At 39.1% G+C, this 121896-nt stretch overlaps 8 protein-coding genes across 11 annotated transcripts in view; 4 read left to right on the top strand and 4 right to left on the bottom strand.

Moving 5' to 3' along the window:
• Nucleotides 1–905: 905 nt before the first annotated feature.
• On the bottom strand, nt 906–13778 carry LOC102077930 (perforin-1-like). 2 transcript variants are annotated; one of them, XM_025908289.1, is made up of 10 exons: nt 13192–13778; nt 6699–6973; nt 6530–6609; nt 5410–5455; nt 4787–4926; nt 4544–4682; nt 4382–4462; nt 1918–2414; nt 1703–1796; nt 906–1207 (listed from the first exon to the last, which is right to left on the bottom strand). In XM_025908289.1, exons 1-10 carry the CDS (start codon nt 13298–13300, stop codon nt 995–997), a joined length of 1674 nt encoding a protein of 557 aa, XP_025764074.1. In that variant the 5' UTR covers nt 13301–13778; the 3' UTR covers nt 906–994. The 2 variants fall into 2 exon arrangements, with proteins under 2 accessions (XP_025764074.1, XP_019215949.1); XM_019360404.2 differs by lacking the exon at nt 13192–13778 and adding an exon at nt 11581–11712.
• Nucleotides 13779–14104: 326 nt separating this feature from the next.
• LOC100694447 (actin, cytoplasmic 2-like) lies at nt 14105–30944 on the bottom strand. Of its 2 annotated transcripts, XM_003455947.4 has the most exons (7): nt 30870–30944; nt 27822–27947; nt 27492–27731; nt 16018–16264; nt 15734–15925; nt 15456–15637; nt 14105–15282 (listed from the first exon to the last, which is right to left on the bottom strand). In XM_003455947.4, the coding sequence occupies exons 2-7, from the start codon at nt 27942–27944 to the stop codon at nt 15139–15141; spliced, it is 1128 nt and encodes a 375-aa protein (XP_003455995.1). In that variant the 5' UTR covers nt 27945–27947; nt 30870–30944; the 3' UTR covers nt 14105–15138. The 2 variants fall into 2 exon arrangements, with proteins under 2 accessions (XP_003455995.1, XP_025764073.1); XM_025908288.1 differs by lacking the exons at nt 27492–27731; nt 27822–27947; nt 30870–30944 and adding an exon at nt 24889–24918 and having other exon boundaries at nt 14108–15282.
• A 5387-nt stretch (nt 30945–36331) lies between these two features.
• LOC100694183 (actin, cytoplasmic 1) lies at nt 36332–40112 on the bottom strand. Its single transcript, XM_003455946.5, has 7 exons — nt 39969–40112; nt 38679–38804; nt 38350–38589; nt 37561–37807; nt 37284–37475; nt 37020–37201; nt 36332–36930 (listed from the first exon to the last, which is right to left on the bottom strand). The coding sequence occupies exons 2-7, from the start codon at nt 38799–38801 to the stop codon at nt 36787–36789; spliced, it is 1128 nt and encodes a 375-aa protein (XP_003455994.1). The 5' UTR covers nt 38802–38804; nt 39969–40112; the 3' UTR covers nt 36332–36786.
• A 6019-nt stretch (nt 40113–46131) lies between these two features.
• Nucleotides 46132–66832, bottom strand: LOC102076354 (perforin-1). The gene is made up of 9 exons (XM_025907860.1): nt 66683–66832; nt 62156–62317; nt 61986–62042; nt 49201–49275; nt 48580–48722; nt 48334–48472; nt 48164–48244; nt 46378–46874; nt 46132–46279 (listed from the first exon to the last, which is right to left on the bottom strand). The coding sequence occupies exons 1-9, from the start codon at nt 66830–66832 to the stop codon at nt 46186–46188; spliced, it is 1398 nt and encodes a 465-aa protein (XP_025763645.1). The 3' UTR covers nt 46132–46185.
• An 11141-nt stretch (nt 66833–77973) lies between these two features.
• Nucleotides 77974–81331, top strand: LOC109194200 (cationic trypsin-3). Of its 2 annotated transcripts, none has more exons than XM_013264545.3 (5): nt 77974–78403; nt 80402–80478; nt 80574–80635; nt 80912–81051; nt 81148–81331. In XM_013264545.3, the coding sequence occupies exons 2-5, from the start codon at nt 80438–80440 to the stop codon at nt 81301–81303; spliced, it is 399 nt and encodes a 132-aa protein (XP_013119999.1). In that variant the 5' UTR covers nt 77974–78403; nt 80402–80437; the 3' UTR covers nt 81304–81331. The 2 variants fall into 2 exon arrangements, with proteins under 2 accessions (XP_013119999.1, XP_025764147.1); XM_025908362.1 differs by lacking the exon at nt 77974–78403 and adding an exon at nt 80210–80235.
• Nucleotides 81332–98914: 17583 nt separating this feature from the next.
• Nucleotides 98915–101903, top strand: LOC109202514 (perforin-1-like). Its single transcript, XM_025907859.1, has 5 exons — nt 98915–98954; nt 100465–100602; nt 101061–101180; nt 101272–101365; nt 101688–101903. The coding sequence occupies exons 3-5, from the start codon at nt 101131–101133 to the stop codon at nt 101901–101903; spliced, it is 360 nt and encodes a 119-aa protein (XP_025763644.1). The 5' UTR covers nt 98915–98954; nt 100465–100602; nt 101061–101130.
• Nucleotides 101904–104316: 2413 nt separating this feature from the next.
• Nucleotides 104317–121896, top strand: part of LOC112841767 (perforin-1) — a 20743-nt gene continuing 3163 nt past the window's right edge. Inside the window, exons 1-9 of the mRNA XM_025908392.1 lie at nt 104317–104664; nt 104751–104830; nt 105160–105205; nt 106196–106320; nt 106429–106567; nt 106665–106745; nt 109763–110259; nt 110358–110451; nt 111072–111280. Coding sequence (XP_025764177.1) covers nt 104338–104664; nt 104751–104830; nt 105160–105205; nt 106196–106320; nt 106429–106567; nt 106665–106745; nt 109763–110259; nt 110358–110451; nt 111072–111280 — 1598 coding nt within the window. The 5' untranslated portion in view covers nt 104317–104337. The remainder of the gene's footprint in view (nt 104665–104750; nt 104831–105159; nt 105206–106195; nt 106321–106428; nt 106568–106664; nt 106746–109762; nt 110260–110357; nt 110452–111071; nt 111281–121896) is intronic.
• LOC102080234 (perforin-1-like) overlaps nt 118494–121896 on the top strand; it is a 6566-nt gene continuing 3163 nt past the window's right edge. The window contains exons 1-7 of the mRNA XM_019360140.1: nt 118494–118648; nt 119598–119884; nt 119971–120050; nt 120497–120542; nt 120953–121095; nt 121204–121342; nt 121429–121509. Coding sequence (XP_019215685.1) covers nt 119615–119884; nt 119971–120050; nt 120497–120542; nt 120953–121095; nt 121204–121342; nt 121429–121509 — 759 coding nt within the window. The 5' untranslated portion in view covers nt 118494–118648; nt 119598–119614. The remainder of the gene's footprint in view (nt 118649–119597; nt 119885–119970; nt 120051–120496; nt 120543–120952; nt 121096–121203; nt 121343–121428; nt 121510–121896) is intronic.

The raw sequence follows: 121896 nt of genomic DNA, 5'->3' as shown, positions 1-121896 counted from the left end.
TTATTGTCAGTCACTATAATATAGATATATTTTATAGTAAAAAAATAATGCCGCTGAGATGCAGATACACACACACTCACACAACATGGATTCCCTTATAAGTAGGCTTATCTGAAAATTAGTTACAGTAAAACAGCAACAGTACACGTATCTTTTATTTATTTATTTTTAGTTTGTGGCAATGATTGTTTAAAATTTTTTAAGAGTAATAAAAAAATCAAAAACATTATCAAAGCCTTTGCTTGACTTGCAAATGAATTAAGCTATTTTACGCTGTAAAAAAAAAGGTAGTGGGTTCATAGTGTAATATTTTACAGTTTGAGATTGGGAAGAGACACAAATTTCTCAGGGGGTGCATCAGCTCTTTGTGAGTAAGGGAGCAGCCACAAGAAGCTAATAGGTGTAAAAACGTATTCTGAGTACTTCTTGTAAGAAATTACCACCAAAACTGGTCGTTACTCACCACGTTATAATTTTGAGGGGATATAACTTCATTCATACTAATTTTAAAATCACCAGATGCTGAATTTAAAAATAATTTCCCCAGAAATTCCTACTTTTTAAAATCCGTATATCCAGACAAACACACTTGTGTTTGACCTGCCCACACTGTGACATGAAATATAATAGTCTTTTGTTTAACAAATATTATAATGCGATATTTTCTTGTTGTGTTAGCACATTTATTTATTTATTTTTTTAATTTTGCATTACTTATTTGTTTGAGAAGGTAAACAAAATGGTTACATGTATTTGACAAACTGAAATCAAGTATAATCTGAAAAAAATGAAACTATATATGTATATAAAATATAAAAAATAACTGAATGACAACAAATGAAAAGATGATCAAATTAAAAAAAAAAAATGGATATGTATGATATATACGAGGAAAATGAAAGAAAAAACCCATCAGTCATGTGACTCTTATGTGATCAACAGATTTATCACAATTGATTATAGAAGAAAGACATGCAACCCCAAAATGCATTTCTCATTGTGGAGATGGTGTATATTGGTGACACCAGTCTCCTGTGAGATGTGAGTCGCAGGTCAGAGTGGTCTTGAACTCATAGCCGCCACTGTCAGCTGAACAGGAAAATATACGTGTCCCCCGAGTTGGATGCCGGGAACATGATCCCAGGAGATCATCATAGATCAGATCCTCGTCCCATAATTCAACATACACATGACTGTGTGTGTCCACCTTCATGAGAAAAAAAGCATTAAAAATAGGATTTAATATGCTGTTGTCCTACAAATAATATGCTTGAGATTTTGTACCATATACAATAGTGACAATGGTAATTCACATCTAATTCATAGAATGTAAATTCTGGTAGCACTGTAGTGTTTTTCATATATCAGTCATATTGTTACATATTTTAAATAAGGGGGGAAATGTGCAGTAGCAAGATTTACATTCAGTACTTTATGACACATGGTTGACATTGTTAAAGCACTCATATTAACCCAAATCATTACCTTAAATTTTTTAAATATACCTGATGAAAGAATTAGTTCTGCTTAAACCTAACCAAATGGAAATAAATAACCTCAGTTAAAGAACAGCTAAAGTTAACTGTATATAAAAGATGTAAGTAGCTCAAGTTCTAAAAATTGAAGTCAATACATCAAACCTGCAGTATTAAAATTCCTTCAATATGGTCCTTGATCTTATATGTAGTCAGGGTTCACTGACCTGTCCAAAATCAAAATAAGCATTCCATCGGGGATAACTTGATTCGATCATGCGAGTCTGATGATTGATGGAACCGAACCTCAGTTTAACATAGCTGTGAGTAGGAGAAAGACACAAAGATGAATAATATTGCAGATTTCTAAATCTCTAAATCCTAGAGATTTGGAAATCTTTAGAAATCTCTAAATCCTAATCCCTAACCATGCTGGTCTCACCTGTCAGTTGGGCCAAGATGATCTCCTTTCAGATCCCAGGCTCGGGTGATTTCCACAGTTAGCTTCCCCCTCCAGGCGTTTCGAGGACAGCAGTTGAAATCTAGGTTAGGATTGCCCCGCCAACAATTTCGTTCGCTGTGTGATTGACTCACATCATTGTCTGTTATGTACTGCTCTATGGCAGCCTTCATCCCTGACTTCTTTGTGCCTTTCGGTATCAGCTGATACATTGGGCGAATGAAGTAGGAAGCAACATCTGGATGATCCTTCAGGCTGTTCAGCCAGTTTTTAAAACCCAGGGAATCATCATATGCAAGTGAAAACTCTCCCAACCACCCATTACCTCCTACCACATCCGTATAGTGTTGGTGGAGACCAGAGCTATACCTAGTGGCAACGTCCCGGTTTTCCAGGATGTTTTTGCAAGAACCTTGGACAGCAGATGGATTCAGCTTTCCCAAGCCAATGGAGACACCCATCGACAGGCAGGAGTGTAACTAGAAGGCAGGAGAAGACATAAGATGCAGGATTTCCATTAAATAGGAACATGCCAAGAGAAGCGCTTGTGATTTTAGGCCTACATGTCATGGAACTTGTGAACTAAGTGTGTTACTCAAGGGTTATTGAAAATGTCCTACAAAATATCCTAGGGTGTAGAGCCAATTTAGGATGTAATAAGAAACCTTTGTTTAAACAAAGAAAGGTATTCATGTCTCATTGTTCTGGTTCTCTCTGTATTATTGAAAGTTCTTTACCTTACAACAAATCCAATTACTTGAGACAACTTTTGCTGTGCTATATAAATCAAACTGAACTGAACTTCTGTTACTGGGCCTTGTGCAGTATTGGCCAGTTGTGGCTTTCCTCCCAGAGGGGTATACAGTGTGGTCAATTTCCCCGTGCCTGGTATGATAACTTATTTTTCTATGGTCTTTGTCTTTTTGTATTTTCTGTTTGTTAATGCACTTTGTTGATATTTGTTAAAATGCAGATGTTACAAATTACTTATACATACATTCAGTGTTGAAAATTGTAAAAAGTTTTGGCAATGCTAACCATCACACGTTTTCTTGTAAATGATGTGTACAGATACTGATCCATACTGTTCATATTATTCCAAAAGAAGTAAAGTGGAAACAATTTGTAGTTGATCGTTAATTCATTAAGTCTTTAAAATGTCCTCAGGTGTTTCTCTCTCTCTGTTTTTTACCTGATCCTGATGCCTGTTTCGGCTAGGAGGAGGCAAGAGTGAAATCACCATTCACCTGATTTACGCTATGCATGCCCCCTGGCAGTTGAGAAATTTGAAAAACAAACTTGGAAAAAAAGAGAAAGGAGAGATAACAGTGAAGAAAATGTCAAATGTAAGTAAGTAAGTAAATGTAAGTAATTCATCAGCAATTTTCAAACGGCAGTCGGTTGGATGTGGGTCCCAAAGTCTTTGCCACAAGGTGGAACTAGTCAGTGAGGCAAGTTCTTGTCACAGACAGTGGGGAGCTGACTGTGTGTAGACAGAACACTGGATCCAAATGCAGACTAAAACAGAGCGTGAAACGTGACTTGGACAAAAAGTGAGACGTTTGTTGTGGCTGATAAGAACAGTACACAAACAAAGCAAAGGCGAGTGGGGCGGGAGCAGGAGTTGGGCTCGGCCCCTTAGTCCCAGTGAAAGGAACTCTTGATGATTCAGCACATTAAGGTATTTTGGACATGCTCCCAACTTTGTGGGAACAGTTTGGGAATGGCCCCTTCCTGTTTCAACATAACTGAGTACCAGTGCAGACAGCAGGATCCAGAAAGTCATGGATGAGTGAGTTTGGTGTGGAAGAACTTGACTGGCTTACACAGAGTCCTGACCTCAACCTGACAGAACCTTTGCAATGAATTAAAGCAGGGACTTCTCATCTAATACTCGGTGTCTGACAAATGTGCTTCTTGAAGAATGATCAAAAATTCCCATGAACACACTCCTAAAACTTATGGAAAGCCTTACCTGGAGAGTTCAAGCTATTATAGCTGACATCATAATGAACCCTATGGATTAAGTATGGGGTGTTACTCAGGTTGATATGCATGTAAAGGCAGACAGGCAAATACTTTTGGCAAAATAAGTGTTAAAAGCTGTCGTGTTTATGGTTGTTGTTGATGTTGAAAATGGCAGCGACAGAAGCTAGAGGTTTTTCAGCACAGCAGAGAGAGCTCCTGATGGACTGTGAGCCAATTATAGAGATCAGGTACAATGGTTTCTTTCACTTTGGTCAGTAGAACAACTGAGGCAATGTCTTTTGGAAGGGAGTAAGCTCCTTGTATTCATATACAAATACAATAAGAATGATGTCACTATTCAGTTGTTGCCAAAAAAACAAACAAAAACACAACTATTTAGCATCCCTTATGTTCTTATTCATATGGAGTAGAAATATGCAGTCTGGTGACTGTGTGCAGGCAAATGTTCTTCATGTACCTCATTTGAGGAGAATCCGTTTAGTCTGGACAAACAGGTTCGTACAGCTGTGACTCGTCTAAGACGGCCACCAAGACGAACCTGTAATGTAGCACAAAGTTTTAATAAAAAAGTGTTTTTACTCCTGAAATAATCTAATTAAAAGTGTTTCTGTGTTTTAACCTTGCGAATGTAATGTGTGCCGTAGGTATCTATGACCTCGTTGTACTGATCTCTGGTGGAGGAGTTATAGCGACTTGGCAAACTGGCCACATCCCTGATGAACTCAGAGCTAAGGGTCGGTGTTCTTGATACCCGGTAACTAGATAGAATGAAACTGATTAGTAAATTATTAAAAACTGAAATTATATATTGTTAATCTAAACTTGTGGTATATGTGGTAATGCCTGGATTTTCACAGCTAACCGATAATGAGTACAGGTGACCGTGTGTGTGCTGAAGGAGTAGTGGTCCTCTTTGGTCCTTTTTGAAGCAAATGCATATGCCGTGGAGTGTGTTCCTCCAATCCCCACGCCGGTAGATATGAGATTTATACTTAGTCCAGCCTGATAAATAGAAATGTAATTTCATTACCATTTTTCTTTTTAATGATAGTCAATGTAATATAAAAGTAATAGATAAAAGTCTTAGATATAATAAATACTGTCTTATTATTCATTCACTCAATTACTTTGAATATAATACTTTTTTTCTGGGGATCAAAGATATTAAATCGGAAATATTAAATGAAATAACGAGACAAGAAATTCATATTTGTACCACATTTACACAGCACGGCGAGCCAAAATCTAATCAAATCAGCCCTTTTGATGAGAACTCGCACACTAAGGTTTTTACGTTATTGCATTCTGTTTGATTCAGTGCACATTTCACTTGTAAAAGAAAAAAAAACCTAATGAATCAGCATGCAATGTTGCTTACAAATTTTGCATTTCTATTAGTTTTATTAACAAGTAATTACAGTAACAGTATATTGTGGTTTCAAACAGTCATTTTGAAACAAACAGTAAGTGCAAGATGTTTCCTACCTTCCAGTCGTGGATGTCCTGATCAGTATAAGAGTTAAGTAGTGAACTGTGGACACAATTTGAAAGAGAAGAATTACTTTTTATTTACTTGTTTCATTTCTTTAAAATTTTTACAGTCAAGCACGGAGGGGAACCATTATGTTTTGGTGCTGTTTTGTTGCTAAATGGTGACTTCACCAAATTGAGGGGCTAATGGATTTTTTTTACCATAAAATCTTGGACGAGAACCTTCTTCTGTCAGCCGCAACATTTAAGGCTTGTCATGGATGGGTCTTCCAACATGCAAAAGAAGCATTAAGGTGATGGCCAAGCCAATCTCCAGACCTCAGTCCTATAGAAAATGTGGAGGGAGCTTAATCTTGGAGTTGCCAAGTAACAGCCAAGAAACCTAAAGGATTTAGAGAGTTTCTGTAGCGTGCCCCGGCAAATAAATATAAACTCAGTGTATGTAGTGAGACGCTGTTTCTATTCTATCAGACTTTTGTTGCCAGTATCCCCTATTTTACTGCCCTCCCCTTTTTACACTGTGATGGGAATGCAGTATGGCGAGTAAGAACAGTATGTGGCTGCACATTTTACTGAAGAAGGCTGGCTTATTAATGGGCAGGACTGTGGATTCACTGGGAATTATTGTGGAAAGGTGTATGGAGAAAAATACTAGTCACCCTCTCCATAATATTTTGAAGGGTCAGAAAAGTAAACAGCAGGCTTCTTCTCCTAAGCAGTGTAGGACAGAACACATTAGAAGTTCTTTTGTTCCTACCGCTATGAGATTTCAAAATGCTGATGTCAACACAAGAAATTTGTGACCTGGTCATCACTTTACCTTCCAATATTGTAACAAGAATTCACCCATCTTTATTGTTTTATTCTACAGTGGAGGAAATATCATTTGATCCTATTTTGAATATTAAAGTTTACTCACAAAGAAGTTAATAGTCTTTCATTTTGTTGGTGTTTCCTTTTAATGGAGAGAGACGAAGTGCCAACCAAACATCTAAGAAAAATATGTGTCTGTCATGGCTAACTGGTATTGTGACAGACTAGGTAAAGTAATGTGATGAAAATGATTTCTGTGATGAAATCCTTTCAGCAACAAATGTACTAGATTATACTGTACCTAACAGTGGTGTGTGCACTGCTGGAGATATCGGTTTTGCATTGGCTGATTGCACGCCAGTCGACAACAGAGGCCGGCAGCTGAAGATAAAAAAACAGAACACCATGATTAAGATGTGCACATAACCTATCTACTATAGTTTGCTGGTAATCACAGTTTATGTATTTACTTTTTGTAGAGTTTTGTTTTGATTGCGGTTGGTGCAGAGAGTACAGGTGCCATCTGGTTTGCGGTAAGTAGCTACATCAATCATGTAGGCTCCTTTTCGGCGCAGGGTGATGACATCAAATCCCTCCCCAATCAGGTTGTGGCCTGGTACAAATGGAGCAGACTCACACTTGCTGTTGTTCACTGTTATACAGGAAAGAACCGGGGAGTTCCATGACAGAAAGAGAAGAAGGCTCAGGTAAAGAGGAGGATGTGGGGTTGGACTGGAGCGCATGGCTGAAGTCAAAGACAAAACAGAAAAAATGACAAAAGTTTTGCAAACAGGTTTTGTCTGGGTATCACAACAGGGGTTATCAATTCTCTTTATTTTACCTTTCATTGCTCTAACTGAGTGTTGCATACCTCAGTCAAAAGGAACAAAATGAAGCCATGAAAAATTCATTTAAAATATTGGTAGCACTTTCTATTACAGCTTAGTAATAATGTGGTAATAGTGAGGTCCTTTGTCAGAGACCAAGCACTCTGTGCTTACTCTGCTAGACCTCAGTGCAGTGTTGAACACTGTTGAGCTTAATATTTTATTACAGAGACTGAACACTTAATTACAAAAAATATTCAATAATACCAAAGTAGTTCTTGTACATCAACAGAGGTTATATCTAAGAAATATTACACGGAACTTTATGTAGCTGACCAGAAACTGGAGACGATAATGTGGAAACAAATTCTCGCCTATGAGGCAAAACCCATTAGTAATAGTTTAGCAATATATGGGAAACAATATGACAACCAGATTTTATCAAAATGGTCAAATCTGTGCATTAGAACTTTTGTACACTGACTTATGGTACTAGCCCACAATAATAAGGTAATATTGGTTTATACTTACATTAGGATACTATTACCATATTATAATGCCGGCCAGCATTCTTTTTTGTTTGAAGGTAGCAATGTAAATATTATGTTTAATGTTGTGGCTTATTGTCTAAATATGTGTGGAAGTTTCTGTATAATAACCAGCAAACAGGGCTAAAAATTGCACAAAAAATTTATTTGTGTAGTGAAACAAAAATGATATATTGCAATATTAAAGGGTTTGGCTCTGGGACATCACATGTGGTGACTAATTGTCAATATTATATCTGTCTCCATTCATTTTAATGAATAAAATTTTAACTTTTTATCCTGAAATTCAATAAATGCTCATTGTTGTTCATTTCTTACTGGGGTAAACTGACATGGTAATTTACGCTATGAACCTAACCTGATCTGGAGCAGGTTAGGCTCCAGGTTAGAGACAGACTAGAAACAGGTCATACCTACTGACCACTCAATTCTTCAGAAATAAACATTCTTAAAGATCTACTAGACCACTGCATGGAGAGTAGGAGTAGGACAAAAAAGATAATCACAACCAAACCATTTTTTTCAATGGTATTATGTATGGTATGTATGTATGGTATTATATATTTCAGTGGTATACTTACAATGGTAAATTCCATTCACTTAAATTCAACAACTCACAGACACCTAAGTCAGCAGCCTCATACACAAAGAAGCCATCACACATGCGTGAGTGTCTGTTTTGCAGACATTGCAGCAGTTTCATGCTCTTACAGGTAACTCATGGATCAGTTTTTGAAACAAATACCTTTTGACGGTCTGGAGGGCAGCGCCCAAAAGAAGAGGCCTGGTCTGTTTCACAGTAGTTATGGACATGTTCAGTTTACTGTGTTAAACTGAGTTTAACATATGAATTGCTTCTTTGTGTGAGTGGCTGCTGTTGTGTTCCTCAATAAATCAGAAGTCAGAATTTCTAGAATACCCTCTCAACTCACATTTCCCACACTGAAAGTCAGAGCGGCACCAGCATTACTAAAATGGTTAATTTTTAATCTGTACTGCCACTGTTGTGCATTTTTGACTCACTAAATAAGACATATACAGAGGACCATATCCATGAATGCACTTTTAAAGTGCAAAAAAAAGATATCTGAATGGTTCTGCCAAGAATCAAAACAAATGTTGTTTTTCTACAGTTCTACATCCATAGGTTGTTGATTTTGCAAAACTGAAACTGTTCTGTTCAGTAGGGGTGGGTGGATCAATCCAAATATCGATAGTATCAATTTAATGCTGGTACTGACATTGAATTGTTACTAGTGTGATCGGCTCAATGCGTTAGTTTGTTTCTCTTATGTAAGTTCAGTATGTTGCTACTGATCATCAGAAAGGAGACATGTCTGTGCAAACTGCTTCCCTCTCATGCAGGCACACTCTTGTCCGCTCCCTCCTCCCTGCTCAGTTGTGTTTAGTTGTCCTACAGTCATATGACTCAGAAGCACTAAGCAAAACCATGCAAGCTGCAGTAAGTGAGAAATCGGAACAGTATATGGAGCTACTTTACAGCTGTAAATCGAAACACTGCCAACAATGATTCCTGCTGGAAGGAAGTTTTCTACTTTGGCAATCCTCCGAACTTATATAAAGACATGAAAGACCATGAACAACACAACTTTGTCCTAGAAAAGCAGCAAAAGAAATGAAGATAGGATGACGGAAATCGTTCAGACAAACCCAGATCCCTCGCACAGAGACAGAGCCCACTGTCACAGTTTTTTTTTTTTTCCCGAGAGGGAAATTATAACCAGGTAGTTCATATAAAGGTAACTGTGGCAGTGGGGGGTACAGTTGGTTCAGGGGCAGTGCTGGGGGGAGGCTGGTTAACGCAGCTGTGGTTATTTGGCTAATCTTGCTTGCCTCACCTGTCATTTAAAACATTAGAATGTCAGGACCAAGATGATGTGTGTGTGTGTGTGTGTGTGTGTGTGTGTGTGTGTGTGTGTGTGTGGAGGGCCGGAAGTGATGGCTGAAATTTGAAGGAATATTAAAATGGATTTGCTACAAACTGAACACCTCTGTGTTGTGTTGGGTGAACCAGCAACATAAAGCCTGCTACAGTAATGTTTCAGCCATGACTGATGCTGGATCTACAGCAAAAAGGATTAAATTGTTATTGGTTATCATAGCTATTACTTTAGCAGTCCAATGCCTGCTAAAGTAATACGATTACTTATAGGCTATACTCAGATAAAATATTCAGCCCAGCTATTTGTGTTGAAAACATTATTTTACTGGAAATGAAATAATATACCTTTAACATGAACTATGAAAAATGTTAATGTGAATTTACGCACCTTTCTGTGTTGACTGTCAGGTTATTTTATTATGGAACACATTTAAACCACATAAACTGACCCAAAGTGCTTTAAAGTCTGGCACATTTACCTTCCAGGTCTCCAATAAAACCCGACAACAACAAAGTGTTTCAAAATACATGAAAAAGCTGGAAGGTGTGTGTTGTGGTGTTCACGGATTATTGCGGAAAGTAAAAATCACAGTGATTCAGTGTTCATTAAAATTTGTTCAGAGTTTAGCAAATTGATGAACTCTCTCTATACTCTGCCTTTATAAGTTAAACGTATCACAGCAAAAAATCCTGGCACAACTTCACCTGCTTCCAAGGTGCATGGAGAAGATGAAAGAATTAAAAAAGCAGGAACTCCAGCAACACTTGAGAAACGAAGAACAGCTTTAATAATTGACCAACGCGTTTCGGCTTGCGCGTTCCTGCTTTTTTAAGTTAAAAGTATCGGCAGTACTGACAATACTTGTATTTACTTGGTATTGGATAGATTGTAGTATCGCAGAACAATGCGAGAGTTTCGGTTTTAAATCGGTTGGAAGAGCCACGTTTTCACTTAGTCTTCACTTCGTTTTTTAAAGTGCGCCACTCTGCAGGGAGAATGTGTTGTGCAGCTTGTTAAGCCCTATTAAACCACCAAATGAGGCGCAAACTGCGTGTCGAATTATCACGGGAATGTGCATGTATTCATTTGGTGATTAAGAAAATACACAAAATGCGGATATACTTGAATTTTATCTGATGTTTTTCTTTCTTTCTTTGTTTTATTCTACTGGGTTTGCAGAACAGCACTAAGAACACCTGTCCAATCAATAAAATATATTTCAATTTGATCTGCGACAAATTAAAGCGTTTTGCGTTATTAGACTTTGGCACAGTCCATTTAAACATTTAAGTAGAGTAGGCTTAAATGTTTAAATGCCAGTTTAAAGTTTCAGAGCTCTAATGTGCAGACATCGCCTTAGGGGAAAAAGCAGCACTGAGCACGCACTCAGTGAAAATAATAATAATTAACTGCATTAAAATGTTTATTTTTGTGCCCTAAATCACCAGATTAACAGTTTGACGCAGAATTCATCTTTTGTCCTTTTTACAGCGTGCTATTTTACTAAATATTTATTATTTTCTTAAATTTTAATCACCATTTAATAAAGTCTCAAGAGTTGGTGGCACTCACAGAAATTGTTTACTGTGGGGCGAAAAATACATATGATCTGTGAAACAGCCATTTTAGATTGGTCAGATACTGCCAACAACACCATCCCTTTCATGTGAACGCGCAGGAGACACCCTGGGTTAATTTGGCGAACTGATAACCAGCTTCGTGTAACTGCTCATCGCAATTTCCAATGTCAGGGAAAGTGAATCCAGGTAATGGAAAACTATCCTGTATGTTGAACTGGCATTGTAGTATCGGGTTCAGTGAAACCTTAGAGCGTGAAACAAAATTATGTACCGTCTCTGCTCCTGGGACACAAGACATTTCAAACAGCTGCAACAAACTTACCACAACTACACAACCCGTCTTTAGATCTGTGTGCAGGTGTGCAGAGCTATATACTGAGAGCATGCACAAGAACCTTGCAAGTCTATTGTGTTGTGGAAGAACGTGGCCCCAAAACAGACTAAAAGAAAACAGTAAAATAGTGAAACAGAGTAAAACAAGCAAAAAACGAACCTTTATTTAGGAGAGCAGATAATCCGAAGAACAGCAGGTAACAAAAGTCCGTTTAAACCGCAAAAAACAAACAAAAACAAAAAAATTCACAAGGTACAACAAGTGTGGACAAACGCCACAAAGAACTGAGCAGAGACAGAGGCTATAGCCAAAATACACACATGGCAATCGGGAAAAACAGGCAACGCCAGGGGACACAGATGAAACCAATAAGGTAAGACAAGACAGTGGAAGGAAAAAGAATATAGCGCACATGAGACAAGATACTATCAAAATAAAACGGGGAGTTACAAAACATGGATACACCGAAACGTAGACTTCACGACACAGAACAGCAAGCCCTATTCCAGCATGCATGTTATCATTAGATTTGCACCTGAGAGTGTCAGATCAGCTGTTCAGCTTGAGTTAAGCACGTTCTTTATCAAACGAGCTCTAGCACCAGCATTTCAACATCGCAAGGGTAAATAAAGAACATACACTTAATTTTAATGCAGCTGACCAAGAACTAGGAACAGCTGTCAGTGCTGACCATGATATTTAACTTAAAAAACAGGAGGGGAGAAATGGCTCATTGTAATCTGCTTGGTCCACTGGAAACTGGAATTTAATTTTTGTATTTGGCTTTTAAATGTAATTATTCAGCTTTAACACACACACACACACACACACACACACACACACTGTATCATCCATTTTGAATCCGGTGTCTTATTTTGAACACGATCTGTATTCTGTAATTATAAAACGAAACATACTTACAAAATGCTACTGAACTACCTAAACACTTCTATTCGTTCTATCACCGTGACAGAGTAACCCATGTGACTAATTTCTGCCTACTTAAAAAAAGTTTTAATTTCTTTCTTTCTTTCTTTCTTTCTTTCTTTCTTTCTTTCTTTCTTTCTTTCTTTCTTTCTTTTTACATAAACAGCATGATCAGTGACATATGTGAGACGTGTTCATATTTCTTGGCCCACGTGGTTAAAATGCAGGCTCTGCTCTGTAATGAAAAAAAAATTCTGGCAAACTGAATGGAATGCTCCACAGTTTAATGGTTTGTCTCCATATAACCTTTTAATATAAAATATATTCCGCTGTATAAGTTATCTTTTGCAGGAAATGTTCCGACTGTATTCTGTAAATATAGCGGCAGAGGTGTGGCTCTGTTACGTGTAGTTCTAATAGGTATTATGTCAAAGCACTACCTCTGACAATAATTGTATCCCAGTCCCCTAAAGCGCGCTCACGAGGAACCGCAACTTTGTTGTGTTCTGCAAAGGAACGCGCGACTCCTCCGCCAAAGCAGATAGTTTCTTTATATTCGTCGGTGTGCTGCTCATTACTGATCTATATTCGTTGCATAAACCTAAAATGTTGGAACCCCCGCTATTGTATCGTTTTGAAAGTCAAGTGAATACATTGTAATATAAATTTCAAGCAAAATCAGTAAAATATCTTTTATTTATGTAGTTCAAGTTACTAATGTAAATGATTGTCTGCTAGATAAATAATTACGATTTTCCCTTAATAAAATGGAAATTAATAAACAAAATGATAACACTAAAGAGAAAAATACGTTTTAGTTATATAACTGTTTTGTTACGTAACTGTTTTGCGCACCTTCGTTATCTTCTGGAGGTTTGTGGTTGGACCTATAGTGTACCAAAATGTATCTCCTCTTTGTAACCACTCTCTGTCGTACTTCAGTCTTACACATTTTATCAGACTGTGACAGTCAAAATGTATGTCCCCCTCTTCTATGATCCCAGTCCTACCATAGCCAAGTATTTTATTTTGCAAAGATTTCAAGGGACTTCTTGGTAACTTTATAAGCTTTAACAACACCATATGTTTAACTGATTCGAGCTGAAGTCTTTAACATGCTCTTCTTTCCTAGTAAAAAGGGTTGCGTTTGAACGAAAAGCAAGCTTTATTTAGCTGGTTGCAGAACAAAAAACATGAAAACTATGAAAAAAAGAACATGAAACACTCAGATTAGGACTGTGGTGAAGATCGCAGACGGCCTGACAGTGACCTACAGAAAACACAGGACTTAAATACACACAGGAGGTGATCAGGGGAAGTGGGAACACATGGGGAAACAGCTGACTGACATGAACCTAATGACAGGACAGATGAAGTGAAATTAAATACAATGAACAAAGAACACAAGACTCCTTCAAAATAAAACAGGAATCATGGAGAAAAATACAATAATCAATGAAATAAAATTAAGAAACACAACACTGGGTCACAGACCCAGTACCATGACATATAGCCACCTATGTTTCTACATGCTGAGCACTTATTTCCTACCACTGATGCTTGCACATGATTAGCAAAATGGCAATCATGAATATTTTGTCCAATACTGAGATCACGCATTATTTACCACAGTTATTCACTGATTTTATTGACAAAGATGTTTTTATTACAGTCACGTAAACAGACAGTGACAAAAGGCAAAATGATCATCATTTACAAATATTTGCATTAAAATAAAAGAAACCCTCATTAATCACCTAAATACAGTGCATCTCTAAGAAAAAGAAAAGTCTGCTGATAAAAAAGTACTAAAACATAAAACAAAATTAAGTCATTAGGGCACGGCTTTTACCTTTACATTGTGCTATTAATTCATCTTTATAAATCAATATTTGCAGAAAAATAAGATAAAGTCTTTCCCTCCATTCATTATAGCAGATGGCTATTAATAAAACTAGCAAAGTTTTTCCACACCGGGCAGGCTGTGCCCACAAGAAAATCAGTGCGAGGGAATAACAATGTTTTCATTTAGTAAGGGGACAATTTTTCTGAAGTCTACATCACTCATTGTGTTTTGTGAACACACATCTGGAATGTGATTGGTTGCTGATTTCAGAGTTTGTGTGTCTTTGTTAGCTGGATGGATATGGATGTGCTGCATAAACCTGCTTCAGTTTATGACTAATTTGATGCTGGACAATTCAAATGAGCAACCATGGCATTTTGTCTCAAGACTGATTACCCCTTCCAGTGCATACTTTCAGTTTTCTTGTTAACTTTCAATCAGTGTTCAATATTGTGTTTTACACCACAAAATTTGTCAAATACATCTTCACGAAGCTGAACCCAATCTCTGCATTTCACTATATTATGAAATTGTTCAATCTGTAAGATGTAGATTTTCCAGATTTCACTGGGAAGAACACTGATAGTTAATAAGAGCATTAGTGTGAAACTATATGTGTAATAATAAAGTAATAGTGAAGCAAAAAACAGAAGTTGTGCAAATTAGGCAGAACAAAAAAATAGAATTTTGCTTGATTTATAAATTTACTAATGTACTGAGTGTTATCATAAAAACATTTCCAACATCAGTGGGCTAAATTTTGGAAATAAACTTGGAAGAATTTCTCCCCATCAGGGTGCATGGCGCCATACCCAGAGTGATGAATGAAAAATGGAAGAGGTGTAGGCTTGGCATACGTCATTCTGGTGGTGTAGACATGTATGCCGAGACAGTCACTATGGGGTTTGTAGCAGTGTGTGCTTTGATAGGTTGAGGCAGTCTGTCTAGAAGCACTTTCTGTGGACAATGCTGGGGCCGGACTCATCGTACTCCTGCTTGCTGATCCACATGTCCTGGAAGGTGGACAGAGAAGCCAGGATGGAGCCTCCAATCCATACAGAGTACTTCCTCTCTGGGGAAGCAATAATCTGCAAGGGCAGAGATGAAGAGGGTTCAGCAATGAAGACTTTTAGGAAGTGCACTTACATTCTGCCAGACATACAAATTCAGCACAGTGTTAATTACCTTGTTTGTGTGAAAGTGAAGCACCTTTAAAAAAAAGAGTGAGTATGAAAGAGTACATAAGAAGCAATAACTTTACCTTGATCTTTAGGTTTTTGGGTGCCAGGAAAGTGATCTCCTTCTGCATGCGTTCAGCAATGCTTTTGTACATGGTGGTACCTCCAGACAGCACAGTGTTGGCGTACAGGTCCTTACGGATGTCCACGTCACACTTCATGATGCTGTTAAAGGTAGTTTCATGGATGCCACAAGCCTCCATACCTGTGGAGAGTTGGAAAGTTTGGGGTTAAGGTTAGCCTTGCTAAGGACTACTTTTTACAAATCACAGAAATCTGTCTGAAAGCTGCTGCTGCTTACCAAGGAATGAGGGCTGGAAGAGAGCCTCTGGGCAACGGAACCTCTCGTTCCCAATGGTGATGACCTGTCCATCAGGCAGCTCATAGTTCTTATCCAATGACGAAGAACAGGCAGCTCTTTCAAGCTCTCTCTCAAAGTCCAATGCAACATAGCACAGCTTCTCCTTGATGTCACGTACAATCTCATGCTCAGCTGCCAGACAAGAAAACCCCCAACTTTTTATTGTGATTTTAAATTTTTTCCTAGTTTTACACATCTTCTCTTGACTTTGTCGATGTGCTCACCTGTGGTAGTGAAGCTGTAGCCCCTCTCAGTGAGGATTTTACCAAGGTAGTCTGTGAGGTCCCTGCCAGCCAGGTCCAACCTGAGGATGGCATGGGGCAGAGCGTAACCTTCATAGATGGGCACAGTGTGGGTCACACCATCACCGGAGTCTGTGACAATACCAGTGGTACGACCAGAGGCGTACAGGGACAGCACTGCCTGGATGGCCACATACATGGCAGGAGTGTTGAAGGTCTCAAACATGGCCTGGAGGAGAGCAGGAGAAAAGAGGTCATCAGTGAAATTAAAAGCCAAAGTACTCTGAAATAAGCTCACATTGGTCATTCTGTCTCAAATCAAACAAGTATTGTCCTCAACTATCTCCAGTTTGCATACATTGTATGGTGGAAAATGTTTTTTTTTTTTTTTTTTTTTTTTTTTTTAACCTGTCCCGTTTGGTTCTTTTGCCATCAGAATTATTGTCTAAAGGCGAAGAAAGATGCCCAACGGATTTACTTTACCAAATGGACCATCCCAGCCTTGCCGTAATGGTCCATTTGATTCACCTTTTATTGTTTATTTTATTTTCACTTGCTGAATACGGGACAGACTTGACTGGTGGAAAGAAAGGGGAGAAAGAAAGAGGGAAAGAAAAACAGCTGAGAAGAGGGACGGGGGAGAAGGGCAAAAACCAAAAACCAACAGAATAAGCAGACAAAAAATACATATATCGATCACCTGGATCACCTGTTGAGAAAGAAAAAAAGAAAGCAAGCAGAAGAAAACGAGAGTAATAAACAACATCACAATGATATATGGGAATATGACAGTAAATACTAAATATTAAACATTATTGTGCAGCACGTAAGATCGACAGCGCACAGTGTGCTTTGAGGTAGGAGCCAAAAAGGGTGTAGTTTGTGTGTGTGATCACCCGTGTGTGCACCTGTGAGCATGAACGCGCTTGTTTTTAAAAGGTTCCTTCATGTAATGATCTGCTAGAGGGTGTGGGGGGCCACTGCCCCGTCCTCCAGGGCATGAAGCAGGTATGGAGGAGATCAAAACTCCAGACATCCAGAGGCCCCCAGAACACAAGAGACCAAGGAAGACCAACAGAGGGGCAGCCGCGCCACTATCCCAGAAAGAGCTGAGGAGAGTCCCAGATGAGGGGTCACTCAGCAGCCGCGGAGCAGAAGCCGGGGGGGGGTTGCAGTGACGTGCCCGTGAGCTCCGCCGGCAGCCAGCTGTGCCTGAGTGACCGAGTCCCGGGCTGAGAGGCCGAGGGCACCCCATCCCCGAAGTGGCCCGAGCGAGCCCCAGGCTCCAGGCCCCGATAAGCAGCCGCCAAGGAGTGAGCCGGTGGGTACCTGGGCGCCCACCCCCGGACACAAAGAACCACCAACGCACCGATGTCTGAGGGCGTCTGCCACCGGCAGGGGAAGTGGTGGGGGGAGATGGGCCTCCAAACCTTGGAGGGCCTGAGATGTCCCCAGAGAGGTGGCGTCTGATACCCAACCTGACATATAGACACAGACAAACAGGCACACACAGATACAAACATCTATTCCCACCCTTATGCTCTCATATACAATTACTCAACACTCACCCAACGTGGAGACGGACATAAAGAGACGCTGTACACACAATCACACTCCCCAAGCGTACTCTAAGCCCCGGGTCTAGGTACCCTTGCCCCTGGAGGGGGAAACTGCGCCCAGACCCAGGTGATGTTACCCTTTTCCCTGCGGTGGGGAGAAGCAGACTGCCCCGACTCCGCAGCAGCAGGGAGGCCCCACATTCCAGACCCCAGTCGGACGGCCAACTCCTCCTCCTAGCCCCCCCCGCTCCAGCAGGCCGCAGAGAACGGGGGTGTAGGAAGACTCCAAACCTCCCTCCACCCGCTCTTATGTAGTGTTGATGTATGTGTGTTCTAAGGTGCATTTAAAACCCAGGAGGGCATGGAGCTACCTGCCAGAGCAGCAGGTAAGCGTATAGCCCCTCCTGCTAGCCCTCAATGTCTACGTGTATTTAAAATTGAGAGGTGGGCAACGACGCCAGGGGTGAGGTGTACACCCTGATGGTAATTTGGAATCCGTGTAGCGTGCCCACCCCCAAGATCCTATATGTATGTGTAATGAGAGTGTGAGTAATGTGAATGTCTAAGTTGTGGGATAAAATTGAGGCAGAGGCAGCCAGAAGGGGACAGAGGGGGGGATGTCTCCTCTGCACCCTGGTGACACACCCCTACCCCAAGGCCCTGCATGTGTGGGTGATTGTGGTGGAGCGGGAAGAGGGAGGCAGCTGGAGATGGGGAGGGAAGGAAGGGAGGGGCAAGTGACCCTCCCTGGGGCCAGCTCCCCCGCTGACCCCAGTAGGCACCCCCATACTCTGCAACCCGCCAGGGAAAGGGGGGCCCAGGCCCATCTGGACCGGGGCCCAGTGCAGCAACGCCGCCCAGCCCCACAGAGCCCGGGACAGTCCACCCGACCCCACCACAGAGAAAACTGCACCCACCCCATCATCCACTCATCTTCCAGACTACACAAGACAATAGACGCCCAGGCTGAGATCTTCCTCCACCTCTCCTGTATCTCCCCTCCTGCAGAGAGAGTTCCTGAAGAGAGGAAATCTCCTGCAGGATTTGACAACCTCCCCCACCAGTTGAAGAGCCCCCAGGTGGTTCGATGCACAGGCGGCACCCTGCGCCAGGACTGGGCCCCCATACACCCACCCGCCCACAACCCCGGCAACACACCAACCAGGACCCAAGCCCCTGAGGCTTGGCCAGGGCCCCAGCCCAGAGACGGAGTGCCCCCAGAACCTCACGCCCATCCCGGACCCACCCAGGGGCAGCCAGGCTACCAGGTCAGTAACCCACGTCCGTCAGCACAGACCCTCCCCTAGCCCTGCTGCACGCAGCCACGAGGAAACCGTCACCTAAGAGCCAACAGAGCCCCTAATTGGCCATGACCGTTATCCCGGGTTGAGCCCCCAAGGAAGATGCTCCCGGGGAACCCCCTGATGCCCTAAGCCTGTCCCTACCCCCACACCAATCACAACAGTGAAGGTGGGACCAAACTAAGACCCCCCACCCCCACTAGGTGATGGAGCTGATCAAAGGAGCCCAGAGCAATTGATCTGATGTGGTGGCAGAGGCTGTATCAAGACTAATGTAATCTAATAAATAATTTCTATATTGGTTAGAATTAAGATTATTTTATTTTTCCAGTTCATGAGGACTGTTTTCTTGGCTATGCATAGGGCAGTGAAAACCATATGGGCTATATTCTTTTCCGGAGTGACATTATCTAAGCTGCCCAACAAACATACTAAAGGGGAAGTTGGAATGTTACATTTCAGACACTTTGATAAGTCTTCACATATCTCGCGCCAAAACTTCTGAACTGGTGGACAGAACCAAAGAGCGTGGATATAATTGTCCGGTGAATTGGTTTGGCAGTGTGAGCAGTTGTTGGTAGACGTAAAGCCCATCTTGAACATCCGATGGCCTGTATAGTGCACTCTATGTAGTATTTTGTATTGAATTAATTGAAGACTGGGATTTCTAATTAGATGAAAGGTTTTTAAGCAAATCTGAGACCAGAAGTTTTGGTCAAAGTTAACTGATAAATCCGCTTCCCATTTTGCAATAGGAAGTGATATTGATTCATCTGTTTTAGAAAGCATTCTGTATATTTTGGATAGTAATTTGGGGGTTTTAAGAGTAAGAAATTGAACCACACTTGGTGGCGTTTGTAGTTCAACTTGACCCGGTTTAAATCTCTTTTTTATTATGGATTTAATTTGTTGATATTCTAAAAATCTTTTCTTGTTGATCCCATATTGTGTAACTAGTCTGTCAAATGAAATAAATTCTGTTCCTTCTAGTATATGTTCTAAGTATTTGATTCCTTTACTACTCCAATCTGAAAAGTTTATCATATTATTGTTTTGTAATATGTCAGGGTTGTTCCAGATAGGTGTACGTTTGCATGGGATTAATGAAGACTCCGTCAATTTTAGAAACTCCCACCACGCTGTCAGAGAAGAGCTGATGTTGATGCTTTTGAAGCATTCATGTCGTTGGATGTTTGAGCTGATAAATGGTAGATCTGAAATCTCTAGATTATTGCAAAGTGCTTGTTCTACATCTAGCCAAGGTTCATCTAAGAGGGTATGTTTTTGCCATCCTGAGATAAACTGAAGCCTGTTGGCTAAGAAGTAGTGCTGAAAGTTAGGTAGTTCTAATCCTCCTTTATCCTTGGTCTTTTGTAGTGTTTTTAAGCTTATACGTGGGGGCTTATTTTTCCAAAGGAATTTGGACATATATGAATCTAGAGATCTGAACCAATCTTGTGGCGGTTTAGTTGGGATCATTGAGAATAAATAATTTATTTTTGGTAATACCATCATTTTTATAGCGGCAACCCTTCCCATGAGTGATATGGGTAGACATTTCCACCTAGCCAGATCACCTTCTACCTTCTTTAAAAGTGGGATATGGTTTAATTTAGTTAGATCTGCAAGCTTGGGAGATACATTAATACCTAAATATTTTATATTTCCCGATTGCAGTGGAGTAGAAGAGGAATTATGGAAGGAGCAATTAATCGGAAGGACTGTAGATTTTGACCAGTTAATTGAGTAATCTGATATTCTTGCAAAAGAGTTTATCAGTTCAATCACCCCAGAGATATTGGTTTGTGAATTTTGGAGAAAGAGTAACACATCATCCGCATAAAGGCTGATTTTATGTTCTACATTCTTGCATTTTATGCCCTTAATTACTGAATTCTGTCTAATTGCTGCTGCTAGTGGTTCGATAAAAATTGCAAACAGTGAAGGGGAGAGTGGGCATCCCTGCCTGGTGCCCCTCAGGAGACAGAAGCTGGAGGATGTCTGGTCATTTGTTCTCACACAAGCTGTTGGGGAATTATATAATATTTTTAACCAGTTGATGAAAGAAGATCCAAAACCAAATTTGTGTAAAGTTGCAAATAGAAATTTCCAGTTAACTCTGTCAAACGCTTTTTCTGCATCTAAAGAAAATATTGTAGTTTCAAGGTTTTTACTGTATGAGTAGTCTATCAAATTAAGTAATCTACGTGTATTTGTTGATGAGTGCCTACCTTTTATGAAACCAGTTTGGTCAGGATGAATTAAGAGGGGGGTTATTTTCTCTAATCTCTTTGAGAGAGCTTTGCAGATTATTTTGAGGTCTACATTTATAAGGGATATTGGACGATAGCTTGAGGGATATACAGGGTCTTTGCCTGGTTTTAGTAAGAGATTAATGTTTGCAGAATTCATATTTGATGGAAGTCTGCCATTTTCTTTGATTTCCAACAACGTTCTGTATAAAACTGGTGCTAGAATCGTCCAGAATTCTTTGTAGAATTCTGCAGGAAAGCCATCTGGGCCTGGAGCCTTATTATTGGGCATACTTATCAGGGCTTCCTGGAGTTCACCTGGTGTCAGTGGCGAATCTAGTGCCATTGCTTGAGTGTCTAATAATTTTGGGAGAGTTATGTTGTCTAAAAACTGATCAATTTCCTTTTTAGATGGGTTTATTTGTGGTGAATACAACGTTTTATAGAAATCCCTGAAAATGTTGTTTATTTGTTTCGGGTCATATACTGTGTTCCCAGATGAATCTTGAACAGCACATATAGTTGTTTTTTCTTTATTTATTTTTAGCTGGTTTGCTAGAAATTGACCGGATTTATTACTATGTTCATAATTTTGTAAGCGTAGTCTTTGTACTAAGAATTTTGTTTTTTTATCAATTATCTCATTTAATTCTAGTTTTGTTTTGCGTATTTTGTTCAATGTTTCCTGATCTTGGTGGTACGCGTAGGCTTCTTCTAGGGATTTGATGGTTTTTTCTAATTCCTGAATATTTTTGTTTTCTTCTTTCTTTTTATGTGATGAGAAAGAAATTATTTTACCTCTCATCACAGCTTTCCCTGCTTCCCATAGAACAGAAGCTGATGTTCCGGGAGTGTCATTAAAGTCTAAATATGAAGTCCACTCTTTTTTAAAATATTTAATAAAGTCTTCATCTTTAAGCAGTGAAGTATTAAATCTCCAGTTTTTACTTGGCGTAGTATTATTCTTGTGCGTTAGTGTTAAAGATACAGGAGCATGATCGCTGACAGCTATAGGATGAATCTCAGTGTCTGAAATGTCACTCAGCAGTGAGCTGCTGACCAAAAAATAATCCAGACGAGAGTAGGAGTGATGAACATGTGAGAAGACAGAATATTCCTTACTGTTGGGGTGGAGGGAGCGCCATGCATCGCAAAGACCAAAGTCGCTCATATACTGTTTGATTATATTTGTGGACTGCCAATTACGCTGAGTTCCTGCTGTATTGAGCCTATCCATTTCTTCATTTAGTCCAAGGTTGAGGTCGCCTCCAAGAACAAGTGTGCCATCTAAGTGTTCAGAGAGTGCACTGAAAAAACTGTGAAAAAATGAGGGATCATCAACATTTGGACCATATACACTTACAATACATAGCTTTTTATCACATATAGATAGTTTAATGATTAAGAATCTGCCCTCTGGATCTATAACTGTATCGAGTACTGTGAAATTAATATTTTTATGTATTAAAATTGCTACTCCCCTTTGTCTAGAATTATAACAAGCTGAGAACACATTAGGAAACTCAGGTGTTTTAAGTTCATTCGAACCTTTAAGAGGTCTGTGGGTCTCTTGTAAAAGGACAACATCTGCCTGTAGTTTTTTGAGTTGGTTAAATATTTTTAACCTCTTTTCTCTGGAGCCAGCTCCATTTACATTCCATGTAACGAATCTTAGTTCACCCATAGATATGTTTGTATAACTAGGGGTGTATGCTGTGTGTGTGGCTTAGACAGGTGGAGAGAATACATCACCAGTTCATAAATAAAGAGAGGGAGAGAGAGAAAAAATGCGTGGCGAGATGCTCCCTGAGTCTGATTATGTGTGTGCATATTTACTAATATGAGTAGTACGCTTGACTTAAGTGTGTGTATCCTATACTGTGTGCGCTGTCTGTCTGATGTAAATGTGCTGCCGTTGAGCGCATGATTGTGTGTAATCGTGCTGTGCATATGTGTCGAAATAAAGTTTGTGGATGAGTCTGGAAGCAGGTGATCGAAGCAGTGAAAGAAATAAAGAAAGAAACCAAGTACAAGGGTGAGCAGCATAAAAACAGGAGGGGGAAAAAGAGAGAAAAAAAACGAGAAGGAGAGAAAAACAATAGCAAAAAAAACAAAAAAAACAAACAAACAAACCCGGAAACATTCCAATCATACCGTTGACGGAGAGTGACGGTGTTAATTCTGCTATGAAATTAAGATGAGCCGATTTGATACTGGTAAGTTAGACAGATGTTAATGTTAAGTGGTGGAAAATGTTAATGTTTATATGTAAGGGTAAGAAAGGCATTACTGACAAAAACAAGACCCCCAACCAAACATTGTAAGTAAAAGTAATCTTTTACTTACAATGTTTGGTTACAATGTTCTGATTGTTCAAATATGTTATTTTCTTTATTTGTTGCCCCAGTCTCCAATGAGACATAGTGCTGGAAGGGTAGTTATTCCTCCATTACACCACAAGAGGGAGTATCTCTTGAAATGAGCAGCTCTAGCGGTTGCCAGGCCACTCACCATAATGCAGTGTGCCTAACAGCAGCTGTGTGAGACTATGTGCAAACATGTAACCATGTACTATGTCTATATATGTGCAGAAGATAAACTCACAAAGCTACACTGGTTTCAAGTCCTTTTAACCCAATGTGCAACATATAATAATTCATAATTATTAGATTACATATCTATAATAATTATATATATATATATATATATATATATATATATATATATATATATATATATATATATATATATATACATATATATATATATATATCTAATAATTTAAATATGTATATATATATATATATATGTATTTTAAATGATCCGTCGACCCATATTTGACTAGCCAATACTTAGTTTGGCTATTATTTTTTTGATATATTTTTTCCAAATTACAGATTCTGATTCATGTTGATGGTAAAAAATTTCAGGATTTTATCTTTAGTAATTTGTGAGATATTCAAACACTGTTCAAACATTGCCTCAGACTTTAATGTGCAAAAGCAAAAAAGTTCTGAAAGTGGTTAAATGGACCATTTTTCAAATAAATATACACTAACAGTCAAAAGTTTTAGAACACCCCATGTTTTCCAGTTATTTATTGCAATTCAAGTCGTTCACGTCCGTTCAAATCTTTCTTTTCTTGGCTCTTGAAGGAGGCGGTCGCATTTTCTCCTTCTCCCTCTCCCTCCCTTGTCTTTCCTGCTTGGCTTTTCGTGTCTTTTGTACAGTCTTGCCTATCTCTAACCCTCAGATAGTCTCCCAGACATATTCTCTAAAAACCTAAAGAAGAATTATGGATTTGATCAACTGCTCCCTTAACCAAATTGACAACGTCTTCTTGACGAGAGGCTTGGGAGAGCCCGATTGTCCTGTGGAGACGTTTGCTGCCGGATATTCGATGGTCGGTTGCGTCATGTGTCTGCCAACACTCTCAATGGAGGACATTGAACGACATCTACCAATTCGGAACCATGATAACAGAGTTCTGGCTGATTAGAGCTGGCTCAGACCTGGCTTATCGAAGAACAAGAAGCGGGTACACCTGTTCAAAATCCCACAAGGCTGGCCGACATGATAGACGATGGGCAGGGTTGTGAGTACTCAGACTGTGTTTATTAAAGGCAATATGGATAAGATCTTGGAGAAGCACATGGCTCTGCAACGGGAATTGAGAGACCTGGTGGCCACTGATGGACATTAGACCAACTGTAAAATTGGATGCAGTTTGTTCGCACTAACCAAAACAACTTCCATGCGGCTCCCCTTGGCGACAGCTGGATGCTCTGACGGGAATAACAAAATTCTCCCGTAGATAAAAAGACTGTTGCTGTGACTCTCTTCCCCCTCCTTCAAGGCCATCCGCATTGATCGAAGATTGTTGACTTTTTCCTAACCGGGTGAAAGGACACTTTCTCTCGGCTGAACACGGAACACACACACACACACACACACACACACACACACACACACACACACACACACACACATACGCATGTACACTGACACAGACCTACACTCACCCCCCCAACCCCTCCAAATACCTTCGAAGCTTATGTCTTCTGTGTTGTGAGATGTGATGATTCATGTGCTTTTTGTGCTGAGGTGCTTTTTTTCTGTTCTCAAACTGATCTCCCTGTTGGAGCTCAGTCTGGGGGGAGTTCTTTTTTTCTCCTCGTCTTTCCCCATGTTGTGCATTTTCCATTGTTATACCTCTCTGACCTGTCTTCCCCATGTGATGTTTGTGTAATGTATGTGTGGTCGGAAGGGTAAGATGGCGCTGGCATAAGGCAGGCAGCCTTAACCCAATTTCCTTTGGGGCCAACCTTCGGGATCAATAAAGTTTTATTGAATTGAATTGAATTGAATCAAATTGAATAGCTTGAAATGGAACAAATATAAGTATTGAACTGCCAGAGGTAAAAAAAAAAAAAAAAGCTAAGGTTATCCAAAACTGAATAATAATGTACATTTCAGAATTACCCAAAAAGGCCTTTTTCAGGGAACAAAAAATGGGTTAAAAAATTTAAGCTTTTTGTGTCACTGCACTGGGTCTGAGACCTAGTGTTTTGTGTTTGTGTTTAATTTATATTCCTTGAGTATTGTTATTCATGGTTTTGAGTTCTCTTGATGGTTTTCTGTTCATGCTAAATTTGTTGTTTTTTTCTAGCTTCTAGTTTCAGTTTTCTGTACCTTCTCTGTGTTCCACGTCTGGTTACTTTTTGTCTCTGTGCTTCATGTTTCCCCTGTTTCCAGGTCTGTCATGTTTCCACATTTTACTGTCTAGTCTGGATCTTTGTGAAAGTCTTCAGACTTTGCAAAGTTTTCACCATCAAAAGGCACTCAGAAACTTTGGCAATTTCTGACAGGAAGAGGTCTGGCAGACTCAAAGCCGAAACTGAGTGAGAGGATACGTTTCTGAGAGTTCACAGCTTGCATGATAGGCAGCTCACAGGACAACAGCTTCAATCACAGCTCAATGGTGGTCATAGTAAGCAAGTCTCAGTTTCAACTTTGAAGAGAAGACTGAGCTGCAGGTTTGATAGGACGAGTTGCAGCAGAAAGCCATTGCTAAGAATAAGACAAAGAGGCTTGCCTGGGCCATGAAACACCACCATTGGACTACTGAAGACTGGAAGAAGGTATTATGGACTGATGAATCAAAATTTGAAATCTTTGGTTCATCACGCAGGATCTTTGTACACCGTTGAGTAGGTGAAAGGATGGTTCCACAGTGTGTGGCATCAACTGTCAAACATGGAGGAGGAAATGTGATGTTCTGAGGCTGTTTAGCTGGATCCAGGGTCAATGACTTGTACAGAGTAAGAGGCATCCTGAACCAAAATGGCTACCACAGCATTCTGTAGCACCATGCAATACCCTCTGGTATGCGCCTAGTTGGTCAGGGGTTCATCCTACAGTAAGCATAAGTCCAAGCTATGCCAGAACCCCCTCAGGAAAAAAGAACAAGATGGTAAGCTTGAAAACATGGTCTCCAGCACAGTCTCCAGACTTAAACCCTATTGAGCTGGTTTGGGATAAACTGGACCGAAGAGTGAAAGCAAAGCAACCTACAAGTGGCACACATTTATGGGTACTTTTGCAACAGATATGGGAAGAACTTTCTGAACAGTATTTGATTTCTATTGTAGAAAGAATGCCACATGTTCAGCTGTTATATCTGCTAAAGGTGGCTACTTTGATGAGTCAAAAGTTAAGAATACATTTTGGTCTATAAATTGATTCCATGATTTAGTTTTTAACTGCAATTGCTTATTTGTAGCTTTCATTTCAGAGTGCAATGAGACATTAAACTACATAATTTTCAATAAAAAAACTGGAAAAATTGGCGTGTTCTTTTGATGGCTAGTGTATCTTGAAAATTAGTTGATATATAAAGATAAATTTTCACAGCAATCATATAAATAAATCTAATTTTTGCACCATAAAATCCAAAATCATAAAGTCCATCATAGGAAATGGTTGAGTAGAAAATGTGGTCTGAGATGAAATGTACCACATGTGTTTAGTCCTACAGAAACAGCAGCATGAATACTGTAATAAAATGACTCTTTTGCTATACTGACTGTATAAGTCTGAGTGCAGTAATTTGCACTGCTTTTATCAGTTGCTTCACGCAGACACCAGTGTAGTTAAACATTTGTTTTCTACTTCAGCTAAAGTCTGATGAGTCTAATTTAAAAACAGCAGTGCCCATGTTGCAGCTCATCATTCCTGATGCATCACAGTGCAAAGATAGAAACCCAAAGCATCTGCAAAGGTGAAAAAAAATAGTTTAAGGTAGGTTGAAGGAGTAGGAGTAAACTGGCGTCAGCCCTCATTACCTGTGCCATCCTTTCCCTGTTTATCTTGGGGTTCAGGGGGGCCTCTGTGAGCAGGACTGGATGCTCCTCAGGGGAAACTCTCAGCTCATTGTAAAAGATGTGATGCCAGAGCATCTCCATGTCATCCCAGTTGGTAACAATACCATGCTCAATGGGGTACTTGAGAGTCAGGATTCCTCTTTTGCTCTGTGCCTCATCACCCACAAAGCTGTCTTTGTGGCTCATACCAACCATTACACCCTGGGCAACAAAGAAAAAAAACAATTGTTACAAAAATTACAGGGTATTTGAGGTTTATAAAGTACTTTTGAGGAATATTTGATGGAATACCTGATGCCTGGGGCGTCCAACAATGGAGGGGAACACAGCAAGTGGAGCATCATCTCCTGCAAAGCCAACTTTGCACATACCAGATCCATTATCTATGACAACTGCAAAAATTTCGTCTTCCATTTTCTGAATGGAAAAAAAAAGGTAATAAAGGATTTTTAGACTTGATGTTAAGCAGTAATCTGGGTTACATCTAGCAGACAGCCTGGATAAAAAGTCTTGTTGTTATAGAGAACGAATGCTGGATGTCGCAGTGGCGCAGTGTTCAGTCCAAATCTAGAACTGAGAAACCAAGGCCATGGCTATATAAGGCAAAGGTGAATTCAGCTGAGAGACTGCTCTAGACTGGCCTGGAAGTCATCCAGTGTGTCCTTAAACCTCAAATGACACCGACAGCTGACCACTCCCTTCACCGAGCTCACCATAACTGTTAGTGAATGAACTTTCATCCTCGTTAAATCAGCTACAAATTTATATGAACAACAATCTAATTTTGTTCATTTTTAGCAGATGGACCTTAAATGACAATTTTCTTCATAGGAAGACAGCAAAAATATTAACAATTTTACTTGTTCCTTCTACAAAATTAGTTGGACCTGCAGTTGTCAGCCAGCACTGCAGGCCTTGCCAAAGCAGATGCTAAATGTAACAAAGAAAAGTTTGCTACACATACTGATTTGTTAGACTACAAAACTGAAAACATTGATGACCATAGTTATTACATACCATCATAAATCCACTCACCAGCTACTTTGTTAGGTATAAGTGTTTGTTAACACTAGAACCCCTCGCACAAAGGTAACATGATCCTCTGATTAACAGAGGCCATGCCAGATAGGATTGAACAGAATATGGATTGAAGGTGATAATTTAAGTAAAAAATAAAAACACTAAAAATTTTATTTTCCAGAAATTGTCCTGATCTTCACCAAAATTTGGCAGGTCTACCAAATATGAATGCCTAAACCTTGGTTCAAGATAAGTTAAACTTTCAGTTCTACAGTATGTTCTGTTAAAATTATTGTTTAGTTTCTTGTCAAAATCTGGAAATACTGATACGACTCATCAGATTTTAGTTTATACTGTAATTTATGCTGTAATCAATGTTATAGTGACCTATAACTGTAAGTGTAACAGAGGGTAATAGAGGGTAGGGATATATATACACTCACATTTTCAATTGAATCTGCAACTGAAGCAGTTGGTTGTGTTAGTTTTTAGTTTTTGGGGTTTTTGTTTGTAATTTTGTGTTTTATGATTTTGACTTGTTAGAGTCCAGATGTTTGACTCTTGTCGAATTTAAAATAATGACAAAAGTAAGGAATAAATATTGAGTTTTGCTAAACTGAAAAAATGACTCCACTGTGCTTGTTCCTCAGTTATGTTATGTCCATCTGATTGAAAGCTTGAAGTATCAGTTACTGAATATTTTTTAATTTAATTTTTAAACATGTTAGTTTTATTGTTGTTAAAATGTACAAGTACTTAAATGTCATTAACTTAAAAAAAAGAAAAAGAAATTTGCCTTAATTTTTTTAAGTTCTGCTAACATCCTCGGGTTTACAGTGTGTGTATGGAGGTGTTTTCATTATATTTTTTTGCATCTTTTTCTAAAAGAATATAAAAAAAATATTTCATCACTTGTCTTTGTCAGCTGTTAGGAAATCGTTTTTGGTAATCTAGTAGATATTTATTTAACTATTGAAAAAGTAATTTTTTACAATTCTTAAGTCAAAGTCATGTCCATGTAGAGTTCAGACAGGCATCACAAATGGTATGTTTTAATGGGATTTATTTTATCTTGTGAAATGCTGGACTAAGATGTTTTTGTTTAGTTGTATGGGGCATGTGAATTGTTTTTGTTTCTGTCTTTCTAAAAAAGTCATCACATGCCACTTCGTTGATGCCAAAGGAGAATAGCTGGACTGCTTTGATGTGACAGGAAGGCAACATTAACTAAAATAATCACTTTTTAGAACATAAGAATGCTGAAGAGCATTTCTGAACATGCAAGACTTAAAATCTTGAAGCAGGTGGGCTACAGCAGCAGAAGAGCACGCCAGGTGCCACTCCTGTCAGCTAAGAGCAAAAACAGTGTCCAAAATGCAAAACAAGGTTGGAAAAAGATTGCCTGATCTGATGAGTCTCAATTTCTGGTGTGACATTTCACTGGTAGTGGCGTGTTTGCATGAAAGTACAGATCCACCCTTTCTTGTTTCAGTGGTTCAGGCTGGTAGTGGTATAATGGTCCAGGGGATATTTTCTTGGTACCCTGGGTATCAACATCAGCATCATTTAAACACCAAAGTCTACTTGAGAGTTGTTGTGTCCCTTTATAGCCACTGTATACTCATCTTCTTTTGGCTGCTTCCAGCAGGATCCTGCACCATGTCACAAAGCTCAAAACATCTCAAACTGTTACTGGTACTCAAATGACCTTCACAGTTCCAGATCTGAATCCAAGACAGCACCTTTGAGATGTTTTGGAACAGGAGACTTGCATCATGATGACCTGTTGCTTCACAGTAAGAAGGTCCTGGTTTAAATCCAAGCTTGGGCCTTTCTTTGTGGAGATTGAAAGTTCTCCTTGTGCAAACGTGGGTTTTCTGTGGGTGCTCTGGCCTCCTCCCACAGTCCAATAACAGATGAGGCTTCATTATTAGGTTATTCTTAATTGGCTGTGAATGTGATGTGGATGTCTGTCTGTCTTTCTTTGCCAATCCTGTGAGAGACAGCTGACCTCTCTAGGATGTATCCTGCCTCCACTAAAGTCTGGAGCTTGAGTCATGTAGGAAGAATTAAGGCAGCTCTGAAAGCAAGAGGTGGTCTACTCATTGCTACCAACACATTTCTACGCAAAAGCTGTCAATAGCAAGTATTATTTAGGTGGTTATTTCAAATAAAATGAAGACTTATAGAAAACCTGATCTTTTAACTTAAATAGTGAAAAAAACACCTCCTGGTGTTTAAAATACAAAGCTTAAAATGTCAAATGAACACATTTTATACATGAGAAAAACTTCCACTGGCATTCAGCAGTTGTCTTACCTGTGTGAGGGAGAGTATTCAGTGTAGGAGGACTGGGAGTAAGCGCTATACACTCCAGTGGGATTTAGTATCTGAATTTGACTGGAATGAAGGCCAATAAATTGGAGGATTTTATCAGAGGTCGTGCTGTAGCCCCTCTCCATAAAAGCAGCACTTTTCACATGAGTTCCTCTGATTGGCTCAGACACATCCACTGGGTATGGCATATACAGTCACTGGTTCTGCACTTTGACATGACAGGGGGACAAGTTCCAGTACACTAACCTATGTGCTGTCAGCGTTAACTATCTGGGGTCGGGCAGTGTTCAATAAATCCTATTTTTATTATCTGTCCAAATTATCACAGTGTGCACAACTTCGATAGGCAAGTGGGGAACAAGTCCCATAACTCCTGTTGTAATGCACAGTATGTTTTTTCAGCATGAAAGCAGTTTAAATATTTTATGTATTTGCTATTCATTCAGTGCATTTACCTGTTGCTCATTTGCAGATACCAGGACACTGGGTCTGGGGGCCACATGCACTGGGGGCACAGACCACATGGCACTCTGTGCCAGAGATGCATGTGGTCTGACTTAGGTGGGCTAATGTTTACAGCGTGACTGTAATGAGACGATAAATTTCTTGTCTCCCATCACCTCTCTTCACCTAACTTATGGTGTATGTGATTTTCAGGGACTCATTAATCTTGTAGGCCTGAATGAGATATGATTAACAGTTGTGTAACTTCCCGTACATACCTATGTTTAGTATAAAAAAAAAAGCTATTACCCCTGTTATCAATTTATTACACATGAACACATGAACATTGTAGTGGAAAACTTGTATTTCAAGATAAGATAGATAAGATAAGATAACTCTTTATTGTCATTGCACAGTCATACATAGTACAAAAGTACAATGAAATTGGAAAACTGTCCTACGTCGGCATTACATGTAACACAACACGACACGATACAACACAACGCAACACAAACAACACAACCAACACAACCAACACAACCAACAGAACACAGTATAATAACTTAGTAATAAAAAAGAAGAATAAGTGTATTTGTATTGCACACTGTTATTATTGCACATTAATTATTATTGCACCTTGTTATAAATATAAATATTATTATTATTACTGTTTTTACCGTTGTTAACCCCCCCCCAAAAAAAGTCCAGGGAGGTAGCCAGTCAGGTCAGCTATTTGCATTGATTAGGGCTATTGCCCTGTTGTAAAAGCTGTCCTTGAGTCTATTTGTTCGGGACCTCAGCAGCCTGAACCTCCTGCCAGACGGCAGCAGCTTAAACACCCGGTGTCCTGGGTGTGTACCGTCCCGTAGGATGCTGCGTGCCCAGCGAGTGCTGTACAGGTCCTTCAGGGACGGAAGAGGATGTCCAATGATTTTTTGGGCCATATTGATGACCCTCTGGAGTGCCTTTCTGTGTGCTGCGGTGCAGCTGGAGAACCAAACACTGATGCAATATGTCAGCACACTTTCAATGGAGCAGCGGTAGAAGATGGTCAGCAGCTCCTTCTTCAGGTCCATTTTTCTGAGGATTCTCAGAAAGTGGAGACGCTGTTGGGCCTTCTTTAAAACCGCAGAGGTGTTAGAGCTCCATTGGAGGTCTGTGTCTATGTGCACACCCAGAAACTTGAAACTGGAGACCCTTTCCACACACTCCCCGTTGATGCTGACAGGCTGCAGCTCAGACTTTCTCCTTCTGAAATCAACTACCAGTTCTTTTGTCTTGGTGGTATTGAGGTCCAGGTTGTTATCTACACACCAATCTGACAGCCTCTGAACTTCAGCTCTGTACGCCGTCTCATCTCCCCCTGAGATGAGCCCCACCACGGTGGTATCATCTGCAAACTTGATGACTGCGTTGTCTGGGTGGGTACTAACACAGTCATGTGTGTACAGAGTGTACAGTAGGGGACTCAGTACACAGCCTTGTGGAGAGCCGGTGTTAAGGCTGAGGGCTGAGGAAAGATGAGGCCCCGCTCTAACTCTCTGTACACGGTCTGAGAGGAAGTCTCTGATCCAGCGGCAGGTGGTAGAAGGAAGTCCAATTTCCAGCAGTTTAACTATTAGTCTGTCCGGGAGTATCGTATTGAAAGCAGAGCTAAAGTCAACAAAGAGCAGCCTGGCGTAACGGCCCTGCACTTCCAGGTGAGAGATGGTGGTGTGGAGCGTTGTAGCAATAGCATCTTCAGTTGATCTGTTAGCTCTGTATGCGAACTGGAGCGGGTCGAGGTTGGGTGGCAAGCAGGACATGATGTGACGTCGGACCAGTTTCTCGAAGCACTTCATTATAACAGGTGTTAGAGCAACTGGTCGGTAGTCGTTGAGGCTGCTAATGCTAGTACGCTTTGGCAGTGGGACAATTGTGGCTGACTTTAGGCACGGTGGGATGCAACACACTTAACCTTTTGTATACTAATGGTATATGATTGTAGCCTTGTAAAATGATTGTGTGTGCAATGACAAACAAATTACTGTAAGCTGCAAGGTCATGAGGCATTTTATGTCTTTGTTATCAAGCAGGTGCCTATAAGACTGTGATAATGAAGTTCCCTAGAGCTGATTGTTACGTCCCTCTGCAGCCCCTAATCTCCTCAATGTTTTCAGCTGGTGCTAATTGGCCACACCTAGTCAGGTGTGGATAAAAGCATACCCGAGGCAAGCTTCCCAAGCTTGAGACAAAGTTTATATCCACACAATAAGTATAAAAAAGCTGTTTTCTTTCTGTATTAATACTGTTGTTACAACTGTCTGTGCTATATTGGTCCATTTATAAAAGAAAGTAGGGACAGGCAGCGCCAAAAATTGTTACTAATCAAGTGTCTCAGTGTCTAAGTGTCAAAAGCAAGACAGAAACCAGATTGACCTCCAGTCACAGCAGCTTACAACATCTCAGACTGCAGGATGGATAGATGCCCCTTAAATCACAAACTGGTCATTTTGTGAAAGGACTAAGATGTAACGGTCCTGTTTTTATGTGTTTTATGTGTTTGGACTTGATTCTGGTTTATTTAATATTCTGAAGTTAAGATTCTGTTCCAAGTTTTGGTTATTATGATTGAGAGCCCTCTGTTTAATATTTGTATTCTCAGGTCTTCTTAGTTTTGTTATCTAGTCTTTAGGTTTCTGTTATCATGCCTCCATGCCCCATGTATTCTCATTCTTGCTCCATGTTTGTTTACTCTTGTCTCCGTCTCAGTGTCTAATTTTGAATTAATTTTTCAATTAATTTTCTGTTTAATTTTGGCATTCCTTGTCCTCTGTGCTTCATGTTCAGTTTTGCTTCCCCTTGTATTTTATTGTATTCAGTTCAGCTGTGTTCCCAAGTGCCTCCACTTTCCCCAATCACCTGCTTGTGTATACACTGTCTGTCTCTCCACTGTTCTTTGTCGTAATCTCCCTCATTCCTCTGGCTGTGTGCTCCGTCTGTTTAGTGTTTCCCAGTTCAGGTTCCTAATGCTTTCCTAGTTAGGTTGTAACTCCAGTAATAAATCTGACGTCAAGTTCAGTTGTGTCTCTGAGTCCTGCACTTCAGGTCTTCACTCTGCCTGTCATACACGGCGTTATACGACATGAGACACAAAATATAAACCTTGTACACAACTGTGTGCAGTGGGACTTGGCAAGATTATCCTAGGTTGGGAAGTCTGCCATACATGGAGAAAAAAATATCAAAAGAAGAGACGGAATAAAAATAAGTAGAATGACAAAGCCGTAGTAAAACTCTAGATGGCACAGCTGAAAATGTACAAGTCACAAGCTTGCACCAAATTCCAGGATGTGGGTGAGGCAGAGAACCTAGAGGGAGAAATAATGAAAGTTGTTTTCAGTGTGGAGCCACAGCACATTGGATTAATGATTGATCTGAAAAGCCAGGTACTGAGGCTGTTTGACTCGGGGTGGAGGGTGAGGAGGGGAAGGTGTCATAGCCCAAAGTATTCTATTATCATATTAACCATTCACCCAGACAGTAGACGAAAAGAGGGGATACATGGCATCTGTTTTGTCCCTGGAGGATGGGAAATGACCATGACCAGTGGCATATTTCTCTGTCTAGCTGGAGGCCTTAGTTTGTTTGTGAGCAGTAGGAGTAATGAAAAGAACAGTTCTAACTTTGTCTGACCTTGTAGGCTACTCAGACTTAATCCTTTTGGTCCATGTTTCTGCCGCCATGGCTTCTCCAACACACATACATAGTCACCAGAGGTTGGAAATTATGAAGTAAAAATACTTTTTAACTTTACTTACAAAAACATTTATTTAATATAATAATTTACAGCACTACACTAAGGTGGTAAAATGGCCACTAACAATAAGGAATAGCGTTTTTGTTCAAAAGCTGTCTTCCCAGTACTTTAGCATCAAGGTAGCGCTACAGAAGAGCAACTAGCAAACGGTGTGGTATTTTGGTATTTTCCAGGGAGAATAAAGAATGAGAGATAATTTCACTCAAAGGTGGAAAAAGATGTACGAAAGACAGGATGGCAGAAGAAGAAAAGAGGTTATATTTAAAGGTAAGGGGTGCCAGTGAAATCTGATAAACTAGAAACTAAAAGCTTACCTGTAATTTCCTGATTTTCCTGATTGCTATCTCTTCACAAGAACAGCTTCTTCTAACAGCTACTTTTTACTTTCTTACTCTGAGTTCATTTTAGAGCCTGGACTTTATCACTTTTACTTGAGTAAAGAAGTTAAAGAAGTTTGTTAGCTATTACTAGCTTTAGTATTTAGCTTTAATATTTTATTCATCTAGCAGCTTATATATATGGCTGCCTGTAACTGGACAGTTGGACATATTTCTCTTGTTATGCTTCCTTTCTTTGTTTTTGTGTTTCAGTTAGAGTTGACTGTGCATTCATCTTTTCGGATAAATGCTCAGTCAACTCAGTTCATCGAGTGCTGCAGCCTCCCTGGCTGCCAGTCCAAGTATACCACCAGGTATACAAGTATACAAGCGGGGACGGTCATGCTGTGAGAAAACAGTGCAGTTGGCAACGACCAAGAAGAAAATATCAATAAGATATAAAAACAGATAACAAACATATTCAATGTGTAATAATAATAATGGATTGGATTTATATAGCGCTTTTCAAGGCACCCAAAGCGCTTTACAATGCCATTATTCATTCACGTTCACACACTGGTGGAGGCAAGCTACGGTTGTAGCCACAGCTGCCCTGGGGCAGACTGACAGAGGCGAGGCTGCCATATCGCGCCATCGGGCCCTCTGGCCAACACCAATAGGCGGTAGGGTAAAGTGTCTTGCCCAAGGACACAACAACCAGGACAGAAAGGCCGGGGATCGAACCGGCGACCTTCCGGTTACAGGTGCGCTTCCCAACCCCCTGAGCCACGGTCGCCCTCGTGTAAAGCAAGTGAGACCAAAAACAAAAAAACAAGCTAACAAAAAACTAAACTAAACAACAATATGACAAAACTGATAATCTCTTCTGTCAATATTTTTAAGCATTTTAACACAAAAATCTTAGCAGATACATCTTCATGAAGCTGAAATCGCTGCATTTCAATGTTTTAGAAGAAGAAGAAGCCATAATATTTTATGTTGGATTTATAGTTTTACTAATGTACTGATAATTATCACACATATTTCCAATATTTTTGGAAACATTTCTTATTTTGGAAATACATTCAAGTGGAAAAAGAGTTTGTTACATAAAAACTAAGTACAAATTCACACTGCCTGGGATGCTCTGTGCTTCCTGCAGAGTTTCTCCCCATCAGGGGGCATGGTGCCATGGCCAAAGTGATGGAAAAATGGAAAAGGTGTAGGATAGGCATGCACCAATTTGGTGCTATAGGCATGTATGCAGAGCCAGTCATTTGTTTTTCTAGCAGTGTGTGTTTTGGTGGTGGAGGTGGTGGTGGTGGTAGGCGCAGTCTGTCTAGAAGCACTTTCTGTGGACAATGCTGGGGCCGGACTCATCATACTCCTGCTTGCTGATCCACATCTGCTGGAAGGTGGACAGAGAAGCCAGGATGGAGCCTCCAATCCATACAGAGTACTTCCTCTCTGGGGGAGCAATAATCTGCAAGGGCAGAGAAGTAGAGTTGTCAGCAATGAATACAGTCCACATTAAAAAATCACAGACGGAGGATTGAGTAACAAGAATTTTACCTTGATCTTCATGGTGACGGGTGCCAGGGAAGTGATCTCCTTCTGCATACGGTCAGCAATGCCAGGGAACATGGTGGTACCTCCAGACAGCACAGTGTTGGCGTACAAGTCCTTACGGATGTCCACATCACACTTCATGATGCTGTTATAGGTAGTTTCATGGATACCACAAGCCTCCATACCTGTGGAGAGTTGGAAAGTTAGTGATGACTCAGCTACAACTGCTTAATCGCAGAAATCTGTCTGAAAGCTGCTGCTGCTTACCAAGGAATGTGGGCTGGAAGAGAGCCTCTGGGCAACGGAACCTCTCGTTCCCAATGGTGATGACCTGTCCATCAGGCAGCTCATAGCTCTTCTCCAGGGACGAAGAGCAGGCAGCAGTTCCCATCTCCTGCTCAAAGTCCAGTGCAACATAGCACAGCTTCTCCTTGATGTCACGCACAATCTCACGCTCAGCTGCCAGACAAAAAAACGCATTACATTTAGGCTTTTGGGGGGGTTTTTTTCCTAGTGTTTTTTCCTTGACTGTGGGTTTTCTCACCTGTGGTGGTAAAGGTGTAGCCCCTCTCAGTGAGGATTTTACCAAGGTAGTCTGTGAGGTCCCTGCCGGCCAGGTCCAACCTGACAATGGCATGGGGCAGAGCGTAACCTTCATAGATGGGCACAGTGTGGGAGACACCATCACCAGAGTCCATGACAATACCAGTGGTACGACCAGAGGCGTACAGGGACAGCACGGCCTGGATGGCCACATACATGGCAGGACAGTTGAAGGTCTCAAACATGATCTGCAGGAGAGCAGGAGAAAAGAGGTCATCAGTGAAACTTAAAGGCAAAGTAATCTGAAATAAGCTTGCACGTGTTAGTTCAGTTGTACAGAAAGAACAGCACACTGGGTTGAGTTTTTATAGTAAAACTACTCAACAGAAAAAGCTCTTTATCACAAAATTGCTTTATTACACTGACTCTACAATTTAAAGTGCAGCAACCTGCTGTATTATTCAGTTGCTTCATGCAGACACCAGTGTACTTAAACACTTGTTTTCTACTTCAGCTAAAGTATGATGAGTCCAATTTAAAAACAGCAGTGCCCATGCTGCAGCTTATTCCTGATGCATCAGAGCGGAGAGATAGAAACCTGAAGCGTCTGCACAGCTAAAAAGATCAGTAGAGGGCAGAGGGAACCTGGAGGGTTGAAGGAGGATGAGGAAAGACAGATTGAGCAAGGGAAGAAACACCCGAGTGGCAACACAGTTTCCTGTTGTTGGGCACTGCAGCTAAACAGTTTCCTGACTTAGGGGAAGTTTGTCAAGGTGTCAGCTCTTGTTACCTGCGTCATCTTTTCTCTGTTCAACTTGGGGTTCATTGGAGCCTCTGTGAGCAGGACTGGATGCTCCTCAGGGGCAACTCGCAGCTCATTGTAGAAGGTGTGATGCCAGATCTTCTCCATGTCATCCCAGTTGGTGACAATACCGTGCTCAATGGGGTACTTGAGGGTCAGGATTCCTCTTTTGCTCTGTGCCTCATCACCAACATAGCTGTCCTTCTGGCCCATACCAACCATTACACCCTAGGAATGCAAAGAGGAGTGCGATTATGAAAAATTCAGCAGTTACAAAAAGGTTACAAGGTATGTGAGGTTTATAGAAGAATATGTACCTGATGCCTGGGGCGTCCAACAATGGAGGGGAACACAGCACGTGGAGCATCATCTCCTGCAAAGCCAGCTTTGCACATACCAGATCCGTTGTCAACAACGAGGGCGGCAATTTCGTCTTCCATTTTCTGTATGAAGGGAATAAAAAGTGAGGAAAGGATTTTTAGATCAGCTGTTCAGCTGTAGTGTTTTCCATGTAGTATGTTTTATCATCTGACATCACTGTGGCGCAGGATTCAGTCGAAACCCAGTGCTGAGAAACAAAGGCAGTTTCTCACTCAGTCTGCCCATTGCTAGACAAGGCAATAGTGAGTGCAGCTGAGAGATGTCTGAAGTTCAAACTGAGCATCAGACATGAGGAGAAAGGTGATTTAAGTGACTTTTTACACGGTATGGTTTTTGATGATAGACAGGCTATTAAGAATATTTTAGAAATTGCAGATCTAATGATATTTTCCACACAATCATCTCTAGGATTTACAGTAAGTAATCTGAAAAAGAGAAAATATCATGTGAGCTGCAGTTCTTTGGGTAAAAAAAATGCCTTGTTGATGCCTAATGTCTGAGGCACATAGCCAAAATCCTTCAAGCTGACATGATGCAACAAAGACAAAGACCACACCAGCCGCAACAGTTGGACAATAGAAGATCGGAAAGCCATTGGCCGGTGTGATGAGTCTCAATTTTGTGTTGTGGCATTTAATGTAGCATAAACAACATGAAGCACTGGCATTTCACAGTGAAGATCTTTGTTCCAAACCAGCCTGAGGCCTTTCCGTAGAGTTTACATATTCCTTCTGTGCTTGTGTGGCTTCGCTTCAGGCTCTTCTTTGGCTTCCTCCAATCCAAAGACAGATGTGGACATGTTTTTTTTCCAAGATATTTTAAATAGGGTCTAGGTGTGAGCTGTATAACACTGTTATGTCAGTATCCCCCAGATTCTCTCTGAAGAGTACGTTGTTGAATCTATTTCACAAAAAAGTTTTAGAACCGAAGAAGCCTCTTGGATCAAAGGTAAAATGTCTTCACGAAACTTGAAGAAGTCTGGACGCTTTCTCCTTAGTCAGCACATTTATACAAACTACAGATGGCATCCTCTTGGAACAGTCATAACAAGAACATTATACCACATAACAAATGGTTTCTAATGGTCAGTTCAACTTGCGTAAGGACTTGCAGATATTTAAATAATGGGATTAAAACATGCTACTTGTTTGAAATGTGAAGTTTAAAATTTGAGAGTATTTAAAATATAAGTAAAAAACATTCAGTGGGATTTGCAGTTATCTTACCTGTGTGAGGGAAGGTTTTCAGTGTAGGAGAACTCTGACTCAGGGCTACACTCCCATAGGATTTAGTACCTGAACTTGACTGCAATAAAGGCCAGTAAATTGCAGGATTTTATCAGGGTTCGTGCTGTAGTCTTTCCCCATAAAAGGAGAACTTTGTGCACAGCTCCCGCTGATTGGTTCAGTTTCATCCACTGGGTGTGGTGCACGCAGAAAACGGTTCTGGGCTCTGACATAACGGGGTGGACAAATTCCACTAAACTAACCTATGCACAGTCAGTGTTATCAAGCTGAGGATAGTTCAATGTTCAATAAGCCTTTTTCTTTATCTGTCAGAATTATTGCAATACTGCTGATACACAAGGTCACAGCAGGTTCCCTGAGTATGAAACCAGCTGAAATATTTGCTTTTAAGTATTTGTTATTTTTCCACTAGGAAGCACATTTAATAAATTCATTCAGTCTACAGTAGAATTGCTTTGTCATGAGATTTCCTGAGAATTGGCCCATGTATCCTAATCATAACATGTGTAAAATATCCATGTTTGTTCACTGGAAAATTACCAAAATAATTAATTGAGCGAATTTACTTCATGACACACAGGGATATTGTAGAAGTGGATTTCACTATTGCATTTTACCAGTTATTTGCACATATTTGGTAGTGATTTCAGTATATGGGGTTGGGCATTTAGAAGGGATTGGGAGGTTATAATCTTAGGGTCATTGACAGCACAGTTAACACCCTATCTGACTCATTTGCTCAGGCATACCAATGTCCCTCACACATCACACATGCATAAATACACTTAGAGTGACAGTGATAGACTTGGTCTGGCAGAGATGGGTTAATGTTTACTGTATAACTCAGGAGACTGTAAATCTCTTATCTCCCCTCACCTCATCTCACCGAACCTATGGTGCATGAGACTTTCAAGGACCGATTAACCTTTTAGACCTGAAGAGATACGATAAGCAGTTGCGCAGTTTTCAGAACTTACCTATACACGGTTAGGTCACAAATATTTGGACAGAGACAACTTTTTTCTAATTTTGGTTCTGTAAATTACCACAATGAATTTTAAATGAAACAACTCAGATCCAGTTTAAGTGCAGACTTTCAGCTTTAATTTCATATATGGAACAAAAAGATTGCATAAAAATGTGAGGAACTGAAGCCTTCTCCCTTCATTTCAGGGGCTCAGAAGTAATAGGACATATTAAATAACTGAAAATAAAATGTTCATTTCTAATACTTGGTTGAAAACACTTTGCTGGCAATGACAACCTGAAGTCTTGAAATCACGGACATCACCAGATGCTGGGTTTCCTGTTTTTTAATGCTCTGCCAGGCCTTTACTGTAGCGGCTTTCAGTTGTCGTTTGTTTGTGGGGCTTTCTGTCTGAAATGTAGTCTTCAACAAGTGAAATGCATGCTCAATTGGATTAAGACAGTGGTTCCCAAAGTGGGGGGCGTTCCCCCTGGTGCAGAGCCATTGCAGGGGGGGTGCAGTATGAATAAAAAAAAGAATTCTTGGACACTGCTAGCATAATGGACATAATGGCCATTCAAAAATATTGTACTTCTTGGCTATAATAAACTCCTAGGTTGCTTTGGCTGTATGTTTTGTGTCATTATCCATCTGTATGATGAAATGTATTTATAAAATCAGTTCAACTCCATTTAGCTGGATTTCAGCGGGCAGTATGTCTCGGAACACCTCAGAATCCATTTGGCTGCTTCTGTCCTGTGTAACATCATCAATAAGCACTAGTGTCCCACTGCCAGTGGCAGCTTTGCACGTCCAAGCCATCACACTGCCTCTGCCTTTTTTTTACGGATGATATGGAGTGCTTTGGATCATGAGCTGTTCCGCGGCTTCTCCATACTTTTTTCTTGCCATCATTCTGGAGAAGGTTGATCTTGGTTTCATCTGTCTTTTTTTTTTTTTTTTTTAGTAAAGTCCAATCTAGCCTTTATATTTGTAGCATTTCATGTTCCCTTTAAGCCTTAAGAGTAGAAAGGTAATGTACACCATTAAGTCCTGCTCTCAAAATCTGACATAGATGTAACACTGTCTGTGAAACTGGATTTAATTGCCTAAAACACAAGAAGGATTTGATCATTTTTCCACGAATTAGTAGAAATACACAGCAGCTGATTCAGTGTGTGTGTCATTATTTATCATTAGAAACTACTGAAAACCAAAAAGTATGATTTTTCTATCATTTAAAAATATTCATATATGAATACAGCCCTGATTTATATGATTAAAAATAAATAAATGAACTTTAGCTTATATAAAGGCTCAAATTGAATACAATTATGTCTTAATTGTAGTAAAATAAATCCATAAGTTGATCAGTCACACGATTTTTACATTGATTAGATCAACAGATCAATCACACATGATTAAAGAAAAACATGCAAACTCAAAATACATTGGTTATTTTGCAGATGGTTTGTAACGATCACACCGGTCTCCAGTCAGATGAGGGTCACATGTCAAAGTGTACCGGACCTCAAAACCGCCTCTTTTAGCTGGGCAGGTAAATGTGTGTGTCCCCTGCTGCAGATAGTTGACACATAATCCCAGAAGGTCATCATACGTTACGTCCTTGTCCCAAACTTCAACCCTCAAACCAGAGTGTGTGTCCACCTTCATGAGAAAATTAATCAAACAAGATTTAAAATTTTTATCCTTGCAAATGTTATTTTAGGTTTGTGAATCATAAACAGTAATAAGGACATTTGGACAAATTCATAAAATATTTGTTAAAATCATATTTTACATTTTTTAAAATTTAGATTGGAAAATTTAAAATGATTTAAAAATCATCTGTGATAGAGACACACTGGTGAATTCCTGGGGTGTACTCACACATCACTTTTTTTTCTCCTAAGGTGTTTGACAGATTTAATCACTTTTAGATGACTTTTATAGGCCCATCCCCCGAATTACTTTTGTTTGGCTGTAAAACCATCCAGAAACAAGTACCTATATAGTTATGGTTAGCTGAAGAATGGCTCTGTGAATAGTGGAATACTTAATTGTTTTCCCAAAATCTATTGAAATCTGGGCACTTCCCAAATCAAATGATAAATCATGAAAAACTCGTTAAAGCATGATCAATTTATTGCAGCAGAAGACATTTAAGGCAGGCTCTACATGGAGCCTTTTAACAAAATGAGTGGGTTGTAAGTATTGCAGAAGAGTTGTGCTCAGTTGCCTTCAGCATTTTAGTATTACAGTAAAAACTGTAGCAAATGTGTCCAAAACCACTACCAGTGTTGGTCAAGTTAGTTGAAAAAAGTAATCAGTAACTAATTACTGATTACTTCCCCCCAAGAGTAATCCTGTTAGTTCACTGATTACTTATTTTCAAAAGTAATTAATTACTTAGTTACTTTTTAATAACATAATTTACAACCTGAATAGGTGATAAAGCAATAGCACTTTCAGCCCAATTCTACTTTTTCTGCATAATCCATCATACAAAATGTAATCAAATGGAAAAGTCTCATTTTAAAACTTGTTTTATTAGTTTTAATCTTTTAACTTTATGCATCAAGCAAAAATTAAATTATATGCAACATTCTTTGACTGGAAGAAATTTGTTGAACATTTAAACCTATTTTCTGTACATTCCAGCACATAAAATAAAATATTTTTTTGTGTTTACACTCACTCTTTCAAATAAATGCAAGTGAAACACAGCAGAAAATAAATAAAATCAAAGACTCAGCGATCCTGTTGCTCTATTTTCACCTGTCAAGCAGGTGAAAATAGTGGTGCAGGTGTGCCGCAGCGGTTAGTGGAAGAATCCACGAGTTTGTCTGTGAATTTCCCATTCCGTGGTAGCATAGTTGGTGCTTGCTCGGAAGTTTAGGGGTTTTTTCGCTGTAAAAAGAAGTTTTCTTCCCACGCAGTGAACAGCGGACACTAATGTTTTTGTCACTTTTTACGGAATCAAACTCAAAGTAAGGTCAGTACTTCCACGCGTTAAACGCTGCACGCTCATACTCTCTCCCGCACTCGTTATATTATCCATTGTTGATCTGCACACAGCTGTTGCCACAAACGTCGCACTCGCTTACGTCATTGTCATGAGACACTCTCACAAAAAATCACGGTTTCAGTAATGCAGCGTGCTTACGGGAAAGTAACAGTAATCTAATTACCGTTTTTGCAATAGTAATCCCTTACTTTACTCGTTACTTGAAAAAAGTAATCGGATTACAGTAACGCGTTACTGCCCATCTCTGACCACTACATAGCTGATATTACTTTTATTGCTTGCCAAGTCAAGTAGTGCCAAGTAGTAGAGTCTGGTTATTTGGACTGATGTAGGGTAATTCTTTGACTGTCAGTTTAGGTACAAAAGTACTGTATTTTTCGGACTATAAGGCACACTTAAAATCCTTTAATTTTCTTGACTTATCTGACGGTTTTGTTTCGCTAAATGCCCCTTATTTATGAAAACAGACCCGTTCACCAACAGTGCACCTGTCATGGTCCTAGGTCATTTTGACCCGGCGTTCTTAGTTTTCTTGTGTTTTTTGTATTTTGTACATTATTTCATTATTTATTCCATGGTTCCTAGGTTGTTCAGTTTAGTTTATTAGATTCCCACTCATGCCTTTACTCCCCGTGTCCGCCTCCACGTATCTGTGAGCAGAGATGGGCAGTAACGCGTTACTGTAATCCGATTACTTTTTTCAAGTAACGAGTAAAGTAAGGGATTACTATTGCAAAAACGGTAATTAGATTACTGTTACTTTCCCGTAAGCACGCTGCGTTACTGAAACCGTGATTTTTTGCGAGAGTGTCTCATGACAGTGACGTAAGCGAGTGCGACGTTCGTGGCAACAGCTGTGTGCAGATCAACAATGGATAATATAACGAGTGCGGGAGAGCATATGACCGTGCAGCGTTTAACGCGTGGAAGTACTGACCTTACTGTGAGTTTGATTCCGTATAAAGTGACAAAAACATTAGTGTCCGCTGTACAGTGCGTGGGAAGAAAACTTCTTTTTACAGCGAAAAAACCCCTTAAACTTCCGAGGAAGCACCGAGAGTACGCTGCCACAGAATGGGAAATTCACAGAGAAACTCGTGGATTCTTCCACTGACCGCTGCGGCACACCTGCACCAGGGCAAACATCCGCCTGCCCTACTCCTGCTATACAGGTGAAAATAGAGCAACAGGATCGCTGAGTCTTTGATTTTATTTATTTTCTGCTGTGTTTTACTTGCATTTATTTGAAAACCTATTTTATTTTATGTGCTGGAATGTGCAGAAAATAGGTTTAAATGTTCAACAAATTTTTTCCAGTCAGAGAATGTTGCATATAATTAAATTTTTGCTTGATGCATAAAGTTAAAAGATTAAAACTAATAAAACAAGTTTTAAAAAGAGACTTTTCCATTTGATTACATTTTGTATGATGGATTATGCAGAAAAAGTAGAATTGGGCTGAAAGATCTATCGCTTTATCACCTATTCAGGTTGTAAATCATGTTTTCAAAAAGTAACTAAGTAACTAAGTAACTAATTACTTTTGAAAATAAGTGATCAGTAAATTAATGGGATTACTTTTGGGGGGAAGTAATCAGTAATTAGTTACTGATTACTTTTTTCAAGTAACTTGACCAACACTGTCTGTGAGTTCCCATGCCTCGTTTCTCCTCCTTGTGTTTTATTCCCTGTTTTCCCCAGCCCGTTATGTCTGTGCTCTCCCCATGTTTTCTCTCTCCCTCCTGTCCGCGTCTCTGTGTACTTCCTGTTTTACTTTGATAGTCTGTGTATTTATGTCCGCGTCTCCCTCAGTTCTGTGTCGTGTCCTCCCTCTTAGCTGTGTGACCTTCCCTGTGAGTTTAGTTTTCCTAGTTTAGCTTCGTACTGTTATTTGTATTGCCTTTTTCCCGTTCTGTTAACAAAGTTATAGTTTGAGTTAAGTCCCCGTTTTGGTGAGTTTGCGTTTGGGTTCTTCTCCTGCCTGCACACAGCGTGTCATTAAAGCATCTTATAATCCAGTGACCCTTATGGTCCGAAAAATACGGTATAGCCCATTGTTTGGCAATTCTGGCTTTGTGTCTTAAATTGGGGAAAAAAGCAAAACAATCTGAACTCTTGATAAGTTTTAGGTTTGAAAAGTAAATCAACTCTGCCGACTGAGAGGCCAAAGGATTTATGATCTATAATAAGGGTTTACTGACCTAGCCTAAATCATAATAAGCGTTCCACTGGGGATTGTTTGACCGAATCCAATTAGTCTGCCGATAGCTGGAGCCAAACCACATTTTTGCATAGCTGTGTGTAGAAGCAAAGAAAGAAGAGCAAAAGAAGAATTATTAAGTCTGCTTGATATACCACCTCCAAATTGTAATCCCTGACCACAGTCTATTCACCCCTCAGTCTTGCCAGTTGGATCTCCTTTCAGGTCCCAGGCTCGCACAATGGTAACCCTTAGCGTCCCCCTCCAGGCTTGCAGAGGACAGCAGTTGGAAGCCAGATTAGGAATGTTTGAACCACAGTTTGGCTCATTGGGTGATTTTTTCACAGCATTGTCCTCTAAGTACTGCTCAATGGCAGCTTTCATCCCTGTCTTTTGCGTATCATTTGTCATCAGCTCGTAGATTGGCCGAAGGGAGTAGGAAACAACATCTGGGTGATCCTTCAGTGTCTTCAGCCAAGTTAGAAAACCAAGGGAGTCATTACGTGTGAGTGCAAACTCTCCCAACCAACCATTGCCTCCTACCACCTCTGTGTAGTGTTGGTGGAGTCCAGAGCTGTATGTAACAGAGAGACCCTGGTTTTGTAGGACCTTGTTGCAAGAGTCTCTGTTACCAGATAGTTGGCTCTTTCCCAAGCCGACAGAGAAACCCAGCGACAAACAGGAGTGGACCTGCAGGACAAGAAGGGAAAGAAAATGTCAACAAATATCTGTATTTTCTACTCTGTACATTTTCAAAACAGGCTTGTTACTTTTGGTTTGAAGTATTTGAGGGGAGTTATTATTTTCCGTCAATGCAAGGTTTCAAACATCAAACAGACTTGAGCATAAACTGTAACACATGAAATTCAATCCTGTATTAATCACCATGTCGCAAAAAAAAGACATGAAAGAGGCAAAACCGTGTGCCAGAGTCAGGGGTGAAATTGGGGCAGTGTTTCTCTTTTGTTTTTCGTTTCTTTGTTTTTTGGCACAACACTCTAACTGCTCCAGCTGTCCATTAGTTGCGGTTGTGGTACTTCTGCATTTAAATAGCCCTACAGAAGACGAGCAAGCATAAAGGGAGTAACAGGTTGTGGCAGGTAATTTCAAATGCAGCGTTTCTATCAGCTCAACAAACATCAGCAAACACATAAACTGTGTGCAGTTTGTCGCACAGTGTGTTGCTAGCTAAAGGTCCAGCTAATGTATTTCACAGGAAGAGATAAGAATCAGAGCTAACTTCACTCAGAGATGGAGAAAGATAAGAAAGACAGGACAAGAGAGGAAGAAGGAAAGTTAGATTTAAAGCTAAGGACTGCTGACTGACGCTCGATAAACTGGAAATTTAAAGCTTACATGTCCTTACAAGTTGTCATGTTGTTAAATTAGAAACAATAAGAATTAAAATATTATTAGTATTATTTAAAAACTGCATGAAAACACTCTGCAGTTTAGTGAAGGATAAACAGGTTAGTTTGGTGTACTGTGATGGGTTTAAAGTAAAGAACAGTGTATGACTCGTGCACAGTGGCTGTGGCGCTCATGGTTACATCAATTATATAAATAGTGTACAGTCATTGTAGAGGATGGAAATCAGCCAAGACAACTCATGAAACATCTGCTGACATTCACAAAGAGCATTGATTCTCTTCCCTATGCTGAGCCACTACAACTTGGCCCCACCCGCTGAATCCCACTTTAACCTCTGACCTCTGTGCTCATTTTCCTGTTTAGAGGCAAAGTCACCCTCTTTATTTTCCTTCTTTTTGTCTGCTCATGTTCTGCTTAACAGATTCAAGCTGAGTACATATATTAGAATTAAAATTTGACTAAAGCAAAGTTTGTATTCTCCTGTACTTATTATTTTTATTGTTACATTAATACACTGTTTAGTTAGTTTTGCACAAAAATAGCTGGTGCCTTGAGGCAACTGTTGTTGTGATTTTGCGTTATATAAATAGTGAGCTTTATGTATGTACCTCATTTGAGGACAGTCCATTCAGGGAGGACAGACAGGTTCGTGCAGCTGTGACTCGCCTCAGTCGACCACCAAGGTTAACCTGCAATGTGGTGCAAAGTTGGTGTTATAAATGCTTTTTTTTCAGTTTTTATTTTTAAATAAGGCAATTCACAGTGTGTGTGTTTTAACCTGGCGGATGTAGTGTGTGCCATAGGTGTGTATGAGCTGACTGTACTGAGCTCTGGTGGAGCTGTTGTAGAAACCTGGTAGCTTAGCTACAGCCGAGCTGAACTCAGAGCTGAGAGGCGCTCTGTCTGATACTCGGTAACTGGACACAAAAGGGACAGATTAGTAAATGATCTTGACAAACTATTCAAATAAAGATTACAAGACAACCTAAATTTATATGACTATTCTGGGTTATTCAAAGCCTACCCATAATGGTTGCAGGTGACCCTGTGTGTGCTGAAGGTGTGGCGGTCCTCTTTTGTCCTTTCTGAAGCAAAGTTATAGGCAGTGGATTGCGTTCCTCCCACATCCAGGCCAGCAGCCACAGACTTCTCTAAATTTAGGCCAACCTGTTATAATAAATGAGAAAACAAATGAATTAGTATGTGGTCAAATACGGGACTTCACAAAAGTGCTTGATTTTCTTTCATGTTTTACCTCACCAATACTGAGACATTTTGTGATGTATTTTTCCAGATCCTAATTTATGTTCAAACATGGCCTCAGATTTCAAAGTGCAAAAAACATGCTGGCAGTGGGTTGATGGACAATTTTTCAAAATCTAAACTTTGGACCATAAACCTTTTTATGTAAATTAGAGATACTCCAGCAAAAAATTAAAGGTTTCATGATTTGAGGTGGAATTACCCTTAATTCATCTTTTTAGCAATTGGAAATAAAATGAAAGCCAAAGTACATATTTAGGCACTTGTCTCACACTTATCTAGCTATCTGTAAATGTATCCATCTGTATGTAAAATTATATTGTGTTGAAAACCCTAACCCTAAGTAAATATAGACTGCAGTTTTAAAATTATGAATTCCTACCTGGCCTACTGTGAGAAAGAAGCTCAGGTTCACTGGCTTGTTGTCAGCGGCCACTTTAGCTGGTTGTTGTAAAATCTGTGGGGAGCAGAAAACATCAGCCATTAATCAGGCTTTCATTTCACAAAAATGAATCAGTTGATTTCTCAATGCCACAGACACTATCATACTGTACAGGCACTCATAATGAGACTTGAGTCCTCTGAGATCTGAGAGGAGACGGTTTGTATGAACTAAACCATGAGAAACAAAGTTAATCTGGACAAACTGACATACAAAAGATTAACAAGCAACCTGACAATTATTTTAAAAATCAAGGTAAAAGGTAAATGGATGCAAATAACTTTGTTTGCAAAACTTGTGCATAGGATTTTTAAAATTGACAATTTATATTTGCATTTTAAGTTATGAAATATGATTCATTAAACATGTTTGTGGTTGTTACAGTAAAAAATATAACTTTTTCTACTCTGATTTTATGGTTTTTGTATGATTTTAGATCAATTGTGTTAATACAGTATGTCAAAATGAAAACATAACTGTAAATTCAGACACGTGAGGTTGTGCTGAAAAGGATGGTTACCAAACAAGGCAAAGTAAATAGTTTTTGAGGGTAAAATGTGGAGGGAAATTCAAAAGTAGCTAAAAATGGCCAATTAACCAACCCTCTGGGGTCCAGGGTCCAGCATTTTCTCGTGCACAGGGTCTATTTGGACTAGAGATGGACCGATCCGATACTGACCTAAATTACTGGATCGGATATCGGCGAGAAATAAAAAATGTAATCCGATCCATTAAATATCAAAAAAGCACCTCACAAAACTTGCGACACGGCGTAACTTTGCTCATAACCGTAGCACGTCGGAGCAGTATGCATGACGTGATAGAGCGGCTGTGTGTATTTGTAGCCTCGCTACCAAACCAGCATTTCATCTCTGAGGAAGTTATCCCAGAGAGAAGTAAAGCAAGTGTGTAAGTTCACCTCTGAATGTTTGTAAAGCATTCCCATGTTAAGCTTAACAACCGATATATGGAGCGACTGCCTCTTCTCTCTCTCTCTCCCTCTCCTGCCGCTACTTCATGAAATTGCTTAATGATCAGCTGATCGGCTTTTCTGTCGCGAGTCCGTCTCTCTTCTTTGTTTTTGGCCCACTTTGCACCAGAAAGAGGAAACCAGCGGCTGAACAACAGCAGCACGTTTAACCTTGATAAGCTGTTGTTAGAATTTATTTAATATTACTTTCTAGACCAGGATCCTTTTCTACGTAGCTGACGGCTGGTAACTGTGCAGGGGCGGATCTAGCAAAGTTTGGCCAGGGGGGCCGATAGGGCATTAACAGGGAAAAGGGGGGCACAAAGACATACTTTTCTTTCTTATTCTCATTTAAAATATCTAGCTTTTAATAAATAATTATCTGAACCTTACACCCAAAGTTTTAATCTGATGTAAAATGTATAGAAGTCCATTACTGTATATAGTAACTGTTAAGTCTAATATACCCTAGTAAGCTAGTACTTTTTCCTTTGGGAAAGTACCATCTGTGAATTCTGCAATTCTGTTGAAGAAAGATGTTGAATCTATTTAATTATTCTTGAAAAATAATTTATTTCTGAGCATTTTTTTCACCCTGCATCAAATTAAAGTTGATTACATCAATTAAGCATCATGAGGTGGCGGGTGGGGGGTGGTTCCCTTTTTTTTTTTTTTTTGCTGGGAGTTTGCAACCCTATTAATTAGGTTGCTTAATATTTCTGCTAAGTACTCTTTAAAATACCAGAATAGGGAGGATGGAGTAGGTTTAGGTTTATTAGATTGATCAGTGTTGCTGAACTATGAAATATTTTGGGCGCAGTGTATTTTTTACATACAGGTATAACAGAATAGCTTTAGTGTTGTTGTTTATTTAAACTTGAGTATGAACTCATACAAAATGCAGCAATATATTAAAAAACAGTTTTATTGATTAAAAAACACACTATATCGGATTCATATCGGTATCGGCAGATATCCAAATTTATGATATCGGTATCGGTATCGGACATAAAAAAGTGGTATCGTGCCATCTCTAATTTGGACACGACCATTGTCAGTTGTTGATTTGTTCTATTCTCATTGTATGACGAAATGTAACAGCTGTTTGTCAGCTGTTTGGATACTATGCGCTCCAGATGTGTCCGTTAAAAATTGTAATCGTGATGACCGCATTAACGCTGACAGCCCTATTAACTAGCTGTCTGCAAGTTCAGTATTACTGTGATTTCTCCTCTCCTACTTTCAGAAACAAAAATTAAAATTAGAAAGAACAGAAAGGCAAGAGAGATTATTTAAATTGGACCAAAATAAAAACATAATGTGGTGATGTGAGAGCTATGATGCTAGAGTGAGAGCTCCAACTGCATTTGAGCTAGTAATCATACCAAAAAGGTGGCTCATTGTCCTACACTTTAAATTTGGTTTATAAGAAAAGAACATTTCATTTATATGAAATCTTGCATTCTACATATCTGATTTTGTCTTGAGTTTACTTCTGTGCGATACTGATTTTTTTTCTTTTTCCTTTTTCATGTTGGATCGTTTTGACCGAGGACAGAGGAAACATGGAGAAGAGGTAGTTTTATGAATTGTGTGCTCATTTATTCCTTCTGGATTTTCTTTGTATTAATAAAAAAAAGCATGTAAAGAGTAGGATTTCATACATTTATAGAATTTCAACCAAAACAAAGTAAACCTGCTTCACATATTCTATTTGGTTAGTCAGGCTGCAAGTACTTCTCAATTTCAGTAAGAATGATTGATTATCATTTTATTTGGAAATGGCTTTTCAGATTAGGGCTGCCACAAACAATTATTTTAAAAGTCGACTAGTCACCGATTATTTTTGCGATTAGTCGACTAATCAGATCATGCATCCATTGGATGTAAAACGTACAGCTTATTGCACCAGCATGCATCTGCTCTTATATAACTATCATTAGAATACAGCTTGAAGTGTTTAAGGTATGTGCTAACTAAAAATAAAGACAAGATGATAGTGTATTACATTTTAATGAAATTTGCAGGTTGTTTCGGTGAAGTTTAATAAACTCCTTGCTATCTAAAATATAACGGGACACCGGAGTATATTCTCGAGCATCTCACACTTCTGATAATCAGTTGTCTGCTTGACGTTTATTCAGCTGTGTGAAAAACTATAACTTTAATCTCAGCCAAACCGATTTACTCAGGAACAAACAAAATACTAAAAAAAGCCAAACAATAACATTTTTAAGTTATCTAAGTGACTCATATATGTTTAACCTGAGTAGCGAAAGACGGCGGTGGGTTTGAAAACGATTTGCCGGGAGTCCGGTGTTCTCACCGGTTCTAGTGAGCCGTCAACCCCAGCTAGCTATCGAGCTGGTGGGTAACAGACGTCTCCGAAAACGTCGGAGCACTTTTGAAAATATGTGGTGTCTTGATAAACTGAGCAGATATTTGAGGTTTACACAGTTACATTCTTGCCTGAAAATATGTTAAACGTTTATTTTGTGCGCCAAAAAGAATAATAAGAGTAATATTAAAACTAACTAGCTGCCGCCATTGTCGGAAACTGAGCAGGGCCGCGCTATGAATTCTGGGACAGAGCTACTTCTTGTTCTTCGGGGTTTAACGGCAGCTGGCATCCTTGTGCATGCGGTGCTGCCATCTTCTGTTTCAGTCCGTTATTACACTCTTAAATCCTACTACTTATTACTGTCATGGTCTCCGTGCCTGCCCGGCCGGCCCCACAAGGCTACATTTGTTGTTTCGGTTCTCTCTCTCTCGCTCTCTCTCTCTCTCTCTCTCTCTCTCTGCCTGGGCGGAGCTCACTGTGGGCTCCCGCCCTTGGCCCACACACCTGACAACAATCACCTGTCATCACCGGGAGCACTATTTGAGGCTGGAACACAGATCCTCTCGTCGCTGGATGATTGTACTACTGACGTTAGTGTTCTCACAGCTCCTGTGAACTTGTGCTTTGTGATTTGTGATTAGTTTGTGACTTCCCTCCTCTTCTGCTTCAGACCTTCCCTCCCGGACCTGCGACCTCCCTGCCATGTGAACGTGTGTGAGTGTGGGCAAGAAGACGCGAGCGAGTGCGAGAGAGCTACCCTGTGATTCCCTGGAGTTTTGGATTCCCTTCACTGTATATATTGTGCACTGGTGCCGTAAATAAACTGTTTTTTGGAGACATCTAACCGCTCTGCGCTTGAGTCCCTACAACCAGATCGTGACAATTCCTGCGTCTTTTGTGATCTTACAAAGCCTCAAACGACGCGTCGACTATTAAATCAGTAGTCGACGATTTTGATAGTCGACTAATCGTGGCAGCCCTATTTCAGATACATTTTTTGCCAAGAAAACAAGTTTGTTTAGGGTTTTTGTTTTGGGTTTTTTTTGGTTGCTTTTTTTAAAAATCATACTGCTCTATAACCCCTAATGGCTTACCAGTGCAAGAGTCTTTGGGTGTATGGGCCTACTTGCTTTACTGTCTGAAGTGTGGATCAGATCTGATATTTTTTATTAACAGTTTTGCCCAAGATTTTAAATACATGTGAAATAAAATTTGTGTTTTTTATCATAGCTGACACTGATCTCCATATTATATTGCTGGTCAATATACAAATTAAGTTATTATTTTTATGATTGACATATTCTTGTCTTTTTATATCATTTCTTCATTGGTGAACAATAACAGGGAATTTCTGGCACTTCTGGAACAAGTAAACTTACTGTGGAGAGCTATTTGTTCCAGATGTGCCACATGGAGAAGGTCTTCAACTCTAATGATTTCCTTTTTTTTTCCCCTCAGGGGAGCAGCAAAGAAGAAAGGTAACAAAAACTATTGCAAAAATTCTGCAATGTCTTCTGATCATCTGCTTTAAGGTTTATTGTTCTAAAAAATAAGTAATAATCTTTACTTTTGTGTTGACAAAGATAATTTTACTGTGTAAAATTAGTCAAATGAGGATTTTTTTTTTTAAGCTTCACTATGACTGAACTCGAATTTAAAAAAAAAACACTTTTTTGCTCTTTGGTCAAAGGCTCAGAAATGAGCTGCATGTTTTTGGGCATTTAGCCATGAAACATACAGCTTTGAATAATAATTTACACCTGAGTTGTCAATCCATGTTGTATGAAAACATTTTTTCAAAGTGTTAGATTTCTTGATATAAAATTTCCATTTCTAATGCAGGTATAAAATTCCAACCTCACATTAATTGTAAATTGAATTCTGATTTGATATGAAAAATCCTGCTTGCAAGCTCAAGAACGTGGGCTGATTCTGCTTTCATTTTCATTTTCTTTTTCTGCCAATATTAGCAGGGAAAGTTTAATATTTATACATGTATTAACACAGACTTTGCTACTCTCTTCAAAGTTGCTAAGAATACAAATGTGGAGTTGGAAATAAGTAAAATATGTCTCTTTTAAAGTAGCTCAGAGTAAGTCATTTGTGTTTGCAGGAGCAGCAGCTCCAGGTCACCGAAATGTAAGTGACAGAGTCTCTCTAAGTGTCTTTGCCTTAAAGGGGTCTGTTGTTGTGATTTGGTGCTATATTATAGCTATATGATAATAATAAAACTGATTTGAATGTGTTAGTTTATTGAAATTAGCCTTCACATTTTCTTCTGTTAATAACTGTTGAAGAAGTAATATCTATTTTTTCTTTCTTTGGGGGGGAAGCAGACTACAAGCACATCTCGTAAGTCAGACCACAACACTAATATAAAGATTTTTCTTTTTACAAACTTTAGATAATCTCTCATGTGAATTATCATTTCAGTAATTCGACCAGTGGTTATCCCCGCAAAACTAAAAAAAAATGGACCCAGTCGCCCGGTAAGTTATAAAATGCAGAGGATCAAAAATTAAAAAGACTGCCACTTCTGTTTGAAACTCACACTGGAAATAATGTGGAAATATGATTCTAGAGGCTCTTGATAGGTTTCATCACTCTGACCTCTTCACATTTGATAAATATCATCATTAATTCCTTCTTACCTTTGCTGTTTTGCTTCCACCACGATAAACTGACACTTCCTGCACAGCTCTCTCTCTCAATGGACTCAGAGAACAGTTTCCCATCTCAAATCTCTGTTTTCTGCATTATTCGCTTGCTAATTATGTACCAGTCTACTGTTGTGTACAGGCCATTGTTTTTTTTTTTCAAAATGACCCTTGACAAGAAAGCCTCATTTGTGCTGTTCAAAACCAAAGAAATTTAATCTTTTTAAAATGATGCCACATTGCAAAATGCTCAGCTGTGTCTCTAATAAAACCTCTAACTTTGCTCTGCTTCACATCAGCAGCATCAGGTAATGTTCACCTGCTGAGTCATGGTTTTCTTTGGTTTTTCTTTTGCTTTTCTACTGTAAAAGATTTCTTTAAGGTAAATCTCCTTCATGTTTTTTTTTTTTATCCTCAGTTACTTTGATACAAAGGCATCTGCTGTGATTTTTACACATCTGATCTCACAAGTGTCAGAACTGAGAAATGATCAGAATTATAATATTTCTGACTGACTGAGGCTAAATTTCCCAGATTCAATTTGATTTGAATCGGGGATCCAATCGATTGTAGAAATCAGTGACGAGACCCAGCTCTATTTCATACATAACTAAAGTTACCCACTGATGATAACTGATGACAGCGTGCTCAGATTGTTCTTGAATGTGGAGCTTTCAAGTATGTATTCAGCACAAAAAGGTTTTCGTCAGCTTCATTTAACTTGCAGTACTTCCTGTAACTTCTGTCAGTTAGACAGTAATTATGCCAAATAAAGGACAGTAATTTGAATTGATTACCCTCATGCTGTATAACAGTTCTGTAACATTCTGTTTGCACTTCCTTCAGTCTGGAAAAATCACACCCATCAGATTCACATTGATGTGATAGTTACATGTTTGCTCACTGGTTTTTCTCATGTCTGCAGGTACCGGGAAATATGGAGGCGGCAGCCCCCACCCGGGGAGGCGGACCACCGCCTCCTCGGGTGGAACATCCGGGTATGTGTGGGATGAGGCATGAAGTTATTACACCGTCAGTTTCATTGTCCTGGGCAGCAATGTTTGTTGGAAGTACTTATGTGTTTTTTTAATGTATTTTTTTCAGGACCAGTTGGCTCGTGGACTTGTTCCTGTAAGTATTTCTCCAGGTTTTTTTTTTCCAATTTTTTTTCAATTATATATATATAAAAACCTTCCAAGGTGTCCGGAGTATTTATATCTTAACCTGCCGTTTTGTTTGTTTGTTCAGAAAACGGCAAGAAAGAACCTGCCAAAGTGAGTACCTATGCAGTAGTAGCACCCAGATTTTCAGTATAATGGTATTTTGCATTGCATTGCTGTTCTGATGCAGTTTTCTGTCTTCATTTATGTTGGAAGTGATAAGTAGAGCCGTACGGTTTTTTTTCAGAAATCTCTCAGTCAGACCGTGGTATATCATGTTTAGGTGGAAACTAGTGAGCTAACTTCCTGCTAACTTCACGAAGCTCCTGACTACTTAACTAAGTGTTCTTTTTAAGATTCAAGATTAAGATTAACAAGCAACCTGACAATTAATAACAATATGAGACAATATAAAATCTAGTCAGTTGTTTTCTTTATTATATATTTAAAAAGAAGAGCTGACGTGGAGACATGGAGAAGGTCTTCAACTCTAATGATGTTTTTTTTTCCCCTCAGTGCTGAAGAAGTTAAAGGTAACAAAAACTAATGGACATTGCAAAAATTCTGCAATGTCTTCTGATCATCTGCTTTAAGGTTTATTGTTCTAAAAAATAAGTAATAATCTTTACTTTTGTGTTGACAAAGATAATTTTACTGTGTAAAATTAGTCAAATGAGGATTTTTTTAAGCTTTACTATAACTGAACTCAAATTTAAAAAAAACTTTTTGCTCTTTGGTAAAAGGCTCAGAAATGAGCTGCATGTTTTTGGGGCATTTAGCCATGAAACAGTCAGATATGAATAATAATTTACACCTGAGTTGTCAATCCATGTTGTATGAAAACATTTTTTCAAAGTGTTAGATTTCTTAATGTCCATTTCCAATGCAGGTATTAAATTCCAACCTCACATTAATTGTAAATTGAATTCTAAATTAGTTTTGATATTAAAAATCCTGCTTGCAAGTTCAAGAACATGTGCTCATTATACTTTCCCTTATTTTCTTTTTCTGCTAATTTCAGCAGGGAAAGTTTAATATAACAAGTATTAACACAGACTTTGCTACTCTCTACAAAGTTGCTAAGAATAAAAATGTGGAGTTGGAAATAAGTCAGATATGTCTTTTTTTTAAGTAGCTCAGAGTAAAGTGTTGGGATTACTGACGGTTAGTCATTTGTGTTTGCAGGAGCAGCAGCACCACTAACTCCTATGAGTGACAGAGTCTCTCTAAGTGTCTTTGCCTTAAAGGGGTCTGTTGTTGTGATTTGGTGCTGTATTATAACTATATGATAATAATAAAACTGATTTGAATTTGGTAATTTATTGAAATTAGCCTTCACATCTTTTTCTGTTAATAGCTGTTGAAGAAGTTAGTTTTAGGTTTTTATGGCTTTATTGTCATAAAAACCCCTGTGTTTTTGGGGGGGGGGAAACCATAATATGCAATATTTTCAAAAAATTAGTTGCAAATGGAAATATTTGGCATGAAGTTATTAGAGCCTTGAATAGGTAAAGAATTCATAACAGCATTGATTTGGGTGCATTATTATTTTTGGAGCAATAAGAGTTTTTACAATTTACACCCTCCTATGTCCCTCGGTACCCAAAATGGTCCCCATCCAAAAGGTGATATAACAATATCATATATGATTTTTTTTTCTTTTTTTTTCACATCAGATCTTTTAAACAACTTCAGACCTATCCACAGATATAAAGTTTTTCATTTTTTTTTTTTTTTTTTTAACATTTTTTAGGTTTTTATGGCTTTATTGTCATAAAAACCCCTGTTTTTTGGGGGGGGGGAAACCATAATATGCAATATTTTTAAAAAATTAGTTGCAAATGGAAATATTTGGCATGAAGTTATTAGAGCCTTGAATAGGTAAAGAATTCATAACAGCACTGATTTGGATGCATTATTATTTTTGGAGCAATAAGAGTTTTTACAATTTACACCCTCCTATGTCCCTCGGTACCCAAAATGGTCCCCATCCAAAAGGTGATATAACAATATCATATATGATTTTTTTTTCTTTTTTTTTCACATCAGATCTTTTAAACAACTTCAGACCTAACCACAGATATAAAGTTTTTCATTATTTTTTTTAAAATATTTTTTAGGTTTTGATGGCTTTATTATCATATAAACCCCTGTTGTTTTTTTTGGGGGGGGACCCATAATATGCAATATTTTCAAAAAATTAGTTGCAAAATAGATTATTTGACATGAAGTTATTACAGCCTTGAATAGGTCAATAATTGATAAGAACATTAATTTGGATGCATTATTATTTTTGGAACAATAACACTTTATTGCAAAAAAACAAACTGAACTTATCTGAACAAACTCAACACCAAACTAAACAAAGATGCAATTTACATGATCATACATAGCATGAACCACAAGATGGGTAGATTTTGCAGACAGGACATATCTTATATATATCTGACATTTGCAGCAGTTACGATAATAATGTGCTGTTTGCACGATGAGCACTGCTTCCTCTTTTTGGAACGCTGCTCTTCCTCAGCAAAAGCCTCCCCCCTAAATTGACTGTGCGCTTCGTGTTGTGCATGCCCGCGTCTGTGCAGAAATGACTAGTAAGACAAGGCTGCAAACTATTCTCACAGACTTCAAAGATGCACCTAAATAAAAAAAAAGAAGATCATCCTCTATCTTATTGTACAGACGATGATCTTTTTCTGTCTCTCCCTCCTGTTCTGTCCCTGTGCCACTGGGAAACTGAACTGACCTGAACAAACTCAACAACAAACTGAACAAAGATGTAATTTACATTTTATAGCACGAACCTCTAGATGGATGGATTTTGCAGACAGGACATATCCTACCATTTGCAGCAGTTACGATAATAATGCGCCGTTTGCACGATGAGCACAGCTTCCAAGCCTGCCCTAAATTGACCGTGCGCTTCGTGTTGTGCGTGCGCGCGTCAGTGCATTTCGTGGCGTCTGTGCAGAAATGACTCGTAAGACCAGGCTGCAAACTATTCTCACAGACTTCAAATGTGCACTTGAATCCAAAAAGATAGAAAACGATCTCTCTCTGTCTCTCCCTCCGGCTCTGTTTACGTGCCACTGGGAGAGTAAAGACTGCTCCTCCCCCGTCTGCTCAGCAAACAGGTAGTTGTTTTTGCACCCCTCAGACTCTAAAACACGTACAAATTCCAAAGCACGTACAAACTCAAAAACACGTAAAAACTCCAAAAAGCACGTACAAACTCCAAAACATCTACAAACACCAAAGCATGTAATAACTCCAAAATACGTACAAACTGCAAAGTACGTGCTTTGGAATTTGTATGTGTTTTAGAGTCTGTACGTGCTTCAGAATTTGTATGTGCTTTGGAGTTTGTACGTGCTTTGCAGTTTGTACGTGTTTCAGAATTTGTACGTGCTTTGGAATGTGTACGTGTTTTGGAGTTTGTACGTGCTTTGCAGTTTGTACGTGCTTCAGAATTTGTACGTGCTTCGGAATTTGTACGTGTTTTGGAGTTTGTACGTGCTTTGCAGTTTGTACGTGCTTCAGAATTTGTACGTGCTTCGGAGTTTGTACGTGTTTTTGAGTTTGTACGTGCTTCGGAATTTGTACGTGCTTCGGAATTTATACGTGCTTCGCAGTTTGTACGTGTTTTGGAGTTTGTACGTGCTTTGCAGTTTGTACGTGCTTTTGAATTTGTACGTGCTTCGGAATTTATACGTGCTTTGGAGTTGGTATGTGTTTTTGAGTTTGTACGTGCTTTACAATTTGTACGTGCTTCAGAATTTGTACGTGCTTAGGAGTTTGTACGTGTTTTTGAGTTTGTACGTGCTTTGCAATTTGTACGTGCTTCAGAATTTATACGTGCTTCGGAGTGTGTACGTGTTTTGGAGTTTGTACGTGCTTTGCAGTTTGTACGTGCTTCGGAATTTGTACGTGCTTCAGAATTTGTACGTGCTTCGGAGTTTGTACGTGCTTTGCAGTTTGTACGTGCTTCAGAATTTGTACGTGCTTCGGAATTTATACGTGCTTCGGAGTTTGTACGTGTTTTGGAGTTTGTACGTGCTTTGCAGTTTGTACGTGCTTCGGAATTTGTACGTGCTTACAATTTGTACTCAAAAACACATCCAAACTGCAAAGCACGTACTTGTATGTGCTTCATAATTTGTACATGCTTCGGAATTTGTACGTGCTTCGGAATTTGTACGTGTTTTGGAGTTTGTACGTGCTTTGCGGTTTATATGTGCTTCGGAATTTGTACGTGCTTCGGAATTTATACGTGCTTCGGGATTTATACGTGCTTAGGAGTTTGTACGTGCTTTGGAGTTTGTACGTGTTTTGGAGTTTGCATGTGCTTTGTCTCTAGGGGCCACTGTAGCAGATGTCCTTTTGCCATTAATTATGCCAGAATTTTAGTTTTCATTGTGAATACTTGTGTTTTATACTAGGAGAGACTGTAGAACTAAAAAGTATATACATATTTTTTATTTGCAGTAACTGACCATATTTACTACTAAGATATACTGTTTTATTAAGCAGCTTGAGCTTCTTAATTTTTTTTTTTTTTTTACCGTAGTTTTCACAATAATTCTAACAATGTTTTGACTTTTTGGTACAGTTAAAAGTACGGTATGTTTTTGGTGATTAATATACAGTTGTAGATTGTAAATTCAAATGATTATAGCAGAAAAGACTGTTATTCATACAGAATTATTACGTAAATTATAGGGTGATTAATTGTAAATAATGTTACAAATTTTTCTTGTTGTTTTCAAAGACAATGGGCCATATTACTGTACATTAATGTACTTTAAACATTTTAGCAGTGTAAAAATTAAAGCAATTTACCATTTTTCAATTTACAGTGATTCAACATAAATATTACAATTATCTACTTTTTTTGGATTTAATGGTCATTTACCGTTGCCATTTCGCAGTTATTTACTGTAATTTTTATGTACATTTCTTACAGTGCAAGTTTTCCTCATTTATTTCCATCCTCTGGACTGACAGTACACTGTTTATACTGTCTTTTTTTCTACATGGTACAAAGTTTGTGTGAAGGTGAAATTCAGTCAGTAGATCTCTCAATCTCTGCTACACTTGATGTAACTTAACTCTGACCATGAAACCACAGCCACTGTGAACCAATCACACACTGTTCTTTACTTTAAATCCATCACAGTACAGCAAACTAACCTGTGTATCCTGCACTAACTGGCAGAGGGTTTTTATGCAGTCTGTAAATAACACAATTAGTCTACCTCAGTTTGATTTGCAGCACATTTCACCATATGAAAAAACACAATGTCACATGTACAGACCTAATAACTGATTTAATAACATGAGAACTTGTAACATGTAAGAGTTACATTTCCAGTTTATCAGACACCACTGAGCAGTCCTCACCTTTAAATCTAACCTGGCCTTTCTTATCTTTCTCCAGCTGTGAGTGAAGTTAGCTCTCTTTCTTTGCTGTCCCTGTGAAACACAGCAGCTGGACTTTTAGCTAGCAACACACTGTGCAACAAACTGCACACAAATAGTTTCCGTGTTTGTTGATGATTGGTGAATTGTAGAGACGTTGCATTTGAAATTACCTGACACTTGAAAAAGTCATTCCCTTTATGCTCATCGCTCCTCTTCAGTAGGGCTAGCTAGATGCCGAAGGACAGCAACCACAACATAGGGACACCTGCAGTCATTCCGGTGTTGTTTCAAAAACAAAACAAAAAAATATTGTCACATTTTTTTACCCATTTATTTTTACCTGACATTCCCTGGCGATTAATAAACAAACAACATGGACTGCCTCTTGTGCACTGACTGGTCCTGGTATTCGCCTAACCCCAAAGCTGTTGCTGCTGAGAAAAATGTAATTTACACAGCTGGAGAAGCAATGTACAGGAAGTACCTCCCCACTCTGCTTTTTCTGATTTCACAGTAGTCCTCCAGTCTCTCTCCCAGTCATTCTCACACATCTCCATAATGATGTTGGTGGTACAGGACCATTGTTTTATCTACTCAGATAATCACTATCATACGGTGGCCCTGAAGTGCAAACCACAAAAACAAATCACAAAACGCACAACAAATTGAAAAGCGCAAAAACAAATTGAAAAGCGCAAAAACAAATCTCTTAACGCAAAAACAAATTGAAAAGCGCAAAAACAAATCACAAAACGCACAACAAATTGAAAAGCGCAAAAACAAATTGAAAAGCGCAAAAACAAATTGAAAAGCGCAAAAACGCAAAAACAAATTGAAAAGCGCAACAACAAATCACTTAACGCAAAAACAAATTGAAAAGCGCAGCAACAAATCACTTAACGCAAAAACAAATTCACTTAACGCAAAAACAAAAACCAAACCGGAAGAGGTAGGTACCAATGCTGCAACAACAGGCATCACTGATTGGATGATGGATCCGGTAGCCTTTTGAACCGGAAGTTGTTCTGTTCGGAAGTTTGGTGACTGCTCTACCAACTTTTTTCCACAACTTGGACAAAACATGTTGGCTGTATCCCAATTCAGGGTCTGCAGCCTTAAAGGCTGCATTTTAAGGCCGATTACGTCACAGCGGCGCGCCGAAGGCTGTCCCAATTCAAAGGCTGCTCGAAACGCGGCCCTCAAATTCGGCCTTCATTTCCCTGAATTTTAAGGCTGTGGCGGTGTAGCCTTCGTGGCCCAACATATCCCACAATTTATAGCGCGGCAGTCACTGTGGATAATTTTGCCGCAGACGGCAGAAGCGTAGCGGCCGAAGAGTAAACTGTTAAACGTAAGTACTGAATATGATGTCACTTTTTTATGTGCAAATGTTTAATAATGAGGAACATTGAAACACTACTGTTGGCCACATGTCGGCAAAGTTATTTGCCATTAGCGATGTTTGTACTTTCAGCGTTTACTTTGTTTTAAAGCATTTAAAATATAATAATACAATAGTTGACCTCAATCTTACAGAGAATGTGATGATTTTATGGATAATTAAAGTCAGTCATATATCCACAAACATAACAAGTCAGTGATGCTGCTCGGTTTGCAGTCCTGAATATGACGGCACAAGCAGGATTCACTGCACTGTTAATGTTAGCTATGTTATATTGCTGCTTCTGTTCGGTGGTGTCGAGCCAAACGGACTTTAACGTGTGTTTGAACGAGCTGACGGTTCACTCGTTAAGCTGAAAGAAAGATGCTTTAATCACAGGAGTCACACATGTGTCCACTGGACCATCTGGGAACTCTTCTTGTTTAGCACTCGTAATAACACAAACACTAAATCCTCCTTCTCTTGTGCTGTTTTGTAGCAGTGTATACACCTGAGACTGTCACCTGTCTTTCTGTCCTGCACTCTCTCTCTGTTTCTTTCTCTCTGATTGTGGAATAAAAGTATGAACATGTATTTATAAGTTACACTTGTGTTTGAATCCTGCAGCTGATCACACATTTGATTTCCATGTGTGACAACTGCAAGTGTCCAGAGTGAGGACAGAATGAGGGACCCACTGCTGCACATCATCTGTGAGGCTTTGCACCCCTGATGATCCACCAGGACAAACTCAGCAGTGTGTGAGGAAGAGGAGGAGGAAGAGCCAGCAGCAGCTGACAGATGGGGAGAATAGACAGACTGTTCCTGTTTGTGAAGGACTGCTAGAAACATTTAAAATAACTAATTGTCTGTCCTGAATCAGTCTTATTAGGTAATGTTCAGATAATTTGATCATTCCAGTGTTTTCAGTGTGGGAGAAAGTACTCAGAGCCTTCAAGTTACACACTATGAAAGGCAGCAACAAGTTTAATATTCAGAAACCTAAAGTATGTATCAGCAGCAGAAATGGAGCTAAAAATAAATGTTTGTTTCAGTTCTATGAAGCTTTGAGTATTTTGGATTAGTAGCACTGCTGTGTTTGTTGCATCATATTGCTGTAATTGTTTATATGCTTTATATATTCTGAGCTAAGCTGATCTATAGTGTTACATCATATTCTATAAGGATGTTATGTGTTTGTATACTTTCTGCCCAGTTTGACCCATTTAGCAGAAGTCAGCCTGTTTATGGCTCTGATATCTATTCTGTATGACTTAAAGCAGTTATGACATGGTCTGATTTTCTCACCCAATAAAGGAATATTTAATATATCAGTCTACTCTTCATTCTATCAGAAACAGTTATCACAGCTCGTACATTTTCTTTTTACACATATATGTAAGCATTGAGCCAAATTTAGTAATGCCAACATATTACACAGACAATATTGTTCTCTTATATATAATACATCTACATATACACTGTCAAAGATACTTGTCTTTGAGTGAAGATTTAAGGTGATAGGACATATAAATAACTGCAACTTGAATCTTTACTGAAGCTCAGTATTAGACACAGAGTTCACTCACATGAATTTCACTCACATGTGCTGTACCAGTGTACCTGCACATGTGATGTGACAATAGAAGTGATTTGATTTGAGAGTTCAAACTCACTGCTGTAATAACTTATGATTAATATAATAACTATGATATTGGCCATATCATATTTACACTGACTTTAGTCTCATGAACAACATTAGCTAATTGTTATTTACTAGCTAATCTTAAATGACTATTCAGTACAGATATGAAGGCCAGCAATCATATTTTACAGTCCTGTGGTCTCAGCCTCAGATACGTATTAAATCACACAAAGCTCGTGTAGAAACAAACACACGAACAAAATATGTTCTCCTTCATTTCCGTCAAAGCTGTATGAAACGTTTCCAGCGATTGGTGTTATGGTTCCTAGGCAACCTGGGCAGCGCGACGGAGGCTAGACCGTCCCATTTCACAAGCCTCGCACTTCCGGCCTTAGCGTTTTTAAGTACGCGGCCCTTGAGGATTGTTGAGGCTGCGTACTTTAAGGCTGCAGACCCTGAATTGGGATACAGCCGTTGACTGCTCTTTCTCATAACCACGTTCGGCAGAACAACTTCCGGTTCAAAAGGCTACCGGATCCATCATCCAATCAGTGATGCCTGTTGTTGCAGCATTGGTACCTACCTCTTCCGGTTTGGTTTTTGTTTTTGCGTTTTGTGATTTGTTGTTGCGCTTTTCAATTTGTATTTGCGCTTTTCAATTTGTTTTTGCGCTTTTCAATTTGTTTTTGCGTTAAGTGAATTTGTTGTTGCGCTTTTCAATTTGTTTTTGCGTTTTGTGATTTGTTGTTGCGCTTTTCAATTTGTTTTTGCGTTTTGTGATTTGTTGCGCTTTTCAATTTGTTTTTGCGTTTTGTGATTTGTTGTTGCGCTTTTCAATTTGTTTTTGCGCTTTGTGATTTGTTGTTGCGCTTTTCAATTTGTTTTTGCGCTTTTCAATTTGTTGTTGCGCTTTTCAATTTGTTTTTGCGTTAAGTGAATTTGTTGTTGCGCTTTTCAATTTGTTTTTGCGTTAAGTGATTTGTTGTTGCGCTTTTGAATTTGTCTTTGTGTTAAGAGATTTGTTTTTGCGCTTTTCAGTTTGTTGTGCGTTTTGTGATTTGTTTTTGTGGTTTGCACTTCAGGGCCACCGTACTATCAGACACGTAGTAGTAAACAAAACAAAAGTAAACAAAATCAAACATCAACATTTTTATGTAGTTCAAGATTTTTATTAATTGTATTGTAATAGCTGATGGATGGTGAAGACTGCAATAAATAACTGTTGTTGTGAATATTTTCACAACAACAGTTATATTTTCACAACAACAGTTGTGAAAATGTTCACAACAACAGTTGTGAGTATTTTCACAACTGTTGTTGTGAAAAAACAACCCCAACAATCAAATGATCCCCTATGAGCAAGCACATGGCGACAGTGGGGAGGAAAAACTCCCTTTGAATAGGAAGAAACCTCCAGCAGATCCAGGCTCAGGGAGGGGCGGCTATCTCCTGCAAACGGTTGGGGGGTGTTATTTATATTTTACTGCTGTTAATATTTCCAAGAACCCTGTCTTAATTTTTAATAATGGGGGCTTAATAGGAAGAGGAGGCGGGGGTGGGAGTAAATTTTTATTTGTGTTTATGTCCCACGTCTCTAATAAGCGTGGTGCATAAGGTGCAACAAGCTTATATTGGTTTTTAATAATGGGGGCACGCGGTGTTTTCTGCGGTTTCTCAGACAGGGGAGGGGTTGTGGGAATTAGTTTTTTAGCATTAGCTGGTGAGTCTTTAACTACAGACACAAGCTTGTTTGTTTTATTAATTGTTGGCATCCGAACTCGTTCCGTTTTTGCTGTTGTTTGTTCTGAGCTGCTGCGTTCCTGACAAAGGAACACACGAACCCGACCAGTAAAAGTTTGCAGGAGTGGTTCATTTGGCTTTGGTTGAAAGTCATCTGAACCTTCCTTTTCTAAAACCACACTGTGTTTTTTCCCCTCTGTTCTGTCTAGAACTGGGATGTTTCTACGAGCTTTGAGAAGCTCCAGCTCCATATCGCGATGACGACGGCGTTCGTTCTCGGTGGCCTGATGTCGTTGCTTTAATAAATGCTGTGTTTCAATTTCTTTCTCAAGATCAGCCAAAGCACATTTTTCTTTGACTGTCTCGTTATTATATTGGCAAAGTTCAATGGATTTTTCACGCCTTTTTTGCGCCTCTTCCATGTGCTTTGCCAATAATATCTCTTCAACCTTCCTGCCAGCCTTACCCCACTCCCGCCTTTCCCTTTGTTCTTCCTGCATTCTCTCTCTCTTTAGCCTGATTGCGTCCTCCCAGCTGTTGTGGAGTGACTTAAACCTGGCTTTTCTTTCAGCCTCCTTTCCTTTTTCGTCTCCAAGGTGTTCCACTAACGGCTTTTCCTCCTGTTGCTCCTTTAACTTGATTTCTTTTGTAACTTCTTTAAGGTTATTTTTCCTTCTAATTTGCTCTCTTTGCTCATGAAGAACTGCGTATGCTTTAAGCGTTCTTAGATTAGTGTTGTGTTGATGATTTTGAATTAATATATCGGATATATTCATTCCCTCGCTAATTTTTAGTTCTTTTTCTTTTTGAGCTCTCAAGTTTTTAAGCTGTGCAAGTACCTTGTTTGGCATTTGAACCGAGGACGTTTGGAGGGCCTTGTTGAAGTTTGGACCATCGTGATCATTAGCTCTAGCATAAATGTGAGACATATTTAATAAATGTTGACTTTCACTGGTATTTTAGACTTTCAGCGGTATTTTAGACGGAACAACTTTGGAGTTCACTTGTGTAGCGAGTATAGCGGCACTAAGGCTCTATTTAAGCCTTTGAGCTGAACCTAAGCCCCGCCCCTAAGCCCGCCCCTTGTGCACACTCCAAAGCCCTAGGAGTGTGATGTCACGGGAGTGGGCGTGGAAAGGAATTTGGCCTGATGCGCCATTTTCCGGGTCCAAACAAAGCGCAAGCGAAAAAGGAGCGAAGGTACACACAACAGCCATGGTTCATATTGGCTGTGTGGTCGGCTGCAATGTTCGATCGCACGACCGGCAAAAGAATAAGCTTGAAAATGGTTTATCTTGTCATTCTTAACCAACCTGGAAGCAACATGAGGCAGCTCGTGTATCCGGTTGTTCAGTCTGACGTCACTGGCCGTGTCTGGGCCTAAACTCTGCTGCAGGTCCATATATCAAACGATCACTGTGGCATTACTGAGAGTTGAAAAACTGTCTAAAGTCTTTCATCTTTAATAAAATGATCAGTGTTCTGCTCTACCAGGTGTAACAATTGAGTTTACCATCCAGGCATCCATGAAAATGGAATTTATGACATTTAACGGCGTTAGAAGTTAGCAGGAAGTTAGCTCGCTAGCTTCTATCTAAATACAATATAGCATGTCCTGACTGCGGGGTTTTGGAAACAAATTCAAACATACAGCTCTGCTATCACTTCCAACATAAATGAAGACAGAAAACTAAACAGCAGTGACGTTTGTAGGGTTACTGAAGTTTGGCTAGCTGGTATATAATGATGTGCTACATGACCGCTAGCGACACAGCTATGTTAGTATAATATAAACAAGCTAACTTTTTTTCCACTTGATAAAAGTTAACGTGAGTGTTCTCGGTGGTCAGGAACAAATGTAATCGCATGGCAGGATGCTGTAAAAGGACTAAACTTCAGCCAGGAGAACAAGTGAGGTAATCCATCCACAATACGAGGTTAGTCATTCATATACTGCTGCTTGGGCTGTGCTGTAGTTACATCGTAAGGTTTTAAAAACTGAGCTTAAATAAATGATTAGCGGTAATAAAAGCCGAGGGAGGTCAACAGTGATCACTGACTGTTTTAGGAGCTTTTTGAGATTAAATAGAAGAAAATACAAAACATTAAACATGTTAACAACACAAAAGCCATATTAAACGCAGACTACTTCAGGCCCGGAAGTAGGATTCGTCACGTCATCACTGAACATTTTAGTTTTTAAATTTTTACTGTTTTTAACTTGTATTGTGTCTTTTACCTGTATTGCTATGTATCGCTTTTATTTTACTTATCTTTTTAGTTTTAAATAGTTGTGTAGCACTTTGTTTGAAAGCGCTTTATAAATAAAGTTATTATTATTATTATCATTATTATTATTCAAAGTCATCCATCCAATTTTGTCAGCTTAGTTAAACTCTCTTCCAATGACCACACTAATCATAATCACATTTTAGCTCACTTTAAATGGATATTTTTTCAGTAAAATAAAAGTAAATGCACATCTCATTAGTTTTCATCTGTTTCTGTGTCACTGTTTGTTCACGTGTGATCAAACAGAAGATTTGGCAGTCCTGCTTTATCTCCTTAGCTGCTCCCAAAGTGACAAGCGACAGATTTAAAGGTTGTAATTCCACAAGAATGTCAAATAACATTCTCCAACTCTCATCTAAAACTCTCTGATCACAGTTTAGCTGGCTGCACTAAGCTTTAAGAAATTAAACAAATGTATTTGTCGACACATTTTCTATATTAAAGTTTACTAGGTTGATAATGGATTTAACAAACTCTTGTTTGCTGTTTGGGAGTCTTGTGTCTTGAAGTAAACCTCAGTCAGCTATTGATGAGAAAATGTGTTGTTCCTCATCTGCAGTGCACAAGCTACGTCTTTACTCTATCCTCCCATGGATTCGTCCTGAGGACTCTAATGTAAATGAGCAAAAAGTAATAACTTTAAGCTAGTTTTGCATTTGTACATTTTTTACAGTAGAAGTGAAAACAACAGAACATAAAATAATGATTTTCCAAAGCTACTGCTCTGAACTGTGGCTAAGCTGTCTGTTGGTATTGCATTCACAGTTGTGAATTGCAGTTATATTCAGATCAGCACTATTTATTTCTTTTTTTTCCAATAAAAGTGTTTGAAACTTCAAACATGCTTTTCACTGTAATGTAGAAACATGCAAAAAATAACTGTGACTTTAACTCATATAAGAAATAATGCAGTTTGTTTTTTTTTCTTGGCCATTTTAGTCATTGCTCTCTGGTAATCTGCAGCGCTCCATGTATTGTTTATCAGTTACCTTTTCAAAAATCAGAAAAACTAAATCACATTTACTAACATTCTATATTTTTGTGAGTTACATGAACTGAAAATTGAGCTTGACAATTTATCTTGTTTTTATTTGTGTTTTTCACTGCCTAGGAGGGGAAAGTGTCTAGTCTTACATCTGATTGCCTATCCTGCCCATCATCATGCTACTAGCAGAGTTTCGCTATTACAGGTGAGTGTATTTTCCAGGGGCTGCAGATCCTGAGGAAGACTGTGTAATATAAATAATATAAATATACACCATGTAGGACTCCTCCATAGAACGTCCTTAACCCATCAGGACCAGTACAGTCTCCTCCTTTGTGCAAGGAAGAACAGGAGTCCCAACAAAGTCTCGCAAAATGACCTCCAGCAGGTCACTGGTGTGAATTTCTCTGACCAAACAATCAGACACAGACTTCGTGAGGGTGGCCTGAGGGCCTAGTGCTGTGGTGTGCCCTGTACTCACTGTCCGGCTCCGTGGAGCCTGAATGGCATTTGTCATACAGGGAGTGCAGAATTATTAGGCAAGTTGTATTTTTGAGGAATAATTTTATTATTGAACAACAACTAGGGCTGTGCGATATGACCAAAATCTCATATCCCGATATTAAGACATCTATCGTCCGATAACGATATAAATCACAAAAATGTAACATTTTCTGTAAATTCTGTGAATGTCGGGCAGCTCGACTTGCGTGAAGTGTTTCCAGCTGGGCGTCGCTACCTGGAGTCGAGTGTTTTAACTGATGCATGAAACGATACATTTTTAGACATAGGTTGTAACAGCCGCTGTTTTCTTTGTGAGTATTTATTACACAGCGTGCTGCGGGGAAAAGCCTGTTCTAACGTTTGAGTCTAAGGTTTATTTTTTAGCACCTGACGGCTCTTTTTTGCTTCTCATCCGTAAATACTCTGCATCTTTCACGTGATTCAGTTTATTTTGAAAAGTCTCAACAGGATCTTGAGCTTTATTGTGAAAGGTTTATGTGGAACATAAACAAGCGGACACGAGGTGGTTTTACCGTCGTTGTTGCTAACGACAACGCATAAAAACAAGCGCTTGTCCGTCTGTACTGTGGTTATATTAAATATAAGAGAAAGAGAGAACTTTAGGAAATTAATATAGCCACTACAGTGACCATCAAAATAATGAAAAAATATAGCCGTAAACAGTTTATTTTGCGACACCACGAAACAAACGATAGCGTAAAATGAAATGATAGACGTTTTTCTATCGTCATCCGATATATATCGTTATATCGAACAGCCCTAACAACAACCATGTTCTCAATGAACCCAAAAAACTCATTAATATCAAAGCTGAATGTTTTTGGAAGTAGTTTTTAGTTTGAGCTATTTTAGGGGGATATCTGTGTGTGCAGGTGACTATTACTGTGCATAATTATTAGGCAACTTAACAAAAAACAAATATATACCCATTTCAATTATTTATTTTTACCAGTGAAACCAATATAACATCTCCACATTCACAAATATACATTTCTGACATTCAAAAACAAAACAAAAACAAATCAGCGACCAATATAGCCACCTTTCTTTGCAAGGACACTCAAAAGCCTGCCATCCATGGATTCTGTCAGTGTTTTGATCTGTTCACCATCAACATTGCGTGCAGCAGCAACCACAGCCTCCCAGACACTGTTCAGAGAGGTGTACTGTTTTCCCTCCTTGTAAATCTCACATTTGATGATGGACCACAGGTTCTCAATGGGGTTCAGATCAGGTGAACAAGGAGGCCATGTCATTAGTTTTTCTTCTTTTATACCCTTTCTTGCCAGCCACGCTGTGGAGTACTTGGACACGTGTGATGGAGCATTGTCCTGCATGAAAATCATGTTTTTCTTGAAGGATGCAGACTTCTTCCTGTACCACTGCTTGAAGAAGGTGTCTTCCAGAAACTGGCAGTAGGACTGGGAGTTGAGCTTGACTCCATCCTCAACCCGAAAAGGCCCCACAAGCTCATCTTTGATGATACCAGCCCAAACCAGTACTCCACCTCCACCTTGCTGGCGTCTGAGTCGGACTGGAGCTCTCTGCCCTTTACCAATCCAGCCACGGGCCCATCCATCTGGCCCATCAAGACTCACTCTCATTTCATCAGTCCATAAAACCTTAGAAAAATCAGTCTTGAGATATTTCTTGGCCCAGTCTTGACGTTTCAGCTTGTGTGTCTTGTTCAGTGGTGGTTGTCTTTCAGCCTTTCTTACCTTGGCCATGTCTCTGAGTATTGCACACCTTGTGCTTTTGGGCACTCCAGTGATGTTGCAGCTCTGAAATATGGCCAAACTGGTGGCAAGTGGCATCTTGGCAGCTGCACGCTTGACTTTTCTCAGTTCATGGACAGTTATTTTGCGCCTTGGTTTGTCCACACGCTTCTTGCGACCCTGTTGACTATTTTGAATGAAACGCTTGATTGTTCGATGATCACGCTTCAGAAGCTTTGCAATTTTAAGACTGCTGCATCCCTCTGCAAGATCTCTCACTATTTTTGACTTTTCTGAGCCTGTCAAGTCCTTCTTTTGACCCATTTTTCATTGGGTTAGAGTAAGACAGGAAGGCAAATTAAAAACATCAATGTGCCCATTGTGTGCTATCTCTGCTCTTACAGGAATTTCACAGTGGCAGAGGAGTAGTGGGCAGACACTGCAAAGCTGGCTCACAATTCCAGATGTAAACCAGAACTAGGGCGGTGCAATATGACCAAAGTCTCATACTTATATGCAATGTCTTATCCTGATAACAGGATAACTAGCACCACTGAATGTTTATTGTTTCAGTGGGCTGGTTTCAGTCATTGTGCAAATGTACTGTTTATAAGATTGGAGAAACCTGCAGTCAGCTGACACTGAAGAAGTCACTTGGATGAGTGATGAAATGTTTCTCCCACTGGAAACGCTACGTCCAGATGAACAGAATCAACTTTTTGGGGTTTACTGGATGATTGAGCATGCATCAAGACATTTTAACTGACAGATGATCAGTGGAAACAGGAAGCACCTGTGTTGGGGCGGCCGTGGCTCAGGGGGTTGGGAAGCGTATCTGCAACCGGAAGGTCGCCGGTTCGATCCCTGGGCTCTCTGTCCTGGTCGTTGTGTCCTTGGGCAAGACACTTTACCCTACCGCCTACTGGTGTTGGCCAGAGGGGCCGATGGCGCGATATGGCAGCCTCGCCTCTGTCAGTCTGCCCTAGGGCAGCTGTGGCTAAAACAGTAGCTTGCCTCCACCAGTGTGTGAATGTGAGAGTGAATGAATAGTGGCATTGTAAAGCGCTTTGGGTGCCTTGAAAAGCGCTATATAAATCCAATCCATTATTATTATCATGTTTCAGTGTCATGGCAAATGCTGTGGACTATATTTTGCGATCATTAACCAAACTTCAGTTTGCAGCAGCTGTTTTACTTCCAGTCTGCCTGCAGATGATTAGCAGGTGCTTACATTTAACTCTGTTAGTAAAATGGCTTCTCCTGCTGTTGGCTTATCAAACAGAGGCACGCTGGCATTATACATTAACTATATACATTATTATACTCCCATAGTGTGCGTTTGATGAAAGATACGTTATAGTAACAGTGGACTTTTGTAGGCTGCTCTTTTTATGACTGGGATTTTACACACAAACACAATTATTTACTTTGACCACAAACATTTAAACATTTTATTCAGAACACTTTGTTTTTCTTATATTTTAAAATTACTTTAATGTCTGTGTGATCTTTAAAAATATTATATAAGGTATTTCAGAAGTTGTTGTAATATTAAGTTTCAGGCTTTAATGTTTGATGACAGATCATATTGACTGATTGTTCTGAGAGGCTGTGAGCCTTGATGAGAATATTATAAGATGGAAAAAATCGAACAAGGAAAATGAAAAAGGAATAGAGAAGCACATGGGCAAAAGGAAAGAAAAATATGAAGTGGGATGACTCAGAGTAGAGAGGGACGTGAGATGAGTCAGTAAGAAAGTAGGTGGATAACAGAGACGTGAGATGAAGAAATGAGAAAAGATGTAAAGCTGTCACAGAAAAAATTGTAGAAATAGGACAAAAGGAAAAAGAGAGGTGAATAAGTTTCCTCCAGTCCCACCTGAAACACCAACAGCTCTTTTGTTCTGACATCCGTCTCTCTGTTTATTCTGTGTATTTAATCTATTTATTTTGTGAATTATAATAGAGTAAATATGGAAATATATGTTTGTATGGTTGTTTGCAGTTTTTAAAGGAAGGAAACTGTAATTTTGTTGTATGTACAATGACAATAAACACATTTATTCATTCAGTGCTTTCATTTTATCATCAAACTTCTCTGTCTGCTTCTACACTCTCTGTGAAAACAGATTTGTTTAATATGTATTCATTTATTTTTCAACTGTCCAAACACTCTTTAGCTCTTAAAACTTGTTATTCTCTGTTCTTCTGGTCAAAGGGCCTTTTCCTTTCTAAAATTGTTTGAGCAGAACTGTGGGGTTGTAAATCAGCATAAATGTACTCTAAAGCAGCGGTCCCCAACCCCCGGGCCTCGGACCGGTACCGGTCCATGAGTTGTTTGGTACCGGGCCGCGAGAGTTGAGGCTCTGGTGTGAAATGTATGGTTTTCAGGGTTTTTATCGGTTTTCAGCGTTATTTTGTTATCGTTTTTATCGTTAACTCGGTCTTCCTGGGTCTTTTCACGTGTGTTATGAATAAAACTTTTTTTCGGTACCGGTACTTGTTTTATTTTGTTGTATTTATCCGCGACACCTTAAAGGCCGGTCCGTGAAAATATTGTCGGGCATAAACCGGTCCGTGGCGCAAAAAAGGTTGGGGACCGCTGCTCTAAAGTACCCCACTGTGTGTATGCAGGTGGGTTTTTTTCACGACTTGAGTGACTTTTGCATGCAAGCGAGCGCTTCATTGTGTAATTATCTGAGTCTTTGCATATGTGCAGTTTGTAACAAGCAAATTCCATTCAAACCTGTTCTGTGACTTGAGCCACATGATGAGTTTGTAAGAGTGTTGTTCAGACTCTGGCCAGTCTGCAAGTGTTTGTTTTATAGTAAGAACTGTGGAGACAACTGCAGAGTGGCCGAGATACAGAAAGGATGCATTCAATGAAAAGATGGTGAGTCCCTGTGTAAATCTGTACTTTCTTGCTTGTATGTTTAAAGGGTTTCAGCATTATGTTTGACGTTTTTGTTGTTCTAATCCTGGTTTTCTCCGTGTTGTGCTACTTTACCAGCTAACATCATATATACATATAGATACTGTAAATTATTCTGTAATTCAAGGTCATTAACAACCTGGGGAACAGATTCTTATTAATGTCTTTTAGATAGGGTATTAGTATTAGGAGCCCTGCGACAGACCGGCATCCTATCCAGGTGGGATAGGCTCCATGGAGCATGGAGGAAGCTAAGCGGACAGCAACAGCATTGTGGGCGTGTTTTGCCCCACCCACAAGTTTATTATTATTATTGTTATCATTACTTGACTTCAACTTATATTGAAGTTAACAGGACTGATAAGACCAACTTAGATGCTTTGGCTTCTCTCGTTTGTTCACTACTGTTACTCTTTATGTTCACTCATAATCACCACTGAATACCAGTTCACTACATTTATATACTTGGACATATCTATTTGCCACATTATGTTTTTTTAGTTAGCAGAGCAGTGTTTAAGTGGAGCCTGATGTTGCATAAAGATTGATCCTCAGTCTCTTCCTCACAGTGAGGACCAGAGCTTATTCATTTCACACTGGCTGTGAGATCAATGCTCAGTATCTGTCATGAAACGCTGTGTGGCAGGCCGGAGTAGGACCCAAGGTGCAGACACTCAGACTCAAAGGATGAACTCAAAACTCAGCTTTATTTGCAGGCAGGGGAAAGCATACAAAACTAAACTGGGAAATATAAACTTACACTTGACGGGGAGGCACACGAGGAAACACACAGCTTGAGGGACGACGCGACACTGACTCAGAGAAACACAGGGTTTAAATACACTGGGAAGTAACGAGGGGAATGAGACACAGAAGGAGGGCACAGCTGGGAGAAATCAGGACTGACGAGATAAGGCAGCAAAGCAGGACACATTCACATAAGACACGGACCTTCAATATAAAACAGGAAACACACACACGCAAGGACACAGACTCCGAGACGCAGGCTTAACACAGGGACCTGACCACACTAGAGGGGATACACAGGCAGGGACGACGGAAAACAGGGAGCACAGAATGAACACTTGGGAAACCAAAACAAACTGTCATAATTCATAATATCAAAAATAAGAGTACAAAATCAAAAACACTGGGTCACCGACCCAGAACCATGACAGTATCAGCTGAGAGGTTTTTTCTAAACTGTAACTGTAATGTTTTGTGACATCATCTTTAATTTCTCTCTAATTTTATTCCCTGAAACATTTTCATTTTTTTCTTCTGATTTCTCCCGTTATGTCTTTACTTGTGTAATTTAGTGCTGTGGGTGCAACAGCCTTTTTTCATCAGCTACACAAGCTTTAGTGGAGAGTGTACAGCTAGTGTGTGAACATTAAACACACACCACACACTCTCCCTGCCTCTGTGTAGATGCACGTTTACAAAGACACAGGGACAGATCATAGATGTAATAGACAGTGGAGGAAAATAATTTTTTTCCTTTAACAGTTAATGTTGCTGTGTCTCTGAGATGCTGACAGTGGTGGAATAAATCTGTACATTTACTTCACTCCTGCATTTAACTAAGGACAGGTTTCTAGAATTTAACATATCAGGATATAAAACATATAATCTAGTCCTTGTCAGGCTTTAAAATGAGGTAAATACCAATGATGTATTACACAAATTACACTAGAATGTTTTTATTAAGATGCAAAATCCTAACATCTTTAAAACTGTATGATGAGCAATAACAGGTAACAAGTGTTGGTTAATGTTTTACTGAAAATAACATCAGCCAGGGAAGAAAAGTCACGATGATAAAAATTACACTGAATTTAAACCTTCAGGGGAAACTTTCAGCAACAAGTACTCAGGTCAAAGTTCAGGAAATGATCAATGTTCAGAACCTGTTGTGTTTTGGTGTGATCACATAGAGCAGTGCTGCATAAAAGTAAGAATGTATGACTCAACATCTCCTCTTTTTAAATATATAATAAAGAAAACAAGTGACTAGAGTTTATATTGTCTCATATTGTTATTAATTGTCAGGTTGCTTGTTAATCTTTTGTCTGTCAGTTTGTCCAGATAAACTTTGTTTCTCATGGTTTAGTTCATACAAACCGTCTCCTCTCAGATCTCAGAGGACTCAAGTCTCATTATGAGTGCCTGTACAGTATGATAGTGTCTGTGGCAGTGAGAAGTCAACTGATTCATTTTTGTGAAATGAAAGCCTGATTAATGGCTGATGTTTTCTGCTCCCCACAGATTTCACAACAACCAGCTAAAGTGGCCGCTGACAACAAGCCAGTTAACCTGAGCCTCTTTCTCACAGTAGGCAGGTAGGTTTTGATAACTTTATTCCATTAATAGATAAATTCATAATTTAAAAACTGCAGTTTGTATTTACTTCTGTTACCTTTGACTTTAATTAACTTTAGTTTGATCTGACAAATTTAATTATAACAAATGTGCAACATAATAAGAAATCAGGAAATTGTGCAAATACATTTCTAATTTGAGAAATGGGTTAAATTGGAAATAATGGGGTTTTTAGGGGTTAAAACTCTAAATTCTCCCTCTTTCTCTCCCATGAAATTCAAAGGTCTCTTATTGGTTGAGATTAATTAATTAAATTTGGTTGATTTTTATTTTATTTTAGGTAGATAGATCAGTAATTATTTATTAAAAGCACTATGTCCAGGTCATTCACTGTCATACAGGTTCTGGTGTGTTGATATATTTTGGGCAGCCAGATGTGCCTTCTTCTCCTCCAGAAGTGTTTTTAATTTTGAGATGTTGCTTTAATGATTAAAATTTGGAACCGAATTGGAAAAACTTTTTTCCTCAAAAGATCAAAGTTCAACCAGTAACACAGCACTGGGTGGAGGAGAAAAGACAGTCTTCTTTCCTTTAGCAGTTAATGTTGCTGTGCCCGCAGTTCGTGATAAAAGTGAAAGATTAGTAAGTACTGAAGCAGCTGCTACCCGACAGAGCTCCTTAATGCCATTTGCAAGTCAAATTGACTTTATAGGCTGGTAAGAGGACAAAGGAGCATTTTCGTCTTCAGCATGTTATATTGCTGATGTGCTCTTGGAGCCGTCAGTATCAGTTCCACAGTAAAACATTTGCTCCTGTCGTTATTTTATCAATGCAAACGTGGTCATTTGTACTCAGTGTAAACCACAGCAGTAAGACAGGAAGCAAATCAGAGACATCAATGTGTATTCATACACTTCCTCTCATAATACCCTTTGTGTGCTGTCTATTCTTTGCTCTGCTGACTATATACGATATTTTGAAACAGAAGACACATCCATGCATTTCACAATAACTACTGGAGCTACTGCAAAGTTGGAACCCAATTCCAGATGTAAGTCCAAGCTGTGATCAAGACATGATAACAGGAGAATTCATGTTAAGCATGTTTATTAATGCTGCAGAAAGAAAAAAGTGTGCACAGTATGTGTTTTAGGGGTTGAGGGTACTCACTGTTTCTGCACTTAAAGCTCACTGACTGACAAAAACAACAGTTTACAAGTAAAATTAAATTTAGTCTCTTTAAATTTTTGTGCCACTTGTATAAAAAGGTAAAACAGTGGAAAGTTTTGGGTTTTCAGGAGTTTTACTTCCAGTCTGTCTGCAGATGGTTAGCAGCTGCTTACGTTTATCTCTGTTAGTAAAATGTCTTCTCCTGCTGTTGGCTTATCAAACAGAGGCAAGCGAGCATTGTGTTAACTTATACTCCCTCAATGTGCGTTTGGTTAAATTTACATTATTATAGTATTAAACACTTTATTATAAGCTGCTCTTCTTATGATTGGAATTTTGCACACAAACACAATAATTTACTTTGACCACAAATATTTGGCTACATAATTGTATTTAACCAATTTTTTCTTTTTATATTTTTAAAATCTTGTCTCTGATGCCTGGATTGTCTTGCAAAATACTACACAAGATATTTTCCAAGTTCTTCTAATATAAACTTTCAGGATTTTATTGGTGATGACAGATTATATTGACTGATTCCTCTGGAAGGAAAGAAAAATATGATGATATTGATGATGATGCTGAGTAGAGAGGGCGGATGTGAGATGAGTCAGTAAGAATGTAGATGGATAATAAAAACTGATAATGAGATCATTAAGAATTATTAAATTTGATTAGTTTCATTATTTATATTTTAGTTTTTTGTTTTTGGTGAAGGGATAATTAAAATTACACTTTCAGCAGCGCCTAGTGAGGCGAGGAAAATGAGAAGCTGTTGTGTTTCAATGTGACCACATGGGGGCAGTGCAGCATAGTGAGCCTGCAGATCAGTTTATAACTTTCATATCATGTGTGAGTTTGTTTCTTCTGAATTTTATTTTACAGTTAGTTTCCACAGTTCATATATCATGTGTAATTTTTCATTAGTTTCAGTGTTTGTTTGTATTTTATTCTATTCATGATGGTTGTGTTGACAGATTTGTCCAAATTTAAAGCTACAGATGTGAACTTTTGGTTACTTTATTATTACCTGTATAAACACATCACATCAAAATGCATTCTTGTACTTTGTGTAAATCAATCACAAAGTAATTAATCACAGAAAATAAAACATTTAAAGAACTCAAACCAAGTGAGCTGACCTCCAGGAGGGGCTAAATAGTCCTTTATGGCCTTGTTATCTTCTTCTAACTTATTTCTTGCACTTATTTAATTTTGAACATTACTTTTTCCATGTGTGGAGCTAACCATGTGTGCTAGCAAAAAAGGGGTTGGGTGGAGACCCAAAAATGCAACCAACTCTACCCTCCACTGTTCATCACCAGATGGTGCAAAAGCGCAAGATCCAGACTTAAAGCATCAAATCCAAGTCTGTTACACAGGGTTTTTATTATTATTATTATTATTATCATTATTATTATTATTATTATTATTGTTATTATTATTATTTAACTAACTTTTTAAATGTTTCACACATTAAATATTAATGCATGAATGGATGTGTATTTTAAAATGAAATACTTACAGAAGACATTGTTAATTATTAACAGCTTAATTATTGTGTTTTGCATATGCTATATGTATATATAGTAGATGCAGTATGACAGGACACAGAGGTTTAGTGCCAGACTTCACATAAAAAGTATCAACTATGTTAGGATCCATGATCATCATGTGTGGTGTTAGTTTACATTAGTGTGTCCTCTCATGAAGGTGTGTGGATCTCTCACCTCTCTCCAAATTGTAGTTGTGTGTTTGATGCTGACACAGATGAAGACTGGTGATTGGCTGAAGTAGGGTACAATATATATTTTTGGTTTTTGGTTTGGGCAGTGCTCACCTCTACATTAAATAAACTGCTGCTCGTGTGTGTTTGTAGGTTCTCAGTCATCCAGGTCATGGTTGTCTAAGAAGCATGGAGACACTTCAACCACCTGGAAATACCCAGCCTGCAGAGTACATCATATGATTTATTGATTTATTTTGTGTTCATATCACATGGATGGATGTGTAATTAAGTTATGATTGTTTTGTTTTTTGTCTGTTTCTAGAGGAGACGTCGTTCAGGTTGTAGGACTTGGTGGTTATAGGGTAAATGCCACCAGCCACCCACGTAAGACCATATTTTGTTTGATTATTTCACAGTTAATGCTAGAATCTGATTTCGGTTTCTGTGACTGTTTTATAGTTACATTTATGTTTTTAGTTTGATACTGTATGAAAAACAAGGTTTTTTCTTTTTGTAAATTTTGGAGTAGATGTACTGTGTGCCAAGTTCCTTGTTTAAAAATCATTTGGAAACATAAAAAAAAGACAAAACATCGTTCTACTCAAAATTTTAGGTTTTGAAAGGTTATGAATAACTTTTGTTCTTTTTCTTTTTCTCTAGTCCCTGATGAACCACCTAATCTTCAGTGTGCAGACATGCGTGTTGCTGACTGTGAGCCTACCAGATACTCTCAGTGTACTGCATATGTGCCATATAACAACAGGCTATGTCTAGAAGAACATCAAGTAGATGCACGTGGGGTTAGTTGACTGCTAATATTACTGTATATCATCTGTGTTTGTTTTAGATATTTTGGAAAAAAAAATAAGCAAAACTACATTTCTCTTCTCTCTCAGGGTGATTCTGGTGGTGGAGTGATTTACAACAACATGATTTATGGTGTAATCAGTTCTGGTTTTGAACGTGTCTGTACTGGACCAGCTGTTACTGTGAATGTTTGTTCTTACATGAACTGGATAAATCAGAAAATTGCCCAAAATAATGGAAAATAACTGAATGAAAATAACATCCAGAATAAACAATCATCTCTACATGAAACTTGTGTGCTGTGTGTTATTTCTACTCTAGAACATCTTCATGTTAACTGCAAATTGTGAACCTTTTTCTTTGGTCTAAAATATTGTGTTAGATTTGCAGCTTGTGTGTGTTTGAATGTGGTGTCAGGTGTGTAGCAGCTCATCCTGTTGTTCAGAAACTCTCAGACTCACACTGTGAAGATGCAGAAAGGCTTTCTGATCAGACATGCCACCAATCAGCTGCAGGGCCTGAACATGATAAACTTTATAAATCTGACCTGATTGTTGAGGGTGGAAACGTTTACATGGAGGCTGTTGGCTCATTGGTGTCAGATGAACTTTTTTTTAAATCACTGCACTGAGGGCATTAAAATAAACACAGTAACCAACAAAATAAGTTTTGTTGATAAAATACATTTCTTGAAACCGTCCATTGTTTTGTCCGAACTCTAAACATTGAATCCAATTTTCAAACTAAAAGCAGTGCTTTCAAAAAAAAAATACCCCAAAACAAAAAACCTACAAAAACAAAAAATAAACAAAATAAAATTATAGTACACAGTGACATATGTATTTTATATCTCATAACACAGGGGTGGGCAATTCCAGGCCTCGAGGGCCGATGTCCCTGCAGGTTTTAGATCTCACCTTGGGTCAACACACCTGAATCACATGATTAGCTCGTTACCAGGCCTCTGGAGAACCTGAGGAGCTAATTTAGCCATTTAAATCAGCTGTGTTGGTTCAAGGACACATCTAAAACCTGCAGGGACACCGGCCCTCGAGGCCTGGAGTTGCCGACTCCTGTCATAACACGTCATTTCAATCTTGTCTTCAGTCCTGCATTTTTATACTTCTAAGACCAAAGTGAAAACTAAACTCTTTATATTCACAAAGCTCATAAACACTATTTGTTTCAGGATTTCATCATGATTAATTTTCCATATGAGGCAGTGCTTTCACATTCCTTTTGAAGTAGTACAGAGAAATTCCTCTTCTCCTCTTCTTTTAAATTGCATCAATATTTTCCAACTGAGCAGTAAAAGGACACCGAACTCAAACATGAAGCATCAACGTGATGTTTAGATGTTGTTTATTATTACAATAAGAGACTAAAGTAACTTGCTTTGAACACTTCAGTTTTCTCTTTTGATGCTGCTGTTTGTTTCCTCCTCCACTTGTACTTTTCTATTATTTACTTCAGTGAATGTACATAGCGCCCTCTGTTGTATGTCTGAAAGAACTGCACTGCATTGTCATCAAATGAAACTGTGCAGAGGTGGAACATGAGCAAAGGAAGCACATCAATTGAAGAAGCTTCTTGGATCAGAAGTTAAATATCATTCAGAACCTTAAGGAAGTAAAGTCGCTTTCTTTCCAGGCTCCTTAGACAACCATGACCTGGATGACTGAGAACCTACAAACACACATGAGCAGCAGTTTATTTAATGTGGACCTTAGCAGTGCCCAAACCAACAACCAAAAATTTTTATTGAACCCTACTTCAGCCAATCAGCAGTATTTATCTGTTTCAGCATCAAACACAAACCACACCTTGAATTGAAATCCACAAACACCTTCAAATATAAACACACATCACACATGATGAACATGGATCCTAACATAGTTGATACTTTTTTTTTTGTAAAGCCTGATACTAAATCTCTGTGTTTTATTTAAAAATACATTCATTCATGCATTAATGTTTCACAGCAACACTGACTAAAGGGGACTCCATTACAAAACATTAAAAAAGTTAATTATGTCATTTTTAAAAAGTCTCAAAAGAATCAGCTGTACTGCAGATTAGCTGCTGTATTTGTGTGTTGTTATGTTCCAAATTTGAGATCACAGGAAATATTTCTTAGAGCAGATTTTAAATAAATGGGGGCATAAAAGAGTTTGGCTGAAGTGAATAAATAAAGCACTTTGGAGGTCACACTCTTGATGCAGTCTGTCTTCAGTGATCGAGGCCTGTGCCTTGTTAAACCTCTGTGCACATCTGTCTGTGGAGGCGGGGTCAGGGAAAAGAAGTTGCTACATGAAACTAGAATCTTCAGCTGGACTAATGTTGAGTGTAGCTGAATGTATGAGCATCTTTTAGGACTGTACAAATACACAACTATGGATTACTTATAAACAGCTTAGTGTTTATACAGGTAATAATAAAGGAACCAAAAGTTCACATGTGTAGCTTTAAATCTGGACAAATCTGTCAACACAACCATCATGAATAGAATAAAATACAAACAAACACTGAAACTAATGAAAAATTACACATAATATATGAAATGTTGAAACTAACTGAAAAATAAAAATCAGAATAAATAAACTCACACATTATATGAAAGGTATAAACTGATTTGCATCTTATTGATTTGCAGACTCACTTTGCTCTTCTATTTGATGACTGTGTTGCAGGGGTGTGGTCTCTGACCTGCTGCAGTGGAGGCAGTGGAGTGTAGCAGAGAGGGCAGGTGTGAGTGCTCAACTTAATGATCTTCTTCTTCTCTGTGTGTATATAGTGACGGCAGAGATGGAGGAGTGTGTGTGGAATGGAGAAGCTGTCCCTGAGTGACTGGCGCCGAGAACCGTCACAACAGTTGCTAAAACAAAATGAAACTGATGTGCATGAAATCCTGTGTGTGTGTTGGGTATTTATCACAGACCGATTTCAATAACTGTCAATAAACTCTTTATTTTACACATTCTCACGTCTCTGTCTGATGTATAACAGAGCTGAGTACCTTCTTGGTAAATTTGCACTAGATATTCCCAGGGTGGCGTTGTCATGTTTTGACCACCACCACCTTAGTGTGTGTGTGTGTGTGTGTGTGTGTGTCTGTTGCCCTTGCTTTGCCACAACAACTAAAGCCAATCAATGGAAAATAAGTTTACACTCTACATATTTGAAAACACAGACTTTGACCATCTTCATCCACTGAGGAAACACAGCACTACAAACACAGAAGCAGATTTGGTGGAAATTTCAAACAGGACTGCCTCATAGTGTGTGATTGTGTTGACTATAGCTAAGGACATTAGTACTAAGTCATGATTTTCTCAGGATGTTGCTGCTCGCTGACTTCAGCTTACAGCAAATTCCACTTTTGCTGGCTTTGTATTTATTTCATGTAAAGTACATTTATGTTTTTGATCTGTATTGAATGTTTTTAATTGAATGTCCTCCTCTTCTGTACGTGTGACTGGATGTGGATCAGTGGACCACATCCACAAATGGCAAATCTGTGAGGAACAGAGGAGGTCAGCCACCAGTCAGTCAGAAGTTTTGCTTTTTGACGAAAAAGAAAATCAATCAGTTGATTTCAACATGCCATAGACACTCCATCACACTAGTGCAGGGACCCATTATGAGACATCAGTCCTCTGAGATCTGAGAGGAGACGGTTTGTATGAAGTAAACCATGAAAAACAAAGTTTATCTGGACATACTGACATACAAAAAGCTTAACAAACAACACAAACTCACAATTGACCACAGAGCATATAATTAAAGTAATTTTGTTGCTCTGTTGGGCATAGTCAATTACATCCTTTGTGATTTCATCATCCACATTTTCTTTATTTCAACGATAGTTTTAACTTCTCCCAGTTGTTCTATACCTGTCAAGTCCTTCTCAAATGTCTCCCGGAAAAAACGTCTCAATTTAAAAGGTGAGAAATGTGAATTTCATGTTGATTCAGGGTCATTCCTGGGCTTTATTGTTGAAAAAGGTCATTTAAAAGCACACTCAGTCAAAGTGGTTGAATGGCCAGTTCCCTCAAACAGGAAGCAGCTTCAACAAATGCTGTTTTGCTGACTTTTACTACCTTTTATGATTTCAGAAAAATAGCTCTATTGTTATATTCCCTCCTGTAGTGTCAGTACACTGATTAGGGCTTATACAGAGTCAGACTGATACACACGGTAGCTTGTTTACATTTCGACTGCTTCTCTTTGTTAACATAACACAGAAATTACACACACACATAACTGGGTGTGGTGCCCACTACTGGCGATAGCTTGTATAGCACATCATATATTTTGGTTTATACATAACATCTACCACTGACCAATCTCACCTGTCCTAAGGTCATTGTTCTCACTTCCTATCACTTCCTGTTCCAACACACGGTGGTGTTTTTGTGTAGCTTATCTGGATAGCCAAAATAATTAAAAACTTATAGATAACTTCTTATTTCATAGTTTAATTTTCACTTGCTTCATCCGAAGCACACTCTCTTTGTATTCATTCACTTTTTCTAGCTTAGCCTTGCTAAGCCAGATAACACACACCAGTTAGTTAAGCTACATGAATGTCTTAAAGCCACAAAGACCTGGATGACCTCTAATTTCTGCTTTGAAAACCGAGGTTATTGTCCTCATCCCTCGAAATCTTAGAAATATGGTATCTAACCAGATTCTCACTCTGGATGGCATTATCTTGGCCTCCTGTGAGGAACCTTTGAGTGATTTTTGAAAAGGATATGTCCTTCAATGCCCATATTAAACAAATATATATGACTGCTTTCTTCCATTTGTGCAGTATCTCTAATATCTATTACTTCCAGGCTGGACTACTGTAATTCATTATTATAAGGATGTCCTAAAAAGTCCCTGAAAAGCCTTCAGTTCATGCAAAATGCTGCAGCAAGAGTACTGACAGGGACTAGAACGAGAGAGCATATTTCTACTATATTGGCTTCTCTTCATTGGCTGAGAATCAAATTCAAAATCCTGCTCATCACGTACAAGGTCTTAAATAATCAGGCCCCATCTTATCTTAATGACCTTGTAGTACCATATCACCCTATTAGAGCACTTCGCTCTCACACTGCAGGCTGACTTGTTGTTCCTAAAGTATTTAAAAGTAGAACGGGAGGCAGAGCCTTAAGCTTTCAGGCCCCTCTTCTTTGGAACCAGTTTCGATTCGGGAGACACACACTATCTCTACTTTTAAGATTAGGCTTAAAACTTTCCTTAGCAATATATATATATATATATATATATATATATGTATAATAAGGGCTGGACCAGGTGACCTTGAATCCTCCCTTAGTCATGCTGCAATGGGGTGGGCTGCTGGGGGACTCCCATGATGCACTGAGTATTTCTTCTTCAGTCACATTTCTCACTCACTATGTGTTAACAGACCTCTGTGCACTGAATCATATTGTTATTAATCTCTGTCTCTCTTCCACAGCATGTCTTTATCCTGTTTTCCTTCTCTCACCCCAACCGGTCGCAGCAGATGGCCCCACCCCTCCCTGAGCCTGGTTCTGCTGGAGGTTTCTTCCAGTTAAAAGGGAGTTTTTCCTTCCCACTGTCGCCAAAGTGCTTGCTCATAGGGGCTCATATGATTGTTGGGTTTTTCTCTGTATGTATTATTGTAGGTCTACCTTATAAAGCGCCTTGAGACAACTGTTGTTGTGATTCTTTTTCTGTATGAATAAAAATTAAATTGAAATAATATAATAATATAGTAAAATAACATAATAGTCACATGGAGACACAGGGCACTGTTAATTCCTTTAGTACATTTTCATGACAATATAGTCATATTTTTAGTTTATGTGCAGAGAACAGAGACAGTTTGCTGAGGTACAGATGATGATGTTGGGCCATCACCAGAACAGCTTCAGTTCATTTGGCTTTGATTGGTCCAACTATCAGGAACTGTAATTATATGATGAAACACAAGTCTTTCATGCTGGCCTGAGATCTGATATCTGTGAAGACTATATCATATAAATAAATCCTTTTACGAGTCCACAAGAAACACCACAAATCACAGGGCAGTCTGTGATCTTTCAGGACAGAGACATCAACAACAGTGACAGGACCCTCAGCGTCTTTCTGCTGAAGCTGTCAGGCCCGGCTCAAATTTGAGCCACAAGCCTTTGGATGAAACTTAATTCAGGTCTTGACTGAAGTACATTTATGGTCAGTTCATACTGTATATCTTCTATATATATTCAGGGTAATAAATCAACGGTTTACACAATACTAAAAGTTTCATTTCTGAGCTTCATTTCCCTCCAACCACTTTATGAAAGGCAAAAGCAAAAACTGCTGATGAGTAACTTTGCACAAATGTGTGGAGTTTTGCAGCTTTTCAGATGATAAGGCTTCATAATGACACTGGTGACTATACAATGGTCACCATTCAGACAGAAAGGCAGTTGTTAGAGGGTGAATGGCAGGAACACTGTGTCTGGTGCCTCTTCTCTTGCCTCTGTGTATCAGTGAGTATTCAACATCAGTTTCTATATTTAACTGCTGGTTCTTACTGCATAATTCTGTCTGTATAATATGAAAATGATTTAATGCATGGAGTTATGCCAAACCTCTCAGAAACTGTGCACGGTGGGTATTCAGAATTGCTGTTCGGCACATATACGCAGACCACAGTCAGAGCCTTACCCTCTGCAGCTTGAAGTCGCACAGAGGTAACCCACTCGCTCTCTGTCAGCACTCAGTCGGAGTCTCATGAGTGAAGTGTTTTTTTCTTTTGTTTTGCTCTTCTACTCTTAAGAGCTCCATTAGCCACATAGAGGGCACAATATGTTCTGCATTGCGTCTCAAAGTTAGCATTGGTTAGTGATCATGGCCTGTTATAGGTTTATAAATCATTGGTTTACACCATATTCCTCTGAATTAATGTCACAAACTGACAGTGAGATACAGTGAAGCATGTAGAACATGTAATTCAAATCAGTGAGTGCACGAGCAGAATAAGAGCATGAAGCTGAGATCAAACTTCATTTGCTTCCATCTATAAGGTCACTGAGGTCTTCTGACAGAAACCTGCTGGTGGTTCCTCGTTCTAGGCTGAAAACGAAAAGAGACTAAGTGTGTCTTCAAGGTTGTGGCTCCTAATCTATGGAATGCACTAATATTACATTTGATCTCTGCGGTCTGAACATTTTAAAGAGCAGCTCTACTAATTTGTACAGGCTTGATTTTAGGTAGTGGATATTATTATAGTCTTTTAATGTTTGTATTTATTTTTTGTTGATTATTATTTTGAAGCACTTTCTCTATAGAAACATTTTACCTTCATTTCCCTTCTGTCACTTTATGAAAGCCAAAAGCAAAAAGAGACGATAAGTAACTTTGCATAAATGTGTGGAGCTTTGCATTTGCAGCTGATAAAGCTTCATAATGACACTATGTGACTATGCAGTGTCCAATATTCAAATTGAAAGGCAGTCATTAGAGAGTAAATGGCAGCAACACTATGTGTGGTGCCTCTTCTCTTTTCTCTGTGTATCAGTGAGTGTTCAGCTACAGTATCTATATTTAATGGCTCTGGTGCTTACTGCGTGGTTCTGCCTTACGTCTGAGAGCAGACATTTTACAGGTACAAAGAAAAACTGGCAGTGACCTGGTGGGGCAGGGGATTCCTCTTTCAGGTGTGACGGTGAACACAGAGGTGGCTCTGCAAAAGAGAATCATTGGAGGTGATGAATGTGAGCGACAGTATCATGTACAGCTCAGAGCAGTTTATCCACATGGACCTTCCAGCTTGTGTGGAGACTCTTTGATCAGCGACCGCTGGATTCTGACTGCAGCTCACCGTCTGAAGCCAGGAGGGTGAGGAGATCAGAGCAGCAACTAAAACTTGTGAACCCAAGGAATGTCTAGTAGTCATGTTTTTGCTATTCAGTAAAAAGTAAAATACATTCAGACAAGATGAGAAATAGAATATGGTGACCATCAGTAATCAAGTTTTATGTTTGCTGTGCACATGCAGGACCATGTTTGCAAATCTAAGTGTGCATCAAGGGGGTCCAGAGCAAGAAGTGCAGATAACAGCAGAAGCTGAGATCTATACAGACAAAGACACCAGCACAGGCAGAGTTCATGACATAATGCTGCTGCAGCTACCTAGCAGCTCTGATGTCCAACCTATAAAACTACCTGACTGTGATGAACCTCCTAAAAGGCGAGTTGTGGATGTTTCTGCTTCAGGTTCATGTGTTCTGACAGATACTGACCCGTCGTGCTAACTTCAGTTTCAGATTGAAATGATACATTTATATTCCCGCGACTCTAAGTTTCTTGCTTTGAAGTTTTTTTCTTAAAGTTTCTTCTTGACCTGAGCTCTGTGCTGTGAAGTGAGTTCAACATATGTGGAATACCTTTATCTTAACAAAACAGTGGGAATCCGGATAAGTACTCACAGGAAGCTGCTTATCAATTCAAAGCCCTGGTTATCAAGTTAACCAGGGCTTTCAATCCTAATGGATGTGGATAAACTATACTGGCAATGCAGGTTTTAAAAAGGAAGATAAAACTGTAATATTAGAAAAATATGAAGGGTTTAAATGCATAATACAGACTGAAGGTAACAGCTGCTGCAGAAAAATCAGTGTTTTGTGTGTGTGTGTGTGTGTGTGTGTGTGTGTGTGTGTCAGTGGAAAATTACTGTAGGGTAGCTTAGTAGTAAAAGCGCTATATGAATGTGCAAGAACTTCAGAACCTTTGTTCAATAAGACTGGATGAAATCTATATCAATAAAGTCTAGCCCATTTGAAGACAAGCAAGAAAGACAGCAAAAATCCTGATTGATATCACGGCCTATCATTACACAGGAGAATCTGATGGATCATTAATCAAGTATTTCATTTAATTAATGTTTGAAAGACAGTTTCAGCTTTTATTCTGTCAGCTACAAACTTTCTGCTGTTTATTAGTGTAAGAGAAAATAAAACTTAATATAACAACAGAATTTAAACATAGGCTGCAAACTGAAAAATATCTATGAAAAAATGCTATTGAAGAATTTTAGCCCCTCCCACTGTCCATGTAGTACAGTAGGAGGGTCTAAAGTTGAAAGTTTCAAGGGATCTTCCAGGAATGGTGATGCTGCTTTTCTGGACAAATGATCTCTAAGCTTGAACCTAACCAGAGGGATATAGTACAAAGAAAATTCAACAAGGTTTGGCTTACTTTGTGTTAGCTGGCTTGAGAAAACGTAAAACACCAGTAAGTGTCACGCCGCCGGGTATATCAACTTCTCTTTTAAGCTGTGCTTTCTGCTTCATGCTCCGTGCCCACGCATGTAACAAGGGCTGCTACAAGGCCCTTTAAAACAGGAAGTAGCATGTGCTGCAGTGAGCTGGAATGGTTTCCCACTGCGTTGAGCAAGCACAGTGCAAGCATGCTAGCCAGGTGTGGCGCATGATGATAAAGTGGTGACTAAAACTCTACAGGGAGTGCAGAATTATTAGGCAAATGAGTATTTTGTCCACATCATCCTCTTCATGCATGTTGTCTTACTCCAAGCTGTATAGGCTCGAAAGCCTACTACCAATTAAGCATATTAGGTGATGTGCATCTCTGTAATGAGAAGGGGTGTGGTCTAATGACATCAACACCCTATATCAGGTGTGCATAATTATTAGGCAACTTCCTTTCCTTTGGCAAAATGGGTCAAAAGAAGGACTTGACAGGCTCAGAAAAGTCAAAAATAGTGAGATATCTTGCAGAGGGATGCAGCAGTCTTAAAATTGCAAAGCTTCTGAAGCGTGATCATCGAACAATCAAGCGTTTCATTCAAAATAGTCAACAGGGTCGCAAGAAGCGTGTGGAAAAACCAAGGCGCAAAATAACTGCCCATGAACTGAGAAAAGTCAAGCGTGCAGCTGCCAAGATGCCACTTGCCACCAGTTTGGCCATATTTCAGAGCTGCAACATCACTGGAGTGCCCAAAAGCACAAGGTGTGCAATACTCAGAGACATGGCCAAGGTAAGAAAGGCTGAAAGACGACCACCACTGAACAAGACACACAAGCTGAAACGTCAAGACTGGGCCAAGAAATATCTCAAGACTGATTTTTCTAAGGTTTTATGGACTGATGAAATGAGAGTGAGTCTTGATGGGCCAGATGGATGGGCCCGTGGCTGGATTGGTAAAGGGCAGAGAGCTCCAGTCCGACTCAGACGCCAGCAAGGTGGAGGTGGAGTACCGGTTTGGGCTGGTATCATCAAAGATGAGCTTGTGGGGCCTTTTCGGGTTGAGGATGGAGTCAAGCTCAACTCCCAGTCCTACTGCCAGTTTCTGGAAGACACCTTCTTCAAGCAGTGGTACAGGAAGAAGTCTGCATCCTTCAAGAAAAACATGATTTTCATGCAGGACAATGCTCCATCACACACGTCCAAGTACTCCACAGCGTGGCTGGCAAGAAAGGGTATAAAAGAAGAAAAACTAATGACATGGCCTCCTTGTTCACCTGATCTGAACCCCATTGAGAACCTGTGGTCCATCATCAAATGTGAGATTTACAAGGAGGGAAAACAGTACACCTCTCTGAACAGTGTCTGGGAGGCTGTGGTTGCTGCTGCACGCAATGTTGATGGTGAACAGATCAAAACACTGACAGAATCCATGGATGGCAGGCTTTTGAGTGTCCTTGCAAAGAAAGGTGGCTATATTGGTCGCTGATTTGTTTTTGTTTTTGTTTTGAATGTCAGAAATGTATATTTGTGAATGTGGAGATGTTATATTGGTTTCACTGGTAAAAATAAATAATTGAAATGGGTATATATTTGTTTTTTGTTAAGTTGCCTAATAATTATGCACAGTAATAGTCACCTGCACACACAGATATCCCCCTAAAATAGCTAAAACTAAAAACTACTTCCAAAAACATTCAGCTTTGATATTGAGTTTTTTGGGTTCATTGAGAACATGGTTGTTGTTCAATAATAAAATTATTCCTCAAAAATACAACTTGCCTAATAATTCTGCACTCCCTGTAATACAGGATTGAGTTTCATGTGTTACAGTTTATGCTCAAGTCTGTTTGATGTTTGAAAGCTTGCATTGTCGGAAAATAATAACTTCCCTGAAATATTTCAAACCAAAAGTAACAAGCCTGTTTTGAAAATGTAAGGACTAGAAAATACAGATATTTGTTGACATTTTCTTTCCCTTCTTGTCCTGCAGGTCCACTCCTGTTAGTCGCTGGGTTTCTCTGTCGGCTTGGGAAACTTGCAACTATCTGGTAACAGAGACTCTTGCAACAAGGTCTTACAAAACCAGGGTCTCTCTGTTACATACAGCTCTGGACTCCACCAACACTACACAGACGTAGTAGGAGGCAACGGTTGGTTGGGAGAGTTTGCACTCACACGTAATGACTCCCTTGGTTTTCTAACTTGTTTCATTTAAAATTCATTGTGGTAATTTACAGAACAGAAATTAGAAAAAAGTTGTCTCTGTCCAAATATTTGTGGCCTAACCGTGTATAGGTAAGTTCTGAAAACTGCGCAACTGCTTATCGTATCTCTTCAGGTCCAAAAGGTTAATCGGTCCTTGAAAGTCTCATGCACCATAGGTTCGGTGAGATGAGGTGAGATAAGAGATTTACAGTCTCCTGAGTTAAACAGTAAACATTAACCCATCTCCGCCAGACCAAATCTATCGCTGTCACTCTACGTGTATTTATGCATGTGTGATGTGTGAGGGACATTGGTATGCCTGAGCAAATGAGTCAGATAGGATGTTAACTGTGCTGTCAATGACCCTAAGATTATAACCTCCCAATCCCTTCTAAATGCCCAACCCCATATACTGAAATCACTAACAAATATGTGCAAATAACTGTTAAAATGCAATAGTGAAATCCACTTCTATAATATTCCTGTTTCATGAAATAAATTAGCTCAATTAACCTTTTTGTTAATTTTCCAGTGTACAAACATACATGGGTATTTCACACATGTTGTGATTGGGATACATGGACCAATTCTCAGGAAACCTCATGACAAAGCAATTCTACTGTAGACTGAATGGATTTATTCAATGTGCTTCCTAGTGGAAGAATAACAAATACATAAAAGCAAATATTTCAGCTGGTTTCATACTCATACTGGCCTTGTGTATCAGCACTATTGCAATAATTCTGAAAGATAAAGAAAAAGGCTTATTGAACATTGAACTATCCTCAGCTTGATAGCACTGACTGTGCAACAAGTTGTATCTTTTAATCCCATTACTTAAATTTCTGCAAGTCCTTACGCAAGTTGAACCGACCATTAGAAACCACTTGTTATGTGGTATAATGTTCTTGTTATGACGTCTTGATGCATGCTCAGTCATCCAGGTAAGTAAATCTCCAAAAGTTGATTCTGTTCATCTGGACGTAGCGTTTTGTGGGAGAAACGTTTCATCACTCATCCAAGTGACTTCTTCAGTCTCAGCTGACTGCAGGTTTCCTCAATCTTATAAACAGTACATTTGCATAATGACTTTAATGGGCTGGTTTCAGTCATCAGAAAGATATATGACCTGCAGATGGAGCATACTAAATTTATATGTTGCATTGTTATTGTATAACACATAATATACAGTAGCAAAATTATTAGATAGTCACATAATTTTGTAGCTATCATGATATGGAAAGTTAAAAAAGAGAGAAAGATGCCAGAAGGTCAACACAGCAATGGTGTTTAACCTGTTCAACTGTTACATTTCCTGTGTGTCATTTGAATGTCAGGAGTTTAGCTGATCTATTGCTTCAGGTGAATTTTAAATGACTCTTTTTCTCATAGGAGGGAGGCGTTCCAGCTCTTTGACAATAGAGTTCTTGTTTTTTCTTTACTGTCAGTTTGCAGATGCAGATAATTCTTGTTATCTAGGGACCACGACCTTCCCCAGTCCCCCAAACCCCTGACAGGCCATCACCCTCCTCCCCCTCCCTTCCCCCCCCTCCCCACACCTGAAATTCACTGAGGAGATGATGGAGCGGGTCAATGCTGGGCTCAGATCTACCCCCGGCCCAATCCCTTTTTGTCCCCCATAAATCCCCCACCAGAGCAGCCAAAGGTTCGCCATCGAGCCCCACCCTCAACAGGGCAATCGAAGTTACATTGCCCAGCCTCACCCCCTTAGTTCCTCCTTATCACCTTCATGCTCTGTCTCCGCAGTCTGATGTGTGATGTGTGGAGGGTCCGGGCTGCGAGGATTATGGCAGTGGTGACTTTTCCCAGGAGAAGCTGGGACCCTGTTTACTAGAAGGTTTTAAAATTTCTGTACTTTCAGGTGACAGAAGGAGACATGTGGCCTGGTCAAAACACAGAGAGCTGCACTCTAAAAGATCTTTAAATATAGTAAACATACCTTGTGTGCCACAGACTGCTCCCAAACACGAGGGGGCAAATAATACCTCTAAAACACTTAAGTTGGCTTTATTAAACGTTAGATCTTTAGCTGGGAAAACATTTTTAATTAATGATTTAATCACTGAGCACAGCCTTGATTTTATGTTTTTAACTGAAACTTGGTTGGACCAAAGTAACAGTGGACCTGTTCTCATCGAGACGACCCCTCCTAACTACAGTTTTATCAGTGAGGCCAGGGTGAGCAGGAGAAGAGGAGGGGTTGCTGTCTTATTTAATGAATCATTTCAATGTAAGCAGCTATCTCCTGGAAGTTTTCAGTCTTTTGAATATGTGGCTTTACAGCTGAAGGCCCCATCCAAAATTGTGTTTCTTAATGTTTACAGGCCTCCCAAATACTGCACAGACTTTTTTAATGACCTCAGTGAACTGCTGTCTGTGATCTGTGTTGATTTCGACTGTGTAATTATTGTTGGGGATTTTAACATCCATGTGGACAACCCTCAGGACAAAGGGACTAAAGACCTGAGTAACACTCTGGGCAACTTTGGGCTGACTCAGCATGTAACAGAGGCCACACATAATAGAGGACACACTCTTGACCTACTGATCTCCAAGGACCTGAGCATTTCAAACGTTACTGTGTCTGATGTGGGCCTGTCTGATCATCACTGTGTTTTCTTTGAAAGTAAAATTTCAGCCCACACAAATATATAAACAGCAGTGATCACAAAACGGTGTATAACTGAACACAGTAGTGAGATCTTTAACCAGGTCTTCCCATTAACACCTGACCTGTCCAGAGGTTCAGTCAATGAGCTCGTCAATAGCTTCAATGCTAAAATGTTAAATGTAATGGACACTATTGCTCCCATTAAGGTGAAGGTCATCTCTGGAAGGAAGAAGTCTCCATGGAGAAACTCCACACTGGTGAAAAGTGAAAAAAGAGAGTGTAGGAAAGCTGAGCGCAGATGGAGAAAAACAAACCTCCAGGTTCATTATGACATCTACAAAGAGAAACTTCACAGTTATAATTTACAACTGAGGAGTGCAAGGAGGTCCTACTTCTCACCAAAAACAGTCATAATGCTCGGGTCTTATTTTCTACAGTTGACAGCCTAACAAACCCTCCTGTGTCAGTGGCAGCTGTACTTCACTCAACCATGGCCTGCAATGACTTTGCCAAATTCTTCACAGAAAAAATCCAAAAGATTAGACAAGCAATTGGTACATCAACAGCAGATTCAGAATATGTACTGTGTCCACCGAAAAACTGTTTAAACACCATGAAACAGTTTCACCCTATTAACAGCAAAGACCTGGAGGACATCTTAGGTCAACTGAACTCCTCCTCTTGCTGTTTAGATGTCCTGCCAACAAGTTTTTTCAAAAAGGTCTCAAAGACTTTGGAGTCAGACCTGTTACAGATCGTCAACTTTTCTTTAATGTCAGGTGTGTTTCCAGAATCACTAAAAACTGCTGTAATTAAACCTATACTGAAAAAAGACAATCTTGACAAGACACAAATGAACAACTACAGGCCGATCTCAAATCTCCCATTTTTAAGTAAGATCATTGAAAAAGCAGTTTCTCAACAGCTCAATTACTTCTTAAAACAGAATAACTGCTATGATGCCTTCCAGTCAGGTTTTAGACAGAACCACAGCACTGAAACCACTCTGACCAAAGTGTTTAATGACATATGTCTGAATACAGACAGTGGAAAAATGTCAGTCTTAGTTTTACTGGATCTCAGTGCAGCATTTGATACAGTTGACCACAACATATTACTCAAACGACTGGAGAACTGGGCAGGTCTTTCAGGGACTGTACTAAACTGGTTCAAAACATACTTAGAAAACAGGAAATACTTTGTATCAATAGGTAACTTCACATCTGAGCAGACAAGTATCACATGTGGAGTTCCCCAAGGTTCCATCTTGGGGCCTCTTCTGTTTAACATTTACATGCTCCCACTGGCACAGATTATAAAGAACAACAAAATAAACTATCACAGCTATGCAGATGGCACACAAATATATATCACCACGTCACCAGGAGACCGAGGCCCTGTACAGGCTCTTGGTAAATGCATTGAGGAAATTAATGACTGGTTGTGCCACAATTTTCTCCAGCTAAACAAAAATAAAACTGAGGTAATAGTCTTTGGAGCCAAAGAAAAACGATTACAGGTCACCAGAGAACTTCAATCTATACACCTAAAAACCACCAACCAGGTGAGAAATTTGGGTGTAGTGATGGATGCAGACCTAAACTTAGAAAAACACATTAAGACATTAACAAAATCAGCTTACTATCACCTCAAGAATATATCAAGGATAAAAGATCTGATGTCTCAACAGGACCTGGAAAAACTAGTCCATGCATTCATCTTTAGTAGGCTTGATTATTGTAACAGCATCTTTACAGGTCTACCTAAAAAATCAGTCAGACAACTACAGCTCATTCAGAACTCTGCTGCTTGAGTCCTCACTAAGACCAAAAAAGTGGACCACATCAGTCCAGCTCTGAGGTCTTTACACTGGCTGTCTGTCCGTCAGAGGATAGACTTTAAAGTTCTGATGCTGGTCTATAAAGCTCTGAATGGTTTAGGACCAAAATACATCAGTGACCTCCTGACCCAGTATGAACCTTCCAGATCCCTCAGGTCATCTGGATCCGGTCTTTTATCAGTTCCCAGAGTCAGAACCAGACACGGAGAAGCTGCATTCAGCTTCTATGCTCCATATATCTGGAACAAACTCCCAGAAAGCCTCAGATCAGCTGAAACACTCAGTTTATTTAAATCCAGGTTGAAGAATCACCTTGTTGTTGAATTGTGCTATATAAATAAACTTGCCTTGCTTTGCCTTGCCTTTTAACGTTCTAAACCATGATTTTTCAGAACTCCAATATCACAAATATTTTGTATTCATTACATTTACAATTTCTCATTATCCATGCTTTATCTAAAAAAAACAAAACAAACAAACCAAAAAAAACCCCAAAACTACTGAGTGTAGGTCACATGACCTTGGATACAGTATAAAAGTGCTGTTGCCTTAACAGTGATCCCACATCCTCAGATGATACCGTCATCATCTCCATCTCTTGACACATTCACTGCTGAGGTCTGAACAGGTAATCTAATGGGCTTTAAAAAAAAAAATTAACACATCTTTTAGACCAAATCAATGAAGAGTTTAAATGAATGTTGTATCATTTATAGTGAACTTGTGAAACCTCCCACTGATTTTTTTGCCACATCAGACTGAATGAATTAATTGAATGCATTTATTTAAATTACAGATTTTGTGTGAAATATAAAAATATAGCTGGCAGAAACACATTAAACATTGGTGCAAACCAACCAATCCCAAACAGCTGAGATTGTATCACTGTGATTTGTTAGCACAGGTAAAGAAATATCACAGACATTGCTTTTTGAGCTGTTGATCTGATAAAACAAGCACCTCAGAAGACAGATGGACCCTTTCAACATGGAATGCATTAGTCTGAGTATTTTTATGTTTGTGATTTTTCCCCAAAAAAGAAAAAACAAAGAAAAAACATGTAGCATATTAATTGATAAGGACAGTAATTATTAGAAGCCACCCTAAATATTATGATACCATGGTGTTATATTGACAAAACAATCTGCATATTCTGGTCATATCTACTTAAGAGAGATGAATCATTCAAATGCATAAAAAAAATCAAACAAAAAACCCCCAAAAATATAAAATATTTTTTGCAGTTTTTCTTTGACACACTACATTACAGCTTAAATTAAACTGACTGCTTTCCTTTTCTCTGTCTCTTTGACTCCAGCCATGCTCTCCTTTTGAACTCCCACCACTCTACCTGAGCCTTCTCCTCCTCTTTCTGTTGTGCCACTCCCCTGTTCTCTCCTGTCAGACTGGGACCCGGAGCCAGTGTATGTCTGCCCCCTTTGTGCCTGGCTACAACCTGGCAGGGGAGGGCTTTGATGTTCTTACACTTAAGCGAAAAGGAGCTTATGTGATTGATGTGAAGACCTACCTCAATTCGAGTGACACCTGTAAACTGCCTCAATCCTCATCAAGGCTACAAACTGCAGAAAGTAACTAAACTAATAAATAAACATCAACAAATTAGTTTGACGTACCATTAACATGCTAACACTGGTGATATTTTCAGCTACCAGTCTCTGCTTTGGACTGGCGTGCGTTCAGCTGCTGCAGTTTTCATCTCGAGGACAGTGAACACACCTCTATCAGGTATTCTAGGACTTAAAAACTCAATGTGCCCTGACATGTTTCATATATGCTTCACTTATAGGCATCATAACACTCACACCTCCTACATGAATTCATTTATCAAACCGAATGGTGTTGAATATTTAATAATTGAAAATGCATTTATTTCCTACTGGAATATTTTGGGGGATTAAACAAAATAATTTCTCTACAGCTCACTGGTCGCAGCATACACCAACCAGAACAGCATCGACTGGAAGGTAGGAAACATTAATGTTGAGTGAAACATGCAAATCATATTATTATTACTGCAAACTGTTGATGTAGTCCTGTAATCATTCCTAGCTCCATGTTTAAAAGAGGGTCCCATGACTGGACATTATAAGGACAATATTTAAAAGAACAAAATGAAGCAAAATAACCAGGCAACTACAGTAGAGCCCTACAAACATCATATATATGTGCTTCCCTTTATTGAGGAAGATCAACCCCATGCTTGCTTTAATACACAGTTCAAAGTAAGAAAGAATCACCTGCAATAACATGCACACACCCTGCACTGTAATGTAATGTAAATATAAAACATGGACATAATTTCCTTGTTAAAAAAATGAAGGCAATACATTGAACCTACATTCTATCTGAAGGAACAGTAGATGGTGATAGCAGTTGTTGAAGTGGTAATTTAGAAGTCTATGGGAAAATGGGTTTCTATTTCTCTTCACCTCTGTAAATACTTTTCTGTCGAGTTTATCTGCTCAGTCACTCATTTTTTTTGTCACATTTAATAATAATAATAAAAAGAAAGTAAGTCTACTTTGTAACTCTTGGCCATACTGTACCTTAAAATAGAGGATTATCCATGGAATGAAACTACACACTCACTGGCCAACAACTTGCAATCACAAATCAGTCGCAGAATGTCTGGTTTACAGTCAGGCACACGGTTCCTCATTACATTTGTCTATTTTGCAACTAAATGCTCAACTCTAAGGTTTCTGAGTCAAAAGGAGTCCTCAGAAGCCAGGATGTGACATCACAATAGCTATGTCAATCTTTTATACTCTCTATGGTAGCAAGCTTTGTAGCTGCTCTCAATTAAAGGTACCTTTAAGGCCCACTGCAAATAGGTTGAACAACAGGTGAGTGATCATGTTAATTCAATGTGACCCTATAATTCACTTACTGACAATCACAGTTCAAGTAAAAACATAACAAGACTAAATTAATCCAAACTGGTGAAAAGGAGACCATGAGCTGCTCCAATAACCCAACAAATTAGTGGTGATATTCTTATAAAATCTGGTCTAAAGCCCAGAATAGTCATGTGGTGCAGCTAGATTTGTGAGACATGTCAGGAATAAATCATGCAAAGCAAAGAAAGATAAAGTGAGTTAGCATGATAATTGCAAAGGCAGTGTAATAAGTTAATATTTAGCAGGTATCAGATTAGATTATCATGCTAAAATGTACTTTTAGCACTTAATGTAAAAGTACAGCTGTCAGCGATTGGAATGCTTTATGTTTCGTGGAAGCAGCTCATGCTTTTATTTTTGTTAGGTTGGACTGGATTTAACGAAGTTCAGCAACTTGGAGATTGGAGGAACCAAATCTAAGGCATACACCTTTGCTACAGCCCAAAGCAGAGAGGACCGCTACACCTTCAGCACACATAAAGTCACCTGTAAACATTAGACTTTGAACACTCCTGCAACACAACAGTTTTTAAATGTTTGATGTTTAATTATAATGTATTTTTTTTGTGTTTAGTTACCGTGTGTCCAACAGCCCTCCTCTCAGTGCTGAGTTCAGTAGAGATTTGGCCAGACTGCCAGCTACCTGCAGCTATGCAACCAGAGCCCAGTACAGACGCCTCATAGACACATACGGACACACTATATTCACCAGGTAATAACATTAATATACACATCACTTTTATTTATTTTTTAATATTCAGAAGTGTATGAATTTTTTTTCAAATATTAATGTTCTTCAGGTTGATCTTGGAGCGCAGTTCAGGCGAGTCACGTCTACATGTACCTGCTTGTCCAGTCTGAATCATAATGAATTATAGACACCCACAGTACCTCTGCCTTGTACAGCTCTGGTCTCCACAGTCATTATTCAGAAGTGGTGGGAGGCAGAGGCTGGACTGGGGAGTTTTCACTCACCAGAAATGACTCCCTGGGCTACCAGAATTGGCTAAAAACCCTCAAGGATCAGCCTGATGTAGTTTGCTACTCCCTAAGACCACTGCATGACCTGGTGCAACAGTCAGCACAAAAAGCAGGACTGAAGGCTGCCATAGAGCAGTACTTAAAAGATAACGCCATCAGTAGATCAAACAATACACAATCTTCCTGTAGCAGCAGGGGTCCCGACCTGGATTCCAAGTGTTGTCCTAAAGAGACTCAGAGGGGAACAGTGACGATAACCATGATCCAAGCCTTTGGTCTGAAAGGAGATTTTTGGGGCAAGACTGAGGGGTGAGTAGTGAACAAGATAAGCTTCAAAGGAAAGACCAATCATAGACATGTATACAGTAATTTTTTCTCCATTTCTTTTGCCATTTCACAGATATGTGAAGATCTACTATGACTACCCTAGGTACCAGACCAATGTGATCCGATCTAACTCCCCCTCCTGGATCACCTATTACCGTCTGGAAAACGTCAGTACAAAACACTTTTACCTAATTTTGTATCCCCAACAAAAAGTAAAAGCATGGACATTTGAAAAAAAACCAAAGATGAAACAATTTAGAATAATTTCCTTATTTGAAAAAAACAAACAAAACCCTGTTATATCTGTATATTAAAGACATGACTTTAATGACACTCCAACAAATATTAAATTATTATATGAAACACACCTGAAATGCTGTTTTTTTCATTTTTAATTATTGTTGAAACAATAAATGGACACAACACGCATCATTATACTGTATGCTACTTTAACTTTGGCTCACTTTTTTTTTTTTTTTTTTTTTAAAGGTGAAAACAAGCAGTCCTCTGAGGATTGAAGTCTGGGACAAAGATGCGTGGTTTGATGATTGGCTAGGATCATGTGTGAACTACCTGACTCAAGGTACAAACACAATCAGATGCTCCCTTCAGAGAGGCGGCACTGTTTTTGTCAACTACACTCTGACGTGTGACTGTCACCTGACTGGACCCACCTGTAACAAATACCAACCATCTCCACAGTGAGAAATGCATTCTGGGTGGGGCACACTATGTGGTTACAATTGCTCCAAGACAGTAAGAACACTAAGAGACTGAATTAAATTAAATAATACAATATATTACAAAGTTTACAAAATTGAGAAATAGCTCTACTATATACAAATAGCTCAATTATAAATATCCTGAATATTACAGAGATGAAATATATATGATTGATTTAATTCTGTAAAAAGTGTAAAAAACAACAACAACAACAACAAAAGGCATTTTCACTGAGAAAACTGGATATTTTCTCTTTTTCAGACCACTCTCTGTAACCCCTAGAAATCATTTTATGGGAACAAAATTTCTAAATTACACCGTCTGGCATCAACATGCCATATTCAAAGTTACTTAAACTTCAGCAGGATGATCATGTCTAGGTGCCTAAATGCACTCCGTTGTTACCGTTAGACTGGCTTATTATAACTGTTGCAAATCTGCAATGCCTGCCTTGAGAGGGTTAATAACATGCATGCTTAATGATTCTGTGTTTACCTCTACAGGCAAGGTATACTACCTCAACCACACTAAGTCTCTCTTGAGAGTCTCTTCATGAGACTTTGTTTGTGTGTCATGTTTTTACAGTTTGAAAATGAATAGCCCGACTACTTAAAGGTTTGGATATTAATTGAAATTGCATGCCTAGGTAGTGATGGAACATGTTTTATAGTGAATAACATAATTTGGTGTATGTCCACACTAAGAGTTTACAAACAAAATGTACAAATATGCAAAAGGAAGTTGATTTATAGGTAATGTATTCATTTCACTGCTGAAAACAACTAGTAAAAGATTTCAGGTATGTTTACACACAAAGCTGATTCAGGTAATGCCAAACACGTGAGTGACACTAGGAGCAATTAAAGTCCAAGGGCACCTGTGGGTGTATGAAAAACAACTGAAGAAAGGAGTGAAACAGGGACAACAATCAGAGCCGCAATAACAAACGTGACACATTTACCCAGATGAAGACAGACTTTATATCTAGTGGCTGCAGAACCAACAGTACAACACTGATAACACCTCTGTTACCTAAACATTTAGTAATAAATTTGGCATCCATTCATCCATTCTCTTCTTCTTATCCTCATAAGGGTCATCAGGGCTGGGGGAAGGAACGTATCCGAGGTGCCATAGGGGGAGATGTGGGGCACAGGTCGCCAGTGTGTTTATTTTTTTTAATTATATTGTTAATTGCGTTAGTTATTTAATTATTTTTTTGAATAAATAGATTTGGCAATGAAGATAAAAATATACATGGCCCAAATCACTTTTGATATTTGAACCAAATGTGCATGTGTGGCATCTCTGTTGTTGGAATTTTGCTGTTTGGGGGCTGACAGCCTTCTTTCTCTTACACGTATACAGTTAAATGTATAGTTAAGAGGGCACATAATCCCAAACAGCTTGTCAGCATTGACAAGGAAGTTATTCCGAGGACACTTCCTTAATCCTGGGTCCAAAAATCCATTGTTGGTTTATTTAACGATCCTTATCTTTGTTGATTTGTAGCACGTGTATCCATCTTATTCTTTAAAAGCTGAGCTTCTCAGTCTGTTTTTGAACAAGTCTTGTTGGCTCATTGTCCTGCTTTTGTCTGAATTGTGTCACTGACAGAAGAACAGCAACTTCAACAGCATTTGGAAAAGGTAGAAACATTTTTTAATGGTATACAAAGTTATTGTTAACTTTATTTTAATAAGACAGACAGAGATACCTTTTACATGTTTATGTATGTGTGCTTGCATTTCAATTTGGTGATTTTTTTCTTATCTTCTTTTAAGCCAAGATCATTTTACATGTGAGTCAAGTCAACATGTAAAATGCTGACTTGAGTCAACTAACAATACTTTAATGACTCCAGCTTCTCACACAAGATACAGTATATGAACTGAAACCATGTTCAGTCATGATCATCAAGTTTTTAACTTTCCACCATATTACAAAAGAAAAACTGCACATAAAATTGTGTGTGTGCACAACATTTTAATGACAAAGGAAAATTACATTTTTGAGCAGTGAGTCAATAAATGATTAAAACAAATTTCAGAAATCTCTGCCATGGAAACACTGCCAAAGAGGTATCCAGATTTTTTTTTTTGTTTTAAAGCAAACTATCTAATGCATGTTTTAAATACAGGTAAGGAATCCCAGAGAGTTGATTCTGTTCATCCAGTCACAGAATTTTGAGTGGGAGAAACATTTTCTCACACATCCAACTGACTTTTTCAGTCTCAGCTGACTGCAGGTTTACCCGAGCTTATAATATTATGCAAATCGTTAATTCACACACTGTTGTGTCCTGTACTGTTTATAAGGTCGGGGAAACCTGCAGTCAGCTGAGGCTGCATGTTTGCAAACATTTGAAGTTGTTTACTTTACTGAGAATCACCTGCTGTTGAAATGATGATCACTTATGTCTTTATCTCTCTCTCTCTCTCTCTCCAAAATATCAGTCTTTTTCACTGCAGCTATGCTGTCTTATTCAACCCCATCTCCTCTCTACCTGAGCCTCCTTCTCTTTCTGTCCTGCAACTCCCCTGTTCTTTCCTGTCAGACTGGAAACTACAGCCAGTGCAAGGCTGCTCCTTTTGTACCAGGTCACAACCTGGTGGGGGAGGGATTTGATGTGGTCACTCTGCGACGAAAGGGAGCCTATATGATTGATGTGAATACCTACTTCACCCCAAGTGAAACATGTACTCTCTGCTCCAACCCGCTTCAAGGCAACGTGCTGCAAAAAGTAACTAAAGATGCAACAACAAAGAGCCATTTGAACAGTAGCACACACTTTATGTGTACATGTTCATGATCTGTCTTCATTTTCAGCTGCCAGTCTCTGCAGTGGACTGGCGTGCATTCAGCCGATGCAGTGCCGATATTTACAGCAGCATCCACTCCACTGTTAGGTATAGTCTCATTATTATGTTATATTATTATGATTGCTTCACAGTTAGAGTCTTACTGAGAGAAGGTTAAATGGTGTGTGACTGTTGACTCGCTATCTAAACATCTCCATCTGATTAGTTCAGTCTCTGGCAGTGACAAAATTAAAGGATTTTTATTGTTAGACACCTTTTCTGGTGTATAAATTATCTTCATTCTCTTCATCATACTATTTGGAGCTGAAAATCTAATTACAATAACAGGTCCTCATCTGTAAATACTAACTGTTTAAAATAATGGAAATCATCTTTGAAATTTAACTGTGAGTCTTTACTGTGAATTATATTTACAGCTCTCTGGTTGACACCTACACCTCCCAGGACAGTACTGACTGGAAGGTAGGGCACATTTCACAACAGTTATTTACATAAAATTTACATATTTTAGTAAATAATGATAAACGTGTCAATATAAGCAGATACTTTGGTTGGATATTGTTTGTTTATTTGTTTGTTTACTACTGCTATCTTTTTGAATAGAACATTTCTATATTAAACACTGCAGTAATATAAAAATAAATAAATAAATAAAACAATCCTCATTTGATTCACAGGTTGTGACAAACAAAACATATTTTGCAACTAACACAGTTCACAAAATGGGACTGAAATAATACTCACACACAAAAAGAAAAATCCGCAAATACAAGTCGTTAACACCAAACAGCAACTACTTTCAACTACTACAACTACTTACTATCTACAGCTCAGCGCAAAACAAACTAAATCTAACAATAAACCAAGCTGCACTTGTTCAAATCTTGGTGGAGTATTCGCAGTATTTCATAAGACTGCCACCAAAGGCCACGACATCTGGTAAACCTGTGGCAGCTCAATTAATATGTAGCTTTCAACATAAAATTCTCAAGCAATGTCATATTAGACCCAAGTACGAAACTACATTATGAAATAATATTATGCCTTCATTAACTGGTTATAGCTAACCAGCCAGCTAGGTAATGTTAGTGTCTCATTATGTAGCTTAATTTCAGATAATATTGCTAAAAGGTTATATTAAAGGTCATTCCATCTCAAATCATATTTTTTCATATTCTGCTTGATTATCTCCAATTTAGATAAAAAAGTATATGGTCTTAAGTCTTATTAGGATTATTAGGAAGTTTTAACTTCATATATTAAATACTTTTTCAGATATATATTTTTGAAAATTGTACATTGTCCCACCACCAACATGTTTTTTGCACTTTGAAACTGAGACCAGGTTTGAACAGAAATCAAGATCTGTAATTTGGGACAGACAGATCAAATAATGTCTCATTATTGGCTCTTGGCTAATTTATTTATTCTTTTTCTCATCTTTCATAACAGACTGGCCTAGATTTAGGGATGTTTGTGGGAGGAAAGCAATCCGCTGTGTATAACTTTGCATCAAAAAGGGCCGCAGAGGACCGCCACACCTTCAGCACACACAGGGTCACCTGCAACCATTACAGGTAGGCTGTGAATAACTCAGAATAGTCATATAAATTCGGGTTATCTTGCAATCTTTGTTTGAAAAGCTTCTGTTGAGATCATTTACTAATCTGTCTCTTTGTGTCCAGTTACCGAGTATCAAACAGTCCGTCTCTCAGCTCTGAGTTCAGTAAGGATTTAGCCAAGCTACCACATTTCTACAACAGCTCCACCAGAGCTCAGTACAGTGAGCTTATACACACCTACGGCACACACTACATCCGCCAGGTTAAAGCACATGCTGTGAATTTGCTTATTATTCCTTATTATTATTATATTTCTTCAAAAAAATGATTTATAACAACAACTTTGCTCCACATTACAGGTTCACCTTGGTGGTCGACTGAGGCGAGTCACAGCTGCACGAACCTGTCTGTCCTCACTGAATGGACTCTCCTCAAATGAGGTACTTTAAAACACTTATTAATAAAAGCACAGCATTATTGAGGCACTTCAAATAATTTTATCTCAACAATAGCGACTGAAAGTGTAAGAATAAGACTAATTGTTCTGGGCTTGGCTGCCCCACTCGCTCGCTGATGCGAGGGCGAGACCCATGGGAAGGGAGGGCTAGGGTGGTAACCTGGGAACTGAGGACATCCTAAAGAACCAGTCAGGGTGTGGGATCCCTGCCACAGTTGAAAGGCCTGCACGAAAGGGGGCCGCCCAAGTTTCTCCGCTGGCTAGATTCCGTGCAGAGGGGGCGAGCCCGTGCAGCGCCTCTAGGCTGTGTGTGTGTATGTGAAACCGCGAGAGGTCGCGTCTCGAGATCGAGTAGTTAAATTCGCCACAGTTGACAGCCTGTATGAGAGTGGGCCAAGCTCTTTCGCCGGTTAGATTCCAGCTGAGTTCGTTGGCCCGCTGTAGTGCCTCTAGACTGTCTGGGTTAATTTTGGGGTTGGTAAATTAGGCTTAAAGTTGAAATTTGCGTCTAAAACCGTGTGTTTGGGTTTTTCAGAGCGAGACATGCACTCTGTATAGTGTGTTGAGTGCGAGCATAAAGCTCATGTGCCTGCGTCAGACTACATATTTCTACACATACAGGGCAGTACCTCTGTCATGAAAGACCAAAAGAAAACCTTTTAAAGTTGTGCCATACTGAACAATAATGCCAATGATTTTTTTATTGTTGTTTTTACATTGTTTTACGTAAACCTCTATAGTCCAGTATTATCTTAGTTATTAGAAACTTCAGTTTTTCTTTAGTCCAGACTCTGCTTACTGATCTTGTAATTAAGTATTCAATCAATAAAGATATGATTAATATCTTAGTGACATAATTTGTAGCCTACATATTTCGTCACCATAATTTTCTGTCCATCCATCCTTCCGTTCTCTTCCACTTATCCTTATAAGAGTCGCAGCTATCATAGGGTAAGAGACGGGGTTCACCCTGGACAGGTTGCCAGCCTAACACAGGGCTAATTTTCAGAAGTTAACCCACTTTTTGAGACATAATATTACATAATGCTGCCAAAACTTAGATTAATGCTCAACAGGTTGACTTTACACAAGACAGTAGAAAACAGAGAAGTAAGTACAACAGTCTTTAGAGTTAAAATTGACATACATGTGGCACACATCTTGATGAACTGGATTTTTTTAAAAAATCTGAGTCTGGATGTAAACACCTATTTTCTCTAATCTTTCAAAACTGGTTTGACAGTCCTTCATACACTCTGTCATCTTCATTTATAATGTCATCATCTTGTGTCTCCACAAGACTGCTTGTGTTGTTTGTTAAGAGAAGAGCATATGCATGATTTAATTTGGTTTTAATACAACAGCTTTGACATGTTTATGAAACTGACGTGATCAGAAAGCCTCGCAAAATCTTCACAAAATGTGTCTGTGTGTGTAAATACAAAATGCAGTTTTTAAATGATGATTTTATTGATTAAGGGAGCAAAGTTATCCAAACCTATCTAGTCCTGTGTGGGAATTATGATTGTCCCTCTTGTTAAATCATGCGTTACTGTGATAAACCACACTTTTTGAAAAGTTGAGTTCAGGTTAACTAAACCCACTCAGACATGATTACTGGCAAACCTGTTGAATCAAGAAATCACTTAAATAGAACCTGTCTGACAAAGTGAAGCAAGCTAAAAGCATCTCAAAAAGCCAGACATCATGTCACAATCTAAATAAGTACTTGAGAAACAAAGTCACTGCCATCTAACAGTCAGGAAAGAGTTACAAAGCCATTTCTAAGGCTTTGGGACTTCAGTGAACCACAGTGAGAGCAATCATACATCAACTGAAAACCTGGAACAGTGGCGAGGCTTCCCAGGAGTGACCGGCCGAGCAAAATGACTCCAAGAGCACATCCACAATTCATCCAGGAGATCACAAAAGACCCCAGACCAACATTAAAGAACTGTAGGCTTCATATGTCTCAGTTAAGGTCTGTGTTCATGATTCAACAATAAGAAAGAGACTGGGCAAAAATGACATCCATGGGAAAGTTCAAGGAGAAAACCACGTCTGAACAAACAGAACATAAAGGCTCACGTTTGCCAAAAAACATCTTCATGATCCCCAAGACTTTGGGAAAAATACTCTGTGACTAATGAGATAAAAGCTGAACTTGTTGGAAGGCTGGAGTCCTGTTACATCTGATATAAAACTAACACGGCATTTCATGAAAAGAACATCACACCAGCAGTAAAACATTGTGGTGGTATTGTGATAGTCTGGGACTGTGTTGCTGCCTTAGGACCTGGAAGACTTGCTGTGATAGTTGGAACCATGAATTCTGCTGTCTACCAAAACATGCTGAAGGAGACAGTCTGGTCATCTTTTCGTGACCTCAAGCTGAAGCAGACTTGAGGGTTCTGCAGCAGGACAATGATCCAAAACACTCCAGCAAGTCCACCTCTGAATGGCTTAAAACAAAAACAAACTGAAGACTGGAGTGGCCCAGTCAAAGGCCTGACCTGAATCTGATTGAAATGCTGTGCGATGACCTTAAAAAATTTCAAAAACCCTGAATGGCTGGGTTTGTGGCTGAATTACAACAATTCTGAGTGGGCCAAAATTAATTCACAGCGTTGTAAAAGACTCATTGGCAGTTATTGCAAACCCTTGATTGCAGTTGTTGCTGCTAAGGGTGGCCCGACCAGTCATTGGGTTTAGGGGAAAATCACTTTCTCATACAGGTTCCTGCAAGTTTTTTCCCCTTAATAATAAACAGCTTCATTTAGAAAATGCATTTTGTGTTTATTTTGTTATCTCTATCTAATATTTAAATTTCTTTCATTATCTGAAATATTTAAGTGTGACAAACATGCAAAAAAAAAAAAAGGAAATCAGGAAGGGGGCAAAAAAAATTTCACACCACTGTATATATTTATAGTACAGCTACTATGCAGAGAAAATGCCCTTGATACACACTGACATTTAGTTTCCCTTCCTGTCCTGCAGGTCTACTCCTGTTTATCGCTGGGTTTCTCTGTCGGCTTGGGAAAATTCAAATTATCCAGTAACAGACAGTCTTGCAACAAGGTCCTACAAAACCAGGGTCTCTCGTTTATGTACAGCACTGGTCTCCACCAACACTACACAGAGGTGGTAGGAGGCAATGGTTGGTTGGGAGAGTTTGCACTCACCCAGAATGACTCCCTCGGCTTTCTAACTTGGCTGAGCACCCTGAAGGATCACCCAGATGTTGTTTCCTACTCCCTTCGGCCAATCTATAGCCTGATGACAAATGGCACGCAAAAGGCAGGGATGAAAGTTGCCATAGAGGAGTACTTGGAAGATAACGCTGTGAGAACGTCGCCCAATGAGCCAAACTGTGGGTGGCACATTCCTAATCTGGCTTCCAACTGCTGTCCTCTGCAAGCCTGGAGGGGGACGCTAAGGGTTACCATTGTGCGAGCCTGGAATTTGAAAGGAGATCCAGTTGGAAAAACTGAGGGGTGAATAGACTCTTGTCTATTAAGATCTGTCTGGTGTGGTATATCAAGCAGACTTAATAATTCTTATGTTGCTCTTCTTTCTTTTCTTCTGATCACAGCTATGCTAAAATGTGGTTTGGTTCCTTCTATCGGAGGACTCGTTGGATTCGGTCAAACAATCCCCGGTGGAATGCGAATTATGATTTAGGCAAGGTCAGTAAACCCTCATTATAAATCATGATAAATGGTTTGGCCCCACAGTCAGCAGAGTTGATTTACTTTTCAAACCTGAAGCCTATCAACAGTTTACTATGCTTTTTTTGTTTTGTTCTTGTTTGTTTTTTTGGCACAATATACCACACAAAGCCATAGTTTAGCTAATACCTAAAAAATGCAAAAGCATTACCTTACATCAATCCAAATAATCAGACTCTTCTACTAAACTTCTGTTTTTAAGTTGTAGTGGTTTGGAGCTTTAGAACCATTGTAATGACAAATACCATGTATGTTACTTGACTTGGAAGAAGTAATGTTAGCTAGGTAGTGGTTTAGCAAACATATACATATACATATATGCACATTCATATTCACAGAGCCATTCTTTAAATTGATTCCAATAATGAATCTCCCTCGAATCCACCACTGTGTCTTTAACACAGTTTATGACTCCTATGGGCCAATTTTAAATGCTGCTCTTATTAAGTATGTACAAATGGTTTATGAATTCGTCCTATTTCATTGTTCTCCTTTGTGTTTGTCTTTCACTAGTGCTAAAATTAACATTGGTCGGATAAAACTATATTAAATCTTGTTTGATTAATTTTCTCATGAAGGTGGACACACACTTGGGTTTGAAGGTTGAAGTCTGGGACAAGGATATATGGCGTGATGACCGTCTGGGATCATGTTTCAAGTATCTTCAGCAGGGGACACACACATTTACCTGTCGAGCTAAAAGAGGCGGTTTTGAGGTCCGGTACACTCTGACATGTGACCCTCATCTGGCTGGAGACCGGTGTGATCGTTACAAACCATCTGCAAAATAAGAAATATATTTTGTATGTTTTTCTTCATAACAGTTCTGTTGCTCTAATGGACTGTAAAGATGAATGTGATACTTATTAGTTTATGCATTGATTTTTCTACCAATAAGACATAACAATATTCCACTTGTTCTTTTATATTTGTTAGAGTTTAGTCACTTATTTGTATTCATATAAATTTGTGGTTTATTATATCCTAATATTGCTTGATTTAAAAAAAAATATTAAAAAATCATATTTTTGGGGGTTTCAACAGATTAAAATTATAAATATAAATTTATAAATCCGAACCCATTACATCGGCTGTTTTGTATTCCTACTAATTTGTGAGTCTAGTTTCAGTTATTTAAAAATGTATGTGAAACCCGTAAATGACTGTAATTCACATAAGACCTCTAATTAATTCATGAATTACATGGATGAGTGTGTTCAAATGTTTAACTGTGTGTATTATATGCAGTGTTGGGTGTAATGCGTTACTAAGTAATGCGTTACCGTAATTAAATTACTTTTCCACTGAAAAAGTAGAGTAACTAATTACTGTTCATTTTTAGGTATTTTAATTACAGTTACTTACAATGTACTTGCGTTACATTGTAAAATAATTAAACTCGCTGAATATCATTATTTAATTTCAATAATTTATCTTCTAAACGTAGAAGTAAACTCTGCTGCTTTAACATCGCTGTAGTGCAGCTGCACGTCATTTCGCACCAGTTTGCTGCATAGTCGTATTCTAAAGCGTGTGGCTGTTTTATGAAGTGGACATATTCCCGTCTCTTCACTTTTCTGAAACAAGCAGACAAGAATATTACAGTAATATGTAAGCTATGTCCTGGGGAGAAAAAACTATCGGCTGCTGTTAATAGCACGAGTAATCTACTGAAGCGCCTGACACGAGAGCATAGACGAACACTTCTGAGTGATCCTTGTTCATCATCCATGGATAACACCGCGGCAACTCCTGCTAAGCAGGCAAAACTTGATTTTACTTCAGCAGCACAGAAAGCGTCTGAAGGTGAGCTTAAAAAATGATTGCAGGCTACATTGTGGAAGAGATACTACCGCTGCGTACTGTAGAGTCTACGTACCTTTAAAAAAAATTATTTATTATTTAAAGAGTTTAGTTTCTATTGTTTGCCCACTCAAGGTTTATAGGGATTTTTAAGAAGTATTTAGTTAAATTACTTATTTAGTAATTAAGTTACTTTTCTGACACAGTAATTAGATAAGTATTTTAAATACAATATTGACTAAGTAATTAGTAATTAATTACTTTTTTAAAGTAACTTACCCAACACTGATTATATGCAATAAATGTAATAAAAATAATAAATAATGCAATTCATTTTTTTCGATCATCCTGTCTTACTGGGATGTGACAGGGCCAGAAAGTCAACAATTGTAACTATTTATGACTTACAGACCGTATTTTCCACACTATAAGGCGCACTTAAAATCCTTTAATTTTCCTTGTTCCTTATTCGTTATATCCGGTGCGCCTTATATATGAATTTTGGTTACTGACCTTGAACCGATTTTATGTGGTACACGGCTCTCAAAAATCTGTCAAAGAATGTTTTAGAACGACTTTGGTAAGCTTCGAAGTCGCACTGCTTGATGGATTGTCGTAGCATTACGGCTGCCGTAGTCAGGAGCCTCGCGCAGTAATCAGGGTCCAAAGTCTATCAGCTTCAGGTCCCAAAGTCAAACAAAAACTGCGGCATCACTGAGAGTTAAAAACTGTCTAAATTCTTTCATCTTTAATAAAATGATCAGTGTTGCTGCTTCACCAGGTGTAACAATTAGGTTTAACATCCAGGCATCCATGAAAACAGAATTTATTAAGTTTAACAGAGTTAGAAGTTAGCAGGAAGTTGGCTCACTAGTTTCCACCTAAACATGATATAGCATGTTCTGACACAGAGATTGAAAATGTACAGCTCTGCTATCACTTCCAACATAAATGAAGACAGAAAACTAAACAGCAGTGACTTTTGTAGGGTTACTGAAGTTGGACTAGCTGGTATATAATGATGTGCTACGTGATCGCTAGCAACACAGCTATGTTAGTATAACATAAACAAAGTGAAGGGCAGGATGCTGTAAACGGACCAAACTTGAGTCAGGAGAACAACTGAGATAATCCATCCACAATACTGAGGTTAGTCATTAATATACTGCAACAACATGGGAATAGAGCTGCTGCCAGAGAATTCAACAATAATGAATCAATGGTACGGAAGTGGAGGAAGCAAGAAGAATGAGTTGAGTAAAGTTTGACTTGTCTGACTCTTTTGTTTCGCTTAATGCGCCTTATAATCCGGTGTACCTATGGTCCGAAAAATAGGTCAGTTCCTTGATCATTAATATGCAAATTGTCAGTGGTTGATCAACAATCCACGGTTGTCCTTCTCTCCTGGAACGGCTGGAGCTTTCTGTAAGCGCCTTCCCAGCTTTGACAAATGTCCAGCTGGGATAACCACATTTACTCCGGGCCTTCTTGATGTGATATTCTTCTGCTTCCCTGGCCGCTGTGTCTGTGGGAATGGCGTTCGCTCTGTGTTGTAGCATCCCGATGACACCCAGTTTATGCTCCAGTGGATGATGAGAGTCAAACCTTAAATACTGATCCGTATGCGTAGGTTTACAGTACAATGAGTTTTGATCAGTGGTTGTTGATCAATGGTCATGATAATTTGCATATTAATGATCAAGGAACTGACCTCCCAGCCCATTGTTCCTTTAGTGATGCTAGTTTCAGTCATTATACAAATGTACTGTTTATAAGATTGGGGAAACCTGCAGTCAGCTGAGACTGAAGAAGTCACTTGGATGAGTGACGAAACGTTTCTCCCTCTGACAACGCTACGTCCAGATGAATAGAATCAAACTTTGGGGATTTACTTACCTGGATGATTGAGAATGCATCAAGAAATTGAAAATGCATTTATTTACTACTGGAATATTTTGGGGAATTAAACAAAATAATTTCTCTACAGCTCACTGGTCGAAGCATACACCAACCAGAACAGCATCGACTGGAAGGTAGGAAACATTAATGTTGAGTGAAACATGCAAATCATATTATTATCACTGCAAACTGTTGATGTAGTCCTGTAATCATTCCTAGCTCCATGTTTAAAAGAGGGTCCCATGACTGAACATTGTAAGGACAATATATAAAAGAACAAAAAGAAGTGAAATTACCAGCAACTACAGTAGAGCCCTACAAACATCATACATACATGCTTGCACCCTTCCATTTATTAAGGAAGATCAGCCGCATGCTTGCTTTAATACACAGTTCAAAATAAGAAAGAATCACCTGCAATAACATGCACTGTAATACACAGGAACAGAAGATTGTGAGAAATGTGTCTCTGTAGAGGCTATCAAATATCGAGGAAACATTGTAAAAGGATCTTTAAATTTGTTTGTTTTTTTTACAAAAATCCACATTTCTTGTCAAATGTTTCACATGAGTCCTTAAAGTGAGATTAGTACTTCTCCCAGTTTTTCATAACAATTAACAATTCAAATGTTGTGACCATGCAGGGTTTGGATATGGACAGCTAGCTGAGCATTCTCGTAAACTTGTGATCAGCAAGTAGTTTGCGCCTTGATAAATACCTAAATAAATAACAAAGATTTATCTGTTGGATCAGGTGGCGGGGGAGGACGCTGGACAGACCCGGTGCACCTAAACGCGTAGTGAGGGTGTGCTGGGAACGTCTAGCAGAGGCCCCAGTCCGCGAGATCTTCAACGCACACCTCCGGCAGAGCTTCAACAGCATTCCGAGGGAGACTGGGGACATTGAGTCCGAATGGACCATGTTCAGCGTCTCCATTGCCGAAGCTGCTGCATTGAGCTGCGGCCGCAAGGTGGTTGGTGCCTGCCGTGGTGGTAATCCCCCGAACTAAATGGTGGACACCAGAGGTGAAGGGAGCCACCAGGCTGAAGAAGGAGTCCTATCGGGCTTGGTTAGCCTGTGGGACTCTGGAGGCAGCCGACAGGTATCGACAGGCCAAGCGGAATGCGGCTCGGGCAGTGGCTGAAGCAAAAACTCGGGTGTGGGAGGAGTTCGGAGAGGCCATGGAAAAAGACTTTCGGACTGCCTCGAAGAGATTCTGGCAAACCGTCAGGCGTCTCAGGAGGGGAAAGCGGTGCTCTACCTGTACTGTGTATAGTGCTGGCGGAGTGCTACTGACTTCGACTGAGAAAATTGTCAGGCGGTGGAAGGAATACTTCGACGACCTCCTTAATCCCACTGACACGTCTTCCGAGGAGGAAGCAGAGTCTGGGGATGAGGGGAAAGACCCGTCAATTTCCGGGGGCGAGGTCACTGAGGCAGTTAAACAACTCCTTGGTGGCAGAGCCCCTGGTGTTGATGAGGTCCGCCCCGAGTTCCTGAAGGCTCTGGACGTTGTACCAAAAGAACGAGATCGGGGATAAAAGCGGCAGAAATGAGCTTCCTCCGAAGGGTGGCTGGCCTCTCCCTTAGAGATAGGGTGAGAAGTTCGGCCATCCGGGAGGGGCTCAGACTAGAGCCGCTGCTCCTCCACATCGAAAGGAGCCAGCTGAGGTGGTTCGGGCATCTGACAAGGATGCCTCCTGGGCGCCTCCCGGTGTTCCGGGCATGTCCCACCAGGAGGAGGCCCCGGGGCAGACCCAGGACACGCTGGAGTGATTATATCTCTCGACTGGCCTGGGAACGGCTTGGTGTTCCCCCGGATAAGCTGGAGGAGGTGGCTGGGGAGAGGGAGGTCTGGGCTTCTCTGCTTAGGCTGCTGCCCCCGCGACCCAGCCCCGGATAAAGCGGATGAAGATGGATGGATGTTATTTATCTTATACAAAACCTTCATATAGCCCCTCGTACACAGCATAAAACATGGACATAGTGTCCTTGTTGGAAAAATGAAGCCAAAACACTGCATTCTATCTGAGGGCCAGTAGATGGTGATAGCAGTTGTTGCAGTGGTCCTGTAGAAGTCTATGGGAAAATGTGTTTCTATCTTGACCTCTGTAAATACTTTTCTGTTGAGCTTATCTGCTCAGTCACTAATTTTTTGTCACATTTAATAATAATTATAAAAAGAAAGTAAGTCTACTTTATAAATCTTGGCCATACTGTACCTTAAAATAGAGGATTATCCATGGTATGAAACTACACACTCAGGCATTTTCACTGAGAAAACTGGATATTTTCTCTTTTTCAGACCACTCTCTGTAACCCCTAGAGATTATTTTATGGGGAAACAATTTCTAAGTTACACCGTCTGGCATCAACATGCCATATTCAAAGTTACTTAAACTTCAGCAGGATGATGATGTCTAAGTACCTAAATGCACTCCGTTGCTACCATTAGACTGGCTTATTATACAGTTGCATTATTGAGCAGCTGAAAAGGGGGAAAATACTTTAATAACATGCATGCTTAATGATTCTCTGTGTTTACCTCGACAGGCAAGGTTCACTACTTCAAACACAACACTACCTCTCTCTTGAGAGTCTCTTCATGAGACTTTGTCTGTGTGTCATGTTTTTACAGTTTGAAAATGAATAGTCCGACTACTTAAAGGTTTGGATATTAATTGAAATTGCATGCCTAGGTAGTGATGGAACATGTTTTATACTGAATAACATAACTTGGTGTATGTCCACACCAAGAGTTTACAAATAAAAAATACAAATATGCAAAAGGAAGTTGATTTATAGGTAATGTATTCATTTCACTGTTGAAAACAAGTAGTAAAAGATTTCAGGTATGTTTACACACAAAGCTGATTCAGGTAATGCCAAACACGTGAGTGACACTAGGAGCAATTAAAGTCCAAGGGCACCTGTGGGTGTATGAAAAACAACTGAAGAAAGGAGTGAAACAGGGACAACAATCAGAGCCGCGATAACAAACGTGACACATTTACCCAGAATGAAGACAGACTTTATATCTAGTGGCTGCAGAACCAACAGTGCATGTCTGCGGGTACATAAAAAACACTTTTGAAGAGTTAACCCACACACAACAACACATAAATTGACCCTTTGGTTTGTGTTGACAATAGTGTTAAAACAAACCCTGGAGAAAAATAGGACATGCAGTGGGCTCGTATCAGGCTGAATTGATAACACCTCTGTTACCGTAAACATTTGTTAATAAATTTGGCATCCGTTCTCTTCTGCTTATCCTCATCGGGGTCATGAGGGTTGGGGCTGGCGCGTCCATAGAGGTAGAGGTGGGGCACACCCCAGCCAGATCGTCAGTCTGTTCATTATTATATTATTATTCACATTATTTATTTAATTATTAATTAAACAAATAGATTTCTCAATGAAGATAAAAAAATATACATGGCCCTTGTACTTGTTGAGATTTGAACCAAATCTGCCTGTATGGCATCTCTGTTGGTGGAATTTTGTTTATCTCTTACACATACACAGTTAAATGTATAGTTAAGAGGGCACATAATCTCAAACAGCTTCTCTGCATGGACAATGAAGTTAGTCCAAGGACACTTCCTTAATCCTGGGTCCAATAAGTCATTGTTGGTTAATTTATTACTATGCTAATCTTTGTTGTTTTGGAGCTCGTGCACCTATCTTATTTTTTAAAAGCTGTGCTCCTCAGTTTCGTTTTTAACAAATCTTGTTAGTTCGTTGTCCTGCTTTTGTCTGTTGACCAGAATAAAGGAGTATCTAGTGCAGAAACGACAAGGGAGAAAAATGGGACATGCAGTGGGCTCCTATCAGGCTGAACTGATAACACCTTGTTACCATAAACATTTGTTAATAAATTTGGCATCCGTTAATAATCTATTCACTTCTGCATATTCTTATCAGGGACACGAGGATGGGGGCTGGAGCGGATCCGAGCTGCCATAGGGCAAACGGTGGGGAAAACCCTGGACAGTACACCAGTCCATTTATTATTTAATTATATTATTAATTACATTTATTATTTAATTATTAATTAAATAAGTATATTTGGCAAAGGAAAAAACATACATGGCTCTAATAATTGTTGAGATTTCTACCAAACTGCATGTGTGGCATCTCTGTTGTGGTTTGGGGGCTGACAGCCTTCTTTCTCTTACACGTACACAGCTAAGTGGGTACATAATCTCAAACAGCTTCTCTGCATTGACAATGAAGTTATTCCAAGGACACTTCCTTAATCCTGGGTCCAATAAATCATTGGTGGTTCATTTATTATGATGCTTATCTTTGTTGATTTGAGCATGTGTACCCATCTTATTCTTTAAAAGCTGTGCTCCTCAGTCTGTTTTTGAACAAATCTTGTTGGCTCATTGTCCTGCTTTTGTCCGACTTGCGTCATTGACAGAGAACTGCAACATTTTGTAAAAGGTAGAAAACATTTTTTTAAATGTTACACAAAGTTATTGTTAATTTTATTTTAATTAGACAGAGATTTAAGATTCAAAGAAAAAAAAGAACAATACAGCAGAGAGCATGAATACGTTTAGAAGCCGACAGCTTAAAGACTCAGTCTGTTCTTGGAACCTGTGTATACTTGTATTGTATATGTGTTTTGTGATTTTATTTCTTATTGTGTCTTCTTTTAAGCCAAGATCATTTTACATGTGAAATGTATTTTTAGGTATAATCCTTAGAAGTAAACAAATTCTACCACCAGTACTGGACGTATTCCAACTTCTCAGACGAGTTGGAATCAAGCAGCATGTTGTGAGGAATCACATCAGATGTGATGCCAGTGCACACAAACAAAAGTGTTTTCCTCTAAATAGCATTGTATGTGAACAAAACATTTTAATGGCAAGAGAAAAATGGCATTTTTTGTGCAGTGAGTAACTAAAACAACTACAGCAAATTGAAGAAATATTCTGCCAGACGTATTCAGATTTAAAACAATAAACTATATTTTCCAGAGAGTTGATTCTGTTCATCCGATCACAGAATTTTAAGTGGGAGAAACATGTCCTCACCCATCCAACTGACTTTTTCAGTCTCAGCTGACCGCAGGTTTATCCAAGCTCATAATATTATGCAAATCTTATCCTTCATCAAGTATCAGATCAGGTAATAACATTGTTTAAATTCATTGCACCAGGTAATAAAGGGGGACATATCATAGACTTAAGAGTTATGCAAATCGTTAATTCACACACTGTTGTCTCCTGTACTGTTTATAAGGTCGGGGAAACCTGCAGTCAGCTGAGGCTGCATGTTTGCAAACATTTGGAGATCTTTACTTTACTGAGAATCACCTGCTGTTGAAATGATGATCACTTATGTCTTTATCTCTCTCTCTCTCTCTGTTTGTCCAAAATATCAGTCTTTTTCACTGCAGCTATGCTGTCTTATTCAACCCCACCTCCTCTCTACCTGAGCCTCCTTCTCTTTCTGTCCTGCAACTCCCCTGTTCTTTCCTGTCAGACTGGAAACTACGTCCAGTGCAAGGCTGCTCCTTTTATACCAGGTCACAACCTGGTGGGGGAGGGATTTGACGTGGTCACTCTGCGACGAAAGGGAGCCTATATGATTGATGTGGATACCTACTTCACCCCAAGTGAAACATGTACTCTCTGCTCCAACCCGCTTCAAGGCAACGTGCTGCAAAAAGTAACTAAAGATGCAACAACAAAGAGCCATTTGAACAGTAGCACACACTTTATGTGTACATGTTCATGATCTGTCTTCATTTTCAGCTGCCAGTCTCTGCAGTGGACTGGCGTGCATTCAGCCAATGCAGTGCCAATATTTACAGCAGTGTCCACAGCTCTGTTAGGTATAGTCTTATACATTTTTATCATTGCTTAAAATTAATGCATGCTTTCCAAAGACAAATGTGCACAGTTAAATTGTGTTGTTTATACTCAGGCTGAACTGATAACGCATCTGTTGCCATGAAAAACAGCTGTGACAACTGAGCATCTTGTGGCTCAGCCGTTGACTCGCTATCTAAAGATTTCCATCTAATTAAAGCTCATTCAGTCTTTGGCAATGATGAAATGAAAAGTCACACCCATTTAATAGTAAGCATTTTGATTGCTAAACACCTTCTCTGGCCTAAATTCTCTTCATCATAATATTCACAGCTGAAAGTCTAGTTACAATAACAGGTGTTCATCTGTAAATACTAACTTTGGCAAACTGTTTAAAATCATTCAAATTAACTTTGAAATCAATCTGTAAAATTTTACAGTGATTGTTTACTTTGAATTGTATTCACAGCTCTCTGGTTGACACTTACACCTCCCAGGACAGTGCTGACTGGAAGGTAGGGCACATTTTACTATACTAATGACATATTTTACATGCATCTTGGTGCAGTAATCACGCCTTCACAAGACTGCCACCTTGTGACCAAAAATGAAATGTACCTTTTGCCATCAAATTGAGAACCAATGTTCTGAAAAGAAATCAACGAAGTACACATTTACTCTCATACACTTCAACATCCCAAGACAATATTTATTTGACCCAAGTGGGAAAATTACATAATAAATTACACAATAAATTTATATTATGTTCAAACATGAGGCCATGTTTGAACATAAATTAGGATCTGGACAAATACATCACAAAATGTCTCAGTACTGGCGAGCTAAAATGTGGAAAAAATCAATCACTTCTGTAAAGTCCCGTATTTGACCACACATTAATCATTTGTCTCATTTATTATAACAGGTTGGCCTAAATTTAGAGAAGTTTGTGGCTGCTAGCCTGGATGTGGGAGGAACGCAATCCACTGCCTATAACTTTGCTTCAAAAAGGACAAAAGAGGACCGCCACACCTTCAGCACACACAGGGTCACCTGCAACCATTACATGTAGGCTGTGAATAACTCAGAATACTCACATAAATTCAGGTTATTCTGTAATCGTGGTTTGAAAAGCTTCTGTTGAGATCATTTACTAATCTGTCTCTTTGTGTCCAGTTACCGAGTATCAGACAGACCGCCTCTCAGCCCTGAGTTCAGTTCGGCTGTAGCTAAGCTACCAGGTTTCTACAACAACTCCACCAGAGCTCAATACAGTCAGCTCATACACACCTATGGCACGCACTACATCCGCCAGGTTAAAACACACACACTGTGAATTACCTTATTTAAAAATAATTAAAATAAAATTATTTATAACAACAACTTTGCACCACATTACAGGTTCACCTTGGTGGTCGACTGAGGCGAGTCACAGCTGCACGAACCTGTCTGTCCTCACTGAATGGACTCACCTCAAATCAGGTTCATACATAAAGTTCCTTATTTATATAATGCAAAATCACAACAACAGTTGCCTCAAGGCACCAGCTATTTTTTGTGCAGAACTAACTAAACAGTGTATTAATGTAACAATAAAAATAATAAGTACATGTGAATACAAACTTTGCTTTAGTCAAATTTTAATTTTAATAAATATTCTCAGCTTGAATCTGTTAAGCAGAACATGAGCAGACAAAAAGAAGGAAAATAAAAACATAGCTCTATTTTCTGTTTTCTACATTGTAGAGGGTGACTTTGCCTCTAAACAGGAAAATGAGCACAGTCAGATTCAGCGGGTGGGGGAACCCTAAAATAGGTTGTCGTGGCTCAGCATAGGGAAAAGAATCACAATTTTCATTGTGGGATCCA

The sequence above is a fragment of the Oreochromis niloticus genome, linkage group LG6 (genome assembly GCF_001858045.2).
Source record: "Oreochromis niloticus isolate F11D_XX linkage group LG6, O_niloticus_UMD_NMBU, whole genome shotgun sequence".
Classification (NCBI taxonomy): domain Eukaryota; kingdom Metazoa; phylum Chordata; class Actinopteri; order Cichliformes; family Cichlidae; genus Oreochromis; species Oreochromis niloticus.
Note: the sequence above shows the minus strand (reverse complement) of the source record. Positions and strands in the feature narration are given on the sequence as shown.

Excerpts from the sequence above, each read along its gene's own strand:
- LOC102077930 (XM_025908289.1), bottom strand. The coding sequence starts at position 13,300 with ATGTGTAAGACTGAAGTACGACAGAGAGTGGTTACAAAGAGGAGATAC. Across the intron at positions 1,797-1,917 it reads CATCTTGGCCCAACTGACAG|CTATGTTAAACTGAGGTTCG; the intron begins GTGAGACCAGCA and ends TCCTACTCACAG. Across the intron at positions 1,208-1,702 it reads CTTATTTTGATTTTGGACAG|GTGGACACACACAGTCATGT; the intron begins GTCAGTGAACCC and ends TTTCTCATGAAG.
- LOC100694447 (XM_003455947.4), bottom strand. The coding sequence starts at position 27,944 with ATGGAAGACGAAATTTTTGCAGTTGTCATAGATAATGGATCTGGTATG. Across the intron at positions 27,732-27,821 it reads TTGGACGCCCCAGGCATCAG|GGTGTAATGGTTGGTATGAG; the intron begins GTATTCCATCAA and ends TTTGTTGCCCAG. Across the intron at positions 15,926-16,017 it reads CTACAGCTTCACTACCACAG|CTGAGCATGAGATTGTACGT; the intron begins GTGAGCACATCG and ends CTTGTCTGGCAG.
- LOC100694183 (XM_003455946.5), bottom strand. The coding sequence starts at position 38,801 with ATGGAAGACGAAATTGCCGCCCTCGTTGTTGACAACGGATCTGGTATG. Across the intron at positions 37,808-38,349 it reads ACAGAGAAAAGATGACGCAG|ATCATGTTTGAGACCTTCAA; the intron begins GTAACAAGAGCT and ends GCTCTCCTGCAG. Across the intron at positions 36,931-37,019 it reads CCGTCACCATGAAGATCAAG|ATTATTGCTCCCCCAGAGAG; the intron begins GTAAAATTCTTG and ends CTGCCCTTGCAG.
- LOC102076354 (XM_025907860.1), bottom strand. The coding sequence starts at position 66,832 with ATGGAGCTGGAGCTTCTCAAAGCTCGTAGAAACATCCCAGTTCTAGAC. Across the intron at positions 62,318-66,682 it reads TGCAAACTTTTACTGGTCGG|AAAAAGCAGAGTGGGGAGGT; the intron begins GTTCGTGTGTTC and ends CTGTGAAATCAG. Across the intron at positions 46,875-48,163 it reads ATGGACTGTCCTCAAATGAG|GTCCACTCCTGTTTGTCGCT; the intron begins GTACATACATAA and ends CTTGTCCTGCAG.
- LOC109194200 (XM_025908362.1), top strand. Across the intron at positions 80,479-80,573 it reads GGAAATACCCAGCCTGCAGA|AGGAGACGTCGTTCAGGTTG; the intron begins GTACATCATATG and ends GTCTGTTTCTAG. Across the intron at positions 81,052-81,147 it reads ATCAAGTAGATGCACGTGGG|GGTGATTCTGGTGGTGGAGT; the intron begins GTTAGTTGACTG and ends CTTCTCTCTCAG.
- LOC109202514 (XM_025907859.1), top strand. The coding sequence starts at position 101,131 with ATGATCCAAGCCTTTGGTCTGAAAGGAGATTTTTGGGGCAAGACTGAG. Across the intron at positions 101,181-101,271 it reads TTTTGGGGCAAGACTGAGGG|ATATGTGAAGATCTACTATG; the intron begins GTGAGTAGTGAA and ends GCCATTTCACAG. Across the intron at positions 101,366-101,687 it reads CCTATTACCGTCTGGAAAAC|GTGAAAACAAGCAGTCCTCT; the intron begins GTCAGTACAAAA and ends TTTTTTTTAAAG.